This window comes from Oenanthe melanoleuca, chromosome 15 (genome assembly GCF_029582105.1).
Source record: "Oenanthe melanoleuca isolate GR-GAL-2019-014 chromosome 15, OMel1.0, whole genome shotgun sequence".
Lineage (NCBI taxonomy): Eukaryota > Metazoa > Chordata > Aves > Passeriformes > Muscicapidae > Oenanthe > Oenanthe melanoleuca.
In genome coordinates this window covers 9,991,950-10,122,678 of record NC_079349.1, presented here as the reverse complement: position 1 = coordinate 10,122,678, position 130,729 = coordinate 9,991,950, and the positions used below count along the sequence as shown (strand labels likewise).

The 130,729-nt window shown below is 41.5% G+C and overlaps 3 protein-coding genes across 12 annotated transcripts; 1 reads left to right on the top strand and 2 right to left on the bottom strand.

Annotated features, from left to right (window-relative positions):
• Nucleotides 1-10,555: 10,555 nt before the first annotated feature.
• CIT (citron rho-interacting serine/threonine kinase) lies at nucleotides 10,556-78,791 on the top strand. 9 transcript variants are annotated; one of them, XM_056504174.1, is made up of 48 exons: nucleotides 10,556-10,592; nucleotides 11,306-11,431; nucleotides 12,195-12,336; nucleotides 13,607-13,782; nucleotides 14,660-14,761; nucleotides 14,949-15,091; nucleotides 15,937-16,030; nucleotides 17,273-17,476; nucleotides 18,019-18,172; nucleotides 25,479-25,659; nucleotides 32,631-32,736; nucleotides 33,590-33,733; nucleotides 35,062-35,181; nucleotides 38,682-38,852; nucleotides 39,088-39,147; nucleotides 39,698-39,751; nucleotides 40,852-40,992; nucleotides 41,360-41,485; nucleotides 44,413-44,508; nucleotides 46,234-46,350; nucleotides 46,795-46,904; nucleotides 49,451-49,625; nucleotides 50,877-51,074; nucleotides 53,202-53,255; nucleotides 60,445-60,642; nucleotides 61,067-61,260; nucleotides 61,764-61,899; nucleotides 62,290-62,394; nucleotides 63,616-63,756; nucleotides 63,932-64,039; nucleotides 64,730-64,892; nucleotides 65,124-65,288; nucleotides 65,384-65,521; nucleotides 65,771-65,951; nucleotides 66,174-66,265; nucleotides 66,555-66,659; nucleotides 67,520-67,689; nucleotides 68,643-68,723; nucleotides 68,922-69,057; nucleotides 70,236-70,375; nucleotides 71,218-71,310; nucleotides 72,576-72,684; nucleotides 72,809-72,937; nucleotides 73,576-73,656; nucleotides 74,273-74,351; nucleotides 74,444-74,641; nucleotides 75,444-75,777; nucleotides 76,854-78,791. In XM_056504174.1, the coding sequence occupies exons 2-48, from the start codon at nucleotides 11,336-11,338 to the stop codon at nucleotides 76,875-76,877; spliced, it is 6,264 nt and encodes a 2,087-aa protein (XP_056360149.1). In that variant the 5' UTR covers nucleotides 10,556-10,592; nucleotides 11,306-11,335; the 3' UTR covers nucleotides 76,878-78,791. The 9 variants fall into 9 exon arrangements, with proteins under 9 accessions (XP_056360149.1, XP_056360157.1, XP_056360155.1 ...); XM_056504182.1 differs by lacking the exon at nucleotides 10,556-10,592 and adding an exon at nucleotides 10,961-11,100 and having other exon boundaries at nucleotides 39,094-39,147; nucleotides 64,775-64,892; nucleotides 75,474-75,777; XM_056504180.1 differs by lacking the exon at nucleotides 10,556-10,592 and adding an exon at nucleotides 10,961-11,100 and having other exon boundaries at nucleotides 39,094-39,147; nucleotides 75,477-75,777.
• A 2,361-nt stretch (nucleotides 78,792-81,152) lies between these two features.
• Nucleotides 81,153-88,083, bottom strand: PRKAB1 (protein kinase AMP-activated non-catalytic subunit beta 1). 2 transcript variants are annotated; one of them, XM_056504187.1, is made up of 8 exons: nucleotides 88,036-88,083; nucleotides 86,932-87,097; nucleotides 86,353-86,519; nucleotides 85,384-85,477; nucleotides 84,585-84,699; nucleotides 83,286-83,419; nucleotides 82,752-82,820; nucleotides 81,153-82,667 (listed from the first exon to the last, which is right to left on the bottom strand). In XM_056504187.1, the coding sequence occupies exons 2-8, from the start codon at nucleotides 87,085-87,087 to the stop codon at nucleotides 82,590-82,592; spliced, it is 813 nt and encodes a 270-aa protein (XP_056360162.1). In that variant the 5' UTR covers nucleotides 87,088-87,097; nucleotides 88,036-88,083; the 3' UTR covers nucleotides 81,153-82,589. The 2 variants fall into 2 exon arrangements, with proteins under 2 accessions (XP_056360162.1, XP_056360161.1); XM_056504186.1 differs by lacking the exon at nucleotides 88,036-88,083 and adding an exon at nucleotides 87,514-87,914.
• A 4,897-nt stretch (nucleotides 88,084-92,980) lies between these two features.
• Nucleotides 92,981-107,469, bottom strand: TMEM233 (transmembrane protein 233). The gene is made up of 3 exons (XM_056504190.1): nucleotides 107,213-107,469; nucleotides 100,409-100,543; nucleotides 92,981-94,818 (listed from the first exon to the last, which is right to left on the bottom strand). The coding sequence occupies exons 1-3, from the start codon at nucleotides 107,399-107,401 to the stop codon at nucleotides 94,807-94,809; spliced, it is 336 nt and encodes a 111-aa protein (XP_056360165.1). The 5' UTR covers nucleotides 107,402-107,469; the 3' UTR covers nucleotides 92,981-94,806.
• Nucleotides 107,470-130,729: the final 23,260 nt, after the last annotated feature.

Genomic DNA, 130,729 nt, shown 5'->3' with positions numbered 1-130,729 from the left:
TAATGGTCCATTTTAGAGTATTTTTTAGATTTTAAATTATGAGATAAATAGTTCTTGTAATTTTAAAAAGTATTTCTTTATTCCTGCTGGGAGAACCTAGTTGACATCAGCTGTAAATGTGTTAGGACAGAAAAATCAAAGTGTTTAACTGCTGTGAGGCACTCTCATCATATCATAATGCCTTTTGAAGCGGTAATTTCATGATTGATCAGAGCAGATCTAATTAACTGACTACATTATATGAAAAAACAACCATGGAGAAAGCTGTGATACTCTGGGTATCACATTCATCAGAATCTTTGCTCTGCTGCATGGATGTGGGTGTTCTAAGGAAAAGCCAAACCTTTATTCAATAGATCACCTAAAAATAAACCTTAAGATTAAAAGTTTCCTTTCTCTTTCTATCCTGCCTTTCCCATATTATTGCTTTGCATACTTCTAGAAATTTTAGGAAGTGCATAGACCATATTTGTCACTAAAATATTCAACATTAAGCTAACTGCTTAAATCTTTTATTCACCCACACATTATCTATATGGGGGTGAAATTTAGATGTGAACATTACCTTAATAAAGTGCCTTCTATTCTTGTTCCCCATTTTTGCATTTTGCTGTACAGCATTCCATGCCTGCAGGGGCCGGGTGAGCTCAGTTGCATTGGGAATGACATTTATGAACATTTAGTGCAGCCTCAGTGTGGGTTCACAGCCAACTTGTCCCACGGGGTGTGTGAAGGCAGCAATGTGACAAAAAGGGAGCCAGATACTCTTCACTGGGATCAATGAATATGTTGACATGCTGTAGTAAAAAGATATAAAGGTTGGTGCATATTTTTCTTGCTCCATGGCCTTGCATCCAGGATGTAGAGACTGATAAAACTCCACAGCAATCCAGGCTCTGGGGTTGGCTGAATGCCCTTTGATCTGTGATTCTCCTCTCACTTGTAGATCACATTATTTTCTAAAGCTTCACACCTTTGCCTGCCTAGAATGACACGAAATCAGCTTTGTTGAGCAGGAAGGGAAAAGTCAACAAAAATCATATTTTGTACATTATTTCAGTGCTGTGGGTTAGCTTGCCACTTTTTTGGGTATCTGGTTTCTTTCAGCAACACTTTACTATTAAAAGTATATCTTAGTTTAAATAAACATGTTTTTGCCTATTTTAGTCATCCTCTTTTAGGACAGTGTCAGATGTAGCCTTATATGAAGATTTTAATTAATTTTTGTTTTCCTTCACTGTTTTCATATAAAGCCACCATATAGACAGATGAGTTTTGCTTCCCCAAATTTACACTTAAATGAAGAAATTTCAGTGAAGGCCAAAAACAAAGGCAGCAACTACCTTCCAAACATTCCATTATTGAATATCCTTGCAGAAGAGCCCTTATGGCTTCCCATTCTACAGTCTGGCTCATAATCCTTGCAACTCCCTGGGTCAGTTTTGTGCTAGTCAGTATAAAATACACACTGTGTCAATTTTACTCCAATTATTTAACTCCAAAGGAGTAACCTATATACAACTAGCTGAAATATTTATGGGTTTGCCCTTCAAGTGTTTTGTTTGTTGAGCGTTTCAGAACTTACTCAGTGAGAAAAAGGAGATGCTTGCACATAACATGATATGTCTGCAGAGCTCAGGAAATAGTGTCACTTTTCAAAGCACACCAACAACCCTGTCCAGTGCAGAAGCCTCCTGGGAACTTGCTGTGGGCATGAAAAGTAAGAATTTACTGGGATTTTTAGTGTGTCTGCACATGCATCAGCCTTGGTTGCTTCTCTTTCTCTCCTGATGACTTATAAGCTCAATAAGGTGTAGCATAAATAACCTGCAGTGCTATGGCCACCAGAAATTGGAAAATCATTCAGCAGCATAGCCTAAAACCACCTCCAGCTGATGGGAGAAAGGCCTGTGGACCAGGGAGGTGATTTATGGGAATCATCTCTCAACTGCTACAGAATAAGCACCTTCAGTTGGAAAAACAATCAGGAATAAAGGAATTTACCTCTATGGAAAAGTACCTCACTCTACACTTCAAATGTTTTGTTTTTAAAGCTGGAGTTGTATTTATAGAAATTGAAATGGGGTTCCCCTGTGCCAGCCTTTGTATCTATTATTCTAACATGCTTCTATTGAACTTGTCTGGCTTTCTGCTACCATTAATTGTATCTATTAGTTGTAAGTCTGTTGAACCCTTCCTTTATCTCAATTCTTTGAAGAATAAGAGTAGTTTGAGAGTTAGAGAATGCTGCCTAGGCCAGTGATTGTGTTTACAAAACAGAAACATTGTTTCTCTTTATTTGCAATAATTGTAAATGGAAAATGCATCTATTGTTTGTGTTGCTCTGAAATTATGTATCGCTCTTTCAGACACCTGAGGGCCCATTATCACCTCCTGAATTTTTGTGTTTGTCTGTGAGAGAAAATGCCCTTTATTGTCCTATCTCAGGAACACCATCTCATCAATTGGGAACCGATTTAGAATTCTTTTAATTCAGCAGATCATTAGAATATATATGACACTTCCAGGGAAAATTAAACCATGTGGAAGCAATAAAAGACTGGCAGTTATGTCTGATCAACAGTAATAGTCCAGCATCTTGGGAGAAAATAACGTATTTTAGTTCAGAAGCCTATCAACATTTAGCAAAGCTGAATTTTGTATTTTTAGTCCATTACAAAAATATCAGTATTTGGAAATCAGTTATGTATTGCTTTGTGTGCGTTTTGTTGTTGTTGTTTTGTTTGTGTTGTTTTGTAATTTTTTGGTGTGGATAAGGGGGAAGGGTGAAAAGACAGACAGCTGCAAGGACTTGCAGCACATTCTAATTCTTTATTTTGTTTGACCTGATTTAACAAGCTTCCTCTGTTGAAATATCATCATCTATGTCGGGAATTATGTCAGGAAGCACAATATGTGCAGTGTGGGTGAGTGAGCTTGCAAAAACTGTCAATGAAGATCAATTATAGGAATTTTTGAATTACACATTAGATAAGAAGCAGATGACTTCTTTTCCCTTGCAACTGCGCTGTTAACTATTCTTGTCTAAATTAAAATACAGCCATAGAGGAGTGAAAATCTGTCACTGAGCGTCACAGGCTGCCCAGGCTTATTGATCATTCTCTTCTTTACGACTGAGGTCCTGCAGAGCCACGGTTTTGGCACGGAGCTGTGTGCAGATGAAGCCAGAGAGCAGCAATCCACTAACAACCCACGATTTATATGCAGCTTGGGCAGAAATGGCCCTTTACAAATGACTTGGTAGGCATGAAAAGAAAACTGCTATTTCAGAGTTGCCATTTTCTGATGTGCTGGTACTGCTGAATGATGCAGTGGGGGCTGTGTCCTCCTCTCACACCACAGCTGGGCAGGCAATGACAGGGGGAGACAGCCTTGTTCCTGCACCTTCCTTGTTTATAAAGACCTTGGATCAGCCTGTTCATTGGATACTTCTGAATGTGGAATAGCATTTTTTGCCCCAAGAGGCCACATATAAGGGGTAAGACTTTTGCAGACTCTACACAGCTGTTGAACACCACTGCCAGCATTTCCTGGCTGTGCCTCTGGCTCAGTTTGGAGCTGAATTCCAGAAAACAAGTAGGATTTAAAGAACCCTTTCCAAGAGAGAAACAGCAGCTCTTATTCACAGGAACTAGATGATAATCATCTTTTGAGGCTGGGATACTGAAAGGAATCAGAGTGAAAACCAGGGGAACATAGGACAGAGGTGCAACAAGCTATGCAGCCTGTGTGCAAATGTCTTTTATTCCAGCATCTTGTATTCTAAATAATCCTTATTTTGTAGTGTCTGTTCATAGAAGAACAGGTTGATGCAGAACCCAGATTCCTCCACTGATTTAAGTATTGTCTTCTGGAGGATTGAAAGTGGTAGCTGGTTGTTAACAAATAACAATTACTTAAGATAGATTTTTTTTAAAGTTACCTTTAGTTTTTGTCATTTTGAGGTTGGCTATTAGGCTTTTCTTGATAGCTCTTTGATATGAAAAGCTGACTACTTTCTGCTTCATGCTTAAAAGGTTTAAGATGTGGTGTTTGCCAAGTCTGCAACTCCTCCCTCATTTCCAAGGGACTAACTGCTATTAAGTGCACCCATCCACTGGCACAATTCATTAATGCTGCATCTGATCCATTTCAGCTTTCAGAGAAGCAATACATGAGATCTATTGCTCTGAGGAAAGCTGAAGAGCAAAGTGGTGAGAGGAGTAGAAAGAAGAAAATATTCTACCTTAGTACTTAGGTAATTAATTCAATTATAAAGGAATTTGAAATAGTAGTATATACCCACCTTTTACTAAAAAGTTATTTTCAAAACAAAAGTCGACCTGCAGTACTTTAAAAAACCAGGGGGAACAAAAGCCTGTTTTTATTCAGGAAATGTTTATTCCACAGAAACTCTTTCACATGGAGTTTCCATTCCTCTTTCAAGATTTGCATTTTTGTATCCAGCCTTTGGCTAAAAATGGCAAAATGCAATTCCTTGGCAGACCATGAGCATTGCACCATTGCAACAACTTCCCACCTTCCCAATTTTTTTTTTTTTTGAGGAAGAATATACTGGGTTTGGAGCCTTTTCTTTCCAGGTAGTAAAGGAAATTTAAAAGTGTGAGAAAACAATGTGAGCCAGACCAATCACCATGAGAAATGCTGAAGAGCACTCCAAAAAAAGCAATTTGACCATGCAGTGACCTCCAAAGCAGCCAGAAATTGTCATTCACTTCCTTTATGAACCTTAAATTACTTCACTGCTTGTCAGTGTTATTTCTTAATCACTTATTCATCACAATTCTTAACATGGAAAAGCTGTTTAAAAATGAGAATCCCACAATAGTCACTGTAAAATATCTCTTGGCCTCCAAGCAAACATTATAGAACTAATTCTAGAAGGCTTAAATAAAGTAACATGTAGGCTGTCATTGCCGAGCTCTTCGGGACAGGAACGAACACACCCACTCAGAGCAAGAACATCTACAATCCATAAGGTACCAAAATCGTGATTCCAGATTAAAAAATAGGCAGGCAATCAAATCTAAATTTCTTTCAGTCTTACCTGGAAGAGTCCTTTGACATTAAAACTGTCATTGCCTCACCTTCCGATTTTATTTATACTCTGCACAAAGTGCTACTATTGTTCTTTTTTACCCTATTCATGCTGCCCACCTTGCTATAGGGCTGCAGAGCACAGATTATTGGTTACTGGAATTTTGGGAATAAATCTTCAAATGAAAAAGACAGAGTTTCTTTCAAGTTCAATTACACAAAGAATCCAAGTCTACCTCTGTATCTTAAATCATCAGAGTTAGTAAAGATTTGGTTTGTTTTTTTAATAGAAGCCAGCATCATTTTAACAGACATATTTTGTTTAATCTATTTTCCTACTTAACTTTGATACTTCAGTCAGATGGGATGTTTTTGCAATAAAATACCCGGGCATTGATGCCTGATCCCACAAACAAGCAAATTATTGCTGTAGTTGAGGAAATGATGGCTTTTCTGTGGATTTGTTATCTAAAGAAAAGAGTTCTGCTGTGAACATTTAGAATTCATTCACCCTAGGACCAACATCTGATTAAATTTTAATAATAAGTTTTAATTGTGCTTTCAAAAGAGTTCTGTCTCTTCACCATAGAGATATCACTGTTTTTTTATTTTTTTTCCTTTTGGAATCTAAGTAAAATATAACTGGATATGGCCATTTTTTACATGATTGTTCTATCTAAATTCCAGAGTAATGGGGTGTTATGTTAGATGCAGTTGCCATCTGATTAGCAGCACCTGTCCTGTTCTAGGTTTTATCTTGTAAACCAGAGTTGCCTTTCCTTCCCCATCAATGAAAACATGCAAGTGGTTCTTTAGGACATTTAAAACAAAACATTTTTTATAATGGCTCAAATACTTTATCAGTTTTGCTTTAATTAAGCTCCTGTCACCTGTTGCTGTGCAACATGTAATTCCCATTAAGTCATGACAAATGTAGTTTTCAGCAGCTCCAGGAGATGTTAATGTGAACACATCAATATTCATGTGCCTTGACAGATCATGAGGTTTAATAAATTGCTTTCTATAAAATAATTTTTGTGGAATCAGGGGTGTTCCTGTGATAGCACAAAGGAAGCCTGAAGCTGAGATATATGAAATATTTGCTTTTCACTACATCTACAAGTTAATAAATTATTTCTCTAGAAAGTATAAGGGATTTGTTTTAGGCTAAATATAAAAAAAATGTAGAAGACAATTAGGATTAAAAAAGCACTTCACTTTCATGTGCTTAAATGCTCAGTTTGCACATAAAGAAAGATTCTTAGTGACCCAATTCTGTTACTATTTCATTTTGGTCACACTAGAAATTTATCATGATTATGTTTTGGCTTACTGGGAAATTCAACATATGGCTGTGTGTTAGAGTTTGGTCAGAACTGAGCAGTGTGTGCTGGAAACGAGGAACCCTCAGAACTGGGATTTGGTCTGAAGAGCATCATCACATATGTCTGTTTGCATTTTTATGAAGAAATCAAAAGATAGATGACAACTATGTATCTAATAGGAAGGCCCTGTGTTTTAAAAACTGATTTAATGGATTTTACTTCTGTAAACATAAAGAAAATAGAAGCAAGACATAAAACCCCCAGTGAACATTAGCACTTGTACAATACAATTATTAGCATATTGCCATTACAAACAAAAAGGCCTTTAATATTTTAGTCAAAATAACCTTGAAGAATATTATCTCTGTGCCTACCTTTTAGTGAAAGTCTATGGAAGAAACACCAAAAAGCCTTTCAGGTCTTTTAAGGTTTCATTTCCTTTTTGCTTATCCCAGGAGGATGACAGTAGAGTGGTCTTTTTCCAAAAATTCTCAGGAAGAAATTAAAAATACTGCAGAAGGTTTATATATATATTATATATATATATATTATATTATATATAATTATTTCTCTTTGCCTTCACATCTTTGATAAGGAATTTACTTTCCCCTTCCATAACTCTTCAAATCTGTGTTGTGCAAATATTCCTGTCCCCTGTAGTGTGCATGACTACTATGTTAGGTCACTTTGTGATACTTTGGGAAAAGAAAGTGGAACAAAATGTGTCAGGAATCCAAGGATTATTTAGGTCTCATTAAGCAGTGGTGAGAGCTACACTTAGCAAGGGCTTATGACAGCACTGGAGTCAGTCAAGTTAAACCCTTTATTTTGAAACAGGAAGTGGTCACCCAGGTGTGATCATGGCTAGGGCTGAAGAAAGAGCTTGGTTTATTACAAGCTCTTTTAAATATTGGTGAGTTAGAGGAAAGGATAGAGTTGATAAAGGAGAATTCATCTTTTTGTTTTCATACAGAATTATAGATTATAGATTGGCATATAGATTAGCTATGGAAAGCTATGCTGAAGAGCATGGTTTATTTCTGGGGTCCACATCCCCTGGAAGCCTTGCCTGCAGACCCACCTGCATGAGTAGCACTACAATTTGGAAAGAATACAGGTGGAAAGATTTGCAAGGTAGGACAAATAAACAGGTTTTTGGTCATGCTTAGCTCTTAGCATTGTGATAGCACAAGGCCTGTTTATTGTTTTCTAAGCATATATCAATTCATTAGCACCTTGGGCACACCTCGAGTGTCTCAGTGCTCCACAGATGAAGATATTTCTGAGTAATGCTGCTGTAAATACAGAAGTTCACAGCCAGATGGTGTTGGGGGGGGACTTGGCAGCTCTCTGCCCATTAGAATATGGTGAGGTTAGTTAGGATGAGCATCTGAGCACCAGGTTCTTGGCAAAAAGCTGGGGTACCTGCCTGCCTGGTCATTTACTTCTACATTTACGTGGTATCTCAGACCTCAGGCAAGCCTGAAGGGTGTTCCTGTGACAAGCAATCCTGGGAACAGGCACCTTGGAGCACAATGCAACAGCATGAGGGAGGAGAATTTGGGCCAAGGAAATAAAGGGAACCCCCTAGTCTTATAATAAAATAATGTCAAACAGATGGTAACCAATTCAATGCTTGGTGAGACGTCAAAACATGTTGAGCACCATATTGGGACCTGCTTAGGGAAAATCACAGAGCTATTCATTCTGTTATACTTTTGAACAACCTATTAATTTAATAGTAGGAATAAGCTCTTGCTTTGTACAGTTGCAGGTCTGCAGCAGCTCCTTCCAGTTAAGTGAGGTTGTACCCAGGAGCAGCTGGCAAGTTCAAGGAGTGAAATTTGGCTGTTACAAAGGACTGTAATTTCTCTTGATAAAAATATCAAAGGCAGGAAGGAATCATCATTTCACTCTGAAGGCTCCAGATGATCAACCTAAAGGAAAAGAAAACATGTGTTCTTCTGAACAGGTATGTATTTTTTCACCTGAGCCATCAGAAATGGGTACTGAGGTTTTAGCACAGAAACTGCAGAGTTTTTCTCTCTCTCTCCTCTCCTCTTCTGCCACTTCAGTTGTTTTCTTACCATTTGATAACAGTTCTGGTGCCACTGCATTTTTTTGCTACTATTTCATTTTGCTGGTAGACATTCTGTTTACATAAGTCTGTTACAGAGCAACAAATAAGAAAAAAAAAACACCCAGTACGTGATCTTGTATCACACGGCTGTTTCTAGCAAAATATGTATTTCAAGGCCTTCTTAAAGGGAACTAATCTAACTTGTGTCTTCACCTAAATGATGAGGAAAACTGTATCTGTCCTAAAGGCTTTTAAGAGCCATCTTCTTTGCTTGCAAACACTAAAAAAAATTCTTTATTTGGAAAAATTAAATTATAAACCTCTAAATCAGTAAACTGATAGTATTGCTGAACCTGTTGGGCAGCTGAGAGAGATCTGTGGTCCAGCCAAGCAGCTCACCTGGCTGGTTAAATTTGGGATACTGTGTGGGACACCCAGAGCCAGTGTTCATATTCTGAAGAAAAAGGGGAGCATTAACGTACATGAGATGAGACCCTTAATAACCCATCTCCTCTCCCAGGGTGTGGATCAGCTGTTCCACACCCTGCAGACAAGAGGGAAGGAAAATCAGCCATACCTTGTGATCTGAACACAATACAGACCTGAGCTCAGAAGGAGAACCCAGGTCTTCTGCTTCCCCCATTTTCTAAATCCACACTGATGTACAGGCATGGTGATATCCCCAGTGGAATTAGAAACAGTGTGGATATTTAACAGTAACTGGCAGTTAAAATAGAGGGGGTTAATGATATTTGCTGGGGAGACAGGCTGGGGAAAGGGAAAGACACAGAAGCCTGGAGTTCTCATAGCTTGGATGGCAGACAGTAAGACGTTCAAAATCGAGGGTAGAGCACCTTTAGACATGGCAGGGCTTCAATATCAGGGCAGGATGCAGTATTTTACTAAAATGCACTACCATGGCAATTGCCCAGTTCATGAACAGGAAGCTCTTTAATGCATTTCTGTTTAAGAGCTGATCTCTCCCGGGCAATGCAGATGTGGGTGAGACATGGCCAATGACAGTGTCCTGAGTGGAGTCCAAACTCAAATTGGCAGTGCAGGTAGTGGACAATAAATTAGATTTTAAAAACTCTTTCAGGCTTTGTAACTTGAAATGAACCCAGCTATGTAAGTTTGAGACAAGAAATACACCACAAATATGTCAGTGTTCCAGGGGTGGACTGGGGGAGGTGAAAGGAAGCACAAATTTGCAAAGTGATTTGTATAAAGTCAAATATAATAAATCCATCAGTGTATTACTTGATCAGTTAGATGCCAAAGCAGTATTAACAACATTAAATTGAATGTTAGAGAGCAAACTTATGTCACTCACAGCGACATGATTATTTTCAAGGACCGACACCAGTCTGGTACAGACACTGTGTAACAAGGGGCTGTGTTTTGCACCCCTGTGATGGCTGCAGCTCACATCAGTGCTCCCTGCCGATGTCCTCCATGGACATTTCCGCACGGATCCATCGGATCCATCCTCACACAAGGTCATCCTGCATCCCACTCAACGTTCTGATGGATGCTCTCTGACAGAGGGCAAGCCTTGCACCAGAGCTTCACTTGAAAGTTAACCACCCTGTATCTGAATAAAACGGCCATACAAAAAGGGCCATAAAGGTCAGGCAAGCATTTTACAGAAGGAAATTTAAAGCTTCTGAAAACCTTTCCACTTCCCCTCTGGCTGCCCTACCTGGCAGCAGCTGCTGCCAGCTATGACGTCTAGGGTAGGCTTGAGCCAGCTCTCCTCAGAGCTACTGGGAATGAGTAATTTTTCCCTTTTAAGATTTGGCAAAGGTAAACAAACAAAAAAAGAAAAAAAAAGACGTGAAATACACGTACAAGCGCGAGCAAACCCGTGAGGGCAGAGCATCACCAGCAGTGTCCGAGGGCCCTCCTGTGCTCCCTCCGGAGCTGCGGCAGCCCCGCGGTCCCCTCATGGCCCCCTCACGGTCACCGCAGGGCTCCCTCACAGCCCGGGGCCGCTCCCGCCCTCACGGCGCTGCCGCCACACCCGGGCAGGGCTTCCGGCCCCGCCAGCCTCCCATTGGCCTGCGCCCCCGTTCCGGAAGTGACGGCAGCACTCCCGCGCCCACCGCGCCGTTCAAACGCTGGCGGCGGTAAAAGCGGGGTGCGCGTGGGGCTCGGGGCGCCTCGGGAGTGGGGCGGCAGTGAGGGGCTGAGGGAGGCTCGGGGTGCGGGAACGGGGCGGCTCTGAGGGGGCTGGGGAAACGGGGCTTGGGGAAACGGGGCTTGGGGAAACGGGGCTTGGGGAAACGGGGCTTGGGGAAACGGGGCTTGGGGAAACGGGGCTTGGGGAAACGGGGCTTGGGGAAACGGGGCTTGGGGAAACGGGGCTTGGGATGGGGCGGTCTGAGGGAGGCTCGGGGCGCCTCGGGAGTGAGGCGGCTGTGAGGAGCTGAGGGAGGCTCGGGGCGCGGCAACGGGGCTTGGGATGGGGTGGCTCTGAGGGACACTCGGATCCGCCCGCTGCAAGCTCCGGAGTCTGGGGGGCTCCGCGCCCTCCAAGCGAGGCGTTGGGGTCACCGTCCCTGGAGGTGTTTAAGGAAAGACTGGCCGAGGCACTGAGTGCCGCGGGGAAGTTGGCACCGTGGGGTTCACTCACAGGTTGGACTCCATGGTCTTGGGGATCTTCAACATAATTGCTTCTTTGCTTCTCACTACTTGACTTGCTTCAGGCGCGTTTAAACTTATAAATTTAATTCCCCCAGGAAATGTAGATATTACTTAAAATACATCCCCTCTCATCCATGTTTTTTACTTAGAGTCAGTTAATCAAGTGCTTCCTGAATGTCCCTGTTCCCTTTTTCAGCTGATCGTTTATATGAGATAAGCTGTAAAGATGTTGAAGTTTAAATGTGGAGCCCGAAATGTGGTGGAGGCAGAACCAGTGGAGCCCATCACCAGCCGAGTTTCTCGGCTAAATCTGCTCTTTCAGGTGAAGAACATCTGGCCCGAGAGCCGATCTCGGTTTTATCTGTGTCCATTCCCAGTATTTCAAAATACAGCTTTGCTTGTTTGGATTCTGAAACCATGACTGTGTCATGCTTTGGGTAAAAGAAAGGGATAATTAGGTGAAGTTCAAAATGTATCTGGTTTGCACAAAATTCAATGGATAGTAAATGGTCTTATATTTTGTGTGTCTGTTGATGCTTTAGCCTGATGGATTTTTCCACATAAAGATGGAATATTGCTTTCTGTGCCCTGTAATCTTCAGTTTTTTCATAAGTGAAGGAGCTGTGGGTTTATCCCAAGATGAATTTACCTAAGAGGCTGCTTTTTCATCATCTGACCAACAGCTTTTCATTCTAGAGCTACTCTTGATGCTGATGTCTTATATTGTTTGTACCGTGAAAAAAAACCTGCATGATGCAATGTCAAGGAAAAGGCCAGTCAGATCAGAGTCATCAGGAGGATATAGATAGTTAAAATTTGAATTTCTTCTTTCTTGAAACTGTTAGTTTAGTTGTTTGAAAGTTTAAAGGATTGCTTTGTCTAAAAGAGAAGTACCTGTAACAGCTATTACAGATAGACATAGTGAGTTGATATATTTACCTCACACTTCTGTATCATTTGCCTAATTTCTGAGGTAGTGATTTTAAAATGGATAATATATAATCTGCTCTATACATCTGTTATTGATTTGAGGCTTTTCATTGTTGTCTGAGACTCCATCTGCTGTTGCTGCTTTTTTTTTCCAGGGGAAGCCACTCTTTGTGACTCAACAGCAGATGTCTCCTCTCTCCCGGGAAGGCATCCTTGATTCATTATTTGTTCTTTTTGAAGAATGCAGAAACCCTGCTTTAATGAAAATTAAACATGTTGGCAACTTTGTCAAGAAGTGTAAGTTTGTTTAGACTAATTTTCAGGTGTCACTTTATAAAACAGCTCTTAAAAGTCTGGATGTTAGAGTAATGTTTTAGTTACTTTGATTGTAACCCAGGACTTTGAGCATCTGATTTTTTGTTGGCAGACTCAACTCTGCAAAGGGGATCCTGGCAATCTTAGTAAGGATTTGTTCAGGTCTGAGAAGATCAAATGCAAGTGGCTTTTGAAGTGCTGTGACTCAATGTGCCTCCTTCTCAGTCTGTACTGTATTAATATTGGAGGAGGTACTTTCTTGGAAAGTGAGTACTGGCTACAGCAAAGCTCTGAGTGTGCACCACTGGAGGATGTCAGAAGTTGAGAGCAGGATAGTGACTATGAGAAAAAAGAGATTTGAGAGAGAAACTTGATGATCCCTGGCTCTTTTCACCTTTTGAATTTCGTGTGTTACCTGAGTTTTTCATGTGTAACTTGTAAAGAGTATTTCTGTGCTTCAGAAATACGGCTCCCAAAGGAGTAAATATTTTACTGATAATGTGCTCAGATTCCTTTTGGGGAAGAACAAAGAAAATTTCTATCAATTTTTCCATTTTCCATAGCAGAAAGTAATTTGATTTCAAGTAACATGTTGTGCCCCCTGTTATAATTCCACCCAATGGTTTGTAGATATTATTAGCAGATAGTGATTTTCTGCTAGTTTGAAGAATTTTTAGAACAATCTCCCATGAGTGACTGATTATCACAGTGCATGCTGGCTGGAGCTAGTCAGTGGAAAATTTGAGCTGAGTATCTGCAATAAATGCCTGTGGTTGGCTGTTAGATAATGGACTGGTGCCTCCCTCAGGCAGAGGAGCAAACCCTGCCCCTGGACCAGAACTTGCTGGGCTCAAAGCCCTCATGTTTAGAGAATATACTTTTATTGATAAAGGATGGCTGGAAAGAAATTAGAAACCAAAGAGGTTCTCACCCTCTGATGTTATGAATGGGACAGAATTATGGTTGCTATGGGAACTGTCTTAGCATTTCCTGATCCTTTTGTATATACCATATTTCAGACTTGACTCTGCATTGATACGGTCTTTTTCTAGTTCTGATGCATGCTGTTATTTTTAAGAAGCATATTCTGGAATGATTTAACATTTCTTGAGAATCTGGAACTAAATGTTGGGATTTTTTTTGGTTTTGGTTTGCTGGGGCTTTTAAAAATTTTATTCCCTAGTTTCAATGTTGTCTCTTCTTTATAAAATGCCAGTTGCCAAATGTAAATATAAGTATTTTATTTTTATAGATGCAGAGGCTATTGCTGAACTAAAGGAACTGCAACCCAGTGTGAAGGACTTTGAAGTAAAGAGTGTGGTTGGCTGTGGTCACTTTGCAGATGTCAAAGTAGTGAGAGAGAAAGTCACTGGTGATGTCTATGCTATGAAGGTGATGAGCAAGGAGTCCTTGCTGGCACAGGAGCACGTATGTATATTTTTCTGTTATGAGAGCAGGAGGATAAATTGCAATTTGTTGAACACTTCCTTTCTGTCACTATTATTAGAACTGAGTTAAAAATATATCTTGAGAAAGTTCATCCTACATTTCAGTGAAGCAATAAATTTGTGTGTAGTTTTGCTGTGTTTAAAATCATTGTCACAGTCTGTGGGTCTGTTGGGTGAGGTGCCAGCCTCAGGTCCCAAAACATGGCCCTTCTTGTAAAGAGCTTCCCATCTAATTATAAAAAAAGAAGAACATATGATGAAAACACTGAATCAGTATTGATTTTGTTGATGATGGTTTGCATTTTCAGACAATCTATTCATTAAGGTCTTTTTATTTTATAGAGCGAAGTAGAATGTCAAGAGTGGGTGTGAAGGCAAACTGTGGTGACTGGATTTTTATGGAGAGCCTCTTGCTAGCTTGAGAAATGTGTTACTTGGAAACTTAAAAAAGGGATAATGGAGGTTGTTCTCATAGTTTGGTGAGAAACAGAAGTTAATCTTTGCTGACATGAGATGACAAGTAGGACAGAGATACTCCAGGAGAGACCTCATGAATTTATACAATATCTGCATCAGTTGTTCCCAGTACATGGTGCAGTAAGGTTGCTTCTGATATCCGTTGGCATTGTTTGTGGCTAGCAGAAATGGAGCTTGATCAAAACTAGCCTTTCTGGGGCACAGATTGACAAGAAAGCAAAGTATGGTGCTACCCTCACATGGGACTTGCTCAGGAAACAGCACTTAATACTTTCTGTGTAATTTTTTTTTTGTGATGTGTGCCAAGTTTTTCTAAAACTAGGGAATTCTAATATATTCTCACTCCCTCTCATGATGTAATTGAACACTTTTTTTGGTAGGTGTCATTTTTTGAGGAAGAACGCAGCATATTAGCTCAGAGCACCAGTCCATGGATTCCACAGTTACAATATGCATTTCAAGACAAGAAAAATCTCTACTTGGTAATGCCCAGTCTTTGATTTTCTCCTCTATTGAACACCATTGTTGTTGGTTTATTAAAGAACAATGTGATGGTTGAAATGTGCTCACTTTCTGTAAATTTTCCTGCACTACATAGCACTGCCCAGTGTCATACTGGAGACTTGAATGGAATATATTGTATATCTGTTCCTTTAAAACTGTATATAGGTTATGGAGTATCAGCCTGGAGGGGACTTGCTGTCACTCTTAAACAGATATGAGGAGCAGCTGGATGAGAATATGGTGCAGTTTTACCTTGCAGAGTTGGTTTTGGCCATTCACAGTGTCCATCAGATGGGTTACGTCCACCGGTATGTAAAGGTTGCTTTGGGTGCTTTTATATTCTGTCCTCCTTCAGTATTTCACATGCTGTGTCAGAAGACAAAATTAGAAATTTAATCAGACTCCCAACTATAATTGTAGCTCAGGGCATTAACTTTGATGTAAAGTTCAGACCGATATCAAGAAAGGGTTGTTACATACATTTTTCTGGAGGCTCAGTAAGAAGAAGCCTTAGTGTTGCCCTATAAAAAATTTAAATCTTTTCCATGGATTACTGCTTTTGGCATCAAATACTATGGGAACTGAATGTAATTGTTAAAAATTGTTGTGTGCTGATTGGTGAACAGGGCAGTATAGGATGTTGGAGTAGTTAAATATCACAGAATTTTCTCTCAAGGCTTGGAGACTGTTACTGTGTGCATTTTCAAATCATATTGGTATTTAAAGAAATTCCATTCTGAGGGTGTGGAAATGTTAGGAAGTATTTTATGTTCCAAGAGTCTGTAGTGGCTTTGCTTAGAGCATGGCTGTGGCTTTCTAGTGCAAGGTCACTGGCTGAATTTGGAAGATGTGCAGAATAAGTTGTGAGGGGGTTTGGGAAGAAAACTACAAAATACTTGACTGTAACTCAGTTACAGTGTGGTCAAAGTTCAAAATCACCTTCTCTTTTCATCTGCTGTCAATAATTATTAACCTTCCATGAAATAAGGGGAACTGTAATACTTCCATATTTGCTTGGAAACAGGGCAACTGTTGGGAAAAGACTCCCACTTGAAAGGCTTTATGCATGTATGCATGTAGCTGAATATGTTATCTGGATGTGACAGTAGGGAATGGTCTGGAAAGGACCTGATTGCTTTCTTGTGGCTTACAGGGATATCAAACCAGAGAATGTTCTTATTGACCGAACAGGACACATTAAACTGGTGGATTTTGGGTCAGCTGCCAAAATGACAGCAAACAAAACGGTAATAATGTGGATTTTAACCATGTCTGTGGCTTGTTTGGATGGTCCAGTTGAAAAGGGAAAACTAACTTTGTATCTATGTTTTGATTACACCTTGCTCTTCTCTCTTCTGCCTTTCTTGTCTGCTATGGAATCTATTCACAATTGTATTTTTCACTTTGTGAATGACTTTTCAAGCATGAGCTCAGGTATCTTTTGTAGCCCCCAGTAGATACATATTTGCTTATTAAACTATGAATACACAAGAAAAGTGAAGATAAGTCTGCTTTCTCATGATGCTTCACTGTGATACATAATCAAACTTCTACAGGTTCTTACAGTTGTTTAATGCTGTGTTTAAAGAGGACGTGGATTTATAGCTGGAATGAAAATTGTGCCAATTGTAACTAAGGTGACATAACTTTGGAAACTGGGGAGCTCTTGATCAAAATGAGTCACATTTAAATATTCTGGGCTTCATTCCCCAGAAAGTACTTCATCAAATCTAAATCAGGGAAGCTTTTTATAAGCTGCTTGTAAGTTTTGGTAACTGCATACAACTTCCAGTGAAAATTTTTAAAATTTAAATGCATCTAAGTGAGAACATGAAGTTCTGAACCATATTTCTGTCTTGTTCTACAATTTTTATTTTTCCATAACATTTTCTTTGTAATGTGATTCTTAATATCCTGTTTTCCCTGTTCTTACATTTTCAGTGCTTCTCTGCATGCATTTTCCTTTTAAATTTTTTCTTCACACTGTCTTTTCAGTCACTCACAGGTTTTTGTGTTAGCCTGCCTGCTGTTTTGTTTCATTCTTTATGCCACTCAGTACAAAAATGATTGTGATATTGGCTCCTGAATTGCCTATTCTAAGCAGCCCAGAAATGCAAATATTAGTCCTTTGCAGATCATGAGCACTAGGTAAAAAGGTAAGGGTGGCAGAGAATGTAATGAGGGCAGGAAATATTTGTCTGAACTTGACCATTTTTGAAATTCCAGCTATGATGTCCCTGTTAATACTAGTTGAAGCAGAGTAAGTTTGCTGTTTAAAACAAACATCAGTTTAGTATTTCTGTGCTTTTTGGGATGCTACTTTTCTACTTTAGCAGTTTGTACTTTATAGTAACAATATGCTCTGATAATTTGACTCTTTATACCAAATAGCTGTCTTTGGGTGGGAAGGGAAAAGAAGAAACCATTTGTTTTATTACCAAGATGAACAGGCAGTGCTGTAATTTCACTTGGTTTATCCTTGCTCTTAGGTGAATGCCAGGCTCCCTGTGGGCACACCTGACTACATGGCACCAGAGATGCTGACAGGGCTGGGTGGGGATGGCAAAGCCTCCTATGGCCCTGAGTGTGACTGGTGGTCCCTGGGAGTCATTGCCTATGAAATGATTTATGGAAGGTGTCCCTTCACTGAAGGCACTTCAGCAAAAACTTTCAATAACATCATGAACTTCCAGGTAGAGATACCCCTTTCCCTGTTCTCAAGTAAAAGGGCTGTAACTAAAGGCTGTTTTTCCTCAGCTTTTCATAAAAGTTTGTGGATGTCTCTTACTTTGTTGTGTTCATAAGGTATTTGGAATATATGCACTATGTTGTGTTTAGATATCATTGTGTTATAGGTATCAAGTTATTTTTTGTAACAGGTGTCATCATCACCGATTCAAAAAATCCTAAACCACTAACCTTTGGAAGTTTGTAAGAATTTTCTGGGGAAGTGTCTTGTTTTACTCTTCCATTTGTGTGTGCCACTGGGCATTGTTCAGTGTAGATGGTGACCTGAGGTATCATTTGTCTGAGTGGGAATGGTTGTTCCTTTGTTATTATCTTTACCTGCAGTAAATGCATATAAAAGCCTGCTTGGATAAATGCACCATGCTTTTATTTGTGCGCTATAAATATTCATCCTTTGTACCTGACATATCTCAGAATAGTGAAACTTAATCTTCCTGTTCTGAGCCTGTTTTCCTACTGAGCAGAAATCCATTTCTTTCTAATGCAGAGGTTTCTGAAGTTCCCAGAGGATGTGAAAGTTAGCAGTGACTTTCTTGACTTAATCCAGAGCCTGCTCTGCGGGCAGAAGGAAAGGCTGGGTTATGAGGATCTCTGCTGCCATCCATTTTTTTCTGAAATTGACTGGAACAATATCCGTAATTGTAAGTAGAATAAAATTGTATTTGTAAACAATTTCTGGGGTTTTTTTTTTGGGTAATGGGAAAATTTGTACAATGACTATTTAAGTGTGTTTGATATGAATTCTTCATAATGAAACAGGACTGGTTCCTGGAGCAGGTGTTTTTAACAAGGCAGCTCATTTTGGTTTTTGCAATGTTATGGTTGGTTTGGTTGTTGCTATGTTAACATCTCAGGTGAAAACTATAAGGTTAGAGGAAGTTTAATAAAACTCCATATGAATTTCTGATGCAATTGCTGTGTTACTGAAGGCACTAGACTGGAAAATCAAAATGGTCCTTTCCATGTCCTTCCTCAGATTAAGGCATCAGTATGTTTTTCAGGCCTTTCCCACCTCTGTTTGCTTAATTTTGGCTTCATCTTTTCTTGTTGCTGTTGTATCTTCAGTTTTCTCTTTTGTTACTTGTGAACCAACTTTATTTAAGGTTGATTTATTTTTTGTAGTTCCAGTAGATGATGAAATGTCTGTGGCCATAGGACCATTGTAGCTTTTTGTCAAAGTCAATGGGGATAATGTATTACTACTTTTTTTTTTTTTTTTTGGCCAAATATGTTCGTTCAACCAGGAATAGAATAAAACCAGTGAACCAGATAATTCTCTATGCAGAAAACTCTTTATAATACTCTGTAAGCAATGGAATTTGGTATTTGGAAGTACTGAGGCACCAGCTCCATGGCAAAAGCAAATATTTCACAGTTCATCAGTGATCCCTGTATGGGGATCTGATTGTGTTGGAGAGTATTTAAAATTATTTGGACTGTAAGATTATCTGGGCAAGCAACATGTCTGCCTTATGTTTTTTATCAAATATGCTGTAAGAGAATGATTGTGCTCCATTTTCCATGATAAATTGCTAAGCCAGTGCTTCTACTTTTGATGACTATCTCAGCACTTCAGCTGTCAGCTCCACAGACTGTTTGCTCACTTTTCTGTTGATTCATTAATTTTGAACTTGTGGAGTTGCTGTTCTGTTAAATTCCATTGTTTCTGCCCTTTGAGAGCCGTTGAGCCTCGAGCCCTTTTCATCACTTTTAGCATACATTTCCCAGTGCTCTCTGAGAGCAGAGCTCCCCAGAGCCCTGCCTAAGCCACCAGTTTCTGTTCCTGAATTTTGTGTTGCATTTATATCATATTATCTCAGATATAGAAGGAAGAATGACATGTGAGCATATGCTCTGGTGTTTCCTTGGCAATTGCCTGTCTAGTATTCACACAGCTGCAGGAGTTAAAGGAGCATTTTGCCAATTCATGTGATAGCAGTGATGGACAAGCCAGTAGGCAGCCCTGGTGTGGTTACAATGTTGGAATAATCATTTGGGATTTTAAAAATCCTGTTTCTGTCTTCAGCTGGCCAGCAGATTGCATTGTTCCCTGTAATATCCACACCTACCTACTGTGAGGATTCATGCAGTTTTGACCCCTCACTTCGTTATTATGCCTCACACTTGATAAACCCCCACTGTAACTAGCACAGAACACAGCAGTCTCTGTGCTTTAAGCAGCAGATCCAATGTATCACCTATTTCTTTGCTCTCTGTAGTGGTTCTCCCTGTGCTGGTTTTTCTGAGCAGTGTTGCTGTCTTCAAAAACCTGGGTCAGGTTTGACCTGGGCTATCTAAAAGCTAAAGGTTTCTTTCTAATCTTGACCTCTGCTGATAGTGTGTGATAGGTGTTTAACTGGAGCAATGGTATCTTGAGAAGATGGATGATGGAAGAGGCCATAGGATTTAGGTTTGCATTAAAGAATCTCACTCCCCCAAGTTAGTCTGATCAAAGAATTTAAGGTTATGTAGTGTTAGGACTGGGTAATCCCAAAGCCTTTGCCAACTGAAATGACTGATTCCACAATTGTTAAACAAATTCTATGTGGGTATATTAAGACTTTCTCATAGTCTGTAAGGGCAGTGATGTAATTTCTATTTCAGGCTGAGCAAGGTAAGGAAAAAATTGGTACCTTTGCCTTGCAGGTATTTAGTTATCATGCTGAGAGATCCAGGATAGCCATTCTTAATGCACTGATTTTGGTTAAGAATGTGTCATTAAGGGGCTTTTCAGTGTTACATTTTGTTGTTATGGTAACCTATGAAACACTTCACTTTTTAGTAAACCCCTCTCCAACTGATCATTGTCTCTAAAAAAAGCTCTCAAGTTCCCTGGGTCCAAGTAATGTGTGTCTGGAGAAGCAGCTCTTAAGTTTCAGAAACAGAATCAAACTATTAAACTTTAGGTCAGACTTATCTGAATTTGTCTCAACAGGTGATTTTTTCCCTTCATTGGAGTATTGTACTGAAACACACTTATAGATTCTGCTCTCTGTTGGTTTTCTGCTATTTAATGACTTCTAAAGCTTATTAAAAAAAACTCCACCCCAAAACAGATATTACCACACTTGCTCCCCAAAAATAAAACAAACCAAAACTTTCATAAGTTTGTGTTCTGAATTTACTGAAGAATTTTCTGAAAATATTTTTAATTTATTTACCTGAAATAAACATATTTCTGTCTCTTTCAGCTAAATGATCAGGTATTTCACTGGGAAATTGATAACAGAACTGTTTGAGTACCTAAAAAATAACTAAAATCAGAAGTAGAAAATAGGGGAATTACATACTTGAGTTATCAGCAACAAGACTGCATTCTGTATAATTTGGGGATTTTGCCAGTTGCCTTTTGTTATTTGACGTCCATAAACTGCATCAGCTTTTTAATTTGGAATCAAAAATCTGCTTGCTGAAGTCTAGCTGGTACATGGTCAGAAAACTTCCATTCTTACTTAAGCAATATGTGAAGAGCCTTTCATTTTCAGAACTCCTTTGTAACTACAGTCCAAGAGGTCTTGAAAATGGAGTGGCATATTTGGACTTGCACATGGAAACTATATATATGAAAAGACAAGAGTAAATGCCTTGTGCAAACAGATGAACTAGAGAAATATTAAAGACTTTTTTTTTTTAAACTGTTTTCTGCTCTTAAACAGGCAGGACCCAAATGTCATTATTCATAAGTCCAAAACACTTATCCTTATGAACACTATGTTGTCATTCACAATGTTAAGTTACACATTGTGGTGTTTCATTTAAATTCTTGTCTTCAGAAAAATGTGTTGCCTTGTTTCTTGAAGTGGAGATCACTTGCATTGCAGGTTGGAAATCACTTTTATTAATAGAAATGTATGTGTTGGATCATTGTCTTGACAAAACAGTAAAGTTGTTAAGATAATATTGTATAGATAGGTTAAAGCTAGCACAATGCCTTTCTTTATAAGTGGTCTTAGAAAAAAATTCCTTTAATTTCATCCCTGGGATTGTCTATTTTTCTTTCATAACACTTTCTCAAGTAGGTCTGTTAGAGCCTGAGGAAGAGGCATGCCTAACCTATTTAAAAAGGCTCTGTGGATGCTCTTCCTCAGAAAGCATTTATAGATCACCTTGTAGATCAAGAAGAGACACATTTTTATCCTTAAGAAATATTCTGTATTGCCTTTAAGTTTCCTATTTCAGTTGAGTCTTTCACTGTCCCAGGGGAAATGTAGTCTCTCTTTTCTGAATTTGCATGAAAATATTTTGAAAGGATGGAAAGACCTGGTTAAGGCAATGTTCTTTGTACCAGTCATAAATACACACACAGAGGCAGAGTTAAAAAAAAAAGGCTTTTTTTTCCATAAGAGATACTTTATCTAATCTTAACAATAAGCTGATTAAAGTACTGGAGTATGTGTGGTGGTTTTCGTTTTTTTCCATTTTTCTTTTTAATTTTTTTTTTTTTTTTTTAATTTATTTTTTTCCCCCTTAAACTTAGCAACCTACAACACCCCCTTTTCCTCTGAAAGTCATTCTTTGGAACAGATGGAAGAGGGTTACATCCTTCCACAAGTGGGGATGTATCTAGGCAAGGAATTGGCTTTTTTAAAACATGCAGTTCTCTACAAGATACTTTAAATGGTAAACAGAACATGTACGTTCGTTGTAACGTGTTGGAGACAAAAGGAGCTCTTTGTACCCAACCAGTTTGTGAGTAGAAGCACTGGCTTTATTGTCTTTTGGAGTAATACTTTTGCCTCCCTTTTGGGTGGTGAGCCTGAGAAAAGTGCAAATTTGTCACCTTGTCAGATGTGATGGCATGGTGCTTACATTTATTTCTCAGATGCATTTATTTATTTATCTTGACCTCTGCTGAAGGATCCTTCCCTTTAAAGAAGCAACTGATAAGCACATCAATGTATTTGCATTCACAAGTCTTCATCTTGTTCTGAACATGTGATAGCTTTCTGATTTTAAGCAAGAAATAATAACTAGAGATTATGCCATTGTGTGACCCACACTTGAGAACAAAATTGCTTGCCTATTTTAGCTTGGTTTTACAAGACTACTTTGTTTATTTTGTGGGTTTATTTTTTGGACATCAGATAAAGGACTCCTTAGTCTGAGGAATAAAAATCTATGGAGAAGCTACTGAATAATTAGCAACATCAAAGATAATGGATCTAGCTTTTTTAAAAAAGTTATTGCCTTACCCCTAAGTGTTTGTTTTTTTTCTCCAGCATGCTGAAACTTCTTCAGAAGTTCTGCTTCTCATTTTCAGCCACTTGACAAGTTCAGAACTACTTAACATCTAGAGGTGTTTTCGTGGAATGACTGTTCCAAGATTTCTCTTTAGTTGCTACTATTTCTTGATACAAATACTGTTATACTGCAGAGTTGCAGAGATTTTGGACTGTTAGTCATGGATTTTAGTGAATGCAAAATAGAGGGCAAAGGATTGTTCATTATTTTTTAATCTAGTATTCACAATTTCTTTTCTTTGTTCTCATATTTTATTAAACATCAGAGGAAGCTGTAGTGTAAAACATTGTGCTCTTTAAACTAGTTTCCCACTATTGCTCTATCTCACATTCAGTTTTATCTTTGTGCATCCATTGTTCCCACACTGAGTGTTTTTTCATCTCTTTTATGTGCATGCATAGTTAAATGGTATTTTCATTTATGCATGTGTTTTGGGTAGTGGTTCTTATTGTTGGTAAGAGGAACAACTTCCTTTTTAATTGCAAGGACTTAAAAGATGACTCTTAAGATCTTCTTTGATTTCTGGTTGGAAGTAAGGCTTTAGATCTCTCTTTGAGAGATGAAGTTTTCTATCAGGCTCTTGGGAGTGCAGAACAGGGCGCTTGTACTGTTATAAAGAGGCAGCTAAGTTGGTTTTTGCTACCTCTTGAAAAACATTCTAGACTTTTGCAGATGAAGTGAAAAGTTTGCTGTTTTCTCCACTACTTTACCTCACAGACAGTATCTGCCCTCAAAAACTGTTAAAAATTCCACAGCAACCCCTTTCTGTAAGAGAAAGTGCAGAGTTCTTTCAGCAAAGGTCCTGAAACTAGAAAAAAAAATACTAATCCTGAACTGATCCTCCTCTACTGTGAATTAACTACAACTTTGAGCTTGTATTAAAGATTATATGCTTACAAGTTGTTTTCTGTTACTTCTGGTTTTTATCATTAAGAGTATATGTAAGAGTAGCTGGACATTATCCTGATGTTAAGTGATTTTTAAAAAGAAATACGTATCCCTATCAAAAATCTAGATTTCAAAATTATGTTTATGTTGCATAAATATCACCATTATATTCTATTTTTTTTAAATAATAAAAATAGAAGAAATTAATTGATTTGTGACACTGACATACATTTAAAATGTTCTGGAGCTGGTAAGTTCCAGTAGGCTGAAACTGCTTACAACAGAACTGATTTAATTTGTATATTTTCCCCATTTATCTAATGCACTTGGAACTACTGTACATGAACAGCATCTGCTTCATGGAATTTCTTCTCATTTCCCTGCTTGGGAGCAGCGTCAGGATGGCTCTTCAGGGAGCTGCTACCAACGGCTGGCAGTTGATGCAGACAGATCCTTTATTTTTTGTTGGCTGTTGGTGCAGGTCTGGCGGCAGCTCCAGCGGGGGAATGGCGAGTTAAGGGCGGGCAGTGAAGGTTTTGGCAGCCTAGAGGGAGCCAGCGCCTCCCGCCGTGACTCGCCGTGCCCCTGCCGCTCACGGGCAGCCGCGGCTGTCACGCTGCAGGCGGCTCGGCTTCCAGCCGGCGTGTGGAGCAGGGAGCCTGCACTGCAGGGGTTGCAATGGTTGTTCCCGCTCCTTCCATCCTCATCCCTTCAGCTCCAGGAGATCCATACTGGATCCATGGTAACGGCTTTAGCACACCACTTCCATCAGCTGGTGACAAGGGGCTGTTCTAGCCGCTGTCTCTCCTTTGCTCATCTCAGAGTTGCAGTGAGTGAGGACCAGAGTGATGAAATAAATAAATAAGTGTTAGGAAGTGTGATTTAATGAGGCAGGGATTGCACAGCAGGGCTTCTGCATTCATTCCTTTCCCACACGTAGCCAAGCCAGCAGGTAGCTCGGGTGCTGCACATCACCGAGAAGAACTTGTCCTTTTGTTCCTTAGGTTAATTAAACTGAAGCAAGCACGAGAAAATCATCTGAAATTAAACAACTGCTTAGCAAGTTAAGTGGTACCAATTTAGAAATTATAGTAAGAAATACATTGTAATTCCTGCTATTTATACCTTTCTTCAGAGCTGATTGTATCAGAGCCAGACTGCAGTGCTGTCCCGGCAAGAGTTCCAGATCTTAAGCAAGCTCTTTTAGAGAAATAAAATCAATCTTCTTCTAAACACCATTGAGCTTTTAGTAGCTGTAGTTTATTAGAACCTTTCAGGGGAAAGACCACTTTGTTCTTGATTAGAAACCTGTGCTAGGAACATTCTTGTTTGTGTTAAAGGGTAAGATATATCCCTTAGCTGACTAGCACAGGATCAGGCTTCTTTCTCAGGTAGTGTCATTAATTGGACAGGTTGGAGACATTTTCCTTTTCAAGATGAATCAGAAGTGACAGGCTTCTGGCTATATTACAGTAATGATTTTCTTAGCCTGGTGCTTTGCTTTTATTATTTATGTGTTAAAAATCCCAGGATCTTCACCTGAAGAAAACCCAAACCCCAGAATCTCCAGTGCCCAAGCTAAATCCCAGTTTGATCAGTGTGGGAGATGCTGTGCCTGCAGAGTGGTAGCCATGTTGGCAGCTCAGGGGTTAATCTCTTGTTGCTGTAATACGCTTTGAGAGCAGCAGCTCAGTCTGCTTGTGTTAGCAAGATTAAAAGCAGGAGCTGCAGTGCCATTGCAAGCACTGAATGAGTGGGACTGTTGCAGAGTGAACTGTAGCTGAATTTTGTCTTTTCTTCTTGCTTTTTTTCCACCAGCTCCTCCCCCCTTCGTTCCTACTCTCAAGTCTGATGATGACACCTCAAATTTTGATGAACCAGAGAAGAATTCGCGGGTTTTATCCTCTACGCGCCAGTTGAACCCAGCAGGATTCTCGGGGGAAGATTTACCATTTGTGGGGTTTTCATTCATCAAGGCTTTGGGCATACTCCGATCAGAGTAAGTAGAAATTATTGCTCAGGTGGATAGGACTGCTGGCAAAATGGGAAGGTTTGTTACAGAGAGGATGGTGTATGTGTGAGGAAAAGCTGTTTTAACTGACCTGTACTCTGCTGTAGGGAAGCTGCCAGATTTGGGCTTTATCTGTTGCTGGTGTGTCTTGTGCATGTCCTGCTGTTCTCTGATTATTTCTGGGATGAGGGGGAGGAAATGGGATGGAAAGATTCATTCTAAACCAGTTATTATTAAAATTGTAGTTCAGATAGTTTGAATTAGTTGTTGCTGTTAAGCAGGCAGCAGTAGGTGATTGCATTTCTGGTACTGCAGATCCCTGCAAGGAGGAGAATACTGAGGAGTTCAGAGATGGAAAAAGGGGATGGTGTTATTTTATTGGGTCAGAGAGTGGGCACCAAGTGCTGGCAATGTGTAAGGCTGAATCAGTGATCCATAGAAAAGGAGCTCCACTAACCTGGGGATGTGCAGTGATGGGTCACTGAGCAAGGGAAGGAGCTGCATGGCAGCTGGCTCTGTGCTGCTGGGTCAAGTTAAATAGGAGGACTGGACACTGTTGTGTTGTATGTTTGGAGACTGGAGATTCAGATAAAATATGCAGTGGCCGTGTGTGTGGAGGGATGTAAAGACGTCAGATATATGGTTTACAATGGAACGAAAACATGATTTCCAAGAAAATGGAATCAGAGAGAAAGAATAATATAAGTAGTGTGATATAAACCACTTGATGTGGTGGGTGGTTGGTTTCTGATGACAGAGCTATTGAAAAAGTATTAGTACAGTGTGTTAAGTTGGGAAGTCCATAGCTCAGGACCAGGAGGCCTCTCAGGAACGCAGTGGCTTTGGCTGGGTTACTGACTCAATGCACTGTGTTTCATGCTAGCCCTCATTCCCTGCTGCTGGTTTGCTCTCTTCAGGGACTTCGTTGTCAATCTGTCTAAACTGAGTTTCATTTTGTCATATTGGTTGTGATAGTTGCTCTGCAGTAAGCTTGTCACCGATACTGTTGACATGTTTGATCTTGCTCACACTGTGAATCAAGGTTATATGATGGTTATGCCAGAAATAAAAAGGGAATCTTTGTCTGCCCCCCCCCCTCAGCAGAGTTGCTTTTATGGCAAAAGAGGAAGGGAGGGAGAGGATATAAAACCCCAGAAAGTATTCTGGTGAAATGATTGAATATTGTCAGCAGGATGGAATGTTAGATCTGTAGATACCTGGGGTTAAAATCTGTCTGAATTTAGGAGCGAGATAACTTAGGCTGTTATCTTGTCTGCCTGGGGAACTGCAATCTGTGTACCAGGTCTATGTGGCCATTCAGGTAAGAGTCAGAAAAGCCTCAACCATAAATGAGTGACCATATATGTGTGGTAAAAACATGTATGTGATTGGGCCCAGGACTAGAACTGAAGAGGAGTGTGGGGGAAAGTCTCAGAACTGGTGTAACTGTGCTGGAGGCTGAGAGAGCTGTAGCAGATGGACTGAGGTGCTTTCTCTGTGCAGCTGGTACCGAAAATGCGTCTGGAAGTCACATTTGAATTTTGGCAATAGGTGAGAAGAGGTATAGCAAATGAATATAGAGATTAATGTCCTCTGCAGAAATTTTGACCAAAGTGAAATTTCTGTATGGTGTGGCCTGTTTTTTCTTAAACTGCAACAGAAAGTCATCTTATATTTAATTTTCCCCCAAATAATTTTAATATAAATAGATCTTAATGGTTTCTTTTTCTTGAGTGAGATCTTGATAAATGCACTTATTTTTAGCAGTAATACTTGCCTTTTGTTCTAAGGTGATTTAAGTATGGCAAAGACCTTATGGAGACTTTTTAAAATACCTGTATTTAAATAATGCAGTAATTAATTAATTCTCAGTACCACTGCAAATGGGTCACAAAGATAACTTCTTATTTATAAAATATTGTCTGCTGTATGTTCCACTTGAGGAAATAGGGTGCTTTACTGTTTCTGTCCACACTGCCTTGAAAATCAAATTCTAGATGAAGAACAGTAAAGTGTGGAGAGGGTTTATCTGTGTGAATCTTGGAATCCCTTCTCTGGAAGGTCCTAAGTCATGAAGATTATCAGTCCAGAATTTAAAAAAAAAAGTCTTTTCCTGTGAAAGTCTTACCTTATGGTTGCTAAGTGATGCAGTTCTATTTTCCTGTCTGCAGCACGAACCCTCTAGTGCTGCTTACAGTAAGGCCAGGCAACTGCAGAGTACCAGTGATGAGGTCTTGAAACTTTCAGCACTTTTAATCTGGGGACTGTCAAACTGTGAAAGGTGGGGGTTACACTCTTGCCCTTGCCCACTGGACAGTGAGAAGCTATGGCTCAGCTGGGAATTTCAAATACTTCCAAGAAAAGGCAGCTAAAAAGGAAGGACAGAAGGATAACAGAAGTTCTCTTTTCCACTCTCCCAATGACTTCAAGCTAGGAGGGTTTGCATAAGTCACTTGGACCTGTTGCCAGAAATTACATGGTTGGTGTGTAGTTTAGAAGGGTCCATTGAATTACAATGCTCTGCTGCCCCATATCATGAGTTTTCAGAAGAAATTGTGTCCCTCTAACAAATGTGAGTTTTAACAAAAATGCAAAATGCACAGCAATAATGTGTCACAGGTAACAATCAGGAGAAATCAAGGGCATTGCTTAAGTCATGGGTTCTTGTACTAGCAGAGTGTTTAAGTAAATCTGCTCTTAGGAGAGCTGGGCTGAGGCTGCAGAGAAGGACCAGCTAACTCCTTCTCTCATAATGGCCTCTGAATTCTGGATGTAGGGGATAAAAGCCTGTCTGACTGCAAATCTGGCTTTTGGTTTGGCTGCAAGTGTGTGACTGTGACAAGATAAGAGGCAACCAAGAGTTTAATTCCATTAAAAGCCAACTCCACCTTACTTCCTGTCCCTAACCATGGCTGATCTCCAGTGCTTAGAGCAAGTGACAGAAACCCTTAGCTGCCAAAAATATGCATCAAGTGGTGGAAGAAAATTGTTCTTGTCCTTTGCAGGTGACTAGCAGAGGCATAAGATAAATATTTTTTTTAACCAAATATGCCAAAATGCCTAATAAAAATAAATACCTAATAAAATCAGTGTCTAATAAAAATAAATACCAAATAAAATATATCAAAATACCTAATAAAAATAAGTGCCTCATTAAAAATTAGTTTATTATGCAAATTATTGCCTGCCTGTGTCTCTCTATAAGGTCCTAAGAAGTGGTGTTTCTCAAAATTTCTCGGGTTTTGTTTTCTGGTTTGTTTTGGGTTACTGGGGTTGAGGTTTTTTTAATTTAAAAATTTGATATGGATTCATGACCGTCATTATGAAATACTGAGAGTTAAAATGGGCCATTCCTCCAAGAAGAAGGATTTCTACTGATTTCTTCCAACAGTTTGTTGGGTTCTGGTAAGCTCTTTCACCAAAGATAGATGAAAGAGGAAGCACAGGATGAGCATACCAAAAATATGCTTTGCTTCAGCGAGCTCTATTCACAGATTGATGGTATCACTGTTTGTTTTTGGTTGGGTTTTTTTTAGGCCTGAGCAAGCATTTACGAGGGGGTGGAAGGTACAGATGAGTATAATGCTAAAAAGAATAGAGCATGAGGGATGGGGATGAGATTATCAGCATGTTGTGTGGGGGCCAGGATTAGGACAGATGGTGCCAATCACTGTGAGAAGGAAGAAGCACAGGTGAGTTGGGAGTTTAGGACAGTGGCACAAAGGGACACAGGACACACAAGGTGTGATGGGATGCACAAGGTACGAGTTGGATACCAAGAATCAGCTCAGAGCTTTTCCTGTGCCAAAGCTTTTTTCTTCATCTCAGTCACATTAGGACTGGAGAAACTTTTGCACAACCAGCATCATTTCTGCTCATTCTGCTGGTTGAGGCTGCTGATCTAGCTGTGAAATCACTAGTCAGCTCTTAAGTTAGCTTGGCTTTTAGTCATGCAGGCACTGCTACTCTGGTAAGTAAATTGGCACAGCCAGTTCTATCAGAGCATGGTACTCAAAGCTTGGTACTTGCTTTGGGGTTTTTTAAATCTTTTATTGCAATTTTCTTGTTGATGGAGCTGGTTACCTTTTGGTAATCTTTTTTTTCACACTTGAGAGGAAACAGCAGAAACTGCTCTGTTGTGCTAAGAGAATTGATCCAGATGTAGCAGTTAATTAAATGAAATACTCTGAGATGGTCCTAGCCTGAATGATAGCTTTGCATCATGGCTTTTGATGTTGGATTGCATGTCTTTAATTTCTGAAATGATGCTGACTGAGGAAAAATATGAGTGCCCCAGAAATGTGGGCATTTTCTACCTTGTCATGCTCTGTTGAGAGCTTCTATCACCATGACAAGGCTTATTAGATTAGCCAGTATTCCATTTCTCTTGATTTCCTCTGTCTGCCCCTTTCTGATACTTTGAAGGTTGTATGGATGTTCAGGAAGTTGTTCTAATACAATTTGTACACAGGAAAGAATTACCGGGAGAGCTTGTCTCCTAAAAACCCTGTGTCCAGTGCTGAGATCAGCTTGCCTTGGGGATAAGATGTACTGTTTCCAAGGCAGGAAAATCATCATGTCACCAGCACATATATTTTTAAGGAATTTCTTTCTCACTTTGGAGAGGGATGGGAAGAAAGATTGTAATTGTGTCTGCAGCCTTCTCTCCCCTTACAAAGCCAACACCAACCCTGAGGAGCAGCTCCCTCTGCAGTCACCTCACGAAATCCAAACTTGGGCAGTCTCCTGTGCTTCATCCCATCCCACTTTTTGCAGAGCTCTTCATTTCCTTCCCTGCATCCCTCCTGTTCCTGCCTGCCTTGCAGTGCCTGGGGCTGCTTTCAGCTGGATCACCATGATAAATATTTGAAATGCAAAATGGTGCCTGTAATATTAGGCTCTGATTCTTTTAATAGCAAATAAAATAAACAAGCAAAAATGGTGAATAAAATTAGCTCCTTTGGGGAGGTGGAATAGAAGAAACAAATAAAACCAGCTCTGTGAGAACTGGCTAGAGTTTTCTTAGGTAATTCCTCAGATCTGAAAAGAATGGAAATAAAATAGTGATGGTTAAGTTTGAAAGTATAATATAAAAAAAAGATTGCTCTAGCCAATACAGTTCAGACCTGTAAAACTTAATTTTTATTATAAGATTTTCAGATTTGTCTCAGTACATATTTGCAGCTATTTACATATATTTGATTAACATTTGAAAGCAGATTCTTTAGTGTCTTTTTTAGTTAATGTGAGCTTTAATTTGTATTTTTAGACTGCTTTTCTCAACTATTCATTTTTAGCCTTGTTTGTACACCCAGCTGTTATGGGATTTAATATGCATCTTTCTCAGATGGTTGCTTTTTCTCTGTAGGAGTATAGACACGCTTTATAAATTGATTTTTAAATATGGTAATTTGATGGATCAGATTGATTGGACCAGGGCTAAAGGAATGCTGTATAAAAGCATTAATTTTAAGCATTTCTTTTTTAGTAAGTCCTGGTCATATCTCTACTATTAACATGCAGGATTCTTTCTTCCAAGTTTTCCATATAGGTTTTTGAAGTCATATATTAATATTTGACCTTTCAAGGCAGCACTGGTGGATTTTGCTGCGTTTGTTTGCTGATATTAAAACAGTGTTTCCTAATCACTGCTCAGTGTGCTGGTGCTGAAGATCTATTTGATACAGAAATGTTGGTGCATTTTTGTAAAAATCCATGTAATATCTTTCTGTGCCTCTGCTGCATATCCAGTTGGATTAAGGAGTAGATTTTTCTCAGAAAATGGTGGTGATGGAATGAAACTTTCCTTGGTGTTGAGAGGAGCCTGTGCTGCTGTGTGTGGGTGTCTGGCTCTATGCAGAGAGCTGCTCAAAGCTCCTTTCTCTCCGTGGGGATAACTGGCTGCACACCAAACTGTGGCCAGGAGAAGCAGAAAGCAACGTGTGGGCAGCCTGTGTGATCTTTTATTAGCACCTTCATTGTGCTGCTGCGTTTTCATCTATCAGTTAACACTCCTTCCATCACTAACTGCTCGAGTCTCTAGTCTGAATCATTTTATGCGAGGGAGAATGTGATTTTTTTTAAATTGTGTTTTGATGTGTGTACTTAATTTTTTGGTTGCAGGTTGCATATTTAAGACTGTGCAAAGCACTAAAAATATGCTCCTAAACATCAGGTGGCTTCCTATCCTTTTCTGAAATAAATTTAAACTAACAGGAATGGTAAACTTCTTAAATGCTGAGTCCCAATTAGACAGAAAGCTTAAGAACAAGTAAATATTTCCCCCATGTTTCTGGAGTCAAATTGTTTTGAACAGTACAGTTGTGTCTCAGGAAAAAAAATATTACTTCTAAGTGGAACTCTGAAGTTCTGCAGTGTGACTAATCATATTGATATTGATTGGGTTTGTAGGGATCATATGAACTGGGTTAGGGAAGTTTCAATTTTGATTCACAGAATGTAACTAAGGATATTAAATTCTTCTTCCTGTGGTACAGATTATGACATGTTGAAGTTTGTAGGGCTTCTATACTTTGATGATAACTTGAAAACCTGTTTAAAAATGAAGTACCAAATAAAAAGCATTTCTTTGAAAATTTGTTATGTTTCCAAATGGCTACATTGACTTTATGCTCTGTTTTTGTTGAACCTGTAAATCCCTACAAATCATGCAAAACTGCTGCTGTGAATTATTGTTTTGCACTCTGACATAGCCACTGATGGAAAATATTAACATTGCAACTAGAAGTACACGTGGATTATTTAATAATGATGCACTGTCACTAGCTTTTATGGTGCGTTTGATCTGCACTGATGGCTGTTAGGCTGTGATTGCTGCACAATCACATTTCTTTAATCCTGGAATAAGTAAGTACCCAATGACTTTACAAGAGGCTGCATAAATCAGATTTCTGTACCTTTTGCCCATATTCATGTGCTGTTTGGCTTTGCTCTTTTAGATCTGTTTTTTCAAGTGTGGATTCCCCAGCCAAGGTCAGCTCCATGGAAAAGACACTTCTTCTCAAGAGCAAAGAGCTCCAAGACGCCCAGGACAAGTGTCACAAGGTATTTATTTATGCGATTGGCCACACCCATTGCTCCAGGAATCTGCAACCACTGTATGTCCAGGGATCTGTCAGATGCTGCTGATCATCCAGACTCATGGTGGGCAAAGTGCTTTTCCTTCAGAGAGGTGGCTTCCTGTCCAGTACAGAGGGAGATGAATTTAGGCCATGCTGTTGCGGTAGATACTTTTAACTTAACAAGAAGCGGCTCTGGATTTTAAACAGTGCTTTTCTCAGCGTGCCACAGACGACTGCTTCTTCCTGCAGGCCCTGCCTCTTCTTCAGACACACATTACAGCAGTACTGTTCATCAGCTCCTGCTTATATAACTGTTGTCACGTCACTGCTTATGGTGAACGTCTTGTAACAGTTGCTGTGCTCCAATAAAGGGAACCTGGTGGAGTCTTTTAACACTTACTGCTTGTTTTGAGACTTTTATGAGAGTTCCATTACTTTTCTCCCTGCTCCGTTCTGGATTTGACCATTTGCTCCTGACAAGGAGATGGGGGGAAACCATCTTCTGGTCCAGCATGGATTTGGGATAAGGTTAAAGTGACCCATCTCTGCAAGTCAGGTGAAAAATGATTGTGTCTTCTTTGCTAACTGGGGTTCGAAGAATGACTGAATATGAACAAGCAGCTTGAATGAATGGGGTGACTTAGACTTACTACTTTGTCCTTAAGAAGAACTGTGCATTCCTGGAGCAGAGACAATGGTATCGGAATTTAAACACCATTTGGAGAAACATAGCTAGAAGTCTCTTGGAGACAAATTCCTTACAAAGAGAGCTCTGAAAGTAGCAGTTAACAAAGCTTTTGAAGCCCCCCTTTATAACCTCTTGATATTTATTGCAGATGGAGCAGGAAATGACGCGGTTGCACCGGAGAGTGTCAGAGGTGGAGGCTGTACTTAGCCAAAAGGAGGTGGAACTGAAAGCCTCTGAGACCCAGCGATCCCTCCTGGAGCAGGACCTGGCCACCTATATCACAGAATGCAGTGTGAGCCCTTACACCAGTCCTTTCAGCTCTGAAGGCCTGAGATCTGGTGGTCTTTGTCTTTCTCTTCCATCGTGCTTTCAGTGGGGTACTTGATGGAGAGAAAATACTATGTGAGAGGCTATCTGTTGAACATGGAGCCCTGAAAGTGTTTGCCAAAGCTTGATTGGTAGTTTTATTCAGATGTTGTTTCATGGTCATGTGCTTAGATCATGCAGGAGTGACTACTGTCCTGGTCTTGCTGAAACTATTTGTGATGTTTGTCTTACTGGCTGTGCTAGAACATGCTGGGCTGTGGTTCTTGAAGGTTTCTTAGCTGGAAGAGGATGAGGCCTAATCGGTGCCTAGACAGAAATCTTCAAGAACAAATAGGATTGGGAAGCAGTGGTGTTGCCTCCATCTGTGGTGTCCTGAGTTCAGACTGGTCCTGTTCCCCAGCACAGTGTCAGGGAGCATTTAGGACAGGTGCTATTTTTCAGATAGAATATAAAAATGAGACTGTAAAACCATGTCTTCAAAGATCATTTTTCATGAGAGCTGAAATGTCTGCCCAGTTGTCACTGGCAATATTCCAGTGAGGATATTTTCATTCTAGTTGATAGTCTCTGTATTTTCAGTTGGATACACAATTATGTTTCCTCTCTTGTACCAAGAACGAAAATGCAGCTAATACGCTATTCCAGAGAACTGAAAATCATTTCTGATGTCTTGGTTTGTTGGGAAGGACATCTTAAAATGGGGCCAAGTGATTTTCCTATACTGAATGCTACTAGGTATAGAAATAAAATTCAGTTTGTATCTTTCTGTTGATGAATAGCACTCAGTTAATAGGAGCACCACTCCATTGGTGACTCCAAATTTGGAGGTAAGGCACGTGGTGAGATACACACTTAGGACTTCTGTTCCTTATAGAAATTTAACAACGATTAAAGCATTTGACTCCTTTAACAGCAACAAGAAAAATGTAAGTAACATGAAGATGAAGGATTGTATCTAGGTTGTGAATTAATAGTGCTAGATAAAATATAGATAAATACTGTCAATAATGGATGCCTTTGTGATCTGTGTTTGGTTTTTGTCTCTAAACCTGATGTGAGGAAGTGGAGATTTGAACTAAGATTTAAATTGAGTAAACAGTGTTTGTAAAATGGGCTGCTTCTGTTCAGATAGGAGCAGCACTGGCCATGAATTTCATTAGGGTTCCATCATTGGTGCCTCCATTTTTTTGATGCCTTCCTGCAGTCAAGGAGGCATTTGTCTAACTAAAGATCTTCATTATACAACCATTTGAGAAACCAAAGCCTATGTATTGAACATTTTGCTTTCTGCAGAGCTTAAAGCGAAGCCTGGAGCAGGCACGGATGGAGGTGTCTCAGGAAGATGATAAGGCACTGCAGCTCCTTCATGATATCAGAGAGCAAAGCCGAAAACTGCAAGAGATCAAAGAACAGGTATTCCTGCTTCTTTGGGGAGCAGAGTGGCTGCCCACAGATTGGCATTCTTGGCATATCCTAGCCCTGGTGCCAGGATTACGCTCGGTGGTGATAGCTGTGGTAACTCCCAAGCTGTGTGATTTCACAGGGGCTCCTGAACAGTACAGGAAGCAACAAAATTCCACTTGTGTGTTTTGCAAGAAAGCACAAACTCTAAACTTCACAATTTTCTTTTCCTCCTGAAAGTCCTGAAAGTACTTTGTCTATACAATCAGTTTAGGAGAAAGTTGAAGGCTTTAGTAAACATGCTACACTAAAAATGACCTATCCATTTTAAATAGTTAAGGTATGGAAATTTCACAAGTTAATGAATCTTCACTTGAGAGAGAACTGAGCTAACCTTAATTTTGTGTTGATTTAAAAAAAAATTTTCTTCTTTATCTTACCATTTAAAGTGCTTAATAGCATTTCCAAATAGAATGTGTGTTGCCTAACTGTTCTTTTCCTGATTTGATCTGTTTGCAAAGTGGAAATTAATAATTTTCTTTTCCACCCAAAGAATGTTGAAAATTCATTAATTCACATAGTTGCTTCTAAGAAAAAGAAGTCAAATGACAACATTGTGATAAATGTGGTCAATGCAAGGGAGAGCGCATTCAGTTTTATGAATTAACAGCAAAATACTGCATTGAGAAAAAGAAATTGAAATTTGCTGTAGCATTCAAACAGTTCTTTGTAATTATCTGTTGGTTTTCATCTTCCAAGCACTTTACAAACATTAACTGACTCATTTCAAAGTCTCTGAGACAAGGAAGCCCAGAAACCTAGGTAATGATTCTCCAGACATGAGTAGCTCTTATGTAAAAAGTAATGAAATGCAAACCCAGTCCTCTGGATGTAGCTGGCCTCTATAGACTTCCCCAGCATTCTTCTGGGTGGTTGCTTTATGTAATACAAGGGATCTAAAGCTGCCTTCTGGTGCTTTGCTAACAAAGTTGCTTTAAATACTGAAATGGAGAATATTTTTCATTATTTTAAGTGTCCATAGATTCTTAGGCAGTACAGACACATGTAACAGAGGAAACATAATGCAAGTAATTTTTAATCAAATGCTTTGTCCCAGAAACTCTTAATTTGGCTTGTGGCAATTCACAACGACATAGAGAGGCTTAGTTCAACAAATGAATCTGCAGACTTTCATGTCTGTGGTGGCCTTCTGAGCTCCCTGCAACATGTGTGCAAGAACATTGCAACCAAAAATGCTGAGAGATTTGTGCTGACTCATATGAGCAGGTGGATCTTGGCCATTAAAGACTTGGACCATGATTTTTAAGTCAGAGGGAACTGGGAGTTGGAAGAGCCCCTTAGAATTTTGCTGTTGGAAACCTGAGGCTTGAGACAGAATGATTCAAATCTACAGCAAATCAAAATCTTCAAAACCCAATAATTAGGCATTTGATATTTTAAGGGCAAGGCTGTAGGTTCAACTTAACCTCAGGTACTTGGATAGAAGAGCATGGTGGGTTTGTGGGTTTTTTTGTTTGCTTGGGGTGTGTGTTTGGTTTTTGTTTTGTTTTGTTCTGGTTTTTTTGTTTTAACTAAACCTGTGCTCTGGTTGTTATTTGATGAAGAGCTGTGCTAACAGACAAACTTGCAACAAATCAGAATCTGTAATTTTTTGAAAACCTCACTCATGTCTATGTAGCTCCCTGATGTGATTTGCTTCAGGTACATGCCCTGAACTTGTCTGGTAATCTGCACTTAAATGCCTCTTGGTGTTTTAAAACTCTGACCAATGCACATCTCAGAAGTTTGTGTTGCCTTGAGTGGTGTGGTCTGTTCCTCTGACCTGATCTCAGGACTTATTGAAAGACAGTCTTGCAAATGTGATGAAACAAGAAAACCTGAAATATTACTAATTATCTCCTCTTCTTTCTTCTTTTCTCCTTCCCCATTCTCCTCCCTTCCCAAACGCTCATTGTCACAGTGGCAATTATTGTCATACCTGTAATTCTTTGGTCAAGTTTTCTGATATAAATGCCCAGTATTTTAGGAAGTCTAAACAAAATTATGATTTCTGAGCAGAACATTTATTCCTTCAAACCGTTCTGCCTTTTTTGTTCACAAATGTATTTGTATGAAAAGAATATTTGAGTTAATACATGCTTAGTTATTAGAAAAAAAAGCTCTAATTCTTTCCAGCAAGAAAATAAGATCATCCTTCTGTAGGAGATGAACTGGAAAGAGTAGGTCCCTGTCTGGTTTACAAAGTGGACTACCAGTTTTGGGATTACAAGGCAAAAAGCCATTCTTTGCTCCCTGTAAGGGGCAGTAAAGCAACCTGCTAAAGGCCTGGCTTCTTTCAGTGCCTGCATAAGCTCTCCATGCTGCAGAGTGAGGGGCTGCCATCAGGGTCAGTGCTCATGCAGTCACTCATCGAGCTGAAGGCAGCTCTTGTCTGGAGGGAGCGATGACAAACCTGGTTCTGTCACGAGACACTCTTCTGACTATGGGGGTAGTCAGGCAAACTGTAAGATATGAAATTGGAAAGAAATATAGACTCCCCCACTGTCAGTCCTTCACAATCTTTGTTCCTAGCTTTTGATGTGCATGTTTTCTACTCGTTCTCAGCTTTGTAAAAAATACTTCAGTTTTGGAGAGAGCTTTTTGGTGTGGGTTTTTTTGCTTTAGGGTAATTTTATGAAATGCATACTTGCAGGACTTAGTAAATGTTAAACATAATTAAATTCTTTTCTTCTAGTGAAGATATGTGAAGCAGTCTCTTGAGCTAGTCTCAGTTTGAGTTCTCAGTCTCATTGAGATAGTCAATTCAAATATTATTTTCTTCTCCCATCTTCCCCATCCAAATGCCTTGTCTTGTAGTCTCCAACATGGAGAATCTTTATTTCTGCCTACATAGGCAAATATCTTCTATGAACAATGTGAATTTTAGATAGTTTTTCTAAGGTAATATTTGATTTTAGGCTGTCTCCCATACTGAGCAGTGTGATCCGTTTTAGCTCTGTCAAGAGAAAGTAGCTGATGGCTGCAAGCCACAGTGTGCTACCCCTCTGCTTCTCCTTCTTTCCTTTTACCCAAGCTGTGCAGATCTGTGATAACTGTCATGTTATCAGCCTGAGAAAATAGATCTTGAGGGAGCATCTGGGCATTTAGTAGAGACATCAACACAAAGGCACATTTCTGTTTCAGAAATTAGAAATGTAAGTAATTTTTATCATTTGTATGTAGATGTATGTTTGTATGTGGTCCTGCACTTTCAAAAAGTCAATGTTTTGACTTTGAGGTATTAAGTTGAAAGTGGCAAGACTCAAACCAGAACACCATGGATGTTATTTTAGTTAGTTTTTACTGTTTTGTTTTGTACTTTACCTTTCTTCTACATGCTCCTAAATGCATCTCTTGCCTGCAGTTAGTATTCTGGAATCTGCTACTCCAAGCATTTCCCCTGTTGCCTCTAAACTGTAACCCTTTCTCCTTCCCTTCCACCCCAACTACAGGAATACCAAGCTCAAGTAGAAGAAATGAGGCTGATGATGAATCAGCTGGAAGAGGATCTGATCTCAGCTCGCAGGCGCAGCGATCTCTACGAGTCGGAGTTGAGGGAGTCCCGCCTGGCAGCTGAGGAATTCAAACGAAAAGCTGCTGAATGCCACAACAAACTGCAAAAGGTAGTTTAGGCTTCATGGGAGAGGGGGCTGAGGCTTGTTGGAATATCTAGTGCTGTTTGACACGTGCACACACAAGTTGTGGGTGTGCCCTTCAAAGATTAGCGTGGTTCGTACAACTAACACAACATGTTTTTCATGGTGTGATTTATACTGTGTGTAACTGCTGGTGTTTAAATTGCATGTGGTGATGACTGGATAGAAGCCTAGCTTTTACTGAGATTTTCATGTATTTAAGTTACAGGTTAAAGATCAAGGAAAAAATGAGGCAGGAGAGCTATATTCCAAACTGGAAAAGGTATGTTACTTCAGTGTCCTAGATTTTGCTTCCTGAGTCTTTCACTGTATGCACAGAAACCAAGAATGTCTTTGGCTAGTCAGTGGCATGCATGGCCTCACAGCCCCCACCTCTTTCATTTTATGTTTTGAGACATCTTGGTGTGATTCATGTTGTCTCTGATTTGATATAAAGGTGTCTCTGGATAACCTGTTCTTAATGGATTGTGTTGAGAAGCCAGGCAAAGACAGGCTGTTATGTGTCATCTGAGTTTGAAGTCAGGTTGGGGATACATCAGGGTTTTCTTTACTCAGAAAGAACAGCAAATAAAAAGCAGAAAGAATTCTGAGTTCTCACACTGAACAATCTTCTTGGTAACCAAAATATTAAATCAACTGGAAGCCAGCAAAAATGGGAATGGATTTGCCAAGAAATGTTTTGGTTTATTGGAATTACAGGGGGAAACCAAGATTTTTGGAAAGCAAATTAAAACAAATATAGTATCATAAGCAAAGAGCATTTTCTCCTCTTTGGTTTTGACTCTTTCCTCCATCTTTTTATCTAACTATAGATCAATACAGAGCAGCAAGCCAAAATCCAGGAGCTGCAGGAAAAGCTGACAAAGGTAACGAATGGGTAGTGAAAGTGAGTTTTTCACAAGATTTCCCAGTGAAACCTTAATGAAGAGGAGGGATGCACTTTGTTTTACCCTCAAAAATAGAATTAGTCATAGCATGGAGGATGATAAGGAAAAGGGGGTGGGAACTGGTATCTGAAATCACTGGTGCTCTCAATATGCTTTTGGCTCTTGAGACATGTCAACAGTGTTTATTTTTACAAATGAAGCTGAGTCAGAACTGGAGTAGTGTAGAGAAATTCTCATTTAAAGGCCTGTCTGAGTAAGCTCTGGACACTGCACTGGTCCCTTGCTTCTGAAGAAGGGTTCAGCTGGTTTTAGCTCACTAATAAAACACACGTTGGTCTTGCTTTAATCTCCCAGTATACTGCTTTAATCACTTGACACTTTGGTTCTTCACAGTAAAAATGTTGAATGATAAGGATTCACAACAGAATTAAAACACCTTATCAATATCTGCTGAAAGGAGTGCAGAATATCAAAGATTTGCTGTCGTGGTCAGTCTGGCACTTAAGGTTTCACTGTAAGAGCAGTCAGGGAATTTCTTTTATTGGAATCCTTCAGTAGGAAAGAAGGGGGTTGTCATAATAATCCCCTGATTGAGCTTTTCAAACTTGGCACCTGCGGAGAGAGGGCTATTTCCAGGGTTAATGATCATGAATATGAAGGCCAAACTACATAGAAATAGTACTTCTAATGTTTCAAAACAATCATGTTTTAATCCCCTGTCTCCTTTTCTACCTGCATCAATGCCAAGGAATTGTCTGTAGGCCAACAGATTATTCTCCTTGTCCTTTAGTCAGAGTATTTTGTGAGTTCTACTAAAAAACTTGGGCTGAATTTGGGGATAAACAACTTTCAGAATGTAGAGTCAAGTAACTTGTGGTATAGCAAGACAAACGTGTATCCTAGATTTTAATTGTTTATGAAAATTATGTAGCAGTTGTTATTAATATAAACTGTTAAACCAAAGTTCTGTAGTTTTATTGAGAATGTTGATGATCTTGAAGTTCTGAACCTCTCACACACTACATTTTTGTGTGTGCTTTTCATATAATACTTTATTTTTCTCCTCTCTTGACCTTCAGGCTGTGAAAGCCAGCTCAGAGGCAACTGAGCTCCTGCAAAATATCCGTCAGGCAAAGGAGAGAGCTGAGAAGGAGTTAGAGAAACTGCAGAACCGGGAAGATTCCAATGAAAGCATGAAGAAAAAATTGCTTGAAGCAGAGGTGAGTGCAGAGTGTCTGTCTAGAGGAAATTAGTTATTGGGATGTGTTTAGTTTAGGAACCTTCACCTGGATGGCTCTGAACAGGATGTATTCCTGTAGTAATTCTTCAGGAGAAAGTGCTGCTAGACATTAATCCTTTTTTGATTAAAAAACATATTTCTTTGAGGAAAATGGAGGGGTTTTATTTTCAGTGAAGATTTGATAAGGACCTGTGGTTAGCCTGAGGATTTGGGGCATCATGAGGATTCAAGATATGAAAACCAGCCATATATTGACTGCTTCAGCCTGTTTTCTCTAGAAACTGCTCCTTGCTTTGTGCTAATGCAGAGTTGGGTGGCCTAAACAGCAGCTCATAATTGCTCTGCAGGAACGGCGCCATTCTCTGGAGAATCAAGTGAAGAGATTAGAGACAGTGGAACGAAGAGAAAACCGCCTAAAAGAAGATATTCAAACTAAATCTCAACAGATTCAACAGATGGCAGAAAAAATTCTGGTGAGCAGAGGTGAAAATGAAACTTAGAGAGTAAGAGTTTGCAAGAAAGGGGTAGGGAAGAATCAGAAGATGTAGAATTGCATTGAATGAGGTGGAAATTGTTGAATAAAGGGATTTGTTTCCTGTACCAGTCATACTGGAGAAAGCTTAAGCATTCAAATACTATTTGCACCTCTAGTTACAAACTCACTCCTGTGCCTTTAGTCTTAATAGTGCTTCAAAACTGGAGTCATGTCAGTGGGAAAAGTTTTCAGTCAACACAGTAATATTGAAATTATTTACCTAGTGATTGTTTTAGAGGTAAAACATTTTGACTGTGGGTTACTACAACAACAAAAACATCTATTTTAAAGTAAGTTGCAGAGGAATTTAGAGGTCAGATATATTAGAATTGCTTACATTTTGAAGCAGAGAGAACTTAGTCATCCAAACTGCTCATCTCTAAAGATATTTGTTAGGAAACTGTTTGCACCCACATAACTTCTCTGATGGCAATTTCTTGAGTCTCTCCTGGTTAAAACTATTAAGGCAAGTTAGTATGTCAGTCTCTAGTGAATCAAGCAGAGAGTGTTTCTAATAACTTTGCTTCCCTGGGATAGAAAGCATAACTCAGTACTGGAATAATTAAATTTATTTTTCCTTCCTCATGAATTTTCTGTGTGTTGCTAATATGCCAAGGGAAAAAAGGATTGCATTTTACTGGTAGTAATCCTAAGACGAGATACACCTTAGGAAGGCCAAATGGAAATGTAAAAATAAACATATTTGGAGTCAACAGATGACCCAGGCTTGTTCTGGGTGTGATGACTTTAGCATCAGAATGCTGAGCACTGTCAAGAAAAGGTAGAATCAGTTCTTTAGTAGTGCTGTTCCTTTCAAATTGTTTTGATAGCAGGAATGCATGGTAAGTGGGAGACTATGGTTGTGCTGGGCATAGGGCCAGCTTTATGTTTAGAAATAGTGTAAAAGTCTGAATTGTTTCGTAAGCCTCCTGTGTATATTTGGGAATTGTTCATTGGTTTTGGTTATGTTCTCTGTGGAGGAGAAAGTGGAAGGGGAAGGCAGAAATATCAACTAATTGTTTTATACCATGCAATAGGTTTAGCTCTTCTTATAGTTTCCATGGAGTCCTGACAAAATGTTGGAGGGGTAAAAAAGTATTTTATAAAAAAGTCAAACAGGCATTGAAGAAATAATCCTACAGATTCTTTCCTAGTGCTTTGCAACTGATCTGAGAGCACAGGGTACTGGTATTCTTTTTCCTCCACTCCTACTCTGTACCTTCCCTCAAATTGTCTCTTCAAACATTTTTGACTTTTCCTGGTATAGAGAGGTAAGAAGGGAGTTGAAGATACAGAATTGCATAGAATAAGGTGGAAATTGTTGAATAAAGACATGGTTTTCATGTACACTCATGTAGCAGTGCCTGGGAAGTACCTGCTCCTTTATCTGTAAGGAACTGATGAAGAAGTAAGAAACAAGTTAGAGAAGATACTTCTGCCTGCCTGAAAGTGCAGATCATTGCTGTGATGCCCATAACAAAGTCAGTGCTACATAGAGAATACTGAGTGAGAGCAGGAATGGTAAGAAATTACCTTTTAAAGCCCACACTGGCTGGTAAGTGCCACTGCAGGAACTGGTGAAGCTTCTGCTACAATATGAGCAGTCTGATGCTGGGAGCTTTGAAGCTGCTGCTGATCTGGTTGTCTGATTCTCTGCCAGGACCTGAAACGTGTGGGTTTCTGGGGGAGGTGAGTTGTCCCTCTTGTTGCTGGGAGACATTATTTCAATTGCAAAAAGCAGCAATCTCCATTCCATGCAGGAATGTCAGGGACTAGGCACTGTCGATGACCTACTTTCGGTGAACCTCCTCTTTGATTCTCACTTCTGGAAAAGGAGATCTATTGCAATTACTGGGGCAAAAAATGCCTTCAAGATGAGGAAGATCAGGAAGTGTCTTCAAGATGAGGAAGAGCAGGAAAAAGCATATCATACTGTGAAAAGTACTAAAACACACACATATATCAGGAAATGTTCCTGTGCTGTGCAGTAATGAGGGCAGACAGGAGACTTGAACTTGTCGATTCAAGTCAGCCCAGTGGCAGAGACCTGGACCTGCTCCTGTTCTAAGGAAATTGTTGGAATGGCAAATATGACAATAAATGATCATAAAGTTGTAAGCTCAGCTCTTGAGAGGTGTCCTGTTGAAAGGTGATTATAGATAGACCCCAAATAATATAGTCAGCAGAAACAGCTAATTTCTGAAATACAAATTAAGTTCTTACTGTGCATGTTTGAAACTACTTGATGTGAAATAAAGAGGCTGGAAAGATTCTGGTATGTTCCACCACATATATTGCATCCTGCACTTTTCATTTTTGAAGCCATTTATAAATAGCATTTCTGACAACATTTGTCCAAGGAATACAGCAAAGTAAATGCTATTCCCCCTCTGAATGCAGAATGAAAAGCACAGACAGCAGTACCCCGTTATTGAGGTCTGCTGCAAGAAAACAAGTGAGAGACCTTGTTAAAAATAGATCTGAACTTCCTGTGATGCCACTGCAGCTATAAAATGTTTATAACTGTGTTTTCACCAAATGTCCTTGGCCTATCTTTGGGTATATTTTACTGGGAGATGGAGATTTTTACATGGAAGTAGAAATGTTTGTCCTTAGCAGTGTTCCCACTCTGCAGTAGATGGGTCAGCAGCAATATGCAAACTTAAGTTGAAAATGTTCAGGTCTCATAATGCTTTTTTTTTGTTTGTTTTTTTTTTTTACCATGATGGCCCTGGACTTGGGATTTTTATAGTGTGAAGCCTTAAAAAGGAGAATGAGGAGAATGAATGTTTGGTACCTGTGTAACATGTACTCACAGCACCTACTATTTCCTTGTGTCTGAATATGAATTTTTGCTGCTTTTAGGAGCTGGAGGAAAAGCACCGTGAGGCTCAGATCGCAGCACAACATCTGGAGCTGCAGCTGAAACAGAAGGAACAATTCTATGAGGAGAAACTCAAAGTAAAAATATCTTATCTTCCTACAAGCTTTTGTGGGTAGAATGAGTTCAGGGAAAAACAGCTGCCTTTAGGCTCTGATTGCTTTGTCTTGTGAGTTGCCTTCTTGTTACCACTGCTGCAATGTTGAGGGAGCTTAATGGAATCTAAATCAGTTTTCTCCTATTTTTTCTGCCATTGTACCTTACCTGTCTGTGGCACTGGATTAGGAGAGGTAGCATTTGAAGCCAGAACTACAGGAAGGCATTTGTTGGTTGCAATTTGACTTTTGCTGACTAAATAATACTTATTTAATGCTGTTGGATCCCCCACCCTGAAGATTATTTCAGTTCCCACTGAAAGCTTTTATATGAGTGTTCACTCAGCCTACCTGCAAGTCTTAAATGCAGCAAATAGTAGACCATTTCTGAAATTTCATCTTGGAGCTGGAACATCTGCCAAGAAGCCACAGAAACCACCCACTTTGTTTTTGTCTTTTCCAGGGTAGCATTAACAAACAGTTAGAAATAGACACCATCTAAAATTAGGGAAAAAAAGCTGGCAAATAGGAGTATGTGCACTGGCTAAGGATTTTTCTAAAGAACTTGCTGTATGACAGCCAGTAAATGCATTTTGTAAGAATCTTTGCTAAGAACAAATTATTCTCAGTGGAAACAGTCTTTATCTTGTACATTTATTTAGTACTTTAATTCTACATTTTTGCTTAAATGTGAGAGGATGTAGTACTTAAGAGGAGAGAAGAAATTTCTGTGGGAGAAATATGAAGGAAAAAAGAGAAGTAAGAAGATTAGCTGGCAGATCAGAGTATGTGGTTATCACTAATGACAGGAGAGTGATAGAAAGCAGGAAGATCAGATGTAGATGTTGAGAAAGAAGTGGTGATATAAAAACTGGAAAAGAGGATGGGCATTGGAAAAAGAATAAAAAGAGAAACTGGTGCATTATGGGGCCCTATGATGTGGGATTTAATAGGAGAAATCAGGAAGCCAGGTGAAAGGAGTTCAGAGGGATAAAACAGGACACAGGGTTTTTGTAACTGGAAAAGTAAAAAGTATCCTGTGGTGTCCAGAATTTGTGCCTTTGAAAAACTTGTCTTTGAAGGAAGAGATCTTGAGTTCAACAACTGATTTAGAACTCTGGTCATGCATACACAACATGCACTTTTAGAAAAACGTAGCAGTTCATTGCTTTAGTCCTGTTCCCAATGTCAGCTATTTGTGCCACGAAAAGAAGTTTTTTACTTTGCTGTTAGATTTTTGTCTCTGACTGGAAGAATTCATGTGTTCGCAGTTGCCTTCTCATCCATACCTATGAAACTCAAAAATTACTTGTGAGCCATGTTGGTAGGGCAGCCAATCAATGGGCACTTTCCTGTTTCTTCTGCTGTACATATTGGGGTAGAGAGTCTTTTCTGTTTTCTGTTGCATTAGGCTGGAACAGCTGTTGAACACAGTTTATATGACTTAAAATAATAAGTAAAAAATCTATAATATCTCCATATCTCTATAAAATCTTATTGTTAAATTCAGTCTTCAGACTTCAGAGAATGCTCTTTTTGGAGTTTGCTCTTCCATGGATTTCATGCAATTGCATAATGGATTTAATTTTGCTTGAGATATGACCAATTGCTTACAGAAAAAAAAAAAATCTGTATTGATGATTTTCTTTCTGCTTGCCCTTTGCCCAGTGGAACAGATAAAATTTAGACAAAAGAAATGTCTTCATTTAGGTGTTGGAAAATCAGATGAAGAAGGATCTTGCAGATAAGGAAGCACTTGAGAATATGCTCAGAAGACATGAAGAAGAAGCGCGTGAGAAATGCAAAGTCCTGGCTGAACAGAAGGCGGTATGTGGTGTTGAGCTGGAAATCAAAGCTGTTTGAAGAGTAGCTTTCTGAGGCTGATTTCAAACAAGATAATCTTGTTTTTTTGAGGTTCTGTAGTGCTGCTGAAGCTGCTTTGAAGAAAAGTCATTGATTAATACTAATTTTAAGACATGGGTTTTTTAAATTCAGGGTATCTTTAAGAATATTTCCTTAAAAAAAGCCATGCAGCTTGCTGTGTACCCCTCATTTTGTGCCTTGATAATGGCTGCTTTTTCCTAACATTAAAGCAGTAGAAAGCAGCTGCAAATAGCTCCAGTAATTGCATCTGTGTTGCTCATTTTGGCCATTTGATCAGTTTCCTTTTAGTTCTTTTTGTTTCTGGAAAAAGTTCAGACTTTTTTTCTAAACTTTATTTTTGTAACCGCTCGCGTTGTGCCATCTCCAAGGCTCACTGCTGTGTTTCAGATGATCAATGCAATGGATTCGAAGATCAGGTCACTGGAGCAGAGAATTGTGGAATTGTCTGAAGCCAACAAACTGGCAGCAAATAGCAGCCTCTTTACCCAGAGGAACATGTAAGTATGGCAGCTGCTGTCGCTGCTGAACAGGTTTCAGGAAGATGACCTTAAAGCCTTTTCCAATTGAAATGATTCTCTGATTCACCATGTAAAAGTGGCTCTTTTTTTGCAGGCCTGCTGTGCTCCCTGCTTGTTTTTCAGTGATAGCCTTTCAAAAATATGCTTTGTTCTTCAAATAGTTGGGGCTTGCTGTGTATTTTGTGTTTTCTCAAACATCAGTGGGAAAATTGGTTTGTATTACAGTGTTTACTTTGGAGCATTTCCTTAGGCAGGTAATTTGTGTAGGTTTGCCAAATATGTTAAATGAATATTAATAATTTTATGTCTAAAATACCCCTGGAGAAGCATACATTTCTTCTTTAAACATAAACATTGCTAATAGATTTATATTTTAATCAGTTCCCTTGACACATGATTTTGAGATGGAAAACATTAAACACCCTTCACTCACAAAAACTCTTTATGTCTTGATGGATGAGAAGGTGAGGAAGAACACTAGATTTTTAAGTCAGTAATTTCTCTGCACATTTTTAAATTTTTCTGTTTCAGATCCTTTTGTCTGCCTGGACTTTATTTTTCTTTGGGATTTAGTTGGGATTCCTTATCCTTACAATGATGTTTTTCCTTCATAAACGACTTAGAGGTGTTCTACTTCAAGTGTAGAAAAAAGCATGGATTGTTTGATACACCCTGCAGGGCAGGGCTAAAACAGTATTTGCCCTTAGTGAGTTCAGAGATTCACCAGCTTGGTTTGCACAAAGGTTTCAGTGTTCATCAGCTGCTGGATCTGACATCAGGCATTGCCTTTCTGGAAGCACTTGGATAAATTCACCACTAATGTTGAATAGAATCAGACAAGGATGAGTTTTAGCAAAGACTTGCTTTGGATTAATTTCTTTCCTGTGGTCATCATGCCTCCAGATATGTAATGGCTCCAATTTTCATTGCATTTCAAATATCTTGCTAGTTATTTTAGCCTGAGCAGTCAAAAATATTCACAGAAATAACTGAGGAATTTAATTGTGTTGCTTAATGCTCCAGACAACCTCCAGTTAATCACCCAGGGAGTTTGTTGAGGCAGCAAAAGCCATAACTTACCTTCAGTCTAAAATAAAACAGAAACGTCTCAAGGTGGAGCTGGGAAGTGAATGGAAGTTTGAGTGTCTCTGCCGTGGGTGCTGAACATCCTCTGGGAGCTCTATCCTTGACTGGAGAGCCACAGAAAACAAGAAAAACATATAATAATGTTCTAACATGCAATTTAAAATAAATTATTGAGAGACTTATTGTCAAATGATGAACTTTGCAGGATTGGTAGGAGATAGTACAGAATTAGCAACATTTTGAGAGAAAATTACTTAATTATGCATGCAGATAGTTAATGAATTTGTGCTTATTTTGTGAATTGGGCTGTTGAAAATGTATAAATTGTTGTTGGACTGCATTTTGAACCAACAAAAGCTGCAGCTAATCTGAGCATGCATCAAGAGGAGAGCTAGTGATTAAACCCTTCAGAGGAGAGGGGAGCTCTGCAAGCTTTTGTTCCAGCAGTATCTGAGGAAACTAATGATTATCAAGTTCCTGAGAAGATAGCCCAGTAAACAGCAGGAAATGAAATAACACCATTTGACAGTTCTGGCTGACAATAATCTGTAGAGGTAAATTAAAAAAACAGAGAGGGTGAAAGGGTGGTTTTGCTTGCAATGCAAAGAAATGTGAGTCAGAAGACTTAAGCTCTATTTTTAGTTTTGTTAAGTCTTCCTATTTGATCTTGGGCAACCCACATAATTTCTCTGGGATAGGATTAATAACAGCTTATCTCACAGTGAACTTCTTAAAATATTAATTCATTAATATATGTAGAGCTTTGTGAGGCTTCTAAGTAGAAAGCACTCTATGAGGCAGAATTTTCCAATGCATGATAACAGAATTCCAGGAACTGTAAATAATGCAGAAAGACATTTTTTTGAGGGTGTTCATTTCAAATGGTAATAAATAATCTTTGCCAGCTCTCAAAATTCTTATGAGAACAAGTAATTATTTTTGTTCAGTTTGTGGATTAAGACTTTGATCAGAGACAGCAAGGCTTCAGTTTAGGTCAAGTTCTATGTCCATAACAACTTTCAAAAGCCCCCAACAAAACAAGTCCCTACACACTAACCCGCTCCTAAAGCATGGGGTTCCTCTTATCTCATAGAAATACACTGGGAGAAAGCAACTCTTAGAATTTATTTTTCACCTATAGAAAAACATGTGACAAGGAACTGATGAAGTGAGAAGAATGAACTGTATCTTAAATAGCATTATAAATTACCCTGTGCAAGATTCATTCATCTGTGCAACTGGCAAATATGGAATTTTAGTGCTCTGGGCATATGTTGATGAATACACTAGTATTTTTTATTTTTAGCTGGGATGTAGAATTTAAGCCATGAACTTGTTCTACTTAAGAGCAAATTTGTGTTCTTCTTTACTTCACCCCAGTGGAAGGATGTATGTTAAGAGCATTTTTGGGTTTGTCACGTGTGCATTTCTCCTCTCAGGAAAGCCCAGGAGGAAATGATTTCAGAGCTCAGGCAACAGAAGTTCTACTTGGAGACACAAGCTGGAAAGTTGGAAGCCCAGAATCGAAAATTAGAAGAGCAATTGGAAAAGATGAGTCACCAAGATCACACTGACAAGAACCGCCTGCTGGAGCTGGAGACACGGCTGAGAGAGGTGAAAACATGGCTCTAATCCTCCCAACAAACTTTCTTAAATGTATCCCATTTTGTGAATACAGTGAGAACTAGAATGAACTTCTTGTGGTGGTATTTGAAAGTGTAGCAGTAATTATAAAAAAAACCAAAACAACTTGTTTAAAAGGAGATAAATGTAAATATGAAGAACTTGTCATCCTGAATATGAGCTTTTAGATCATCTTGCTTTTTCAGAATTCTATTTCTGTGTTTGTTTGTACAATACCATTATAATATTGTCTGGGTAGAGAATAATAGCTCAGCAATGTACAGTGACCAGACAGGTAACTTGTAGCCTTAGAGTCTACAGCTAAGAAAGCAAAGAACACAGCAGGAATGCTATAAGGAAAAAGGAACCTGCTGCTTCATGCACTGTTCTCAGAGTTTTCTGGACAAAAAACCTAACAGTTATATGGAAGTACAGACTTTTAAAGATCTGTGAGCTGTGCTTCATTTTAATTTTGTATTAACTAGTTTGATCTACAAATTCTCCAGTCTTGCTCCAATAATTTTCAGCTAAGGCTGAAATCTTGCCTTCAGCTGAGGTTTTTGGACAACGAGCCTGTCTTTCTTTGGCCAGAAGCTGGCTGAGACCAGTGTAAGGTTTCTGACAGCCTTGTCATACATCTCAAGCACAGCAGACAGATTCCCTTGGGATAGCAGGGAGCATGAAGAAGGTGCTAAGGTTTGGAATTGATTCTGAACACTGAGATCTGTTGTTCCTTTCTTATGCTTGGTGTGACATGTTTATCCCTGTGTGTGCTGCAAGAAAACCTTCAGAAGCCACTCAGGATCAGAGCTGGTGGGTTTCTTTGAAAGGAATCTGAAGGGAAGGTGAAACATGGAAGTTGATTGCAAAATGTATTATAATTCCCAGATAAAGATCCTTAGAGACTCTCAGCTTCAGTGAAGAAAGTTCATTACAAACTATTACTACTACTACTTGATTTTCTATCAGTGTTTGATATGTTTGAGTTACAGCTGGAACTATTCTTGAGCCCTTGTTGTTTCAATATGCCAGGTTGTTGTTTCCAAGAAAACCAATAGGTTTTTTTAGGGAGTAGACAAAGCTGTGTCCTTGATTTCTCAGTGCCCTAAGCAGTCTGTCAGGATGTAATTTTGGGAATAGACATGGCAATGGCATCTTAAAGTGTGTTCTGAAACGAGACTACATTGCCTGTCATGTCTTTGTTAGTAACTTGCATTTGGACACTACTTTGTCTGTCTTCAGGTTAGTCTGGAGCATGAAGAACAGAAGCTGGAGCTCAAGAGGCAGCTGACAGAGCTGCAGCTGACCCTGCAGGAGAGGGAATCCCAGATCACTGGGCTGCAGGCTGCACGCACAGCCCTGGAGAACCAGCTCCGAGAGGCCAAGACCGAGCTGGAGGAGACCACGGCTGAGGCAGAGGAGGAGATCCAAGCTCTCACGGTGAGCCCTGAAACTGCACACACACACTAGAATTATGTAGGTGCATGTTTCATGAGGAGGTTAAAAGGAATTTATATCATCTAATTTTTAATTTTCAGAAATGGCTATGAATTGTGTCTTGTGTTGATAGAGGCTAAAATGTCAAATTTTACCTTTAACCATATGAATACTTCCTAGTAATGGTTTGTTGCTGCCTAAACTGACTGGCTTGTAGGAGCATTATTACTTTTTGGATTCAATTGTATCTGAATTTGGCATTGTTAGTTTAACTCTGTGATATACTTGTTTAAATAATAGCTCATGAGTTTGAAAGTACTTGATGGTCATAAATGTTTTGATGATTTTTTTTTTTCCTATCGGTTACCCTGCTTTTAGAATACTTATTCAGGAAAAAAAAATAACCCGCCAAATTCCTAGGGAGAGTGTTCTAACACAATTTTATTCCAATGCTTGTTTCACTAAAAATTGTCATGTGTGTCTTGCAGTCTGGTGAGGTGTGTGAGTGACAGGAAGGAAAGCAAAGTTCAAGTCCTGCCACCCTCTTCCACCCCAACTCCCTGTAAAAGGAGTTCTAGATTATATGCTGCTGGTTGCTGTCTCTTGAGCACAAAAAGATGCTTTCAAACTGTTGGATTCTAAGAAATATTGCCTTCACAAAAGATTCCCAGGGTTGCAGGTAGAGAGTTTCACCTGCTACCAGCAAACCTCCCTTTGAGCAGGAGCTTTTAATGACCTTCAAATCCTGTGATTTGGAAGTGTTGGAAATGGGCATTCTAGTGCTCCAGTGGCATTTAATCAAAGAACTGTTCTGAATATTGCTGCCATTGCTGCTTTTTGGGAGGGGAGGTGGGCTCAGCTGACATGAGCACTGGTATTGTGCTGATGCTTTGGGTAGATGAATGGCAGAACCATTCCCTCAGTTCTAAAGTGGGCACAGGCTGGGCAAGTGCAGCAACAGCATTGAGGCCTAAGAATAATTGAATAGAAATGGGATCAGGTTCCTTTTCACTGGGAACTGAGGCAGTCCCTTCCCAGCTGAAAGCTTTGCATAACAGCCACAATCACTGCCAGGGGGCTGGCAATGCCTTGGGATCTTTACCCAGCAGATGAATATTCATGACCTGTGTTCACTCAGTTATTGCTCCAGTTAATGGGGCAGACTGGTAGTGCTGGGCCAGCTGCTGTTAGTCCAGCCTAGTAGGCTTGGGACTATTCCTATCTTGGAGCTTTTTTTGCCTACTTTTCTTTATCACATTGCCTGTTGTGGTAAGATAGCTTTTAAGCTCTCATATTTGACTTCTGCTGAACTTTTTTTTCCTGTTTAGTCTCTTGGCTCTAAGGAAAATGTTCTGAATGAAGAAAGGTGGCTGGGTGTGCTTGAGCAGTAACCTTTCGTTTGTTATGTTTTCAGATAGCACATGACATTAGACACTTGTTAAATCACTTTGAATTTTGAGAGAGGCCATGAGGCTGAAACAAGGACTTTTTGCTTTGTCGTGCTTTGCTTGTAAATTAGGGGGTAAAATGGTGCATGCAATACTGCATTCTTTAAAATGAGTGTTTGAACTTTTCTGTACTTTAGATGCTGTCCTCCAAAGAATTGATTATTATGTTTTACCACTGCTTTTTAGAGAGGCTTGGGCTTAAATGGGACTTGATGGTAGGATTCAGGTAGATTGGCAGAGCTGTTTGGGGTAGCTTGCATTATACATCATTATAGTTTTTCTTTGCAAGCATTAAATTGTATGCAGTATTTATTTTCTATGAAACACCAATCTGGATACAAAAGTAAAACCAACTCAAATGAAAATGTCGAGAATGTAAAAACTTAACATGGGATCAACAAGTCTTCTGGTGACCATTTCAGATGGAACCTGTTACATAATTCCATTCTTGAGCTTGTACATTTTCCTAAAGCACTTCAGAGTTGGGAGCATAATGTATTTTGATTAAGTAGGATGGGACTTTTGCTAATCAGTTCTTTGCCACTGCAAAGTGCTTTCATAGCCTGCAGCATCTGCCTTCCAAACTTTGCTTGCTGGTAGGTTGTTCTGCAGTTTGTTTAGCAACAGCATTCTCGAATTCTAATGTATGAAAAATTGATGATTAACTTCTTACCTCCTTTAGGCACATAGAGATGAAATCCAGCGTAAATTTGAAGCCCTTCGTAATAGCTGCACAGTGAGTATTAAATACAGATCATTGAATTATTTTGAAATTAAGGATAATGAAACAAACAATTTCCTCATTTAATCCTTGATGACACTAGTTCTTAATGTGGACTTCTGGCTTCAAGGTGCTAGTAGGAGCTGGATGGATTGGATTGGATTTCTTTTAGGTTTCAGGTAAACCTCAATTTTGAGGTTTTAGTCTGATCATAAAATTGTCACTGTTCTTCTTTTTGGAGAAGAAAGTAAATTAAAATATCTCATTGCAGTGCAGCTAATAAGAATGGTGTAGCAGCTGCAAAAAAAAAACTGTAGGTGAAGATCTTTTCTGCTCGCAAGAAGAAAAGATCTACCTGTCCAAATCCTGAGCTGCATTGTAGATCTAGGCCAGAGTGGGTTTTAAGGAGGACTTTAGCACTGTTTGAAGAGACAAGAAATGTTAAGGTTCCAAATAACACATTGACATACAACAGAGAGAAGTCCAGGATCTGAATTTTCACCTTCTGTTGCTTGAGGTCTTAGACATGTTTTCAGATTCATTTCATCAGTCCAGGACAGATGTCCAAGGGCTTTGTCTGTCCACAGGGATTCTTGCAGTTTAACACTATCTTCACACTTGTTCATGGTAGTTGATGAAGAGTATCTGCCTTCCAAGGACATTAATTATACAAGTGTTGGATAAGGACCACAGTCCTCTGGGTCAGCAGTGACTGTAAATTATTCTGGGCTTTTTCTCTCTACCCGACTCTGTAAGCAGGACTTAATTGCTGGGACTTTTTATCTTGACTGTTTCCCTGCTTCCAGTGATTTCCTCAAATGTAATTTTTCATGCTGTAGGAGTAAGTCTTTAATGTATAAGTTTTCATCTTTTAAAATTTCTTTTCAGCATGAGAGTCATTCTTTTTCCTCACTTGCTCTTTAGCACTAAGCAAGGGGGTTCTTCTGGATGTAGAATATCTAGATAGGAAGAAGTGAGGAAGTACAGCTTTCCAAAGTGTTTTAACCTCTGTCTAAAAGAAATCCTACACAAGAAGCTTCACTTTCTGTTCCCTTCCTCATTTTCTTAGATGAATGTCTGGTTCCCTGTGTCATCATAAATGTTACATCCAGATCTATTTTCTGTTGCTCTGGACCTTGCCTTTCATTCAGAGTGACAGCTTCCTTTGAAAACAATTCTGTGATCTCCATGCAGGGAAAAACCAGGTGTGGAAGCTCTGTTCACTGCAAGGTCAGCTGCCTTGCAGAGCTGTAACTCATTATCCAGTGACACTTCAGCTCTGAGAGTGGGGAACAAGCTCCAGCAGTGAAGAATGACCCATAACATTTCCAGAATGTCAAGAGCTTCAAAGGACATGCAAAAGTGTTGTGCATTGTAAGGCCCTTCAGTGGGATAAGTGGGATCAGACATCCTCATCAATAAGAAATTAATTAAATAGTTCCTAAATGAATAATACATGCTCATCATACATTCTCTTTCCAGCCCAGGAGAATGCATGTATAATTTAATTGACCATGGACAGATAATTTCATGTTTTGTGTTATGACTGCTCCTGGCTGTCCATCCTGCCTGAGGAATGAGGAAATCAGGACAGTCTATTGCAGTGAGGGTCAAGAAATGCTAATTACACTGCTTTCACCAGATGTTTCAAACTTGTTTTTATCTGATGGTACCAGTATGATGCAGGCTGTGCTTTTTAGTGACCGTGTGACTCCACTTGAAGGTGATTAGAATCTATACTCCTTTTAAAATCCAACAACACTTCAAGGGAATAATTGTAATATGCTGATACTTATGCAGTATGATAAAGGATGGATTTATTCATTCAGGAAGTTCTCAAGAGAGATCCTTTTTAAGCTGCCACAAACTCCTTGAACTAGTCTAGCAAACTTTAGTAGGGAATTACTTTTTATTTGATCTTATTTAGAAGCCCCAAACAGCATAAGAATGCAAAAATAAGATTAGACAGGAAAGAACTATTGAAAATTTGAATTATTTCAGTAATTACTTCAGTACTTTTGTACTTCAGAACTTTTGCCTTCAAAAGATAAATAAAAATACTTAATCTACTTTCTTTGGTATTATTCCTGTTTCTCTAGCTTCACAGAGGTCACAGCCTCTGATTGCAGAGAAGGCTGTGTCTGCCTTCCTTGTATCCTCATTGCACACTTGTTCTTCCTTTTGCTGAGGTCTCTCACCAAGGAGGTATTTTTGGGTTCTCCTTTTTCATGTGTTCTCTGTCACTCAGTTGAGCAAGAAATAATAGGATATGTAATTACAACAGAAATTGTAAGTTGTGCTACCTGCTGTACACACACACTAGTGCTTGTGGACACATACACAGTCTTATCGTAACCTTCTCACAATGATAGCTCGTCCAGCAAATCTGTTGAGGGAAAGAACTAGTTCCCTACATTTATTCTAGGAAATAAATGGCCCATTTGGGTGTTAAAAGTATTTTTCCAGGCAATCAAAGAAAGATCTAGAAATAAAAGGCATTCTTAAATAGGAAAATTTACACATTTGTCAGTTGTTTCCAGATACCTGTGAATTATGGCTTGTTCTGAGATCACCAACATGTTTAAAGTTAAAAATACAACTAAATAATACTATCTGGATAATAATATAATTGTTTCCAAAAGGAATCTTGCAGTAAGCAGGCAGTAAAATCTTTAAATATTTAGCAGGAAGGAGTCCTATAAAAGCCTTGCACTCAGCTTAGTAAAATACAAACCACCATCTGAATTATCTGGGTTTTTCAGGTACAGGCTGTTGCTTTTACTCTAGCAATGAGTGGCATTTCTTCTTACTAAATGGATATTGCATTACCATTTATTCAAATTTTCTCCAATAAAACAAGGTTTATGTTCCCTTGAGTTTCTTTTGTCATCATCTTGTGTTCCAGCCTTAAACATTAACAGGCTTGATCTGCACTTGTGCACGAGATTGGATCCTGAGGCATTAAATCTGTGAGTCCATCAGACAGGCATCATTTTAGTTGTGTGAATTCCTGCTGAATTCAGTCTGAGATCCTGATTCCACATTGGCTCAATAAGTTGACATACAAGAACAATCTGTGTTCTTGTGAGCTTCCAAAATAATACTCAAAGATGTTACCTTGATGCTAAATTGTGTTTCAGAGTAAAGGAATTTTGCCCACTGCGATAAGGCTAATACCCATAATTTTATATGGCTTTGTTAAATTTCTTTAAGAAAGTGAAATTCCTATTGGATGGAAGGGGTTATCTTTGATTCCCATTACACAGAAAATATAATGGCAGATACCAGTTATGGGCAGAAATGGAGCTTTGTAGTTTTTGTAGATTGACAAAAAATCAGAGCTTTCTATGGTGCTGGTGTGAGAGAGGTTAATGAGACCTTCACTGTGGACAACGACATTATCATCATTTGAGGAAGAGGCTCCTGTTTGGGAGAGGCAGCTCATCTTCTGAGACCTAGGACAGGAACACAAGGACTGGGTGTTTTAATCCTGGTTTGCTGTGGTAAGGAGAGGAATGCAGTCTGGGCAATCCTACTACTCTGCAGCTCCCAATGTCCCTCAAGATAAACCAGGATGAGATTTTGGAGACTGAGGTCCATGTTTAAAGTGTGTTTCAAGGCATGGCTTTTGTTTGACTATGGAGAGGGAGGAAAGTGAGGTATTCATTGTTAGAGATTGATGGAACAGGTAGAGACACAATCTATCTGCAACCCTGTTTGAGAGCCTGAGCCTCTCAGGGTTGGGATTTCTCTGCCTGAAAAGCTTTGTCTCAGAGAGCTGGTAAAGAGAAAAGGAGTCTAATGTCTGCTCTCACTTCCTCCTCACAATAATTTGGGGCTGAGAGACAGCTTTTTCTTGTTTCCTATTTACTTCTGACAAGTAGCTTTCTGGTAAAGATTAGTGGGGATGGAGAGGAGTGGAAATGGATAGAGCAGCACTATTAGTCTGGAATTGCATTAACTCCAAATAAGACACTGCTGATAGCATCCCAAAACAGCTTCCCTTGCTGTGTCCTAGCATTTTTCTGCACATTTGTTGATGGCATCTGAGAACTGGAACACCTTTATGAAGGAATAGGACATGGGGAAATTTGCAAGCTGCAGTTACTAGTATACAAGTAAAACTCATAAATTTTCTCCTTTTCCTCATTATTGTGCCTGTGGTTTTGATATGTGGAGCATATGGATTAAATTTAGTACATTTTGTCTGATATGCAAACCAGATTGTCATGGCCCTGACTGTTTGTTGCTCTGATATTTGATTTGATCCATGGCTGGAGAGGTTTGTAGGACCAGGGGTAAGAGCTGTGAATCTGCTCAGTCTCACTACAGGAATACTTTGCTTTCCTCAGCTGGGGAGGGAATTGTATTGGATATGCCCCTTCTGCTGAGGAGCTGCTATGCATGGGTTGCTCTGCAATATTCAAAAATGAGATACAGTCCTCTGCAGCAGGATAAGGATAAGCTGTGTGCTTAGATATGGTGTGCAGTGAACAATCTGTGTAGTTAGATGATATCTCTGTTTTATGGATTAGTTGTGATGAAGATGTGCATAAATAGAGGAGAAAATTCCAGTTGCTCTGTGAGTGGTGATGCAGTGGCACAGATACAGTGGCTGTCTAGATTGTCTAGAATTGCTATGCCAAGGTTTCAAGTGTTTGGTTAATTTATAAACTTAAAATGTGAAGATTTTTCTAATTATATTATGGGTTTCTAAAGGATATAACAGCATTTTCTTACTGACTTTCATTTAACAGACTTCACATTTACTTCAGAATAGCTCAGGGTTGGCTGGTTTGTTTTTTGGGGGCTTTTTTTATTTTTGCCTGGGGATTTCCTTAACTGAAGAGTAAGACATCTGAAGCTATTAACTCTAGGCTTTAGTGTTAATAAAGTCTCGAATCCTATTGGGTTATACCTAGCTGTAGATAACTATTGGATGTGTTAACAAACATCCCCTTTCCCCATGAAAAATGGAAGATTGTACCAAGAGGAATACATTTTCTCTTGTTAAGAAAAAATTAGATCTATCTACCTAGAACACATTATCTAGGTTATAATATAATTGAAATTTAAGCCAAGGTGGTTTGGAATTGTCAGTAAATACACTGTTAGAAGAAGGAAAGAGATCATGTCACACCTTCTGGAACCTTTCTTTCTTAACTGCTTTGTTATTTGTCTGAAGTTTTCCAGAAATATCCTACTGATTAAATGTAGCAGTGAAATAGAATATGATCTGGTTTAATTTTAGTTGTATTCAGGGAAAGAAGTCAGAATCTCAGAACCTAGAATAAAGGAAAAAGGGAGCTTAACTTCCAGTCCTTAAGGAATAAAATCAACTAGAAATACAGCCTTTTTTAATAATTAATTAAGTTGGACATATTTACTCTGCATATCACTCTATCCATTTTGTGTTTCCCTCATCTCAGTTTTCTTGTATTTCAAAACTAGCTTAATATTTTTTTAATAGAAATTACTTGTACTAGTATGTAAAATAAATGTGGAAGAAACCATGAATGTATAAAATATATCTTGAAACTGCCTAGATACGTGGTGTGGTTAAACATAAAATTAAAACAAATGGAAGAAAAAGTGAGTTTCTTTCCTAGCAGTTAGTAGAGATCTCAGCTGTTGTAAGAGCAGTAGGTAAAACACTGTAAAAACAAATGTTCTTTTGCTCCTTTTTGTTTGTATAAACATATCTAAGTTCTTATCTCTGTAGCAGCATAGGCACTAATGTCCTTATGACACAGGCTGCCCCCTCTGAAAGCGTGGTGCAAACAATGCAGAGGAAAATGAGTATTTTGAATAGGGCAGTGAGAGTGCTCAGAAACAAGCACATGATCAGATTTCTTCAGAAATGTTGTGTTTTGAAGTGTGAGTCATCTTGATTTGACCCTGAGCATATGGGTGGCAGGAACTCCTCTTCACCCAGCAGGGAGTAATGGCTGTTGGACTTTTTCTGCTCTCATTTTAAAAACCAAATACTGTTAATTTAGATCTAGGAGAAGCATGGTAAAAGGCTGCCAAAATATGCGTTACAGATTCTTCAAAAAGAAATGGTTGTCATCTTTCCAGAGAGCTGAGAAGAGCTGTGTGCTCTATCCTCTACTGCTTTAGATATTTAAGTCCTTGGCTTGTGCAGGAAATTGGAACATTTAAATTTGAATGTGTGGCCAACTGTGCTCTGAGATTTTATTTTTTCCCATTTAATGAAGTATCTTATTCACTTTTCTTTGACAGTCAGGCAAAAGAGCCTCTAGAACATATTTTCAAAAGTTGAATATAAATTGTGAAAAATTTACTAGTTTCTGAAATTTTTTTATTAAGCTTATTTCAAGATTATACTGAGGTTTCTTTCTCTTCTGTTGTGGTGATGTTGGTTTTGAGTTAGGAGGAGGTTCTTATTCATCCACCCAATGTTCAGGCCTTTCATTCATAAAACCAACTGTGAAACAGGCCCACTGTTGTTTTTATTTGTCTTTCAGTTGTTTAAATCTTTCAGTTAATGCTGATTGAACAAGTGGATGCTCCCACTTCAGCAAAGGCCTTGAGTTTTTGCTTTTCACTGATTTTCTGTGTTGTGCTACCACACTGGTTTCTTCCCTTGTGTGTACCCAGCTGCCATCCATAATGCTGTTACTTTGATAGAGTGTATTTCTTAACATTTTTCTGCCTTTCCTGGTTATACCCAGTGTTACAAATAATAATAATATAAGCAATTCCCTGGGATAAGCATCAGGTTGCACTGCCTCCACTACACCTCATGGTCTATTTTCTCCAATACCACACTTGGAAAGCCTTTCTGAGAGTAATTAGCCTCCTTGCACTTAGGGGAGATTGAGGCAAAAAAGGTAAAGTGTTTTGGCAAAAGGTCTGCGTAAGTCAGCAGCAGAGCTGAGAATCCAGCCAGAACTCCTGTCTCCCAATCCAGTGCTTTAGCTATGACAGATCTCTCAAATAAAAAATTACATTGCAGCATATTTATGTTCTGAACCAGATTTTAAAAAAGCAACCTATTTTCTCTAAGACACAAAACTTTACTCCTAATCTAAGTACATTACTATGCACAAATATCTACCACTATAATACTGCCCTTTTGTTTGAGTTAGCAAAACTATAAAAGCTTGGCAATAAATAATTCTGTGTGAGAACCATTTTCAAAACCTGTGCTCGCTCACACGTAATTTATTTTTCTTTCTAGGTGATTTCAGATTTGGAAGAGCAGCTGAACCAGCTCACTGAAGACAATGCAGAGCTGAACAACCAGAATTTCTTCCTGTCCAAACAACTCGACGAGGCCTCGGGGGCCAACGATGAGGTTGTCCAGCTGCGGAGCGAAGTTGATCATCTCCGCCGAGAGATCACTGAGAGGGAGATGCAGCTCACCAGCCAGAAACAAGTAAGGTCTCTAAGGGTGGGTCAGCAGCTCTTTGTGGAAGCTGGCAAAAATTCCTTTTACTTCTGGAAACCCATAAGAAGTGATGATGCTTCCCAGGGCAGTTGAGTGAATGGAAATTTTTGGTATTTCCCGTTGTGTTTTTGCACAATTTTATTCAGCAGTCTTGCACTCTGAGGGCATTGTCATTTAGAATTACTCATTTTAATTTTGTGGCCCTGGAAATCTCAAAATGTTCATAATGAGATGGACCTGACATTATCAGGGATCAGAAGTGAATGTTCAGGAGCCTTGAATAAATGGGCTGTGATTTCCCAGCTCCTGCTTGCTGCTGATTTGCATGTACTGTAATCGAAATGGTAGGGCTGAAGCTGAAAGTGCACGCTTGATGTGGGATGTGAGAATTGATAGGAGGATTTATTTTTAGACTATGGAGGCCTTGAAGACAACATGTACGATGCTGGAAGAGCAAGTAATGGACTTGGAGGCCCTGAATGATGAACTCCTGGAGAAAGAGCGCCAGTGGGAAGCGTGGAGAAACGTTCTAGGGGATGAGAAGTCCCAGTTTGAATGTCGAGTTAGAGAATTGCAGAGGATGCTGGATACTGAGAAACAGAGCAGGTCTCTCTCTCTTCCTTTCCTTTTATTAACTTTTATGAAAATGCTCTATAGAAGCTAGTACAAAAATTATATTTAGCATAGGATATGGGAGTTGGAGCTAAATATAAAATCTTGTGAGGTAGTTCTAAAAATGGTTTATTAGTTAATAGTCATCACTGATACTGTTCCTTTTGTTTCTTTGCAAGTGAATGATTCAAGGGGAGTGGTATTTATCACTGTAATTTATAAAATGTCTTGATTTATTATCTTCTATTTTTTTTTATGGAAAAATAGTCTTTGCTCCTGACTGTTCCTGTGGGGTCTTGAAATTTTTAGGCCTGTAGTTCTAGCAGGGGCAGGAACAGGATTATATAATATAAAAGTGTTGCAGCAAACAGTCTGGCTTTCTAATGTAACATCTTGAATTTGAGGCAACCCCTTAAAGAGTTATTGGTGCCACCGCCTGCTAGAGAGAGGTCAAGCCTGCAAGGAGTTAGGTAACATTATTTTCCATTTTAATGCAGAGTGAGAGCAGATCAGCGCATTACTGAGTCTCGCCAGGTGGTAGAACTGGCTGTCAAGGAACACAAGGCAGAGATTCTGGCCCTGCAGCAAGCACTCAAGGAACAAAAACTCAAAGCAGAGAGCCTTTCTGATAAGGTAAGTAACTTTCAATCCTAGGCTTTCATAATTAGATGAAATACTTTTCCACTGATATTACTTTTAGAAATGTGGCCTTGAGCAGCTTTTTCCAAGATGTTATAGAGACAAATTAAAAAGACTGGAGGGCATAGAATAGAATTCTATCTTCAAGCCAAAGACCTCAGATTTTCTTTGAAGAAGACTAAAGCAGACAGCAGCCTATGATGCCTGGAATGAAGTCTTTCAATAACTTGGGATCTGCATTTAAACAAGCCAAAATGTCTTTTGACTGGTTTTTCTCCAGCAACCAAAGGCTAATTTTCTTCAGCATGTCCTTGGTGAAGTTGGATTTTAAGACTGTGAAACATATTTATTAGTGTTCAATGTTATTCTGACCTTCTTTCCCAGCTCAATGACCTGGAGAAGAAGCATGCCATGCTGGAGATGAACGCCCGCAGTTTACAGCAGAAGCTTGAGACAGAAAGGGAGCTCAAGCAGAGGCTTCTGGAGGAGGTAACCTTGGAGATTCATGTTAGAACTTCAGAAGGTTCCACATCTTGAGGAGGGGAGGTTGTGTGAATAAGGGTTACACATCCATCCTTCTTCTATATAACTGGGGAGATGAATCAAGTTGGGGTACTTGTTTTCACTTAAAAGTTTGCTGAGCGTGTGGCCATGTCAGGGTAAAAGTGAGCTGCTCCTCAGGGCCAGGGGAGCTGGCAGCCAAGGGGGACAGAGTGCCAGGCAAGGACAGGACCCTGCAGCCTGCAGGCTCAGACCCACAGGACTGGAGCAAGAGGACCAGGGCAGATTTGCTGAAGTGACCAGTGATCATTTATAGATGCCTCTAGTTAAGAGGCACCATCCTAGGTCAGGTCTGCAAGGCCAGGTCTGTGCCCAGGCATAGCTCTGACCAGGCCAAAGGCAAAGGCCATAGCTTAAAACCAGCTCTGGAGCCAACATGCTGAGGATGCACACCTGGAGGCCACAGGTGAGTCTTCCCACAGCTCTTTTCATCATTAATTTGTGTCACAGGATTTGGATCCAAATCCTGCACCACATCAGGGAGTAATTGAATGCAGGCAACCAGTTCTGGGTAGTGGGGGAAGAGGCTCCAGAGAAGGATTTCAGGGGTGGTTATGGGCAATTAGGGTAATTAGAGCCTTCTGGTATTCTTGGGGTACTGACAGGTTGCCTACTCCTTTGTGCATCATCAGGAAAGATTTCTGGCTCTTGCTTTGTAACATAGGGGCATTCACAGTTTTCCTAGTCAGCTACCTTCTTGTCAAGAAAGTGTAAATCCTAAAAGAATTAGGAGCATTTTGTCATGTGCCCTCCTCTGGTGTTAATTGGAGACAAAGATGTAAACAGCTGGCTGTTATTTTCCTTATCTCATGTGACTATGACTGTCCTGGTTTATAGTAAAGATTACAGTTTTAGTTTATTTTTACAAAGTATTGAGGTGGCTTCTGGTGGTTGTGCAGAGAGCTTGAGAAAATGGTTTAGCTGCAGATTAATATAAATACACAGAAATGCTTGTTTAGTCACAGTGCATTCTGGAAGGAAAGGAATCTTCTGCAGTGTTGTAATTTCCCAGCTTTTGAAGAATTGTGTGTTTATTTGTAAGTTCTGAGTGATGATTATTTTACAAGGAGTGACAATATTTAATACCTTTTACTTACAAACAAGAGGACAACAAACCCAAAACACTGGCCTTTGTTTTCCTTTCAACAGCAGGCAAAGCTGCAGCAGCAAATGGATCTGCAGAAGAATCACATCTTCCGCCTGACTCAAGGTCTGCAAGAGGCTCTGGACCGAGCAGATCTTCTGAAGACTGAAAGAAGTGACCTAGAATATCAGCTGGAAAACATTCAGGTGAGGGTGAGGAAGCAGGGTAGTGCTCTGCCTCATTCCCTGTGAACCTTTAGGATGTGATTTATATTTCTCTGACACTTTCTTTACAGTATTTTTTAGCTCTGTTTTGATATTGAGTTATTTATTTGTTTCTTCTGTAAAAATGAAATTTCTTGCATCTGTGTGTGATTCACAGGTTCTCTATTCCCATGAAAAAGTGAAAATGGAGGGCACTATTTCTCAGCAAACTAAACTCATTGATTTCCTGCAGGCAAAGATGGACCAACCAGCAAAAAAGAAAAAGGTGGGTGAAGAAGGTTTGAGAGGCATGGAATTAAATGGTTTTGTAATTAGTTATGTGCTGTGTATTTTCAATATTTTGTTTTATCTTTCTTTGTGTAACAAATTGTTGTCCTCATTTGAGACCATTATGAGTTGGTGAACACAAACTTTGCTAGGCAGAATGTGTTCTTTGTGGCTTTTCTGGTATTTTGTTATTCCTACAACACTTAGGTTACAACCCAGTAGCTACACCTCAGTGAGGCTGTAGGAATACAGTATTTTAAGCATGTTTTTTTAATGCTAAGTATGTATATTGTACAAACCTATTCTGTATCAAGAATGGTTGTCCTGTAGTCACAGCATAGGACTGATCAGTCAGGTGATGTGATTTGTGTCACATCTTTGTCATAAGCTGTTCTGTCATTTTGAATGAAGTAATTGAATTTTAACCACATATTTTGAGATCCTCTGTTTAGATGCTTTCGGAAACTCCAGGTGTGAGTACTAACAGGTAATGTACGTCCCTCTTTAAATTAATCCATATCCTGACATTTTTCTCTCCAGTGCCAATATGAACTAAAATTCCATCCTTACACATAACCGAATTGCCATTAGGCCCTCTGGCCGGACTGCCACTAGCTAGTGTCACTTTGCCTAGTTTAAGCCATCTCTTGCTAGGAGTTAGGAGTTGTCTGTGTGTTTCTGTTGCTAGGGCCTGTTTAGTCGGCGGAAAGAGGACCCTTCTTTACCCACACAGGTTCCCCTGCAATACAATGAGCTGAAAGTGGCACTGGAGAAGGAGAAGGCTCGTTCTGCTGAGCTGGAGGAGGCTCTACAGAAAACACGCATTGAACTCAGATCTGCTCGTGAAGAAGGTAATGGGTTAACAGAAAAGGTGAATCTGGAAGGAGACACACATTTTTGGTCTGAAAATGTGCCACTCTAGCAATGACATGTGTTGTTTAATTATTACCACTGCTGTGAAGTTACAATAAGGCTACACTGGATTCTGTGGGCTGTAACCACACACTGGTCACACAGAAGCCTGCTAGGACCCAGAGTGCCATGCTGGTCATGTTAACCAGGGACATTTGTCTTGTCTGTAGCTGCTCATCGGAAAATATCCGACCATCCTCACCCCTCCACGCCGGCCACAGCCAGGCAGCAGATCATCATGTCTGCCATAGTGCGCTCCCCAGAGCACCAGCCCACACCCATCAGCCTGCTGGCCCCCCCCTCCAGCCGCAGGAAGGAATCCTCCACGCCAGAGGGTAGGCTCCTGCTCTCAGCCCCTGTTCTCTCTCTGGCAGTGCCATCTCTGCATGGATTTAGTGTTCACCCTGCTGATGAGTTGTGTCCCTTGCAGAGTACAGCCGGCGCCTGAAGGAGCGAATGCACCACAACATCCCCCATCGCTTCAACGTGGGGCTCAACATGAGGGCCACCAAGTGTGCTGTGTGCCTGGACACGGTGCACTTCGGCAGGCAGGCCTCCAAGTGCCTGGGTAAGGGCAGAGAGAGCACAGCTCGGGGGGAGGAAAAGGCATCAGCCATCTAGAGCTGGGAAAGAAGCAGCCAAGTGTGAAGACTCTGAAATTATTCACTGCAAACATTCAGAAAACATCTGATGGTTTGGAGTGGAAGGGGAACCTTGGAGAAGCTGGGATTTGTGTGTTAGAAGTTGAGGCAGCTGTGTCATGATTTTTTTTTCTTTTTTGTCATTTAACAGAAGTTTTTCCCTGTCCTCTTGTCAGAATGCCAGGTGATGTGTCACCCAAAATGCTCCACTTGCTTGCCAGCTACTTGTGGGCTGCCAGCAGAATATGCCACGCACTTCTCGGAAGCTTTCTGCCGGGATAAGATGAATTCCCCTGGCCTGCAGTTGAAGGAGCCAAGCACCAGTCTGCGTCTTGAAGGGTGGATGAAAGTGCCAAGGTATAAACAGGAATCTTGGTGCCATGTCAGGTGCTGAAATATTTGGCCTTATATTACCCTGGTTCTTACAATGAGATAATTGGTACAGGCCCATTACATAGGCATTATAATTGCCACCACTATAATTACAATTTTTACCACTGGAATTTCTCTTTTAGAGGAGTTGCTTTATATAGAATCCAAGCAGAAAGTCCAACATGGCTTTGTGCTTATTTTCCTCAGGAATAATAAGCGTGGGCAGCAGGGCTGGGACAGGAAGTATATTGTCCTGGAAGGAACCAAAGTGCTCATTTACGATGCAGAAGCAAGAGAAGGTAACTTAGAATTTCTAGCAAGAACATATTTTTGAATTTTCAGTTATTGTTTGGTGGGTTGAGAGGCTTAAAGATTATTACTGTTTGCTATGCCTGTACAAAAATTAGCTAAATCTTCAGTGATAAGGCAACATTATTTTTTTCTACACCCTTAGCCATCTTGTTGGCTGGCATGTCATAATAATCAGCTGTGAAAACATCCAGTGTCCATCCACTTCCTTTTGCTATCATAATTATTTTCTTGCTACCTGTTAGTTTGTTCCTAATCTGTCTCCCTATTCTCTTGCAGCTGGACAGAGGCCTCTTGAGGAATTCGAGCTCTGCCTTCCTGATGGTGATGTAACTGTTCATGGAGCTGTAGGAGCTACTGAGCTTACAAATACAGCAAAGACAGGTGAGAATTTTACATAGATGAGGTCAAATGGATTTCATCTGGCTTGCCATCAGTTAGCCTTGTTTGGCTGAACAGAATTTTCTCCCTCGAGCTTTCATTGTGTACTGATGTAATTTACCTCCATCTGAATTAGGGGAGTAGCTCAGCACTGCAGATCTGTTACACCCAAGCTGTTGCTTCTGTCGTGGTAGAACTGTGGTTAATATAATATAGTCAGCAACCCAAATGGAAGTAAATTTTAAGAGATTTGTAGCATAAACACTCGGTTTACTTAAATTTCTTCTCTATTAACTGTGATGTGTCATAACTTCTGCCACCATTGTGCTCTGACCACAAAGCCATTAACTTAGAAATGCTGTGGGCTGTATACAGACTCTTATTATGAAAAAATGTTGATGTGTTGATTTGTATGTACTGAATAGAACTGATGGATAAGATTCTGTATGTCTTGACTGTTACATTAAAGGATACAGACTGTTAAAAACAAAGGTTTCCATAACCAATTTTTACAGATTTTTCTTAATCAGTACAGGGCAAACTTTAGTCAAGTGGCTGGTTTGGTTTTGTTTTGTTTTTTTCCACAATGGAATTTCTTTCTCTTTTGAATAAAAGGCAAGAAATTATTTTTGTTGAGTTAAAGACAGCCTTGTATGTATGGATTGCATACATCCAGCTAATATGTAGATGTAAGTAGCTAGCCTGTGCAGGACCTGTAAAGGAGAAACCAATGTGTAAATTGCCATGGTGCGTCATGATAAATACAACTTCTCTCCAATGAGGCTGAAAGGTGTTGATTTTAAGTCCACTGAAAATATTCCAAAAACTAATCTAAGTCTTATTCTATCTATATAACATCTCAGATGTGCCATATATCCTAAAATTGGAGTCTCATCCACACACCACTTGCTGGCCTGGTAGAACACTCTACCTGTTAGCACCCAGCTTCCCTGACAAACAGCGCTGGGTCACAGCACTGGAATCAATAGTGGCAGGTGGGAGAGTTTCCAGAGAAAAAGCTGAGGCTGATGCTGTGAGTATAAAAGTTTCATTTAATAATAAAATATTCTGGGAGGGAGCAGAGTTTTGAAAAATATTTTTTCGATATTTGACATACTGAGGTTTAACTGAAGGTAAGTTATTGTTTCTGCTTCTATCAGGAGCCTGTTCACTGTGAGACTGTTACTGTGTGTTACAATACCCTTCTTTAGACTTGGGGAGTGTAGTAAGAGAATCCCAAAATCTGTCTGTAATTCCAGTAGAGGAAGGAAGAGCAGCTAGGACATGGTTTAAATTCAGTCTCATAAGGTACCACATGGAACAAGCAAACCTTAAACAAAGTAAAAACTCCCTCCCCTTCCTAGAGAGCCAGAGGTTTTGTGTTTCGTGCTGGGGGGATGTGTGTGGGTGGGTACTTTTTAGTTTGAGTTTTATTCCTAGTAAGAGGCTAAACAGATTTATTTTAGGTTTTGGATAGCCTTTCTCACACTATTACACTGATAACTCTTTTCTGGTAAAGGGAGGTTGGATTCTGTGGTATTGCATAAGAGAATGTTAGCTCTGGAGGTAGGGAATATCTGACTGCAGGAAATACTCTTTTTTTTTTTTTCCTCAGGCTCACATTTCTTTTGTCTCTGAGAAAAATATATGCTCCCACAAACATTTATACTTTTCTTTAATCCTCCCCTTGGAAAATTCCACTGCTCTATTGTAGGACGTTGGGGAAAATGGAAAGGATAGAGACAACAATGGGTTCTGTCTCAATTTAGGATAATTCTGATCAGTTTGCCTTACTGTGTCTAAGGTAGATAAAAGTTTACTAATTCTTTGGTAGGAAGCATCCCTGCAATTTTTAGCTTCCTGAGAAAAAGAAATCTGTGCCAAACTCTGCCTGTCTGAAATGATGACCTTACATTGTTAAAATACGCACAGATAAAGAGATGAAGAATAACTCAACAAGAAGAAAAATATTTTTGTCATTTGCAGAAACTGCTGGGGAACTCCCTGCTGAAGCTGGAGGGTGAAGACCGTTTGGATATAAATTGCACAATGCCCTTCAGTGACCAGGTAATGGTCATGTGCACTTGAGTCCTTTTCAGTAGTGGATAATTGATTCAGGGAGATGGTGTCTTGATTGCAATGTGTGTAATTATGCACTTGTTTTTGGGCTTGATTTTTCTCTTCACTGCTGAAGAGTGTCACCCAAGTTGCTGTTGGAGCATTCCTTGCTCTCCTCACGTGGTGCTATTTTTTCCCCTGCTGTAGGTAGTGCTGGTGGGTGCAGAAGAAGGTCTCTATGCCCTGAATGTACTGAAGAATTCCTTAACGCACATCCCAGGAATGGGAGCTGTCTTCCAAATTCACCTCATCAAGGATCTGGAGAAGCTGCTCATGATAGCAGGTACAGGGCTGTGTGTTCCCACTGGCCCTGCAGTGCCTTTGTGCTGCCAGGTCCTGCTTGCCTTTGGATTTGTTCCAGGCTTTTGTCTGGTTTTATTTCAGCAAATTGGCAGGAATGACTTGCTGTGGTTAACACAGTCTTGTCTGAGGCTGGCTGGTAAGGGATTATGTGAATGAGTGCTCAGTTAAACCTTCAGGGGAAACTGATTTCAGAGCTGAGGGAGGGAAGAACCAGAGATAAAACATTTCCAGGTTAGAGGTCAGTCATCATTTTAAGTTAAAATTAAAAAGTGTTGACCTAATCAGTGAACATCTTTTCCTAATTGTTGCATAACCTTCTTAATTAACTATTTGAGTACCACTATGTGATCACTGGGGCATAGGGCCAACTCATCCTCTCTTGCCCTGTAACAAAGCTGGGACTCCTGTAATGATTTTAAGATTTCTTTATGAAAGGAGCACCAGCTTTAATCTCTCCATCTGTGGTTTTCCAGAGATAATCCTTCCCACACGGATGTAGGCATGCTGAACATTAGAGTATATCTTCATCTGAAAGCCCAAATTATCAAGTGTCTATATGACATTTGTAGGGAATGAGAAACAAATTCTCTGTCTTGTTCTGCTAGTTTTGTGTCTTTTCCTGGTAAGGGTTTAAGATGTCCATGGTTTATCTGTGTCAGGGTAGTAGAGAGCAAAGCAAATCTCACACATAATGAGAAGGCTGTGTTAGTTTGTCACTGGATTTCTGAGAGGAATTGGCCTTGGGCTGTAATGCAATTCATTAGGGCAGTTCTTGGAAATCCCTTGCCAGTTCTGCTGGCACAGAGGGACTAAAACATCTTGTACTTGAAAAAGTTCTGAAGGGCAAAGTAAAACTTCCTGGCTGATTTTGAGTAGTGTCTTAATGAGGCCACAATTACTGTGTTCTGCTAGGCTTTAGAAACACTAATAATCCACGCTGGGAATGGTTGCTCTCCTGGTGGATTTACTGCCTGTTGTAGGGTTTTTTTAAGTTTTCTGTTTTAGTTTGAGTAGGAATAATATGGAATGAATTCTACATGGTACCTTGTGACTGTTTCCACAGTAACAGCCTGTAACAAGGAGCTGCTGCTTAAGTAAGACTTTTTTAGAGAATAGGGAGTTCTCTCTTGATGAAATGCAACCTTTTTTTGTTTCCAGGAGAAGAAAGGGCTCTGTGTCTTGTTGATGTAAAGAAAGTGAAGCAATCTCTAGCCCAGTCTCACCTCCCAGCCCAGCCTGATGTCTCACCTAATGTCTTTGAAGCTGTCAAAGGATGTCACCTTTTTGCTGCTGGCAAAGTAAGTTACAGCTCCCTCGTGCCCCCAGACCACCCCTCAGACTGCTGAGTTTAATATTAACAAATCAGCATCTTTATTCCACTGTCAACACATCCAAGGTCTATATTCCTGCTCTGAATATTTTTCTTCGAATAAGAAGAATGTATGGGCTGAAGAGAGGCTGAACTGCAGGCAGGATGGGGATTTGCAGATGTGGATCAATTCAGTCAGGATGGGATAGCTTAAACTGTTAGTTAGTAAGAAATCCAGCATAGCATGGTACCACTGCCTCCTCACTATTGACTACAATTTTGAGATGTTTAATTACTGAATTCTGTCCAGTCTTTGTTCTGGAATGTCATGCTTCCAGGCTAGTAAATTTCCTTGGGTGTTTGTGTCACTTTAATTCTAGGCATTTAAACAGATTATGAGTTTTAGCATAGAGCATTTAACCACAGCAAAAACTCTCATTTAACAGTTACTTCCGTGGACTAGCTTGGTAACAAACTGAACACCATTCATTTCAAAGTGATGCTTAAGATAAGTTTCAGGGGTTAAAATGTAGACCTAACCTATTTCAATTTGTCAATCCCTTTTCTGTGGAAAACCTTCTCATTTTTTATTAACACCTTTCAAGCATAAAGAAATCATAGAAGCCATTTAAATTCACATTCTTTTTTGAGAATGTGAAAAGGCTTTTCATTATTTCATGAATTCACAATAATTACCCTATTAATAAAATGTACTTGCTTATCTCTGCAAAGTTCTTTTTGTGGCAAGAGGTTCTCAGATCTGTTTCACATGCTCAGCAATAGAATTTATTTTACTGCCATCCTGAACTATGCTTGTTATCTTCCTTACAGGTTGAGAACAGTCTTTGTATCTGTGCAGCCATGCCCAATAAAGTGGTGGTTCTGCGGTACAACGAGAGCTTGAGCAAGTTCTGTATCAGAAAGGTGAGCTTAGTAACTCCCTGCTGTAGCTGAGGTCAATTCACATTGTGCTTCAAGCCTTTGCTTTGGAGCAAACATCTGAAACCTTTCTGTGTGCATGAGAAAATTTGTTTGCCAGCTAAAATGATAACAAATTGCACTGTGCACTGACTCAAAGTGGAGTAGGCAGCAATTTCCTTTAATAAGGGTTGGCATTTTTGGAGAGATGCAGAGCAGAACTATGAATTTTGAGATATTGGGCTGAGCTGTAATCATACTCTCACAGATCTCTCCTCAGGACAAAAAGTTTAAACACCACCTGCCTTAAAACAGGTTGGCACTCAGAAACTCATGTCCTCTCCTATTCACAAATTAAAAGATGTTCCAGTCAAACTGCACCTCCCTGGGAGGTTCTGCAGGTGACTTTGCAGGCACCAGTTCATTTTTCAGTGTGACTGAGGCTGTTATCCCTGAATGCTTCCATGGAGGGAAGCAGTGGGCTCAGTCATGCAGATCTGGCCTTCTCAGGAGGAAAGACATGAATGATGGAGATCTGGGCACAAACAGTGTGGATGCCAGCACACCTGGAATGCCTACAAGCCTTGCAACTGATAGCAACTCCTGCTCACAGCAGGGAACACTGAGGATCTGCAACCCTTCCTCTGACAAGGGCTTACATGCACAACATGCAAAGGCATTTTAGCAGGTTTTCCTTAATTCTGCTAATCCAGACTACTGAATTTAGATCCTAACAAGATGGCAGCAAGCCCAGAATGTGCTTTTCTTTTCTGCCAACTAAATTTCCAGATAAAATAGGATTTATGCAAGGAATCTTGTCCTCAGAAGATCTGGGGATTTGTGTTTTGTGTCAGGCTAACCTGCAGAGCTATCCCAGCTCTTCAGTCACAAGGCAGGTCGTGGTGGACATGTACAAAGAAGGAAGGAAGATTGGCTGTGACCTACTGTAAACAAGGAGCTGTTTAGTACTGCTCCAGAAAATTGAGCTACAGAGCAGAACATCATCTTCCAGAACAGAGTATTCTTCCAAAAGGAAGAGGATCTCCCTTGAGGCAAGCTGATATGCAAGTCTACATTCAAGCATTACTTCCAACAAAACAAAACTATTCTAGCAAGAGTTTTTGTCCACATGCTTTTGAGAGACTGTTAAGGTCTTCGAGGTTGCCACCTCTTGTAAAGATAAATGTAGCACTGTACAACTTTCCAGTCTCAGTGTTATCTGTAAGCTAGTACAGAGGACTAATATCCGTCCACACTGTCCTTTCTTGCAGGAGATTGAAACCTCTGAGCCTTGCAGCTGCATCCATTTGACCACTTACAGCATCATCATTGGAACCAACAAGTTCTATGAAATTGAGATGAAGCAGTACACACTGGAGGGTAGGAGATAATTCCTGAGAAATGTTCCAAGTGTCTCCACAGGTTCTTTTGTAGACCTTTTTGAAAGCAGTTTAGGAAAAAAAGTTGGTGCAAATCAAAGTGTTTTTCTCTGTTCTCTTGGCAGAGTTTTTGGATAAAAATGATCACACTTTGGCCTCTGCTGTGTTTGCTGCTTCCACAAACAGTTTCCCAGTCAGTATCATCCAAGTGAACCCAGCAGGGCAGAGGGAGGAGTATCTGCTGTGTTTCCATGGTAAGTGGTGGATGGTCTTGCACTGCTCCTGTTCTCTGAGCTGTTGAAATTTGGACAACTTGCTTTGGCTTAAAAGTTCTCGATGCCTGGTGGATCAGTTGTTGCATGTAGATTTCTGTGCCTGAGGGAAGGACTGCAGGCAGTGTCAAGTGCAAGCAGGTGTTTGATTACCCTGATAAGATGTTCAGGGGCTCTCAGACTTGGGCTTTGTCTAGTTTCCATGTAGACAGATGAGACTTTTTAACCTTTTGGTGATTAAATGAGAGAGGGTGTTATTTTTTTTTGTATAGCTACTTTTGTTGCCCTCTTGTTTACTGTCATGGGAATGCACAAACCGTCTAAAGCCCTCCAGCAGTAACTTTGTGTGAGTGATGGTAGGAATCTCATCACCTTCCCAACTGTAGATTAAATAATGATCTAAGTTTAGCTGGAGCAAAGAAACCTGGAATCACAGCACCTTTTGGCCTGGCAGTATTCCTACATCTAACCAATTCCATGGCATTTAGAGTCATTCATGGCAATGAGATTTGAAAGATGTCCCTGATAAAAAGCCTGGGAACAACTGCCTTTGTGCCTTCAGAAATAAATGAATAAAATTGAGGCAGATGCTCATGACCTGATGTGACCTCTCTTGGCAGAGTTTGGAGTCTTTGTGGATTCTTATGGAAGACGCAGTAGGACAGACGACCTGAAGTGGAACCGCTTGCCCTTAGCTTTTGGTAGGTGTTGAGGGACAATCCCTTGGATCATGGGAATTACTGAAACCAGGAAGCATCCTTGTGTAATGGGTACCCTGCACTCAGTCCTTCTGTCTCCTTTTCCCTTCCCAATTCTTCCAGAAACTATGGAGCTTTTTCCCATGATTTAAGCTTATTATAAATCCAGATGGCAAACCCTCTGAAATATAAGCAATTTAAGGAAAATTAAACCCAAGTTGCATTTCCTTAGTGTTCCTGGTCTGATACTGATTGAACTGGCTAGTGGAATTCTTAACAATGCTCTAAGTTTCTGAAACAGTGAAGAATATATGAGGGCAGCATGGCTCCCTCAGGCCTTTTGCACTGCCTAATGGGATTTTATTCAGTTAATAGTCTGGCTTTAATGCCTTTTTCATGATACTTTGGTTAGTAAAGTCCTTGAGACACAGTTTCAAAGCAACAATTCTTTAAGTTTGCATCTCCCCCTTTACTGATGGTGTCTGTGTCATTACATAAAATGTATTCCTTAGTTTTCCCACAGGGCTGTCACCCTCTCTTGTGCTTGCTGTTGTGTTTTAGAAGTTTTTAATAGAGAATGTATTCTGTGTTTTTTCCTGCCTTTGCACTGCTCCTTCAGCCTACAGGGAGCCCTATCTGTTCGTGACCCACTTCAATTCCCTTGAAGTAATCGAGATTCAGGCACGAGCTTCTCTAGGGTAAGTTGTTCTCTTTTCCTTTCTTTGAACAGTCAGTTTTGCAGGAATATATGGACTTGCCAGGAAAATCATTTTCCTGCAATTTCCCCCAGAACTCCGGCACGAGCGCACTTGGAGATCCCCAACCCACGGTACCTCGGGCCTGCCATCTCCTCAGGAGCCATCTACTTGGCCTCCTCCTACCAGGACAAGCTGAGGGTGATCTGCTGCAAGGGCAATCTGGTGAAGGAGACCAACAATGAGCAGCAGCAGCAGCCACAGCACCACAGAGGCTCCTCTGCCACGCGCAGGTGCGGGGACATCGGGGTGTCACGGTGACAGTGCTGGGGTGTGACAGTCCTGGGTGCCTCAGGAGCAAACTTCTCTCCTGATGCCTCTTCCCCTGGTGTGTTGGGTGCCCTTGTTCTGTTCTTAGACACTGGTGACAGTTAGTTACTTTAAAGCTGGAATAGAGTCACTAGTGGATTAACATCCACAAGAAAACAAACATCAGCTCTGGGAAGATGTGGATAATCTCCACAAATGCTTTGTGACCTTGTGCTGGTTTGCTTTGATGTTGTGATAGAGCTCTGGCTTCAAAGCTTTTTGAGCTCAGATACTGTTGATATTACATTAAACACTTGGCTGTAACCAGCTGTAAAGCAAGAGCCCCTTTCTATCAAATGATGAGTCTGCCTTAGGGAGATAGTGCTGGGAAGTTGTGATGTGACACACAGGTAAATAAATACTGGGACTGATGGTGCCACTGTGTGCACAGGACACTGAAAAATTGAGGCTTGTAGTTCATCACAGCCTGGCCTGAGCATCCCTGAGCTACAGAAAGTTGTGTGAAAACACATATATATCAAATTTTAGTGTATTTTTATATGGAGAAGCATATGGCTGGAGTGTATGAAAAGGTGGTGTTCTCTGGCCTGTTCCATACATGACTTACACTGGCAATTCATTAAGGCTCTTTGCCAGTGTGGCTCATGTGATGGATATTCCAGCCACAATATCTCTGCATTTTCCATGTTGGCTTAGGGAGAGGCTGATGCTTCTCCAAGGAAGGGTGCTGGGGGAAAAGTTACATTTTTGGTTTTTGTCACTCAGCGGTTCGCGTCAATTATTTTTGAATGACAGCAGCCCGAACAAGAGAGGCCCTCCCACGTACAACGAGCACATCACCAAGCGCGTGGCCTCCAGCCCGGGGCCCCCCGAGGGGCCGGGCCACCCCCGGGAGCCCAGCACCCCCCACCGGTACCGCGAGGGCCGCACCGAGCTGCGCAGGGACAAGTCCCCGGGGCGGCCCCTGGAGAGGGAGAAATCCCCGGGCCGGCTGCTGAGCACCCGCAGGGAGCGCTCCCCTGGACGGCTCTTCGAGGACAGCGGCCGAGGGAGGGTGCCTGTCAGCGGGGCCAGGACTCCCCTGGCTCAGGTCAATAAGGTGAGTCAGGAGCCTGCAGAGCATGGCTGTTCTCAGGGAAAGGCTTGTGGCACTGGAAAGCACAAGAGCGGGTCAAATCTCATCCCCCTGCTCCTCAGATTCTGTTGGAACAGAGCACACATGGTGTCATGCACTGGTCCTGTTGATTTACCAAAATAAGAGTATTGGTCTAATACCAATACTCAACTGTGATGGACAAAAGACTCTAACAATTTAAAGTTACAAAGTGTGTGTTTATTCAGCGTGAGGTAATCCTCTAATACACTCTGCAAAATCACAGGTGATCACAGAGTCTATTTATTGGCAAAGGATTCAAACAAATACATATTCATTATAACAGCCCCTCCCATCCCCCCCATTACCATTCCTGTGGTAATTACCTTGATAGCTATTAAGCATTGATTGACTTTTTAAATTAAGTCTGGGGTCATTTTTGTGGGGAGGGGTCTTAAAAGGAGGAAGTAAGGCGAGTCTTCCTCACCCTAAACTCTTGACCTTTTCTATCGATAATACAAATGATTTCTGGGGATAGTCCAATTTTCCTAAGAATGGGTTTCTGATTGCATTGTCTATGTTTCTGCTCACATAGACATTGTCTATGTCTGCTCAGTAGTTTCGTCTTTTCCCATTGTAAGCGCAGCTGAGCAAACATAAAATGACAGACAATCAATTATTTAAGTTTCAATAACTACTCTCTTCTAACTTCTAACTTTTAATTATTTTCAACAAGGTAACTAAAATGTTAATTTTCTAAGATTAGTGTTTCACTCTGACCACCTGCCCTGGGCTGCTTCTGGTACTGCAAAAGCTGCTGGGCATCAGAATGGTCTGAAAGCAAAGGTGCATTTCCTAGGAAGTGACAGAGGATTTGAAGGGGAATAACATCTGGAGCAGGGAATGTGGGAGCCTGCTGTGCTCAGAGTGATGCTGACAGTGCCTGCCTTGGTCAGCGTTTGTGGGTGACAGGAGCCCTGGCTCTGTGGGAGCAGCAGGTGATGTGCTGCTCCCAGCACCTCATGCCTGGAAGAGAAATAAATACCTGTGACTTGTAACTTGTCCTTTTATTTCCCTGCCAGGTCTGGGACCAGTCTTCAGTGTAAGTCTCAGCTAGACAAAGTTACTCATCTTGACCTGCAGGAAAAAAAAGGAAATATACTGAGTATATGCACTCCATCCGTCTGCAGCCCAGTTCCCAAACAGCATTCCTGGGCCAAAGCTCGCTCCCCAGCGGGAGCCGTGGCGCTTTTGAAGACCGCAGCTCAGTTAATTTCTCTGCACTTTCCTGCACTCCTGTTTTTGCACTTTGTTACTACTGTTACTCTTTCAAGCAGTTCATGAACTTTTTGTATCCACTTTAGTCCCTAGTAGTTCATCCAGGAAATGGGACTCGTGTCCTACCCCAGGTCATCACTGTGGTTAGCACCCCTTACCAGAGAGTTGGTCACAGTTCTGAGACATGCTGGGAGCCCCTGATGGCCTGGAAACAGAAGGGCCAAGGTGAGTGAGTCTTTCAATAGGAGCTGTGGTGGATGTTCTCCACAGAACACATGAAAAATTTCTTCTGATTAGCCTGTTCACCTGCCACTTCTATTTTGTTCTCACCAAAATCACTTTAGAGCAGCTCTGATGGGGAGGGAAGAACCCTGCTTTAACCAACCCCCCTGCCCAGCCCTGAGACAAAGTGCATTACCTATAAGCTACTGGGTTGTAAGACTTTATCCAGGTCTTCTGCATGACAGTTCACTGCATGCTGCTGCACCATCACTGGCTCTCTCCTTTTAGGTTGCTTTGCTGAGTAGTGTATTGTACCTCACTTGTAAATTAACTGAAACCTTTAGATTACGCTGCACAATAGCCGTTAATTACTCTGGAAATTTGGCACCGAAGAGTTAACAAGCCTTATTCTATGACAAGAATTACAGTCACACTTGTGTTCTCCTCTCAGCACTGGACATGGTCTCTTCAGCAGTGAGTGCTGCCAGCCTCAGCTGCCAGGGGGAGCAGCCCGGGCTGGCTCCTCCCTGAGCTGTAGCTTGTTGTGCAATCAGAGCCGGTGTCTTGGCGCAGGACACCCACAGGGAGCAGCTTTGGCAGTGCTGACACACCTTCGCTTCCCCCTGTCTGACCTCCAGCCTCTTATTGCTTCCTATTCTCTTTTGCTGTGAACATGAAGCAGAGAGCAGATGATTTTCAAAGCAGGTTTTGACCATTCACTCTGCAATAGCAACGTTCTAAGTGAACAACCATGTTCTTTACAACTGGAAAGAGCAAAACTGCATCCAATCTTCCCTTGGAGCCACACTTAAACTTCTGCTAGTCCCTTGCAAGCCTGTGCTAACCTGTTCTAGAAACCCATCAAAATTCCAATGCCTTGTCAGTGTCCTTTGGCGAGTTTCATGAATATTGTATTCTGTTCTCTTGTCTGTTGGATTATTTTCAGTCAGATGATTTGGCAGGAAATTTGCTGAAAGTTTTTGTCTCCTGGTCTGAATATTTGGAAAGGTCACTGAGATCAGTCTTTAAATCTTTGCATCTCATGGAAGATCTTCAAGACCTCAGAAATGGGCTTGTTGAGTCCTGAAGGTGTATATCTTGTGTCTTGTTTGTGAAATGCTTCCTGCTATAGAAATAGCTCAAAGGACTGTACATATTTACAAGAAACTTTATATTCGTAACAAAAGGGAATTGAATTGGTTTCTACTTTTTTATTGTAAACTGTGCGTTTTTCAACACTAGCTTTTTGTTTTACTGGTGGTTGTGGACAGCCATCTTCAGACACTGGAGGGGCCTCGCCTAGTCCTCCTCGCTCCCATGAAGAAATATTGTAACATTAACTTGCAATTGAAGCTTGTTAGCATAAATGAGGTTTTAGGTCTCTAAAAGTACAGGATTTTTCTTCATTACCTTTTTATTATTGACAAGGGAGGGAACCAGAGGGACAGTTCAAAGCTCCACCTGAAAGTATTGAACTTTGTTGTTGAACAATAACCAAATAAAACAAATAACTATCTTGACTGGCATGGTGAAATGACGGCTTCCTTCTCTCTGGAGTGCCCCTGCCCCTCCTGCCCCACAGGCTCTGGGGCTGGGGAATCCAAGGTGTCACAGCTGACCCAAGAGCAAACCCTGGCAATATTTAGCTTTTAATACTCATCATTCCTTGAACAGTAGCATAAGTGGCTTCACAAACCCCAAGCATGTTCCCATGCACTGACCCAGGTGGAATTATCCTGGTACTTCACTAGAGCAGCTGCAAGCACCTCCAGCTCAGTCCTGCCTCTCCCTGAGATGGGCAGAGGAGAAGCACCTGTGAGTATCTGGGACAACAGTCTTGCCCTGGTAAATGACCCCACACATCTTGAGCTGGGAAAAAAGGCATCTTAATTAACAAGTGTGATCTAATGACAGGTTTGGGACTTACCCCAGCAGTGAACTGGGAGCAAAGCGGAGGGAGGCAGTTCCTCATCCCACTGCTGTAACATGCTGGTGCTTTAAGGCCTAATAGCTGCAACTTTAAAAAAAAGACCATTCACAAATCCAGTCAGATTGAGTACAACCTGCAGTTACTGTACAGCTCAACTTACACCTGCTGGGAAAACTTGCTAGATCAGACTTAAATGTAAATACATCTATTTTTAACTGAACTAGTTTTTACAGGGTCTGAAGTATTCTTTCACAGGAAGAGGTTTTTAATATTCACACTGCTGCCTACAGTAACTTAATTTGTCCTCCTACTGTTCAGTGTTTTTGGTTGTGTGCACATCCCCACCCCCTCAGCCCTGAGAAAGGGCTGGCTGGAGGCTGTGGGGGTGGTTACCAATGGCTCCTCTTACATTTTGGTCTACATGACATTCTCCATGAAAATGCTCTCCATCAACCCTGAACTGCTTGATTTATCTATTGTGCCTACTATGATGTATATGATGAAATGCTGACTTGTTCAATGTTCCTTTATTTCTTTTACTGTGCACAAACAATACTTATTTAAAGCTCATTGTTGCAGTCCTATGATGCATGATCCGAATTGTAACAAAACTAAATTAATCCAGAAACTGGTGGAGTAAAAAAAAAAATTATTTATTCAGCTTTTTGATTCCCAAGAACCCTGCACAAATTCATGTCAGCTTGACTCCCACCTACTGTGCTTAAATTCATGGGGTCGGGGAGGGCAGGGACCTCTTGTTATTCCTGTACTGGTTTACTCCAGGGTCCCCAAAAGTGACTGTAACAAAGGTGTCTGCATATCTACCTTTAAAAAATGTGCTCTCCTAGCAACAGCCAAGAATAAACATAACAGCACAGACTGTGAGCTGTGGGTGGGGAATGTAAGTGAGCTAATAAATCCAACTCTTGATCCAGCTTTTGCCTTTGGAGGGATTTGATTCATCCCATTGCAATAAGGGAACACAGAGTGATTAATCCAATTCATTCACCTGTTAAGCAGAAAACAACCTAGCAAAAAAAAAAAAAACCAATAAAACACCTCAAAACCCACCCCCTAGCAAAAAGCAAAACAACCAGCTTACCTCTTCATCCACCCTCCTGCTGGAGAGAGAGGGTTTGGGGGCTGAGGGTGGCAGTGGCTTACCTGAGGAAATCTGTGGCTCCTGGAACTGTCATTGCTTTCTCACCCCCCTCACCTGCTGCTCTGGCTGGAGAGGCCTGGGGTCAGTTGGGCTTGGTCACCCTGGGCTCCCCCTGGCCCTCCCAATTTTTTGGGGCTCCAAAAGCTGATGGTGCAATGGCAGCTGCAGTCCCTGTACTGAGCCCTCTGCCAGCTGAGACAGGGTCAGGGGCTACAAACTAAAAATCAAAATTTAAAAAAACCTCAAGCTTTCTACACAATAATTGTTCTTGTCCAGTGGTTCCACCATACCTGATGCACTGATGAAGAACAGGGAGTGCTCTGCAGGTACCAGCACTGACCACACCTCCCAAAGCCCTGGCATTCCCTGGAGCTACTTGTGCAGAGGCACAAACTGTCCCCTCACAGCTGGACCTGTCACCCTGGACCCCAGAGTCACCCTGGTGAGGACAAAGACCTGGAGAAAGGTCTGCTTGAAGTGGCTGCTGGAACAAAGAGAAGCTGACAGGATTAAGGCCCATCCCAAGCTTTCCAGCTCTGTTGTTGGAGCTTTTAAATAATTGGCCTCTTGTTTTGCCCCTGAACTTTGTATCACAAATAAAGATGAACGCCTCGGTCTTCTTCACTGAGTGCAAGAGGAGAGTGTTTCAATCTGCATCACTGAATGGAAAGCTTGTGCAACCCACCAAGGCCTAAAAGTGCAATCAGGAAGTCACAAGTAATAGTAAAATAACTCACTGAAGGCGAGGGTACCACAGATGGGAAAGGTTATAACAAGACAAATCACCCACTTGAAAATGTTTTATTTGTTTCTAAAGAGGTTGAAAACAAGCAATTCTGTAGTTCAGAATACCAAATACTATCCATAGCACAGAATGAAGAAAGAGTTTTCAGAGAAAACCATTGCACTAGACCCAGATCTACTCAGCTACTGAAGATATTGCAACAAGGCTGGTGAACAGACCCCAGGATGGCAAAGCACCCTCCCACTGTGGCTGCAGCAGCTCTGTCCCCACTCAGGCTCCTCACAGAAGGCAAAGTGCTCTCCCCACAGTGGCACAGGGCTGGTTTTCATTGGCACACTCACGGTGCCCCAGGCACCAGAACAAGCCAGGGAAGGGCTCTTCCTGCCTGGCTGGCTGGCTCCTTACCAGGCCTGGGGCACACTGGCAGCAGGTTTGCATTAATGGTGCATTTGTTTTGGGATAAAACAGGCTGTCAACACCAAGGACAGGCAGCCTGGCATTACTATCATCACTTAGAAAACAGAAACAGAATAAAAAGTTGCCCAGCTCCAGCCCTGGGCACAGAGGGCTGCTGCATCCAGCAGCTGACAATGCTGACACTGAGGGGTAAGTTTGGCCACTGGACACAGGAGACTTACAGTCACCTTCAGGCTGTTACTGAGGAACTCATCCCTAAACTGAATCCATTTCCTTCCAGCCACCTCTCCCAGCTTAAGGAAGTCCTCATCAGTGACAGCAAGAAAAACCAGTTTCTAAAAGCAGATTACTGCAAGACACATTTATGATTTACAGAGAAATCCAGCCATTAAAAACAATTGTCCTTACCAGAAATTCCACAGGGGAAAAGATGTATTTCAGTTCTCATGAAGAGAAAAATCTACAGAGCTATTCACAGTAGAAACAGTGCACCCCACTCTACCGTAAAATAATAACGAGCTTGTAGTGATTATGTTGCTGATTTTGCCCAGAAAAGGCTGCTACAAAATGATCATCTACATTCACACTTACTTCAGCCAGGCAAGTTTGGAACTTGCAACTGAAATAATGTTTGATGAGCAAGGGAAGCAGTAATGAGCTTGCTTTTGCTGAGTGTTATGCTCAAATCAGATTCCCCAAGAATCCTGAATTTTCTAGACTTTGGCCTGGCAGACTCCCAGTCTGCCTTGCTGCTAAAGCTCTTTGATCTGTTGCTGCCCTCACATTAATCAGCCTAATTAAATTGGTGGTTTTTTAACTGAGCTGACAAGGGGCACTGATACCTTTGCCACCTGTCTAGTTGCTGTGAAGCTGCCATTTCCAAGAACTTCCAAGGTGGGGCTAACAAAATAAGGCAAATACAAGAGAACCTGGAAGTCTCAGGAAAAATATGAAATCAGAGTTCGTTTGCTACAGCACAGAGCAGAAGTACATTTGGTTAAGTGAAGCATTTTTTCTGAGACTGTACTGGCCCAGAACAATTGGTCACAAATGACTGTGAATGCTCATATTGGCTTGTAGAGCAAAGTGGTCACGTATTTCTTCTTGTAACGGTGTGTAGCACTGAGCACCATCACTCCATCCTGCAGGGGAGGGAAAACAAGTGAGTGTGTGCCCTGGGCAGACACCCAGGCTGCCTGTGGGCAGGACATGCCCTGGCCTCTCACCTTGATGGAAAGTGCATACAGGTGGTTCAACATGACGTGGTTGGGCTCAGGGAGCAGAGCAGGATCACACTGCAGGGAAGAGGAACAGTGTGACACTAACAGTGTGACTCCTCACAGCTGAGGGGTGACAAACAGCATCTGTGACCAGCTATACCCCAGGACATCACTGCTGCTCAGGCTGAGTCCATCACAAACACAGTCACCATTCCAGAACAACCCCAGCCCCCTCTGGGTAACACCCCTGCATGCTCACCAGCACCCCTGCATCAGACTCTGATTATCCCTTACAAGCTTCTGGTGTCTTAGTTGACAAGATTAAGGTTTTGGGAGGAAAAAAGCATCCTAATTTTCCTTAAAGATAGTCAACTAGAAAAACAGATTTACTTCAGATGAATCCATCTGGACATACATAATAAGGAACTTACAAACACAATAACTTATCCTAAGATTTCTCCTAAGCTGTCCCCTGCCTCTATCCAGATTTTTTTCCCATCCTCAAGGGCATTATTTAGCAAACCAAAGTGATGTACTCACAGAAATGCCTGTGTCCTTGTTCAGGATGACCTGCAGCAGGTGTGGGGGAAGAATGGGTGGAGATTTAAAGCGCTCCTCTGCCTTACAGACATAGGGCTCCTGGTGGTACGGTCCTGGGGGTGAACTGGACAGCTCTGCCAGACAGATGGTAAATATTTCATCCTAAATACTTTGTAAGAACATTTGCTCTTTATAGGTACATGCAGCCTAAAGGAATCAATGGCACTTAAGTACAACAACTGCACCAGCTGGTGCAGTGCCAGAGGATCAGTCACTGCCCAAGAGGGGATTTAAGGTGCCCAAAGTCTGACTGGGAATGAGCTGTGAGGTTCTGGGCTGCAGAGTTCTGAGGACACAACTGCACTTCAGAACTTCTCTGTCACCTCTGCCCAGCACTCCTCCTGCAAACACTCCACAGTGCAGGCTGCCCTACAAGGCTCCCTCCAGGGGATGTACAAAAAGACAACTGCTCCCCACTGCAGACTGGGCTGTGGAAAGAGCCCTTCCAAGTCTCATCAGGGAAAGGAAACACTGCTACAGCCTGTGGGGGAAGGCATCTACTAGAATCTTCTCCTGGCCTGCCCCACAAATAACACTTTCCCCAAAAATGCTTCGTCCAGGGTGAAGTTGCACAGAGCAAAACACACCCAAACTCAGCTCCTGCCTCAGGTTCAAAGGTCCCCTGAAGGAGGGTTTAAGGCACTGCTTCAGTCATGGACTCCATCCCCACAGTGTTCAGTAACCAACAGGGCAAGGCTGACCTCAGACACGCCCCAAGCTAAATCCCATCTCTCTCTTGTTACACTAGAACGTGGAACTTAAGGCAAAAATTGCAATTTTGTATTATTAGATCATTTATACTATACTATGAGGATACTCCTGAGTGTTAGCACTGAGATGCACCTCATTTCTCCCTCCTCAAGTGCAACTTCTGACCCCCTTAGCAGAGGAAGACTGAATTAGGAGCAGTGCAGGCTGTCAACGTTGGTTTGATGTGGTAAAGCAGAGACTGATCCACCAATGACTGCCCTAAACCCAGCCACTGCACACAGCAGGGGCAAACAAACAGTTACTGAGAACCCAGGACTTCTCCTCATCACATCTGTGCTGCTTTGTCAGAGGCTTCCCCCTCTGAGCATTCCACTTTCTTCCTTTGGGCATTTGTGGTTCCTGCACACATCCACAGGGCCTGACACAAGTGGAGATTAATCTCTCTGGAGCTTTGACTCAGATAGAAATGGAAAATGAAATTTTTAACAGCTCTAAAAGTGTGATATAAAGTTCCCAGTAAGCTCATACCAGACATGTCAGAACATTTTTGGGAGTCCACCATCAAAGCATCGAACACTTCAAAGTCAGTTTTCTTCACCTGGATGATGTTGTTGACAGTACCCAGCTGGCTGGTTACTACTGGCTGGCAAGAGACAAGATAGAAAAATCAGAATAAAAAAGGCCTGTGGGACTAACAGATTCTCAGAACTACACAATCAGCATCACCAAGAACGAGCTACATTATTTTTTAAATATGACAGAACCAGAGAAGAACTCAGTGAATGTTAGATTAAGAGGAAATGCAGGATTTTAAGGGCTGGGAGGAGAAAATGCCAGCTGAACCTGCCAAGTCCAGACAAGGCAGGGGTCACATCTGGGCTGGAGTTACCTGTGACACCAGCTCTGGACACTGAGTTCTTAAGCATGTGGGGAACTGCTGGGCAGGCTAGGGTTAAAGCTCTTTTTACAGCAGAGGAGGAAAAACAGGCCTGGTAGATTTTGGCCCAATGACTGGACTATGAAAAGATCTAGAGCAGCAATAGCAACATGCTGGCACAGAGAGGCAGGAAGGCACAGCAAGCTCTGGGCTGCCAGAGTGCACAGTGCTCTAAAAGGCAGTTTGGCACTGGGCAAGAAAAGCTTGGCATCACTTATAAACCAATGGCCAAGAGATCCTGTCCCTCACTGCATCTCTTGCACTCTGAGCTCAGTCTGATGCTGCCACCCAGGCCAGCAGACATCAGAAACCTCTCTCACCAGCCTGAACAGCACCTTTCTCCTCTTCAGATGCCTCAATCAATAAACAATGACTCAAAGCAACCATTACCTCTGCAGGATCATGTGTCCACTGCCCATCCACGAGGAACTTGTACTGGTGCTCTCCTTCTGGCAGGTCCAGGATTGCCACAAAGTTATTGTGACTGGGATTTAAGACAAATAATCAGCCCTGCAATATTCTGAAAAGTACCTTGGTCTCTAAACTGTGACACACACTGTGACACACAGCACAAGCCTCCTCAACGTGCAAAACCTTAAAAAGGCAGAGAAGCTCTGATGCAATCCAGAGGTAAAGAATCCAGTTATGATTAATGCTCATGGATAATTCTGTCTGTGACAGTGAGTCCCCCCACACTCCTGACATCCCATAACTGGCACTGAGCTTTTGTAAAGTCACTCTCACATCTTCATGTTACTTGTTAGCACACAAGACCTCATTTATCTGCTGATGGAACAAGATCAGCTTTCTCATATTTCCTTGCCTTTCAGTATTTGCCATCATAAATTGCATTTCCCAAATGCCCATGAAATAAATGAACAATGAGCAGATAAAAGCAGCAACCCAATACTTCTGGGTTACTTTGGGTCTGAATAGCTGCTGCTTGGCAATTTCCATACCTCTTGGGCTGTGAACCCCCTGATTCTTCAGAAGGCTTTATCAGCATCTCAAAAAAGCTGAGAACCAGCTGATGCTGCTCCAACAGGCCACAGCCTCTGGATCCTCTGAGCTGACATGGCAAGGATGTGCCATCAGAGACACTGCTAGAACCAGCTCCCCTTCCCACAGCCCAGCCCTGCTCCAGGCACAGGCTGCACAGCAGGGACTGCCTGGGGCTATCTGCATGCCCAGTGAACTGACACACAGCTCAACTTCCAGCCTAAGCCATCCAAGAATGGAAAACAGTCATCAAGGGTTTGAGGAGAGAAGCAGGACAGTGCTAAATCAAGCCCAACCCCATCTGTCAGCTGACCACCCTCCTCATGGCACATGGGGAACAGCACTGCAGCACTTCATTACCTCCTTGTCAGAGGAATTTTGCCCCAGTTGTTGAAGGACCCTGATAAAAAAACTTCTTTCCCTCCTCCAGTCCAGCGGAAGACTGTTGGCCGAGCTTGAGTGGGGGTTTTGTCATTCACTTCCAGATCCTGCTGCCAAGCTAGAAACTCTTCCTTCTCCAAAGGAGCCTACAAGCACAATGTCTCAATCAAAAAGGTTCTTTCCTGGCAGACTCAGACAACCTGTGTTGCACTGAAGGATTTTTTTGCCCTCAGGCAAGATTCTCTAAGCCTACTACAAGCAGGTTTTGTCAGATGCAGAATACAAACTGCATTTCTAGATACTGTTCACAAAATTTATTTGCACAAATTCTGAAAGGTGTTAAAGCCTTCCAAATTTGCAGGAAGAGTGGAAGGCAAAATAAAGGCCCTCCCTCCAGCCCCAATTATACCTGCTGATATACCAACTCACTCTCTCCTTGGCATGGGAAGGAAGGGGGATGGTCAGCTTTGTGCAAACTCACTGACAAAATCCCTGCAAGGTGCAAACAGCCCCAGAGCATTCCAAGCAAGCAATGCTCAGAGAGCAAACCAGCAATACCTTCATTTCCTCTGAATGGAACAAGTCTGCATCTTCAGGACTGTCCATGAGGATTTTTGGTCTGTCTCCCTCCTTGGCTCCTCCTGAGCTGTCCCCTCGGGAGGCTTTGTGCCCATGGCGCTCCAGCCCCGCTCGCTCGCTGCTCGTGTTCCCCATTTCTGTGGATCTAAAAGAGCAGGGAAAGCCAGATTGGCACATCATGTACTCCCACAGCTGGAACACCAGCAGGCAGGAAAGAAAACTCATCACTAGCCTTGGGCTGTGTTTTCGGGTTGAAGAGCTTCAAAAACTTGATTAATCTATTGTAAAGTGATACCATCCTCTGAGCAAAGGCACTAATGACAGCTTCTAGCACCCCTGACAGTGTGCTACAGCTCCATACACGAGCACCTCGAGCAGACTCAGCCACTGACACAGCACAAAGCTCTTGTGTCTCCCCAAGCTAAGGGCTCGTTCTTTGCCTTCTGCTTCCCCGTGCACACAGCGCTGCACCGCGCCAGCTGCAAGCAGGGGACCTTTCTGTCAGAACGCTCCAAAAGCAGCCCACCTGAAATGTGACTTACTAGAATAAGGTTATCTCACCCTGCTGAGGAAGCTAAGAGCAGCTGCAGGGGGTTCTAAACAAAGAACCACACAATGTCCTGAGGCGGAGGGACCCACAGGGACCCCCCAGTGCAGCTCCCGGCCCTGCACAGACACCCAGCGGGAGACCAAAGGCTCGGAGCTCCGGCAGCCTGGGGCTGTGACCCCTCCCAGGGAGAGCTCAGTCCCGCCGCCGCTCCGTCTGTCCCCGCGTTCCTCAGGGAAGGCAGCGCCGGCAGAGACCGAACCGCTGCCGCGCGCAGCCCCGCGTGGAGGCGCTCGGAATTCTCGCACCGGGAGCTCCGCGGGGCACGGCGGGCACAGCCCGATCTGGCAGCCCCGGGGCCCGACCAGGGAGCGCCCCTGCCCCGCTCTGCCCGGCCCTGCCCCGCTCTGCCCGGCCCTGCCCCGCTCTGCCCGGCCCTGCCCCGCTCTGCCCGGCCCTGCCCCGCTCTGCCCGGCCCTGCCCCGCTCTGCCCGGCCCTGCCCCGCTCTGCCCGGCCCCGCCGGCCCGGCACCCACCGCCCGCCGCGCTCCCGCCGCGCTCCCGCCGCGCTTCCGCTTCCGCCGGGCCGGGCCCGCGCCCGCCGGGGGAAACCGAGCCCGGCGCGGCCGTTCCGGGCTGCCCCGGGTTCCATGCTGGGCTCCCCGCTGGGCTCTGTTAGGAAAATTAATCCACAAACACCAGAGGTTTGTGTCCAAAAAAGAGACAGAGGAGTCCTTTTTGCTTTATTCGAATAAAGGGAAAGGCCATGGGGCATTCCCCTGGGATCTCTCAAATTTTTGGAGGACGCAGCCTCCCTTTTTATCTTCTTTTCCCTGCCGCTTTTCCCTCTCTCCATTCACTGAGGTACTTGAGAGGCAAGACTTCCCGGAACGCCTGACACCTGAGATTCCCCTCTAAACTATAACCCTTCCTTTGAATTTTTAATTCTTATAGAATTCATAGTTTCCCCCCGTTGCTTCTTTCATCTTCTGATATCCAATTTCATTTACCAGCAAACCTACAGTTTGTTTGTAAAGGCAAATCTCTTTTCCCATTCATCAATCAGCGTAACCCCTCCCATTGTTTCTTTTATCTCTCGGTGCTAACTCTATCTACCAACAGATGCACAGCTTGTTTGTAAAGACAAATGTGACATTTCTCTCAGTACCTTCATCTGGGGCCTGGCCCTTGCAAAGTTTTTTGTTATTCTAAGAACCACAAAGTGGCAACAAGCTGCAGGGTAAGGACTGCTAACAGATCACCAGGCTGTGGTAACCAGTCTGTGGTAGGGACAAGCATTCCTTTCAGAGTCTGGTGTTAAAATGTGATGGTTCCTCCATCCACAGCATCCACTGGCTGCTGTTTTCTCCCCCCAGCCTGAGTGGGAGCCCCATTCCCTCACAGCTGTTAATGCAGGAGATGTGGGAAGCCAGGGATGAGCTGCAGACAAGCCACAGGGGCCTGGCAGAGCTCAGCCACCCACTGGCTCTCTAGAACCCTGCAGTTTTCTCCTCCCTTTAACAGCATCTGGGACTTTTTGCCTCCTTTTATGCTCTGCAGCCTGAAGGGCATAAAAACTCATCCTCTTCCTCTCCACCTGAAGCAGCCTCCACATTCCAAAGGAAAACTACAAAATACCTTTTCTACCTCCACCTCTATTGGGGTAAAAGAACCAGGGGAAAATACAAGTGACTAATTCTGAATAAGAAATTCTCTTTAAAAAAATAAAAAAGAGACACATTCCACTTTCAGACTGTTCACAGCCCATAAAACAAGATAAAAGTAATCGTTGAAATGCTTTATCTGGTGTCATGACTGTGCCTCAGCACCTCCTAGGACAATGTGAGGTTTTAAAAGCAGAGGATTGCAAAAGACTTGCAGGATATGAAGAGCTGTGTGGCCTCTCTTCCTTTCCATGTCAGTAGCCACAGGCAAAGCTCAGCTCCTTTTTCCCCCCCTCACCTTCTTTAGTAAAGATGAGCTAGACCTGGCCTGACTATTAAATCTTCTCAGTCAGAAGTTAATTTTAAGGCAGTTTTGTTCTTGGCTCTTAAAACTATGAGACTCAGCAGAGCTGGTCAAAGTTCTGAGAATCATTACAGAGCACTTTGGGTGCTGCACAGGCTGAGGGGTCAAGTGAAGTGACATCTTTGCACTGAGTCACTCTTGCAGATATCACTTACCATCCTTCTCTATCAGCTGACTCATTTTAAAAGAGAGTAAGGACCAAACAGGAGAGGTCTGAGGTCAGGAGAGACCTGTGTTAGGGGAATGCATGTCTTGGATTAGATGGGGTGAAGAGTGACCTTACAAGCTTTTCAGGCAGAGAAGTCAGGGGTGACACACACCAAACACTGCTCTAGGCCAGAATGTATCATTTTCACTATTTGGATTATCTCTCTTATTATTTGATTAAAATCAAAAGGCAATAAAGCCCCTACTGAATACTGGTGGAAATGTGAACCTGAGGCTGCCATGGCTCACCATGACCACACACACAGCTGCTTTGGTCTGGATATTTCAGTTGTAGTGGAGTTTCCCTTTCTCTTACCTCAGAGTAGATGTCAAAAAAGAAATGCAGTGGCCTTCAGCCTCAGGCTGTGCAGTTCAAAGTCCTGAAGAATCCGTTGCTATCTGGCAAAGTTCTTTTCCCTTGACATGATGCAAGCTGATTTAGCCAAAGAGAAGTCATTTTAAGTGAAGTGGAAGCTGACTCAGCCCTCCAGCGAGGAATGACAAACCCAGAGGAGCCATCCTCAGACGTGAGCTGCTGGATCAGATTCACATGTGCCATAAATCACATTATAAAGGACACATGAGCAAGTGCTTCCTGCAGTTGGTGTGCTGTGGAGAGTGAGCTGTGTGGGAGCAGAACAGAGCTTACCCAGAGTTCAAGACAGGGTAAATTTAACTACAGAAACCCTCTGGGTAAATTTCTTACTATGATCTTCCATTGTGCCTCAGGGTCCCGAATTTGTTCCTCCATCTTTACAGGCTGAATGATCTGTTTCCAGGCCTCCTCCTCCTTTTAGGTCTCTTCTGGATTTAGCCCACTTTGGCAGGCTGGCAGGGAGTGCAGCAGAGGAAGCTGGGCAGCCTCCTGAGAGGCTCAGCCCCATCCCAGGGACAGGTGCCCTGCTGTGCGTGCAGAACATGCCGTTGTGCTTGGGAAACGGAAAGTTGGGAGTGCACAGAACAAACCCCTCACACAGCACTGCATCCCTCCTCTGCTCCAACACTGCACAGCTCCTGGGACCTGCTGATTCAAAATGAGGCTGGAGGTGGGAGGATTGTGAGAGGAAACCAACATTTAGATAGTTTTTGGGTCTGAAGGTGCTGCCTGTGGACACTGAGGCTCAGTCTCAGAAAGCTGGGGGTCAGCAGCAGCCCTGCAGAGCCCTGAGGGCTCCAGCTTTGCCTGGAGGCATCTCTCACAAAACCAGGGTAGCTTCCACATCTGTTCAAGGTTTGGTGATATGGACTCTTCCCTCCAGCAAACACCTTCCACAAAGGCTCCAGAGCAGCTGTCAGGTAACCAGGATGTTTCTAAGCAGCTTGGCCCCCCTCATTCAGTGACTTTCCTTGTATTTAGATTTTACTTACCTTTGGGAATTCAGCTCTCCAACTCTTCTTGTGTGTGTGTGCACACAAACACACAAAGTAAAAGCTTATGGGGGAGATGACTCCATCCTCCCTTCTGAGGCAGTCAGTAATAAATACCTGGCAGACAAAGGTAGGGCCCAGGGGAGGAAATGAGCCTAGAGAGAGATGTTTGCACACTGCTTCAGCAGAGGCACCTGAACAGATGCTGAGAGTGAGGGACACTCTGGCAGCAACCAGATACAACCTATTTCCAGGTTGAGAGGCAGAACACACTGTGAGCACTTACCCAAAGATAGAGGTACAAAAGCTACAACTTCTGGAGCCTCACCCCTCATGGATCCTGCCTGCAACCACATAAATTGAAGAGCCAGTGCTGCTTTTCAGGTGAAAGCAGTAAACCCCTGGGTGTGCCTGCAGGGAGGCACCCCAAGAATTTAATTTCATATTGTCCCTGAGACTTTTTTTTTTTTTTTTTTTTTTTTTTTTTTTTTTTTTTTTTTTTTTTTTTTTTTTTTCTGTGCAGTCTGATGAAACTTACACCATAAGTTGAGTGTCTGGCTGACCCCCTTCATACAGCAGCAAAGAACCCCCACTTATATTTAGAAGCCTCTTCTAGGATTACATATCAAGATACGTGCACTGGGCTGTTTTGCAGAATGCAGCTGCCTTGTAAGAAGCCAAAGGTGCCAACATGATCCAGGAGCTGAGGCCAGCATTTTCAAGTTCCCATCTGTCTCTGCCTGTAATATGTGCAGGAAAGAAAGGGGAGCTGGACTTGGGGCATTGGTTAGTGCCTTCACTGTGTGAGGACACTGTGTCCAAAAAATGGAAGCCTGAAGCAGCTTTGCAGAAGGAAGACTCCGTTCATGCATCCAGGACCCAGATGTTGAGTTGAAATACATTTTGCTGCTTCTCACCTCCCTCTGTTTCATCAAATAACATCATTCAGCACATATATAATATAACAGGTTTTTTTTTTCCTCACCAAAAAAGGTAGGTCTAATGCAGAATAATGGACCGAATCCAAATCTAGATGTGTGACAATGAAGAAGAGGTCATTTCCAGAGCCTGTTAGAGAGAATGAAATTTGTATACATGAACCCCAAAATATGGAGCAGGCACAAATTCCTCAGTCAGACACCTGCATTCTGCCTTCCACACCCACTGCTGGCACTTGGTGATTTGGGCACTAAAATGTCATTTAGGCTCCCTGTGCTTGTGCCTGCTTTGGGATGTCTCTGTCACACCTACTACAGAACTGTGTGGTTCTACAAGGACCATACCCTTTTCCAGCACACAAGCTGCACTTCCCAAACATGGTTGAAAATTTATGTAAACATAAATAAATGAAGAGAACCAATACCAGTACATTAGTAAAGCAAAAATAAGATTACCTATGACACAGAAGCACTAAGGACATTAGAGGAATTGCTGCATTTTCTCCTCTCTGTCACATTAAGTGGTTTAATATAAAGCCTTTATTTTTATACCAATCAATAGCACTGTAAGGTACCAACATTTATCTTCAGAAGCCTTGAAGGTACAATGGCTCAATTCTCAATTATATTAAGAGTGGGCCTTCAGAGATATTTATGAGGAACAAGATGCAAGTTAGATTTCCAGTATGGTTTTCAAAAGCTTCTGAACAAGTCGGGTGTCTAACTCCTACTGATCTCAACCCTTGTCAGGCAGTTTAAAAAAATACTTCAAGTTGCCTATCCCTATCCTCTGGTGCCCACATTACTCTGGAAACCTCCTTTTTCTGTGATTCATTTTATTCTGAAACTGTCCAAGGGGTTAGAAAAAGGGATATTACTCTTTCCAGTAGAAGAGGCAACAAAACTTAGGAAAGACACTTCCCACATACCAGAGTAGACATGAATTAAAAGTAATTTTATTCCACTTGTCAATGACATTTCTATCATATCTGATCATAAGGCAAGCTACTAAAAGTCCCACAAGACATATCAGACCATTAAAATAGTATTCAAAAACCAAAGAGGAGTTCACAAAACAGCCAGTTCTTGGGATCATCAAAATCAGTGGCAAGATTCCTATGTGGACAAATCTGATCAGTGTAAATGTTTAATAAATCAGCTGACTTCACCAGTGCTTGTGAAGTTTAATACTGCAGTAATTAAGGAGAGGTGGTGCTTCACTGACTTCAATGAAAAACAGAATTTGGCAGGAAAGAAAGGGAAAAAGCACATTGAAAATATAATATCAAGGCACAAAAAATACATGCTACTTCCAGGCATATGCTTTAACAGGTAAAGGTTGCTGGGAGGATTTTTTAGTTTTTAATAGGTTGTTGAACTCCTGACAGATGATTTTTGTCTCACCTGCACCTGCAGAACTCCCTGGATTTCTGGGCAGTTGCTCCAGGTTGATGTTGGTGCAGGGAGAGGGAGTGGGAGTTGGCACAGCTCGATTGAAGGTGTGGTAATGAAGCAAAGAGAGCAGCAACTGCTGAGGATGCAGCCATGTCTTAATGCTCACCAGAGTTCACTCCTTTTAACATGGAATATTTGTGTGACAAAACAACTGTATTCTGTGAAACAGTTTCCAGCTAATAAAAACAGCTGTCCCATGCTAATTTTCCCCAAGGTATCAAGAAACTGCAGTAATTTAGAGGCAATCAATCCTGTAACCTGAGGCTGCTCACTGAGTGGTGTCTGAGGATCAGGGAGTGTGTCTGTAACTAGCAGAGGTGCAAAAGTCTGTTCATCTCTAACTGCAGTGATACACAGACCAGTCAGAGAGATGAGAACTAAACAAAACATGAACAAAGCAGAACACAATGAAACTACATGCCTTGCCAGAAGCACAACAAAGGGATGAAGGACATCTGTTTAAAAAGAAGATCTTTTGTCAGATAAAAAAAAAATAGGAACTTTTTACATATGTGAAGTTTAAAGAGGAAAATATAATCAGTGCAAATTTAATGCAGGACTGGAGCTAAGTCAAGGGAGTGCAACAATGAAAGACAACAAAACAAATGTAAATCATTAAGAAAAACATGGATGCTATGGAAGAAGAGTCTCTCTTAATAATCAAGTGATTGAAATCGGTCCCAGGTGGTTAAAAACCCAAGGTAAAGTTCTAAAAGCTGAGGATGACAAAAGAAAGCAGCTGCTGAGTCAGAGTGTGCCCACGGCATTATAAAATCACAGAGCAGGATAAAATCACAAACCCATGGGTACAGTTGTGTCATGTTGAGACTATTTTAAAATAATGAAAAATTCCTTAATGGCCTGATCCAAAATCTGCCAGAAGTAACAGGAGTTCTCCTACAAGCTTCAGTGGGCTGTGCATCAGATCTTACCCTGTGCACCATAAACAGTCTGGATACATTGGCTTGGTCTGTCTGGGGTCAGCCAGGGAACATCACAGATCCAGTATACATTCCATGGAAATGAGAAAGAAAAGGGATTTTTTTTTTTTTTTTTTTTAGGGCAAGATCTCATTATACATTAGGGTGAAAGAGAAAATGCTGCTTTATACTGAGATGTCTTATAAATAAATAATTTTGAAAACCTGGTCACGCCATGCTGATTAACTATCTGGGTTATCAGTTCATTCACCAGCAACATGCCTCTGCAGACTTGCAGGCTCAGAGCTAACAGTCTGGAATGGTTTCCATCTCTTCTTTTTCCCCCTCCAGAGGTTTACATGTTGATATCATCCAAGTGCAGTACTGGTCTTCAGATAGCATGCTGCAAGGACACAGAAATATATGTGTTTAAAGGAGGAGAAGACAGACAGTTTGCCCTGTGAGTTTAAATTATTAATTCTACAGATCTAATGGATACATTATGCCACATTAGTGGCACTTGTTCTCTTAACAAACATCCCTCTAGACTAGCAGCTCAATACAGTTTTGAATCAAAGAGCTGAGTTTCTAATGGCATTGGTCACCTGTCAATCCAAACTGAATTTTTAAACTGGGTTATCCGAATCAATGCAAATTAGGGCCTTTCATTGCCAGGAAATGGGCTCTTATTTGACAAAGATTCATGAGGTCAACAGCATCTTTTCTTCCTTGGAGTGTTACATAAAGCAGTCAGACAAGAACAACTCTCCAGCAGTGGAGAACTTGGTAAATCCAACAGTAATACACAACATGCTTTAAAAGGGCTGGGAAACCTCTCCTGTGCATCTGCATCAGGAGAGGAAGGATCTGAGGAGTTCTCTCAAATTCTGATGCAGGGGAAAGCTCTCAGACAATACCCATGGATGCCCTGACCTGTCCCTGGATTCTGGGTTCTGCTGGGCTCTCCTCCATCAGGCAGCTACATTCCAGCAGCTCCTCAAGGAGGGATCTAGGACCTGAGGCACTGCACACTAAATATATCCTGCAGAAGCATTATTGCCTTTGCTGATTGTCTCTTGGATGCTACTAATGGCTCCACTGGGTAGAATCCATTGTGGAACATCTCCTCTGTGAACAGATGAAACAGCTGTTTCTGGACCAGGGTTTTTCATGTGGTTTGCTCAGGAAGTCAGGCTGATATAGCCACATTGTCTGTGCACCTGCACACTGTGCCACTGCTCAGCCTTCCAGCTGAGGGAACACTTTGAGAGACAGGTAGAGGACTTTAGAATTCTATGTTCTCACAAATCCAGTAAAACAAGGTAAGGGCCAAGGAAATAACCAGCATGTGCTCTTACCAATAGAAGAGCAGCAGTATGAGCTCCCTGGCTGTGTGGACACCAAGAATTAAAGAACAGGAATGCCTTGACTTCTGGCTTGGAGCTCTGTCCTTTACTGACAGGCCAATCTTTGCAGTACAAGACCCTGACTTGTTTATTTTTATGGTAAGGTGCAGAGGACAGGATGGCCAGTGTAAAGATCTGGAGTAATCCCTGTCCTTGTGCTGGTCTTCAGCTATTCTGTCTCTGAAAGACAGGCAGTCACTGAGTGAAATGCCTGCAAAGGCTTCCCAGAGCCTCAGGAACAGGATGGCAGAGATATTAAAAATAATCTTGCACTCCTTTTCCTCCTGAAGAATTATTTCTGAGTCAGTGAGGAAGCTATACGTGTACATCTGTCCCTGGTGCACAGTCTGAACATTTACTCCTTTTCCTTCTACCTGGAATTACCAATGCTGCATTACTGCACATGTGCTGGATTTAAAACCCTTCTGATTCTGAGCAGTTCAAGCTGGTGCTTTCCTCACAGCCTGCCTGGCTTTGTGTTCCTTGGAAGCCATGCTAACAGGTGGCATTTCTGTGGCTTCCCTGGGGCTAAATTCTAAATCAAGTGAGATTAAAGAAGGGTCAGAAGTTCAGGCTCCTCTACGAAAGCATTAAAATATCATAATGGCTTGCATAAAATCCCAAAGTCACAGAATTTTGGCTACCCTTTCTCAGAGCAAAACTGTTGCTGTCTCAGTCTACTGAAGCTTTTACTTCTCTCTAACACCTCTCACTGATCCTCCACATTTCTGCTTGGCTCACTCCTACTCCTCCAGACTGCAGAAATCCACAAGAGAGGAGCACAGAAGGCTTGGGTTGTATATGAAATGCCTTGTGGGCTCAACTGGGTGGCAAAACTTATGTGAGCTCTAGTTCAGCCCTGAACAGCATTGTGAAGTGTCACTCAGACACTAGAGATTGTCTACCAGTATGTGCTGTGAGGAGCTGGACATCGTTCTGAACTACTCACATGGCAGCATGAAGTAGAATATGACATGCTTAGACCCAGTTAACAAAAGGGTTTGGGATACTTAGGATCTCCTTCACTTAAGTAAGGAGGATCCAGCTCAGGTTTTGTTTCCCTAAACCCTGCCAGCAGAACTCAAATGTAATCTGAGGGTGTCTTGTGTCAGCAAAACCCAGGACGAAACAGAATTTGGAATCTGCTTCTGAAAACCAGATTGTCAATGACTAGGGAGCCCCCACTGACTGACCAAATTACCACCTTTTGCTGAACAAAGTGCTTAGGGGTGAGAGGGCTGACTCCAAGTCTGTGCAAGTCTGGGGAAGGTTGCAGAGAGCAGCATGAGGACAGTGGCACTGGGTGGGAGCAAACAGGGTATGGCACACACAGGCTGTGGCACACAGCCCTGCCCTGCTCCGGGTCACTGTGGTGTCCCCTCAGGGAAGGCAAATACGTCCCATTTCTCACTGCAGTTCTTGATGGACAGCATGCTTGAGGCACACATGCAGGGCCAGACTGTGGTGACACAAATACCAGCTGAAGTGACATCTGAGCAAGCCCTGGAAATGTAAATCAGCACTCAGGACTGGCAAGGCAGGGGAAGCTGACAGGAGAGGCTAAAAGCAAACGGGTAAGAGTAAGAATAAATCTGGCCCAGTGTGGAATGAGGCACAGCCCTGATTTCACAGACACCACAGCTCTGCTCACAGTCCCCAGCACGACAAGGGACACACCACTTTCCACTGATGAGGACACACAATTTTATTGCTGGGCTGTCAGCTCCAGTGATGCCAGTGATGGATTCCCCTTGTCTACACTTAGGGGCACGACTGCAGAACGTGTGGATGGTTCCCAAGTGTTGGGTGGGCCCTGCTCCAGGATGTAAATATGTATCACTACATATCTTAATATATGTTTGCTAAAGACAACATGCCAGTGTTCAGGACAAATGAGGCTCTCTGAGGCAGCAGGAGAAGCCCTGAGCTGACTTAGCTCTGAGTAAATCTTCAAAACGAGAAGTCAGGGCTGTTTCTTCCCTGCAGACATGGGTGTTGGCTGCTGTTATTCCTGTGCTACTGTTGCTCTGTGACTGAACAAACCAAGGAAGGCACAGGAGGACACCTGGAGAAGTAGAGGCTTTCTGAAAAGTGAAAGGGTCTTCTTCTTCCCAAGTCTGCCACTACTATTGGGGATACATTTGGGAGTATTATTGGTGGCATAAAATCATTGTTTGCTCAAAGAAGGCAGGAGCCTCCTGCTCTTCCTCTCTCTGCAACTTCTACCATTTCTACCCTCAACACACCTGACACCTGACTCAATATTTTTCTCCTGGCTGAGGCATGTGGAGTTGTTTTGAAGGAGGCTTCAGAGCCAGCTGAGCCTGACTCAAGTTCCTGTACCAAGAAGAAAAGTTGTGTAACAATTGGTAGAGATTCCCCCTGCCAACCTGCCTTGGATGTGTCACTTTTGTAGCTTCCCAGAGGCTGGATGTTGTGGAAGAGAACTCGAGTTCTCAGTGCACTTTGCATCTTTGATACTGGCAGCAATATCTCCCACAGGTGATTTGCAGTGAGATTTGTTATCTTTTGAAGATCAAAAGAAGCCAAAAGGAATGTCAGCAGGAAGAACTGAGTACTGTGGAATGTGATTAATTTCAATACACAGGAATCAATCTTGGAAGGGTCAAGCTTTTCATACATATTGCTGAAATCTAACTTTCAGGAAAAATGCATGTGTAGGCTATGAAAACATTAAATCTGTGCTTAATGGTAATCAAATAATCTGCCATATCAAAGCTATTTTGTGCTAGCTTACTAATATTGGAACATATATTAAAGCTAGCATAGAATTAATTTACAATCACTTCAGCAGAGTCAAAGTGGGTGTCAGTAAATAATCATGAGAAAGGCACAAATGGGTGTGAGATCACTGAATGGAGTGTGCAAAGCCATTCACAGCAGTGGCACTAAGTGTCAGAATAAGACAATTTAGTATAAAATAAAAACATCCAAGAGTGAGGCAGCAGAGGGGACCCAGGTAAGCATGGAGAGTGGAAAGACCAGTTGGGTGCTTCTGTTCACTCATTTTCACATTAAAAGTTTGTTGTTGCCATCAAATCCTTTCCTAGAAGCAAAGGCTTTTTGTAGGGTGACAAGTGAGAAGGAGAAGAGGCTGGAAAGGCAGAGAGCAGAGTGAATCCAGTAAACCCTGACTCCTCACAAAGTCATGGAACCATTTGGCCAAGAAAGCTCCGTGGAAACTATGGAAATGAATATCTCAGCAGTGTGCTGAGGGTTCCCAGGCACCTGGCTGCTTCCACCCAAAAGAGAATTTTCTCTTTAAAAAAAAAAACCAGAACCAAAGCAAATTTAAAAAGTCCTCAAAAGAAAAATAAAGTTGCATTATGATTTACTGCTGCCTGGTCACTGTGAATGTTTCAGGCCAGTGCTGTCTGCCACTCCTCACACTGCCCTTCTCTCCCCACTTTTGAGAAAAGTAACTGAGCTGTTCTCCTTGCCTGAGAAAAGATGAGTAAGGTGGTGGAGGCAAACAGAAGAATTTACTGCTGCTGTCAATTACAAAACTTGGCATCCCCAGCCTAAAGGGACTTGGGTTTATATCTGTGAGCACTGAACGAGCTGAGCACAAGCTGAACCAGGACTCATACTTGCAAAATGCATAGAAAATTAATGAATGCACAGGACACTTCAGAGTATGTGGCACCATCTAATAATATCCCACAGAGCTGGACCCCATGTCCAGTAACTTCCCCGCAGCTCAATATGTTATACTTCAAATTTTGTGTGAAAATGCTGTACATGTTTAACCAGTTACTTCATTCAACTCCCTGGAGATGTCTTCATTTCAGTGGTAAATAGGGTGTTCTCCTTTTATAGTTTATGCAGAAGTTTGGACAGTGCAATGAAAGGCCCTCCAACCAAACCAGCCAATAATAAATTCATTTATATTAGTTATTTTAATGGGAAGCACACAGTATTGTGGAGAAAAGAACATATTGTTGCAGAATCTTAAGAAAGATTATTAATACCCTCAATTGCTTTTATCCTCTTTTCCAGTAATCCACCTGGGTAACCCCTGTGTTACAGAGATTCATTTGTTGAGCTTTGTTTCTGTTATTGCAGGTGTGGGAAGGCAGGACAGTCACACAGCATGGAGAGTGAAGGGCCTTACCCCACACAGACCCAAGTCAGAATGACATTTGTGGTCACTTTTGATATAGTTCTTGTCCTCTGTTTTACTGTCAAGCAGTAGAAGAGGAATTGAGTCCTCCTTGCAGAGTTAAAAGATCAGCTGGCCAGACTGTGAGACTGAAAATCAGCACTTGGGGACTCTGTTACCTGAAATTTAAAGATCTCAGGTCTCTTGGTCTGAAAGATGGCAAAGCTGAGGAGGAGAAAAACCAAAAAGCAACTGGCCAAAATTGGGAAAACATATTGGAGCTGCAAGAGTTTCTAGAAAACCCCGTGCTGTTAAGACAGAGTTGCTTGTGTTTAACCACAGACAACAGAATTTTCTAAACTGTAAAATATGAAAAGGTTCTTTTGGAAAGCAGAGCTGCATGGCTAAGTGGATACAGGGAGGCAGCAGTGGCAGTGCTGAGTTGCTGTGGGGCCCCTGCTCACCGTGGTGAAGTGAACCACGCAGTAGATGCCGATGATGACGAGGCCGATGATGATGGAGGCCACGGCCACCCAGAGCGCGTTGCGACCCAGCCTCTTGGAGCCTTCTATGTCCCCTTGGTTGTAACTGTTCAGAGCCTGCAGAGGGAAACAGGCAATCACAGCTCTTCCTCTAAAACAGAAACCTGCTGGCAAAGCAGCCTGACAGCTCTGAGCCAACAGAACTAAGCAATGTCTGCTGCCAAGGTAAGCAGGGAGTCCAGCTTTTTGTTCCAATCATTTTCAGTACCTTTCATTGATGCTACAGCTTTTTTTTTTTTTTTTTTTTTTTTTTTTTAGTGGTGAGGCTTTGTTCATGTGATACACACCAGCATAAAAGCTGTCAAACCAACATCCACCTACTTGCATAAAACCAGTGGCTTTTATCTTTGGAAACAGTTTTGCAGTATATGGGAATTGTTAGTTGGCCACTTCACTAGCAGTGAGATAAATTCTTATGCTTTATAGGACTATAAGCATAAAAAAGAGCTTAAATAGGCAGCATTTTTAGATAAATCTCAGCAAAACTTTAAAAAGCTTACTTATTTTTCCATTATTTTACTTTCCCAAACAAAGTTTGAAGAGTTAATAGGTAGTTTGCTAGTGGTGGGAAAAATACAAACCAAAGAAATATAAGTCATCTGGCATCTTAGTGCCATCCTCATGGGCTACAAGTTGTGTTCCCTTGCATTTCTGGAAGACACTGATAATTATTATCATATCCATCCTGAGGTGTGCATCAGATATCCCCATATTATCTCAGGAGACTCGAGTTTCTCTCTACCCACCATGGCTTAGCAGATGCTTTACATTCATTACATGCTCAGATTGCAATGTGTGATAGGACCACTCTGACCTTCTAGGCTTTTGTGAGACAGACTGTAAGCTTTTCTGAATTAATCTTTGGTTTAACCAAACCATTTTTAAAGGAAAAGATTCAGTTAAATATGCAGAAGTACTGCAGTACAAGACACAGTCTGTAGTAATTGTTTTCCCATGAATGAGATGCCATCAAAGCATTAAAAAGGGCATTATTCCTTAGAATTCATTTGTAAAATCATGAGTGTGAGTTCATAAACCATAACACTGAGTCCAGATTTCTTGATCAGATTGCAGTATTGAACTCAGCATACTTCCTCAGGGAATCAGATTAGTCACAACATGGTTTTTAGTATCTTGTATGTATTTCAGGAGGTCTCAGAGAAATGGGAAGAGTAGGGGGCCTGATCAAATTAACTGTTCTCTGGACTAAAGAATTCAGATTGTCTCTAGAAAACAGCTGCATGAGGTGTCAACAAGTGCTAAAATGAAAGTGTTCCAGTTAGAAATCACATTTTGCAGCAAACACAGAACAACAGAGTGAAGAGCTGAGACTGTGGAGAGCAGGAGAGGGATGAAATTCAGAGCACACCAAGCATTGCTGTAGAGCCATTTCTCCCAAGCAGGAAATCAGTGAGGGGTATGATGTGTGTGCTGTGTCAATTAGTGAGCAGGCAGAGCTAATGGGCTGGTTGCACTCGTGGTGTCCGCACTGCAGGAGCATCAGCCAGCCCAGACAGTCCCAAGGCAACACAGCCTGCATTCCTAGAATTGCATCTCAAGGATAAGTGCAGGTACTTATTCTCTGGAGTCTACAAAAGGCTGAGATGCTGATGCACTCATGTCCTTAAAGAGAGCACTGATACATTTCTTCCCTTCCTGGAAGCCCACATGCCTAAACATTTCTCTGGTCTATGTCCCCAAAGAATATCACTAATACCTCTGCTCTGTCAGATTTCATTGAGGTTGGAAAGCACATAATGGGGAAAGAGGGCAGAGATGGAAAAGAGAGATGGACACAAGCACACGGACAAACAGGACAGGGTCAGCCCTGATCCTGGTACAAGGGGGGCTGGCACAGTCCTCTCACTGAGCCACTCCACTGTCCCCAGCAGTCCTGGCTGCAGGAGAGTTTTCTCCAAGTACATTTGGGAAGGTCTTTAAAAGGATTATGAGGAGAAACACAGCTCAGCTTGGCCTTGAGCAGACTGACCTGTTCCTGTCTCTGCCAACAATCACCACTGTGGCTGCAGGGAGAAACACAGAGAAGCACCAGAGACACCCTGGCCCTGGACTTTGTGCTCCCCTCTTTTCAAAGGACTCTCCTTGCATGGCATCTAGAGGGGTTCTGCAGACACCATCGACTCAGCACCCCAGGCTTGTGGTCTCAAAAGTGAGACCGAGTTGTAAGCAAGTCCTGACAACACCAGGGTGCAGTTCTGGGCCATTTTACTAATGTATTTAGGAAGTCTGGAAAGTGTCCATGTGATTTCTGCAGGTACTGCATAAATAATTCATCATGAAAACTTTAATAAATAATGTCATTTTAATACAAATCCATGATGAAGAGGAGGAAAACAACATTACTGATAAAGAATAGGATTTGGGAGAGACAGGAAGGAGACCGAAGTTTCTCTATGAAAAGGTTTAAATTAAATGAAATAACTTAGAAAGCATTCAATAAAAAATAAGAGGTTTGAGGGAGTAGTTGGGGTCTGATGCAAAGCTTTTTGAAATTCATTACTTCCATCTACTTCAAAGGGCTCCTAGTCAAGCTTCCAGTTTTCAACATTAGACAGAGATAACATTGACTGTTATAGCCTTAGCTGTTACATCTATTTTTTTCCAAGGGCTGGGCAGTATATTGAGAACATAGCATCTGTATGAGGCATTGGGTCTGTCCAATTTTTAAAACAAATTTCAGCCCTTTTCAACCTAACACCAAATGATCTCTCAGGTTTCTGCTACCTCGCTTGCTATGAAGTCATAATGTAAATTAAAGCCACAGTTCTGCAGCTGTTTATTTACTTGAGTAATCTCAGTGACTTCACCAGGTTCACACACATCTATTTATAAAACATTCTCAGTTCAACAATAAAGTGACTTGACCTCATGTGAACAGCAATGTGCTGAATTAGCTATAAAATATTAATTCCTTTTTATGTATATTTTCTGTTCCATACTCCCAGAACACTGATCTAGGTAAAACCAGAAAGAACACTGAGTTACTCCACAAATCTTCCTCTACATTTCCTACAGGCCTGGGCAGACTGAGGTTCTCTGATTTGCATTTTCTAGGCTCTATAAACGAGGCTGGGTGAACCTTATTTGGCTGTGCCTGGAAAGGAGACACTCTCTAGCTCAGACCTAAGGAAGAACGAGACCTGCTGACTCAGGGTGACTCCTCACTCTAGGAACAGCTCACAGGGAAACACAAAGTGGAGACTTGGGGAGCAATCCAGAATAAGCAGGTGCTGAGCAGGATGTGTGAAAGGGGAGTTTGCTCTGCAGAGTGTTACAGAGGAAAAACAAAAACCTACCAGTTTGCAAGGGCAAAAATGCCTTAACAGCAGCTTCTGAACCCTGTTGTTTAATATTCCTGAATATTAAATATATTATTTAATATTCCTGGACTGAGTACAGGCTGTCCCACATGGTGTTAGATATCCAGGTACCTACAATCTACCTAACAAGGGATGTATAAATAATAAACTCACAAGTAAACTTTTTAACTACAGAAACACTGGTCACTGGGCTAGCCACAGCCAACACATTGCACATGGCTTGTTAGGATCCCAATCAGAAGAGGGGGCTCCCTGAGAAAGCAAGGTCCATCCTTTCCTGTCCCCATAGCTTACATCACCCTCTAATTTGTTGTGTCTGCTTTGGGAAACCCACATAAAGACAAGGCATCTGAATCCAACAGCAACAAATGCAGACAAAAAACTTGTTACTAACAGAGGCAGATGAGCCAAGATTGTCACAGCTTGACCACATATGTTGTTTGAAGCATGGAAATGATTTAACAAAAATGTGTCAAGAGAAAGTGGGAGTTTGGAGCAAAAATCAGTGAGAAATAGCTTTGGAGAGACTGTTTGGAGGTTGTTACAAATGTGAAGCCCTGTGGAATTACAGGACTAGTCTGACATAGAGATCTTTGAAATAAATACAGCTGAAGGGGGGGTACTGAGAAAGGCCAACAAAACATGTTTAATTGTCAGACCTCGGTGCTGGCATTGAAAATATCCGATTCATTTCCCAGAGTGATTCCACAGCCTCCCTCTAGCTCTGACCCCATGAGCCAGACACAGCCAGTCCACCCCAGGCAGGTCTCAGACACAGCTGGCAGCTCACTGAGAGCTCTCAGATAAGAAGCCGAAGAGCTTGGTGACGCAGGGCCCACCCCCAGCCCTGCACCAGAGAAATCTCCTGTGCCACAGAAGCCTCCTGACCTGCTACCTGCCCCCAGACTCTTGTCCCTGATGCCTGGGATCACACCTGTATGAGAAAGAATAGGGCAAATCTGAGGGAGGCTGAGTGAGCTGATGGCACAACAGCATGACACAGCTGCTCACAGTGATCCAGCTGCTGGAAGCAACAAGGAGCAGAACTGATCTGGCAGGGGCTGCAGGAGGGTATTGAGAACAGTGTTCCTACAGCCAGGAGTCCTGGGGAAAACAGAACTTCATTTGCCAAAAATGCTGAGCAATGCCCACTGCTGACAGTGGCCAATGGGTCGTTGGAGGGGGGCTCTTGTAATGCCAATATGGCAACACAGTGATGTTATTAAAGTTCTTTGTACCAGCTCTCCTCTGAGCCCTGCCATGAGAAACAGACAGGTAAGGAACAAGGAAAGGTTATTATTGCAGTAAGGAGGACTTGTGAAAGGTTTATTCTAAAAATAAAGTAAAGGAGGTAAGGTCTGTAACGGTGAGGTCTGAGCCTGCAAAGGTGAGAAAGAAGTGAGGAAGCCAGTGCTGGAGCTGTAAATGGGGCAGCAGAAGAGACAGAAGAGACTGAAGACAAATCTGTCATTTATTTTGGGGGTGTGTCAGAGCCCAGACTCTACTTTTAGAGTGAAAACATGGTCTGAATTTAGAGCAGTTAAGGAGGACATGACACAGGTACACAGGGTGCTGAACCATGCCCCCTCTAGAAGCCAATAGGACCTTTCCTTTTAGGCCCATTTTAAGTGGAAATTTGTAGAGAAACCACTTGTAGGGGTCTTTAAGTCTGACCCAAGATCTCAGGTAAGCTCTGCAAACTGTAAAGGTGTCTTCTGCAAGAAAAGAAAATAACCCACTCTTGTATCTTAGTATTAACTCTTAGCAACTCCAGCTGAGGAAGAGAGGGAAGATGCAGATCCCAGCAGAAATGGAAATAAAACCAGCACAGGCTAAAATGCAGAACCTGCAGCTGAGGATAATGCAGCAGTTACAGGTTGCAGCTTGGAAAGGCAGGGGGCCAGGCTGTGGAAAAGAAGTTGGATGTGTTATTTTTATAGAATAGGAGAGGTTTTAGGTAGGGTGCTGTTGAAACAGAAGCTATTCCCAGACAGGGGAGGTTATTGGTCTGGTTTTTGTTTCCCCCTGTAAGGGAGTGGGCAGCTGAAATCTGCACAGGCTGTTCAGCGTTCAGGAAGTGCTCTTCCCACCCTGGTTCCTTTGTATCCCCTGCTAACAGTTACTGATGCCTGACTCCAGAAGCCTGCATGAACTTCAACCAGGCTGTGGGCGGAGATTTCTCCATATGGGGTGCAAAAATCTTTAGAGGCCAAATTCTGTCCTTGACAGTTAACTTCTGTACAGCCCCAGCACCTTGATGAAAGCAGTGTCACAGTGAACAGACGCTCCCAGCCCCAGATCATCAGCTCCCATTACTTTATATAGCACCCTCAGTGTCCATGGACAGAAGGGATGCTGAGTACCAGCAGAACCAAATCTTCCCAAAATAAGGAAAAGAGCATTGTATAGCTAACAACAAAGAAAATAAACAGAGAAGGGAAGAAGAAAAAAACAAAACAAAGAAGACAGCTAATACTTTTTTAAAAAAAATACTGAAAAGACTTGAACAATGGCTTTGGAATAGTAGTTTTCAAACTTTAGCAATGTGATTTCTCATCAGTCTCTACTCATCACACTTTACAAGAGTGTGTTTTGGGATATTTTAGACATAGTTAGCTATTCATATACTTAATTGCAAAAAGAAATAACTACATTTTTACTTACCTTCTCAGCCTGGCTGTCAGAGAAAAGGATGAAAATACACAACATGTTTTAAACCTTTTTCAGCTCCTAAACAATAGAAATACATTGCAGTGTTACTGATAACACTGATCATTTATATGACTAGAAAACTCTGGCTCTGACTCTGCAACTTTTAACTCAGAGAAGGTGATTCTGTTCCAGCAATCCATTGGAAGTTAAGGGGATTGCTGGGTTATTAAGGACAATGTGTATCAATTACAGATTGTAGGAGTAAGGCTGTTCTCTCACTGTGTTTGATACTCAATTTACATGGGCAATTGCCAACAACCTACAATCACTATCATTGTCTGTATTATTGTAATAAATAGTACCGAAGAGCCTGTTTACTGGAAAAAAGGCACTCCTATTATATTTGATTAGCTAAAGCAGAAACCAAATCTGAGTTCTGTTCTGCTGACACTTCCACACAGACACCGTGTCCAGTTCAGCGTGCGACTTAGTTGATGTAGCAAACCCCGTTAACTGCAATAAATCTGACAGCCTGACAGTGAAAACTTGTTGCAAAGCGCCTTTCACTCCGCGTTTTCCATCGCTGCTGGGATAGCTCGGGGGCTGCTGATGCTCCCCGGCTCGCTGCCTCACGCAGTGCCCGCAGGCTCCCGGGACGAGCGGCTGGAAGGCGGCTGCACGCTCCTTTCCCTGCCGGCGGCCCCTCGGAGCCCGAGCCGGAGGCGCTACTCACCATGACGGCGAACACGAAGGCGACGATGTTGATGGGATAGGCGGGACAGAAGCAGGAGAGGATGCTGAGGAGCAGGTATCCCTTGGGCCGCGGCTGCGGCGGCCCGTCGGGCAGCTCATCCTCGATGTTGGTCTCGGGGCTGTTGTCCAGAGCCCGCTTGATGTCGGCGCCGGCGGGGAGCGCGGACATGGGGCTGCGCTGCGGCGGGCGGGCGGCGCGGAAAGCGCGGCGCTCCGGGCGGGCGGCACCGAGCCGAGGGAGCCGAGGGAGCCGCCCCGGGCCGGGCCGGGCTGCGCCGGGCGGGGCGGGGGGGCTCGGCCGGGGCTGCCTCCGGGGACGGCGGTGGGAAAGGCAGCGAGCCCCGCCGAGGCTGCAGCGCCGCGGGTCCCCGCGCTGCTGCTGCCCGGCCCCGGGAGCGCCCCCGGAGCGCGGAGCTGCTCCGGCCTCGTCGGAACTTGTGCAGCGCCTGCAGAGAAAGGAGTTCAGGCGAGTTTGCACAGCCCCCGGGAGAGCTGAGCTGCGCTCTGGAGCTCGCCGTTCCACGTGTCCGAGCTGCTCTGCAAGGGGGGTACAGCCCGCAAAGCCAGTTCCTCTCATCTGGGCTGCCATCTCCTAACCCCAGGCTCTTGCTGAACTTAGCAAAAGCATTGAAGAGCAGCAGAAACTAACGAATTTAACGAATTTTGGTCAAATTTTTAGCAAACGACTCAGTCCTTACTGAACATGACATCTGTAAAGTGAAACCCACTTTGGGGGGTGCAAGGAAATAAATATTATATCCAAAACCTAAGATATGGGGGAAAACACCCCGAACAACCACAAGTAAATAAAGATCTACTTCCATAATGTTTTTCAATAGGGCAGCCTACACTGAGAAAGCAGCAGTTTCTGCTATGTGATATTAGAAAAACCTTCACACCTGTATCAGCAAAATAGAGAGTTTTGGTCAGATGAAGGCTGAAGTTGAGATTTTGCTCTCACTGGCTCATCCTGAGAGCATTTCATTAATTAAAGTCACAAAAATAGTAAGGTGTGCTTACAGCTTTATGAATGAGACACTTCTATCCCTGGGAGTTTTGCAACAGGCTTGAATGGAGCCACCATTTCCCTGTTCTGGATGTTATTCTACAAGATGTGACACAGTAAAGACTTTTATAATGAATAAAGGTGCAGTATTTTTACTTTCACAGACATTAATCCTCTCTCAACTGCATGTCTGGACAATAACATGGAGTGAGAATCTGCTGATCTTACAAAATGTCAAAAGAAAAGATTGTACATCTTTAGGAAAGAGTAAGAAAGACCAGCTTCCATCTGCTTGCCAATGCAGCCATTAATGTTCAGGCACAAGCTCTGTGCAGCTGTAAAATCTCTGATCTGTTTGCTCTCAGGGGACTTTAAACACAGTCACCAGACAAGTGCAGGGAAAACAGTTCACATCACACCACACGATTACTGTTGGGGCTGATTTCAGCAGGGATAGAGTCCGTATCCTCTGCACGGGATCAGCATCTTCCAGGGCCCCTCAAAACTTTGATCCACGAGAAGTGGCTAAAAGCTGAATGGCTAAAAGCAACAACTCTCCCCAATACATACTTTTATATAGGATTTTTTCAACAAGTTAAGACACAAACTCGGATTACTACTTTTTAACTTCTTAGAATTCTAGTTTCTTAGCTCACCAAGCTACGTATAAAACTACGCATACAATTTATCTTGTTCTATCTAAAAAATGTAAGCAATATTTTTACTATAGTTTTATTATGTCTAAGTCCTGTGTACAACTGTGGACTTGGAGCTTCTTGATGAAGATATCAGTATGTTTTCAACCTTCATTAGAACTCGTATTGCTACTCTGGCATTTGAAACCTTTCACTTACTAAAAGCATTAGAACTCAACTTAAAACTTACTAACTCACTTCTACTTAAATGTCTACTTTATGTGTACGTGGCTTAATATACTTTAATTAATCTAAAAGCTTTAATTCAATCCCTGCACTCTGATTTCTCTCTGAAAAATTCAGACAGACTCCTGACTCACTGACCCCAACACACGAGGACACTTTCAGGACCCATTGTAATGGCTTCGAGTTTGAGTTTGCCTTCTGGTGGTTGAAATACAGTTAAATAGCTGTTATTAAATAAGAACCTGTTATCAGGCTCATGGGTGAGAAAATCCAGCTGCTTAGGGCAGTTTGAGCCATCCAAGGTGGACATGAACAAGGATAACAAAAAGCTGTGAAAAATCAGCTCTGAATAGAAGGCAAAGTTGTGTGCAGAGATCAGCCAGGCTGAGAGGAAGGGATGTAGATTCTTCCTGTTTAACATCAGACATTGAGTTTTAGTGCTTTCCCAGGGAACCTCCAAGAGAGTGATCCAGAGACGGGCAGAGTTACCAGTGACATCAACAACCTGTGTTAAATCTTTCTCTGAAGACAATGAAGTGCAGGTAGAATTCGGGCTCTGTTAAGCTGGGTCGTGTGAATCCCTCCCCAGGTCTCTCAAAGACACAGATAATAGTAGAACCTGGCGCTTCTTGTGTGTTTCTAGAAACCGTAAAGTTTAATTGTTCAAACGAGGCTCTAACAGATGCTAATGGATTGCAGAGAAAGCAGGAGATAGGAAGTGGTGAGATATTCAGGGCCAATTTGTGCTAATGAGAGCTCATTAAGAGGTTCTTGAGATAAAGGTTCTGTCAGGAGGCAGTTAGTGTGGCTGAATTTAGTGGTTTGTGTAGAAGATGGGTTAAAATCCAAGAACTATGTCCTGTTGGGACAAGAGTGATTAATTTTTAAACGGCACTGACTTGTAGCCACTTATTGAGATGGGGAAAAGGAAGGAGGTCCTGAGGCAATGGTTTGGGTTCGCAGGGAGGGAGGAAGGGCAGCGACAGCCCCGAGAACCTCGGAGAGGTTGTAACCTCAGACGGAAGAATCGCGCCGAGACGGCTCAGCAGAAAGTTGTGAAAGTGATTTAAGAACGTGGACTGAGAGTTTTAAGATATAGTTTCATGAACAATCATAAAAATAGCCTTCCAAGGGAATGAGTCAGAGTGCCCAATACTGCTGCTTACAGCCTTGCACTTCATGCTGAAGCTTGAAAGAAAAACTGATCACTCTGCAGAGAGCAGCGATTTTTCCATGAGTAAGGCAAGATCATGGATAAATTGCTTATCACGATGGGCAAAGCAGATGGAGCAGAGACATGACAGTTGCAAATTACTTTTTTTTTTTTTTTTTTTTTTTTTTTTTTTTTTTTAAAGGTCTTCTCTTTTGAAATCTTTTGAAAGATTTCAGATGCTATGGCTTGCCAGCAGGATTCCTTGTAGGATGGAATATGGTGTCTCCACCACATTTTGCTGTATTCCTGGCTGGTAGGACTCTCCTCAAAGGCATGTTCACAGTTCACAGTGGTCCTGGAAAGAAGTTCCAGTGTTGGCACACAAGTCCACATAAAGACCAAAAATGGCAGTTTAATGCCCAGAGGTTCTTTGGTGCTAACATTTATGCCCAGACATGAAACTGTAACAGTCAAAGGGCAAATCAGGCCCCAAGCTGAGTTCTGCTTATCTGAAAAAAAGTATTCTCACCATCTTCCAACATTTAGCCATGCTTTGTCTTTTCTGAGAGAACCTTCTAAGGGAAGAAAAAAAATATAAACTGGAAATGAAGTAATTTGGTGCCTAAAATTCTCATACTGAATCCATTGCACAGTAATTTAAAGTTCTTCTATACTTCATGACAATATCTCATGATAGTAGAATCCATCCCTGTTTTAGAGGAAAGCCCATGGGGTTTGAATTATGCATACACAGCAGGGCTGTTACTTCTGTCACATAGCTCAATATAACTCTTCCCCTTACCCAAAAAAAGGGGGATCACCTGGAGATGGGACACAAGAGGTTGGATGGAGGCCTCCCATATTCTGAAAAGTAGTATTTTGGATTGGTTTAATAAGTCCTTGTACAGAAATATTCTGCAGGGGAGCAGGAGAAAACTCATCCATGCTTCTCTTTCCAAAGACAATTCTATCTGGTCATTCTGGTCTGGCCAAGTGTGTGGGAACCTCCCTTCTCTGCTGGTCCCCATCCCCAGGATTGCCAGAGCCCTCAGTAACACTTCCCAAACTCAGGGGCTGTGGCTGGGAAGGAACAGAGCCAGAGCTGCGTTTCCCTGAGGTATTAAATACCTTCAAAATTTGGATTTTAAAAGTTATGTTTACTGACAGCCTTTGGAAAATAGCCATTATGCTTTTGGTTTTAGATGTTTTGGCATATTTTAGCTGCTCTTGAGGTGATGATACTGTTTGTAAAGTGAAGCTTGTAGATAGAAGCATTTTGTTCAGACATGTTGAGAGCTCTAAACTTAAGCATGAGAAGAAATGAAAAGGGAGAGATTTGGGAAGCTGCTTAAACTACTTCTCATTTGGTAATTCCAAATAAATATATGATTCAAATTACTTGTCAACACCATACAGAAGAAACAGCTCATTTTTCTTGCTTTTGAAGTGGACAGAGTTTAATATGTGGCACATTAAACAGTGGAAACTGCAATGACTGCAAGGATGCACATTCCCTTCCTTAAAAAATATGGATTAGGACTGGTTTTACTGTTGTATTTCTGTGAATGTTACTGAGTCAGCAGTGGCTGTGGGGGTCTACTCTCTACACTGATGCTGTAACAGGTATTAAACTAAACTTTGCAGTTTTACCCTTGCAGCTGCAGATTCCCATTTTTTCATCATGGGCCACAGCTGAGAGCTGTGGCTTTGGGAACACCAAAGATTTGTGATGAGCTGTTAACTTTGGTAAATTATTCAAGGTAAATAAATATGTGACCAGTGAAATGTTCAGATAAAAATGAGAGTTTCCTTCACAGTGTGAGATTGCTTTTTCATTCAGTGATAACCTTTTGGAATGCTATCACAATTTGAAGTCAATAAATTGACTGTGCAAGCCTGTAAGAGCTCAAACACATGTGAAGATGTCTTTGGGTGTTTTCCATGATCTGCCCTTTTCCATTCTGTCTCCTGGGTTCTGACCTGTCAGATACCAACATCAGAGGATTTGTTCCAGCAGCTCAGACAGAGCTGGGCATCTGCTCAGTGCCGTGGGTGACCTGTGCAGTGCTGGAGGAGCCCTGGTTTCATCTCAGTGCTCCACTTCCCTGCAAACCAGTTCATGTTCTTGGAAGTTTTTCTCCTTGTGACTGGCAAGACAGTCTGTTGTAGCACTGAAAGGGCAGGATTCTATCTCACCTCACTTTATTGCTCTGAAAACAGAGCATCAAAGCTCAGCTCAGCCAAATTTCCTTCAGAATCCATGTGAAGAGTAATTACAAGGGACTTTAATAGCAGAGACCTTCGAATTAATATGCTTTTTTAAAATCAGACACCTAATATTTCAGATTTCCTGCTATGAGGATTCATTTCAGAAGTGGCTGTGCAATGCAGTGCTGTGAATTCAGCCTTTTGGAGATATTACTGACCATTTATTGTCTATGAGTTCATAAAAAACATTTCTAACAAACTTGTTAGTTCAAGAATTTGAACAATTTTGCTAACTTGAGTGGTATTTGTATTATTATAGAAACTACAAAGGGATTTGTAGAGGCAAATATTGGAAGACTCCTCTTTTGAATACTTTTCACAAATTCAAGAGTTTATGGAAATGTTTTGGGGCTGTTTAATATTATTTCATATTCCATTAATTGACACAGACAGTTAATTTAATTAGTTCCCACTCCACAGTCGGCCTGGAATCTTTTCATGGACTTCTCTGGGTCAGCTCCAGCTTTACTCAACACAAGCAACAGGAAAACACAGGCAGGGCTGTGAACAGTTATGTTACAAGCAGGATAACTCTTGAACAAAAGGCTGAATACTCCCATTAGGAAAAGTTTGGATCTGGACTCACATCTGAACTTGTGGGAGGAGCTGAATACTAATTGTTCCATAAATATTTAATATACCTAGCACTTTCCCAGTGTGTAGCATCCCAAAGGAGGCATCTTTCCTCCTCTCACACATACACACCCGTACTCTTCTTTCATTAAGGGCTCCCAAATACAGTAATTAGAACAGTCATCCAATTTGCATCTGACTGATCAACGCCACTCCAGCTTTATTTCAGTGTAATTGCAGTGGCCTTGGGTGCACTGGTGAACATGGCCAGGTAATTATTGTATCAGAGATCATTTAATGAGGAAAAAGCAAGTGAGACACTTTGTGGGATAGGAATCCACCAGGAAATAACCTGCTTGTAAACATAAATGGGACCTTGTTATTTTTCCTAATTTATACAATGCATTTATCACAATTAAAAAAAAAAATTCAAATGCATGAATTCAATGCTTACCTTTGATACCAAGACAAGTTGCAGTACAGACACCAGCACATCAGATTGATAAGTAATATCCCAAAATATCCTGGTTTGGGACAGAACTGCCATGCTATGCTCCATGGCTGTCAAAAATCCAGGTGTGCTGTTGTCCCAGGGCAAAAGCTCCTTGGAGGGCTACTCAGAGGGTATAGGAACTTCAGGATTTCTGTGAGGATGAGGAGATTTTGCTCCCCTTCAGCTACATAAATTGTAATTGTGGAGAAAGGTTAACAGCCCCTTGCCCATGACTGAGGAGTCTGACTGCTCACTTCTCATCCCCACAGAGCTTCCATGCTCAATGGTTTTCTTGTTTAATAATTTCAGTATCTTCCTTTTATATTACATGTGTGAGAAAATCTGGTAACTCTCTTGTGGAATTTGTAAAGGGCTTCCAAAAAAGTTGAACAACTTTCAGCCCTTGCTCATGCCCTGGATTCTTTTTAGAAGCCTGCAGTAATCAAGTCTGGTTTTTTCACAGGAGCAAAAACTTGATTTTCTGGTGTTTTTCTCTCAACCACTTAGATTATGTGTGTCACAGTTTTCTTTTCCTTCAAGAAATGGGAACAGCTGGACATTGCATTTGTCCCTTCTTACTTTTAATGCAAAGTTTGCATTACAGAATATGTGTATTTCCCTTAGCTTCAGCCTGCCCTCCTCTGTAAGGATGGTCTGAAGAGGCACAGGTAAGGAACAGCAGCCTCTGAAAGGCAAGGATTTGCTGGAATATTCTGAGAAAGGTTCTAATGAACTCTCTGTGTTCAATGTTTTGATGACTGTTACAGTAACCTGGTCCTAGAAATAAATTGGATGCTGGAGTGGTCAACCACAACGAGTTCTTTTAAAAATCTGCTACAATTTATGGCACAATGACCAAATCTGTCATACAATGGTTGATGTAATTTACAATGTAATCTACTAAAATACAGCCACCATAATAACAAGACATATAAATCATATGGTAAATCATATGGGAAAGAAAGAACCATTTGTCAGAGGAAAAAAAATGTCAACAAAAAGATTTCTTTCCAGCCTTCCCTTACTTCAGGGTCTAATCTTGCCCCTGTGAAGTGCATTGCAGAAGTCTGGATCAAGAGTGGAAAATCAGAATCTTGAAAATGGACATTGTTAATCAGGACTGACACCACTAAAAAATAATGCTATTGTGTGGGGCTGCAGCCATCAGCCCAAAGGCTGCAGGAGGTTTGTGTGGCTGGGGCATTCCAGCTCCTTGGGGAGGCACATTATGAGGGAAAGAGCTTCAAGGTTGCTGTACTTTGTGCAAGAGTGAGTTTCTCCCTTCTGGTGGAATACACCCTTCATTTCCCTTTTTGACTGCAGAATAATAAAGGATGTGACTTACACTACATCAGATAGATCAAAATGCATCTACAGCCCCTTTTTGATGTCCAGTGACAGATGATTAAGAAGAGTATAAGCAAGAGGATTTCAGGCTGCTCCAGGCCCTGGTACCTCCTCCCAGCTTCTCATGATCAGCTGTTTGTGATTCAAAATCAAGAAAACTAAGCTCTGGGCACCTGAGAATTCTTCCCAGCTGTATTTGGTCCCATCTTTGTCTGTCTTTGATTACTTTCTTGTTGTAGTGGGTCAGTTTTCCTACTGGGAAATGTATTCTGTATGTAGGATTGTGGCTACACAGACCCAGCTACCAGATCAAACTGCTGGTTATGAGATCAGCCATGGCACTTGTAATATTAATTTATTCTGATTTTACAGTCATCAACACTCATCAGGGTCAACAAGAATCTCTCCACTCATCTTAACAGGAGCTGGAGCTGATCCCAAATATCCTGGAGTTTTTATGCTTGAGTTTTTATCCTCTGCAATGCTGCAACAGTGATATTTATTGAAACTTAGCAGAAAGAATTGTTGTTATTAGTGTGCCAGGCTAAATATAATTCCATCTCTTTAATGTGCTGGTGTGGTATCATTAATTTACAAGACAGCAGAACAGAGAGGTGATATATAAATCTGAAATTCTCATTAGGAAGATGCACCCCAGAATACCCCCTGAATACCCCCTCCAGTGACATTTCTTTCCAATAAAACAGCCTATCTCCAAGAAAGACAGAGATGTTTATTTTATAATCCCTGTTTATAAAATGCTGCTTTTTATGTCCACTATAAAACATTGAGGGACTATTGTTGATAGAATAGGATAGTTGACTTCTTTTCTACCATGGTGAAATCTTTCCTAGGAAAAGAGACTAGAGGTGACAGTTTCAGAACCCTTGAGAAGCAGAAGGGAATGTTGAAAGAGGAATGATTTTTTAAATTATTGAGTTTTCCTTTAGCACTTGCCAGCCCAAAATCCAGGAAATTCTCATGCAACCAGAGCTTTCTGCCCAGTGACACCCAGGGAAATGTTCCTATTTCAGTGTCACAGGTGAAACCTGAGGAGGAAGGGGTATGGGAATGGACAGCAGGAAACAGTTCATTGTCTGAATCCCCTCCAAGCAAGTGAGCAACCCAAGCTATCATGGCTTGTTTTGGCTAATGGAATTTGTTAGTGACTGCTCCATCAGCTGAAACTGTAGAGGGTCAGAACAGGATGGGACAGAACACTGATCTGAGCAGTTCCACCACACACTCTGGTGACCTTTAGCAAGCTGCTTGGACTCCTGGTGCATCTGCAGGTGATAAATGGGTTACTTTGAACCACCCTTGCAAGGATCTGCTGAAATTAAGTGTCCAAAACTGTGAGATTGTTCATGGAAGTATTTGGAGAATCCAAGATATCTGCAAGAAAACACTCTCAGAAGTTTACAAAGCCCAAATTCTCATTTATCTGGGTATGGACCTCTTAGTGTTCTATTTCAGTCCTTTAAATTGGCAGGTAAAGACTTGAGTAGAGCTGAGGATCCTGCATGAGGAAACAAAGCTTTTCAGGAAGTAGCAAAAGGAAAGCTGCTTTTTTGCTCCAGAGGAGCTCTTTGCCACCCCGAAGTAAAAGAAGCAGAAAATTTTTCATTATGCTGATGCTGGAGAAGCAAGAAAAAAGACAATCTGCTTTCTTTTTAGAGGAGAAACCTGGTGTCAATAGAAGAGAGAAGAGCCATCATCAAACAAAAGCATACATAAGATGCAAGACCATTAGAGACTCCTACCATTCACACTGGCATCCTGCTGTGGGAGCTCACAGAGCTGCTCAGACATTAGCTAATTACATTTGGCACAATCCTCTCATCTTACATGCAGGCAGACACATTAGGTCGTCTCCTTAGCTGGTATAGAGTTTGGATTTTGGCAGCGTGGCTCGTGCCCTCCAGCTGAGGACAAGCCCCTTTGTTTCCATTTTTTAAAATATATGATACATAAATAAATTTAATTTATTAATGAAATTTCACAAACTCTGCCTGCAGTTCCATACAGTGAGGAGGGATCAAGATGAAGGTTCCACCCTCCGTGACCACAGTTCAAACAGGAGCTTCCAAGCTGCTAAATTAAGATTTCTTTTTGTTGGCTACAGGGTAACACAACAGCCCTGACCATGAAACTTGACCCAGACTATGGTGAAATGATCCCAGAACAGCAGAACTGGGGGCTCTCAAAAACTCTTGAGGGCTGCAAGAAAGGTAAAAGAAACAGAAGCAATTGGTGGAATTGAGGTTTCAGAGATCAGGAGACCTGATCTGCCAGGATCACTGAGTTTTCTGAGCACCAGATCAATCCTACAGAGTTTTTGAAGGGAAGTTTTTCCACTGGATTTTGAGATGAAGGAAAACAAAAGCATGGAAAGGGGAAAATATGACTTCTTTACCTATACAAATGCTCGTTTAACACTGCCACATATAGAATGAGAAAAGCAGGAGCACACCAGAACTTTTAGAACTTACCTTTCTTTAATATCTGTAAGCCAAAGAAATCTCTGTTCTTGGTTCTTTTCCCTGAGAAACAATTACCTCTTGATAATGAGGGGGGCCAGAATAAGGCCATTAATCAGTAAAAATATTACACATCAGTGGTCACTGTGCTCACCTGGCCTTGTTTCCCCTTATTGTGGCTGAAGGATAAAAAGAATTTTTCCCCAGTGGGCCCTCAGGAAGCTTTGACAGGCAGGGAAGCAGCTCATTAAAATCATCAGCTAAGAAAGTCACTGGGTCACCAATTCCATCATCCAGCAACTGTGACCCAACAGGAAATACACATTTGAGCCCAGACAGGTTCACAAATATCACATATTTATCATTGTCTACAAGTTCAGGGGTGTCATGCCTTTCCCTGCAAAGTGATGGCAAACATATGCTGAGGTAATCAGGGGAAAATGTAAAATGTACCTTCAGCTGGAAAGCTGGGAAATGCACCTAATGGTGCTTGGCTTTTCAATACTGATGTTAATAAGGCAAGTATTAATCCATAATCAGGAAATAACTACAGAATAAACTCAATGCCAAACTCCCCTCCTCCCCCCATATGACTAACAAAAATAAAATAATTAATGCAAAAAAAGTTGCCTTAAATCTTGCAACTACCCTGTGTTTGGCTATTTTTGTATGAAGGAGAGCAAAACAGAAGAGCAGATAGAGACAATGCTGTTTAGCTATGGAAATCAGTGTACCTGCACTGAGTAGATGCTCCCTATACTGTTAGAGAAATGTTATAAAACATCAAGACAATACAGAGAGTCTGATCTGGATGTGCTGGGTGCTAAAACTCTGCTTTTGTAAGGCATGATAACGCTCAATATGTGTAAAATGCAGAACAAACTGCTGCCTCGGAGAGGTTTCTCTCGGTCCCGCAGTCAGGGGAGCAGCTGTGATGAGAACACAAAACACCAGGTGGCATCGTTGCCATTTTGGTCAGAGGTACCTGGTTACACTGCACAGAATAAACGCTGTAAATGTGCTCTTCCCTTCCTCATGTCCTCCCTCGCTGGCCAGTAACTTCCAGAACTACAAGAGCTGAGTCCAGCTTAAGATCTTGAGAAGGAGCTGTTGGTTTTTTCAGCGTTGCTGAAGCAGTTTTGCTACAGGCATCTGCAGAATTCCAGGATCCGTGAAGATTTACAAAACCTGATTAGCCCAACAACTGGGAACAACCCCCCTTTTCAGAACACAAGTTAATGATTCTCCTCGAGTGTCCTAACAGTTTATGATGGATGCCATTTACACTGAGGTGGTAAATAAATCAACAATGACATAATAATCAAATTATACTGATTATTAAGCCAATTGTCATAACATCTTTTCCCTGAAGAGTTCAAAGTGTACTGTAAAAAATGAATGAATTTAATGAGATTTCATCTGGTAAATTTTCAGTGCAGGGATTTCACCCACAGGTGCCTGCTCTCCTCACCCTCATCACACGAGGGATCAAGAACTGGGCTCCTCTCACCTCTTACCTCCTCTCACCTCTTACCTCCTCTCACCTCCACAGCTGCAGCAGTTCTGGAGAACACACCTGCAGAGCAGCCAGAACCTGAAAAAGGTGTCTGTGTGAATTTTCAAACCAGGATTCTTCCATATTTTTCCAGTTTTTTCTATACATAATGGTTACCCTTCACACACTCTGGGAGTCTGGCAAGCAATGCAAGAAACCTTTAGCAGAAAGAACAGCAATAAAAGAGAAGCTTTTGGGAACAAATGCATGCCTGATTAATAACTCTGAGTTTGCCTGGCATTTCTGCCACTTCACAGCCTCCATAACTTCCTCAGAAAAAATGGCTCATTGGGGAATGCACCACTCAGTGTAATTCTGAATGAATCATAGAATGTTTTGGGTTGCAAGGCACCTTTAAAGCAAATAATGTGAAACAGCTTTACTTTATTGGACTTGAGCACCAATTCCCTTTGCTGGGCATTGAAATCAGGGCTTCTTCATTGTTCATCAAATTCTGGATGACAAACTTGGGTATGAAAGGAAATAATAAAATCCCAACAAATGCTTTCATTTTGCTATGGATTTGTCCTCTTCATCTTTTCTCTATTTATTTTGTTTGGCCTCTGTGGAATTTCAGTGCAATCAGTGCCTGTTCTGACACACTTTCTGATTGTCTTTACCATTCTTTTTCCCTGTGCTATCATCATTCTCCTCTCTCTATGTGCTGACATAAATCTCACTGATGTAAGTGCTCTGCAACACGCAGCCTTTACCATTTCACTCTGAATGCAGAGATACGGGAGGAGAATTACACCTTACAATAAAAATAAAACTCTTGTGAAAAGACTGCCATTTTTAAATGTTCTGTCTAAATTCTGCAGTGCTGCTTTGACAGTCCTGAAGACTGATGTTCCAAACCTTTCTAGTCTGTGCATGACTGGGCTGTGGCTTCCATTGCAAAGGCTGAGGATTTGGAAAGAAGAGTTGCCTCCCACCAGTTTAGCATACATGTTACTGGGACAGGAGGAAAGGGGTGAGAAATTTCCTCATCAAAAAGGAAACTCATGGTTCTCAGCTTCAGGAGGGCCAGTTCTACACACAGTAGTGTCCTGCTGGTGTGGATGTACAGCCAAATCCTTATTATCCCTGGCTGGATTACCCAGGTAACTGGAAACATGTCACACACAGCCCTGCAATATCCCCTCCACACACTATTTTGAGAAGGGAAGTTCTGCTCAGTGCATTCTTACACTACACTGCTCATATTTGTTTGTTTTTCTCACTTCATGAGGGAGCCAAGACAAGCAGCACGCAGCAGTCAAGTGTTCCTCTGTGATTCAGCTTCCTTGGCAGGCAGAGCATGGAAAAACCAGCCCCATTGTAAACGAGACAAGGGCCTGGGGAAAGCAACGCCTCTGCCATGGCTCTGTGTCTCCACCAGAGGGGTGAGCAGCCCTGTGGGAGCAGAAACCGAGATTTCAGTGCTCCCAGGCAGCCCTTGGCAGGGCAGGGCTGGCACAGAGAGCTGAACACGTCTGCTCTGTGCTGGCAAAGTCACAGCTACCCCGGGGTTCGGTGCCTCCTCATCAGTTTTGTCCATCTTCATCAAGCTCCCTTTCAGTTCTCATGCCCAGCTGTCTTAATCTCCCTTTGTTTCAGAGCCTGGTACTCCTGACAATATCACCCTTCCTGTCTGCTGCAAAAAACCAAACCAACCTAACCAACCAATTTAAAATTTAAAGCTGTGTTTTAAACATGATTATGCTGCTGCAGAGTTAACTGGAACACTAAGGAAGGCAGAAAACAATGTGAAGAACATATTTTATGTTAGCCTGTGGGCATTAATACCAGTTTTTGCTTTTGCAGTATCCTGTATACATCCCTATTTTACAAATATATTAAAAGTGTTTACATTTTATATCAACTTTAGGCTGTAGGTAAGAAAATCTTCAGAGTCTAACTGCAGACTGTGTGTGGGCTGAATTTATAATTCAATTTTTGTGTGAAAAGGATTACAATGTCCAGAGTAAATATATCCAATGGATATGCCCAGAAAAGTAATTCAGAAATAATCCCAAAACACTGCTCTAAATATTTAACCTGTAATCTACTTTTTGTACACAGTCATAAATCTGTCCATCATCAATCCTATATTTTTATTTTAATGTCAAATCACATAACTTCATCTTTAAAAGGCCTGAAAACAAACTCTGATCAAAAGCAAGTTGTGTTACAAGAGTTACAAAAGGCAGCTTCTTCCTACCTCCCAAGGCTCACTGAGGTCACATGTAAGGCTCAAACTGCTTCTTCATGATCTTCTGCCTCATATTGGCCATGAGATGGATTTGCTTCTAATGGAAGAGCTTTCAGGGCAGCTAAAACAAGACAGAAAACTAGAACTGACATCCTGTGGTGAACATTTTGTGGTAAGCACCAGTGTTGCTCAGAACATACAGCAAGACCTCTTATTCTCACTAAAAATCTAAATTTAATATAATGTACAGGCAGGGATTTTGAAACACAAATTTAGGAAATAATTTGATATATTTTTAAAAATGGTAAATGATATTGAGTTTGGATTGTTATCATCTTTCACTCCAGTCACATCCTGGCAGGGAAGTGCCCTCACATTGCATTGGGATGCACTAAAAGTGCTGCAAGGTTTCTGTGGCCTGTGCTGCTCTCGTGTCAGAAAATGCTCCCTGACATTTGCATGCCAAGTGCTTTGCATGGAGAGGGCTGAGTTTGTGCAGCACATCATGTGCTTCAGAACCAGCTCTGTGCCCTTACCCTGCCTTCTGGGCCTTTGCTTCCTTGGTATTACCCTCTCATGGTCCTTAATGAATGGCAAGTTCACTCTGCAGTTCTGGCAGCAAACCATAGGACATAACCACCTTTAAAATAGTGTTCACTGTGCCTTCCCCAGGATGTGAGATATTCTACAGGTGCTGATAAAACACTTCATATTACACTCTTGATGGGGATATCCAGGTATAAAATTTATTTCTCTTGACCTCAAGGGAAAAAAAATGCTCCAGCAAAGTCTGTTTGTAAGAATGGTTTGTCATGTTGATATTAAAGCTGTGGAAGCCACCACAGAGCTCAGTGATGAGGGAACACATCTCATGTTACCTGGAAATGTTATAGAGACACTACAGAAAAAATCACTGGTGGAAATAGAAACAATTCCACAGATAAGATAGAACATTTCCTTTTCTGCAAAGCTGCTGGAGCACAGGATCTCTTCAGTTTGCAAAGGCAAGATTTATGGAGTATTTTCCAGAAAGTACACACTGCTTGCACAGCAGCAAAATGGTTATTCTGCCACCCATGCAAAAAAAAGTGCACATATTTTCTGAATTTACTGAATGCTGAATTAGGTTGTTTGGGGGGGAAAAAAAAAAGAATAAAAAGAAAGAAAGAAAAAAAAAATAAGGCATAAAGTCTGTTCTGGTGAGCTGCTTTCCCTTGTTGTTCAGAAACCCACCAGGTAACATACCTGCAGTCCAGCCTTCTCAGCCACCTTTTTGTTTATGGACATCTTTTGACACCTCTTCATATTTTACCTGTAGGGATGACAAAAATATTCTGTAAAATCTTGCCAACTCAGTAGTGATTGCTCTCTCCCTTCCAGAGAGGACGCCACATATGCTGGCCTGAATATCCTAATGAAACCTGCTACTTAATATTTCTGAAAATTAAAGTTTCTTCAAAGAAAAGCAGAACTTTAGAGAGGTTTCAAGATAGGTACCCAAATACAAATGCATCCAAGCAATTAATCATTGTTGGAAAGATAAGCTTTGTTCTTTCAGCTGTGAAAAACCCCAGCCTCTAAGTAGAAGACACTAAATATTTTTTACATTAGATGCTTATAAAAATAGTGTATTAGAAAATAAGATAGATTTGAACAAACTGTGAACAAAGTCTGTTTTCAGTGCCATTCTGTGATAGTGGCATACTGTCAAGTCTGGTGAATTCCTAAACCTACTGTATCACTTTGCCATTCTTCTTTTAAATGTCATGTGGAATTTAATGCATTTAACATCAGGTATCTAATTACATCTCTGTGTCTCCTTATCAGCATCCACCACCACTCCAGACACCCTCAAGCAACCCTTCACTGGCTGCAGTTTCCAGACTCCCCCTCTTTGAGCAGACCTCTCTCCAAAAATACCCTTTCCTCTTTCTGCCTCCCACTGCAAGGTGAATGCTTTTCCTCTCCACTCCCTGGAACACTTGCAAAGTCAATTTAACTCACTGTTTTCCTTCAAATTAACATCTTTGCTGTCCTTCCTACTGCTGTTTCACTCCTGCTTTGGTGCCAATCCCCTGGAGAGGCAGACACACCCATTTTCTCTGTGTTATTCCCTCCCATCACTCATGCAGTAAAACACCTGTCAGACTCCTTGGCAAAAATCCCAGAGTTAGCTGTCAAATCCTAAATCATCCTCCGAGGTGCTTGGTGTGTCCCACATGGTAATAAGTGACATTTCCCTGAGCATGCAACACCTTGAAGTTGTAATCCCCAAATTCAGAAGGTCCTTTTCCTATCTTTTGAGAAGCACTGCACACAGAAGAGGAAGTGGCTGTGTTAAATAGCAGCACAAAGCTATTTCTACATGGTAAAAGTCCTCAAAGACTTTTATCTTGCTTGGAAGTGCCCAGTCCTTTCATTCATCTCCACCAGGAGAAACTGAAGACAAATAATCAAGCTTGTCTGTATTAATAATAATATTTTTGAAATATTAACCTCCATAGCTGTGAGCTAGTCAGACATTAATTAGAAAAGAGAAAAAAAGCAAAGAAGGATTTAGTAATTTCACCTGACTTTGATTTCTATGCCTTAGTTAATCATCTGTGAAATGGGATACTATATTTACCTGTTCTGCAGAGATCTAACAGTGATAAATCAGTTGAAGAGGCATTCAACCACAAAGAAAAGCCCCAAATTCAGGAATAAATTTTATAAGGGAGATCCTTTGCACAAATACTTATAGCTTCTTTTAAAAAATACATTTTTCTTTACTGAGAAGTCAAAGCTAAACTGCTGTCTGGAAAGCTTTGGGGGAAAAGATCCAGTTAGTGTTTAATCTCTCATACAAATCCCACATTTTCCTTTGCATTGTGAAGAAAATGTGTGCCATCTGAACGGGTCTGCACACACACATTGCTCATTACATAGGAACCATGAAAAATTAGGCTTGCATTTTGTACATTTGGATCATATACTCCCTGTCTGTGGAAAACGAGATTTTAAATTTTTCTTAGAATGGGGTGAAGAAAGCAATCTTAGAACTCTAATCTGCTTTGTAAAACCTTTGACTGATTGAGTGGGGACTGAGTGATAAATGATACTTCCTCAGCAGTGACCTGTTGTTCTACCACAGCTGCCACCACTGCAGCTTCAACATTTACCTCTGTCAGCATGATGTAACATTTAAACCTTTGCACTAATGCAGCTCCTCACTCAGCCAGCAAGCACTGAAAAATCCAATTTGTATAGGCAAAGGTACCATTGGACAAAAGGCTTTGTATTGAGTCATGAATTCTTAAAAACAATTTTTCTATTACAGTCATGCTTAGCTGTAACTACATATTATCTGCCTGCTATAGAATCTCTTTCCCAGCTTTGAAATAGAAATTTGTGCATATGTGGGTTAGGGTTGTGTGTGCTCTCAAAATCATGTCAGTATGAGTTACATGAAGATTTGTGAATTTGGGGTATGAGGCTACAAGGCAGCTGTACTTTTAATCCATTAATTGTTTTCCCTTCTACTCTGTTAAATTGTGTTTGTACTTGGATATACTTCCAGCAATATATGGTAGCAATGAGTTCCTAAATTTAATCATGCTTGAAAACACTTCCCATTGCTTTAAATTTTCTGCCAGATAATTCAATTTGTTGCACAAGAAATCTGGTGTCAAGGAAACTTGTGAATAACCACTAATCACTTTTTTCCAAGCACTCCATGACGTTGGAGAGATCTGTCATAACCTTGTCTCCAGCCATTTCTCTCCTGCCCTGAAGAGCCTCAGTCTGTTTAATTGGTTCTCATGTGGAAGTCATTTCAGATCTCTACCATACCTCACCACTTTTTTTTTCAATCAAACTTTACTGCTTGTGAAACCAGATTGGGTGAATGGGAAGGGCAGGAACTGATAAAGCACTTCTAAAATATTTATATTTTTCCATAATATATTTTCGTTTTTAGCTTCCTCTTCATTCTTAGGGTCTTTCTGCCTTTTTGACTGCTTCTGAGCAGTCCCAGAACTCTCCCCAAATAGCTCCTTCCTGAGTGGTAATTTAGAGTGTAGTAGAGCATGCTGTCAGCCTAATAATGATAATATAAATATCAATTAAAAAGTAATTAGTAGTACTAAATGGTAAATGTGCCTTTCTGGTCCAGTTTGGCTTGGAAGGAAAAAAAATATTTAAGATCACCTGTTTTTGTAGTGAACTGTATTGCAGAGCCAACAGATAAAAATTGTCAGGTCTATCAAGTGGTCAGAGGCACAGGGAAGTTTGCAACCAGAAGCTGGAGAACTGGAAAACCTGGAAAAATCCAGAGCTCTGTGCATTTATACTGTGCTGCCAGCCTGCACCTGGGAGACTTGCTGACAAACTCTCCTTTATCCCAGTCTATTGGCTGGTGCCCATATGTAAAGGGGTGAAAAACCACTCACCACAAACACCAGGACGGCTTCTCTCCTCCAATTAATCAAGCTAGTTCTATATAATGCTATTTATACATAGTTTATACTATATATACATATATACATACTATATATACATAGTTATACATATACATATGTTATACATAGACACAGTTTGTCTTGACTGAGAGCACAGACAGAAAACACAACAGCTTTGGAGAGCTTTACCCTGCAAGTCAGAGCATAAACTGTTCACTGTTCTTACCAACCACTCATGAATAATTTAAATACACGTTATGTCAACATTATTATATGGACTAAAAAAATTGTTGAAAACCTAAATTACTATTTACTTTTGGCAGTATAAAAGTTCAGAAGCAAGAGATCTTTTACAAAATACCCATCAATGTCATACATAATTGATAGAATAAAATCAGCTACTAAATATCACTTAATAGCTGGCTTTGTTCTGTAATGATAATGTATATGGAATTCCTGTTGAGTTCAGTGGGATAACCCTTCTAGGGAAGGCTGTGGGAATAGAAATACATCTATTACTAAATGTATTTAATTTGCATATTTATTAGCCAAAAGACAAAAAGGGAAGAAAATACAGATTTGGCTAGGACCTCAGTATTTTCTCCTGGCTCTGCAAGCTGCAATAAGAGAGGAGGATGCTGTGCTGCTGTTCTGACTGTACCACTCCCTGCTGAACTGCACAGGGACAAAGTCAATCCAGGATTTGTTTATGGTGCATGGCATCAAATTAATAACATCCCACTGAAATGGTTATTTCTTAAAAGAAGATAAACAAGATCCCCAACACCTCACTCCCTCCTCTTGGATTCCAGGTCAGTATGGAATGGGTTGAACTGTTGGATTTGAGAGCCAAAGCTTCCAAAAGCCAGTGTGTGGCACAGAGCTGTTGGAAATTCACTGGAAAGAGGAGAAACCAACAGGGAAAAATCAGGGAAAAAGCCCAGCTGGCACTGTGTGGGCTCTAACAGACATGTCCAATTATTTCTGTAGCAGGAGCTTTTAATTGTCCCAGTGGGTTCTAGACACCTCTCAAGGTTTTTCTAGTATTGATACATAACTCTGTGTCCTCAAAGAATATTTTTGGATGTGAAATTTCCAATGGGCTTATCTTGATGATGTGCCCAGTGCTTTCAAACCTAGGAGAATTCTGACATTTATCCCATTATGGTGTGGATTCTTGGGGGTTTGGATTCTACAGGAGCTTCTAAGTTTTGCATTTAAGTAAAAACAGCGTGCAAGTTGAAAATGTTGAACTCATTTTTTTCCAAATCAAGATTATCTTTGACATTCATCTTGTTCCATGTAAGTATATATAAAGACATTTGCTGAGGAATTGGGTTAATGAACTTAGAACAGACCAGACTCTGTGTGTTAGTGACTAATCCAAACTACAGAGAAAAAACATGGTACAAGCACTGCCTTCTCCCTCTCTCTTTCACAGGCCCACTCTTACCTTGTCTGATTAAATTTTAATTTTCACAGCCTTTCCTTAAAATGAGCCTAATCCTGAAAGCTACACCACATAAAACATTTAATGCAGTTTAGAACTTGCTAAGTGAATATCAGCAAGGCAAATGACGTGATTGTGCTTCTGCACATGTGCAAATACAAGGTGTTCTTCAGAATTCAATAATTTAATGTTAAAATTTAATGATTGCTATCAGTAAAGACAGACTGTAGCTCCACCAACTCCTGAAATTCTCAAAATACAATTTCAGCAGCTCTGGTGTACCTGTAATGGGTCTGTGCTGCTGTGAGCTTCACTCATGTCCTACCATGGAGGGCAGGACATGAATCTTCCTTCAAACTTGCCTTTTTGCTCTAGGGTAGTTTGGAATCCAGACACTGGCATAAGCAGTAATAAATGACTGTAAGGTCATCTTTTTTTCTTCTTTCCTCATGTAGCTGCCTCCTGTGGGAAAGAAGAAAGACTGAAGTTAAAAAAGTAGTATGTGAAATGAAGGTAGAGCTAATAAAACTGTATTGTTTTCATCACACTTCCTTCTCTTCTTAGCTTTTAAAAGATACTTAGATGTATTTCTAAATTGTTAATGACTGCACTTATTAGCATTTATTAATATTGAAAGTTGGATAGTTCTGTGTTTACCAGGATATATAATTTTCATTTATTTCTGCTATGCTTACAGTACTTTATAAATTATAAATACAGTATTATTTGTATTCACATATTTATACTACTGCTTATTATTAGCAATTAAGCATTAATGAGAAATCAGATTTGAAGGCAGAGGAAATAATATGACTGATTTGTTTGAGAAGAAATGCTGACACACTGATGGCATTCCATTCTGGTTTTCATTTGTTTTCTGTTGGAATCATGCCACTGGAGGTGATAGGATTATACACCTGAGGCCAAAGCTTTAAGATGTACTTCAAATTCTGTTCAGTTTTTCTTGGGTTACCATATTGTTGGCACAGAAATAGTAAAGGTTAAGTTGAAAAGATTCACCCCAGTGAGAAGAGTGTTGGCCAACAAGTGTAACAGAAAACTGAGCTTTTTACAGGCTCTGGTGCTGCTCATTCACTGCCACCAGTCTCTTTGACCTTGTTTTCTCCTTCTATCACACTGTCTCTCAGGAATACTTTGTTCCTGTTCCACCTTTTCTAGCTGTTCAGTTAGGGACTCTTTAGAAAGCTGGGTACTCAATGTCACTCTAGTAAATAAACTTTTCTTTTGAGAATTACTCAGGCTGTCTGTACTACTTGGTTGGGTTTTTGATCTGGCTTTTTTTTGTACTCTCAGGAGAGATTCAATTTCTTATTTTTATTAATGGCTACATATTGATGTCTCAGTTTATGACTAGAGCATGATGACATCTCTGATGACTGTGGAGAGTGAGTTTCCCAAGTTGAGAGTCAGTTCATGAGAGGAACGTGGTACCTGGGAGCAACAGATGCCACAGCAAAGTGATGAGAAATGACTGCTGGAGATGGAGGAGCTTTTGATGCACTAAACCTCCAGAAGAGTCCCCCTGTCCTGCTGAGCAAGGATTTAATCATCACCCAGCGAGGGCTGGCAGGTGGAAGACAACTCCAGTGTTACAATGGGCATTAGAGGTGCAGTGGGAGCCACAGGACTGAAGAAAATTCAGTGATCAAACGGAGAGAAAACCCGAAGAAGGTTGTAAGTAATAGGTGTGGATTCATAAAGAAACCCAGCTACTTCTGCTGAGTATAATTCTATTTTATTCTTAGTGCTGTGGGGTCCCACACTGGGGAAATAAAAGCATGGCACAAGCTCACCAGGTTTTTTCATTTCTGAGGTAGCTATGAAACCTCTCCAGAGTTCACTCACCTTCCTCCTGCCTTCTAAATGTCCTCTTTTTAAAACCACTTCAAGCACTTTTTCCCCCCACGCTTGCCAAGTTTACAGCTGCTCACTTACCCAGACTTTCAGCATCATCCCTTTCTAGTCCATCCAAGGGAACTACCTCAATAGCAAGGAATGACAGAAGCTGCAAACTGTCACTTTTTAAAACCACTGCCCTCAGATCAGCCAAAGCCCTCTGAGCTGACTTACATGTTTATATGTTCCTTTGACTCCTCCACATCAGAGGAATATTTGGGTGGCTGGAACTCAGCTCTTTCTCATGTGCCCTGAGCCTGCTGGGCTGCTTTCTGTGTGCTCTTGCTCTTCAGTGATTCCTTGACAAGAATATGAAAGTATTCTCCACCTTGCTTCACAGAACTGAGGTAATGCCTGCCAAAAATGACCACAACTTGAGTGGTGTTTTGATCACACACTATTAAATTGATTGATTTCTCTGTTGCCCACCAACTTAATTTTTAAAGGTGATTTCACATTCTTCTGTATTCAAGAGTTCAACATTAGTATTTCCCTCTGCAATAGGATAATAAAGGACAACAATTTCCCAGTATGAACTGGGAGAATTTTCCCTTATCTCTTTTAGCATCACACAGCCAAATTATTGGATGTCTTGAGCTTGGCATAACTTTGTCCAGTACTTGGTTCAGAAAAACCCTGTCTAATTCTAATTTCTAGCACTACTGGACTCACTGTGTGAGCTCAGCTGTCGCTGCCTGCTCATTGCTGAATTCCACATGCTCTTGGAAGGCTGCACTCTTGAGGAAAAGGGAAGGTGCCAGTGGAGCCTGACAGTGAGCTGGAGGGAACAGGCAGGGTATTGCTGCAGGAGAAGGAAATAAGGAAATGACTATGCTGTGCTGCCCATGGGACAACAACACAGGTTAAAAAAAGAGAAGTAGAAAAAGCAAAGGTGATGGCAGTGAAAGGGGTTTGGCACACAGGTACTCTGCAGCCTCAGAATAAAATGTTAGTAAGGATGTAGCAGCAGATCCAAGTCCAAGGAACATCTTACCCCACACTACAGGACACATCCCTGCCAGTGAATGTGCTGCTGGCTTTTGAATCAGGTGTCATCAGACTGCAGTGATTCTTTCAAACACAATCCAGGCTCAAAAGCTGGGCCTCACCTGTTTTACTGACAAGTGATAATTTTCTTACCAGAGGAGTTAAAGCACCCAAAGGCCACAAGGTGCTCATCACTCTCAGGCATAAGATAAGACTCTTGGTGATGGTTTTGTGCAGTTGGACTCTGTGATCCCTGTGGGTCCCTTCCAACTTACACATTCTGTGATTCTGTAATTTCAGGCACCAAATTCCCCAGTTCTCAAGGGAAGCAATTTACTCCCTCCTTCCTTCTCAACTACAGCAAAAGAAATCAATAACAAAATGTTTAACAGCAATGCAGCACGTAAAAGAGCTGTAATAACCATCTGATTTAAACACACAAAGATATCTACCCATAATTTAATATTTTTGGGGTTTTTGTGAATGATCCTAAAGGTTCATGGGCTCTTTAAAAAACTCCCATTAAAATAAACTCAAAATTAAAATACAGAGATAACCAATGCATTCTTCTACACTGTAGATTTACAACATACTGCTGGAATATGACATAAAATATTTCTCCATTTAAATTTGGGCATCACAATACCCTGTTTATACAATAACTTCATAAATTTAGCTGGGCTGCCTATTTGACAAGTAGGTGAGAATCGTTCATTAAAATGCAAATGTAATCAAGGTGAAATTTGGAATACGT

Bases quoted from the DNA above. Each gene is read 5' to 3' on its own strand.
- TMEM233 (XM_056504190.1), bottom strand. From the start codon at position 107,401: ATGTCCGCGCTCCCCGCCGGCGCCGACATCAAGCGGGCTCTGGACAAC. The intron at 100,544-107,212 runs GTGAGTAGCGCC...TTCCCTCTGCAG, and splicing joins CCTTCGTGTTCGCCGTCATG to GCTCTGAACAGTTACAACCA.
- CIT (XM_056504174.1), top strand. From the start codon at position 11,336: ATGTTGAAGTTTAAATGTGGAGCCCGAAATGTGGTGGAGGCAGAACCA. The intron at 61,900-62,289 runs GTAAGTAACTTT...CTTCTTTCCCAG, and splicing joins CAGAGAGCCTTTCTGATAAG to CTCAATGACCTGGAGAAGAA. The intron at 70,376-71,217 runs GTAAGTTACAGC...TCTTCCTTACAG, and splicing joins ACCTTTTTGCTGCTGGCAAA to GTTGAGAACAGTCTTTGTAT.
- PRKAB1 (XM_056504187.1), bottom strand. From the start codon at position 87,087: ATGGGGAACACGAGCAGCGAGCGAGCGGGGCTGGAGCGCCATGGGCAC. The intron at 86,520-86,931 runs GTATTGCTGGTT...TTGTGCTTGTAG, and splicing joins TCCATTCAGAGGAAATGAAG to GCTCCTTTGGAGAAGGAAGA. The intron at 84,700-85,383 runs GTAATGGTTGCT...GTCTCTTGCCAG, and splicing joins GGACACATGATCCTGCAGAG to CCAGTAGTAACCAGCCAGCT.